We start from the raw sequence: 118022 nt of genomic DNA on the forward strand, positions 1-118022 counted from the left end.
TGACAGGGATTTTCTTTCTGGTTGTTGTACCTCACTTCTTGACAGAAAGGAGCCAATCAACAGCTGTACAGACTTCATTCACAACTAATGACAGTTCAGGTGGGCTTGGAGGGATCATTTATGATGATGGCAATGGTGTCACAGCCATGACTACATAATGCTATTGAACCCAGCAAAGTTACACATTTGTAACTCTAGGTTACGCATCTGTAACTACACTATAGAATGCCAGCTGACAATGCTTGGAAAGCAGAAGGCAAAAACAAAAGAGGAAGCTCACATTACAGACAGACTCAATGAAAAAAGTCACAGAACTGGGTCTGTAAGACCTAAGCAAGGCTGTTGATGACAGGGTGCCTTGGAAATTAATAATTAAGAAGTCACCATAAAGTGAAGCTACCTTGATAGCAATTAACAACAAAAGATTGCCGAGTGTATCCATACAAATTAATGTATGTCCATTCTACCCAAATATAGCAGTACATTTGATCTGATCTCTGGATTAAGTAAGATTCTTGTGCCTGAGTACAAATTAAGTATACATTTTACAAACATTTGAATGAATATATACACAGTGTAAACTAATGTTCAGCATAACCTGTTAGCATTTGTATAACCCTTTGCTCCTATATTGATTGAAAATTGTGTTGCCTTCTCAAGTAAAATTAATATTACATCATTCTGAATTACTGCTGTAGAGATGAGGTAACAAGACTAAAGAACAACATGGTCAATAACATACAATACATTTTCATTTTATTTAAAACATACTTTGTATGATATAAAAATATTGATCACAGTGAGATTTAAAAACTGTTACTGCTATAAACAAGAATGCAGTACAATATTTTTAAATGGAAATAAATTATATAGTCATTATCTTTAATAAAAAAAATCACAAGGAAGAAAACCTAGGGTGTTTGGCCAGTGGCAAAAATCAAGTCCCTATTGAGTTCTTTACAATGCAGAAAATCCCAGGTTTTTAAAAAGCATTTGAGTCCGATGTGTCTCAGAGCACAAATGAGTATGTCTCTGATAATCCTTTAAAGTCTCTTCTGAACAGTAAATCCAAAATATTAGCAGTCTTTAAACAAAGAGAGGAAAATGTACACCAAACTGCCAGAGGTCATTGGCATCTCTAATTGATAAGTGGTCTTTTCCAATATGTGGGTACACAGCGGCACACTTCTTCACTGTAATAAAGTCCAGGCTCACAGCGTTTCGTTCGAACTGTACATGGTGGTCTGTAGCAACTGAAAGGAGATGGGAAAAACAGGCATTTGAATAAAAACATGAAAAAGGACTTAACTTAAAGTGAAAAGTGGAACAATATGTTTGGCAGACTCTACATTACTGAGCAATTAAGATTAGCATTAATTTTTAACTGTGAGCCCCAAGCCATAAAAGTTAACCACCTGTATCCACCTTAGTTTTTGATATGGATTCGTAGAAAGAGATTTTCACCTTGCATGATAACAAGCTCATATTCACAAGTAATATGGCACTTAATTCTGGGGAGGAAGAAGGAGAAGGCAACTATAGGCTACTCTGAAGCCACTTTGATAACCAACTTGGGACACACAATTTCAGCTTAGATTGATTTCTTGTCTGATTCAGTAGAGTTCCTCACCTCATTCCCTTCCCTAAGTAGATATCTTTTTACATCACAAAAGAGATATCAATTGTATGATTTAGGAACCACAGCAATTCTAAAGTTATCCCTTGGAAGAAGAAAAAAGTGAAACTGTATAATTAAAGTTTCAGAAAAGTAATTCTATATCTGTATGCGTACACACACACACACACCGGTTGCGATTCAAACTTAGGGCTTATCTACAGAAACAAAAAAACTTGGATTGACCTCAAATCTAATGCTATCTGTTTATATGATGGCATGATGTCCTGTGAGTATCCTGGCTTTTCTGCCCTTAACCCAACTTTGCTCCACTCTAGGAAAAGTCAGGGAATACACTGGGTTTGCAGGGAATTCTAGAGCAGGGGTATCAAACTAATTTTCATCAAGGGCCACATAAGCCTTATGGTTGCCTTCAAAGGGCTGTTTGTAGTTGTAAGACTGTATAAATGTAATCATGTTGCCCTGGCGACATGGCAAAATGAATTCAGCCCCCAGGCCTTGCATTTGACACATGTGCTCTAGAGCAGTAGTTCTCAAACTTTTTGACTTTCAGAGCCCTTTTTAGAATCAATTTCTATGGCGGAGCCTTTTAGGTCTATCCTATGTCTTATTAATGGTGTTTAGAAGTACTGTTATAGGGGGAAGAAGGGATAGAAAAGGAATGTAAAGAGATACCTAAACAATTGTGCAATGTCCATGCAATGAAATTGTATTTTAAAATCTTTGAAATTTACCATAATATCTCAATTTATTCTCAACTACCACTAATACACATGATATTGTTAAAACTTGGCCATACATAAAATTCAGTTATTTTATTTTCCTGGGAAGTGCATTTGTAGCCCTCAGGGCTTCACAGACACAGGTTGGAAACCACTGCGCTAGAGTATACCAGGGCTTCATGGTCATTCAAACAGCTGGATTCAGATTGTTTTGGCCCAGCCCACTGCCACCATCATCCTTTCCCTGCGTTGATAGAACTGCCTTAGATATTTTTTTACATAATTAGCAATTCAATTGACATTTCAACAGTCTCACTGAAACAAACCCTGAATTCAGTCATAATTTTTTGTGTCTATGATTTATTTTGAGAAATTACATACTTGAGTAAAACCAATCTAATCTATCAGATTGTCATTATGTTCACATCCTGCCTTTCTTCCAAGAAGTTCAAGGCAACATATATATTTTTCTATTTCCCTTCCATTTTTATCCTTATAATAAATCTTCAGATAACAGGTCAGGCTGTAAGACAGTGGCTATACGAGTGTATCCAATAACGTAGACGCTACACTTCTCATTTAGTTGTGCGCTGGAATATAGATCCCTCCCCAATTACAAGTATGAATATGCCAATTTGGATCAAAATCTTAGTACAGACATCCCTTATCTGGAATTCCAAAACATGAAATGTCCAAATTTGTTCACATTGGGTGCCTGTGACAATTACAAAAAATTGTTTAATGCACAATTTTATTAAAAATTCACTAGTATGGTTGTGTAATGTGACGGCAACATGACTCCATCATCATAAAGTTACACATTGTAGCCTCTGATGCAGGATGCCCACCAAAGTGTATTCAACAAATTACACACAAACCAGCATCAATAAGTATAAAAATGTTTAACTATCTAGGACAATGTTATACTTTCATTTATTCTAGGATTCTGGGTGAATTCCAATTTTAATCCCAGTTAAGGTGAACCAACTGAAATCAATGAGACAGTAGTGTTTTCCAACAATTCATTTTAATGGAGTACTCTAGTCAGGACTTAAGTTGGCTTTAGAATGTTATTTGCAGGATTTATTAACCTAAATATTTCATCCACAATTAACTCTCCTACAGATTTGAGCTATTTTTCAGCTTGGAAACAGTATAATTTTTAAATATAGCTCCAAGTCTCTGATGAAAATACACACTTTGGGTCATTCTGTTGCATCACTGGAAGTGACATGTAGCTTCACAGCTCATTATGTACAACTTTTAAAGAGATTAAAAGAGAGCAGTAATTTATATCATATTTGTCAGCAAAGTAATCAAATATTTGCCCAGCATCATGCTTACAAGATAAATATTTTGCATCACTGGATAATTTGTTTCTACAAGTACTAAAGAAGCAAAGCTATAAACAAATATGTCATAGCATGATAATTTCCTATGTTTGCTGTCAAAACACATTGACCTAACATAACCTCATACTGACAAAGCCAAATAGCCTCTGGTGTATAAAGCAGACAAAGTACTATTTTCCAAACACTGGCAATGAATCAAAAGTGAAAGTATATGTTTCAGGTTTCAACAAAGATACTTTTAAAATTTCTTTTAACAATGTCTGTTTTCGTGCAACATACAATGTGCTGTACTGACATTCCTCTTGATTAATAGCTGGCTTACGTATTCAGGTTTACAAATACAACGTTAGAAGTGTAGCTCTTTCTCCTCCTCCCCAAATATGGAGAACCAATGGATAGTCAATCCAGTTCATACCCCAAAAGCTGCTCTTTCATCTAGATCCCTTAAACTTGATTGGGACATCCTATACTAACATCTATCTTGAGTCAAAGGTGTCTTGCTACAGTTGTGTCAGGTTTCATATGGCATAGTAATTTGGCATAGAGAAGACTAATATTCCCTAAGTCCACATGTTCTTTATAATCCTTCACCTGTGCAGGAAGATTTGTTGCTATTGGTTCAAAAGATCCTAATTTGGGCAAACAGAAACAAATCCACAGGTCATGTCATCAAGATATGCTAGTACGCAATCTATCATATGTACTGGTGTATGTCTACCTCTTCTATAAGTTAAGGGCAGGTTTGGGGGTAATAATTGTGGATTTTGATATGACTTGTGGATAAATTGAGGGTCATTTCACAGAAAGGGGAAACGGCCAATGCTGCCTCGGGCACAATGCTCCATGACGCTGCCACTATTTGACACTCAGACATTCAAAAAGGCCAGAAACAGCACCATAGTAGAGAGAGTTAGAGGGTATTTGAAGAATTGTATCCTGTTTTAGAGATGTATCATGTGCATATGAAGAAAAATCTATTCTAATTGTTGCAAATAGCACACTAAGATAGCCCAAGCCAAGAATTGGGAAAGGTTGCAAAGACCTAAACTTTTCCTGCTTTTAACAACAAACGACAGGTTAAGGCTGAAAGGATTCAGGATGTTTTCTTCTAGATATGGGGGGAAATGGGAAAATCTATTGTATCCTGTTGTAACCTCCAGGTCAAATCAGTAGTAGAAACAACAATACCACTTACAGCTCTCTTCTGGATAAAGATTACATATCTTGTGGAAGGATGATTAAGAAAGCTGTTAGGAAATGTTCAGGTAGACACATTTCTCTTTGAAAGGGACTGTTCTATTAGATTACAGGTTCAAAGAAGTCAATGTTGCAGCAACATTGGCATGAAGGGGCCTAGGATCACCCTCAAGAAAATGGCTGGCTGGGGTGAACAACCCTTAGCATTGTTTTGCAGCTAAGGCTTAGGGCCTTTCCAGACAGGCCAAAACTCCAAGAGGAAGTGGGATTTTACATTTCTCTTCCTCTCAGGATGGAAGCCACGCAACTGGCCTAAACCCCATGCTTTTGCAGGGGCCATGTCCAGATACTTGCCCCTGCTGATCTGAGATCAGCAGGGGTGGGCATGGGCACTACCAGCCTCCCCCTCCCTGCCCTCTGTTTTCCTCTGAATCTATCAGCAAAAACCCCATTTCAGGTGTTCAGTCTTTTTCTCTTGACCCTCCTCCCTTGGAACAGCAGAAGGACAGGTTGCTCACCTGTAACCATGTTTCTTCGAGTGTACTCTGTGAATTCACACTAATGGAGAAGCTGCGCCTGCGCAGGTTCCGACGGAAACTCTTCCAAGCTGAAGTTCAAATTTTGGCGGTAACCACGCCCCCCTTCCCAAGGGGCATATAAGGCAGCCCCAGGCGCCCGCTCTCCAGTTCCTACGCCGCCAAGGCAACGAGAAAGGGAGAGGTTTGCCAGAGGGGAAGGAAGGGCGGGTTTGTGTGAATTCACAGAGTACACTCGAAGAAACATGGTTACAGGTGAGCAACCTGTCCTTTTTCTTCGTGTACTCTGTGAATGCACACTAATGGAGACTAACACGCTAAGGTCCCGGATGGTGGGACAAGGCAAACTCGACAATCAGTGAATGTCCAAACACATGTTTATTAGGACATAGAAAAAATAACCGTCCCAAGGGACCAGTGCAATAAATTGTCCGAAAGGACCAGTGCAATGCAACATGAGCATCATAGAAGAAGAACATAACATGGAAGGAATTTTTCAATAAACATGATAGAGAAAAATACACAATTGCGTAGTGCATATAAACGCTCTCCCAGGGGGAGAGGGACAAACACATCTTGGTCTTTGGCATATCCGCCAGGGCCAACGAGGCGGTACAAAGCAACAGAGCAACTGCTCAATACAATCATGGGAAAAAAAAACATATCCCTAGAGGCAGGTATGGGGAAAAAAACCCCGTCCAACTTGAAGGAGAGGTATAGAGAGTCACCTGTGGGTGAATATGAAGAGAAAAAAAAACGTCTGAGAGTCAGGAGAGGCAAGATGAGAGTACTGATCTTGCAAAGGCCGAGTCTTTAAGGGCCTTACTGTCCAGCCTGTAGTGAGAGACAAACGTGAGAGGGTTTGACCAGATAGCCGCTTTACATATGGAGTCAAGCGGAATACCCCTAAGGAAGGCGGTCGACGCCGAGAGGCCCCTAGTCGACCTCGGGCGGATGGAAGGAGGGGGAGGTCGCTTGGCTAGTTCATAGGCCAACTCAATGGCCTGAGCGATCCAGTGGGACAGTCTTTGGGAAGAGATGGGATTACCCAACTTGTCCTGGGCATAGGCGACAAAGAGTCTTTGTGACTTACGAATGTCCTTAGTACGGTCCCTGTAGAAAAGAAGTGCTCTCCGAACGTCGAGAAGGTGCAGTTTTTGCTCGAGAGGAGAGGAGGGGTTAGAGAAGAAAGCTGGTAAGACAATGTCCTGGTTGAGGTGGAAGGCTGACACCACCTTAGGAAGAAAGGTAATGTCCGGGCGAAGAACAGCGCGGTCATGGTGGAAACGAAGATAAGGCTCGTCGACTCTGAGGGCAGCGAGCTCGGATGGCCGTCGTGCCGACGTGATCGCCACCAGAAAGGCCAACTTCCAGGAGAGCAGGCGTAGATCGGTCGAGGCAAGCGGTTCGAAGGGAGCAGAAGACAGTTGAGAAAGTACAAGTTCGAGGCTCCAGCCCGGCGTAGGTGGTAGCGACGGCGGGCAGATGTTATTGTAGCCCCGGAGAAAGGTTTTGATCAGGTGGTGAGAAAAAAGAGATGGCTGGCCGTGGCGCTGAAAAGACCAGGAAAAAGCTGCGAGATAAGCTTTTATAGAGGCAAGAGAAAGTTTCTTCTCGACGAGAGTCATGAGGAAGTCGAGGACCACCGATACCGAGGTCGGGAAGGTGTCGACGTTACGGGATCGAAGGAAGGCATGAAAGCGAGAGAGTTTGTAGGAATAAGCCTTGGTAGTAGACGGCTTATGGGCTGCCCGCAGGACGTCTTGCAGATTCTGCGGAAGAGAGGCTAGGTAAGAATCCTCCATGCAGTGAGATGAAGGGAAGAAAGGTCCGGGTGAAGAATTTTGCCGTCCTCCCGTGAGAGAAGGTGCGGCGAGAGAGGCAGAGGGTGAAACGATCCTCTGGAGAGGCGAAGAAGGGCTGGATACCACGGTTGGCGGGGCCAGGCCGGAGCTATGAGAATCGCCGTGACCGAGATCGAGAGAAGTTTTTCGAGAACTTTCGGTATGAGGGGAATCGGTGGAAAAAGATAAAGCATCTCCGCCGACCAGTCCAGAAGAAAGGCATCCCCTAGGCAGCCGGGGAAAGAGTTCGGGGGGAGCCTCGCTCCGTAGCGGGGTAGCTGAGCGTTGTGGGGAGACGCGAAGAGATCCAGAGTAGGGCGCCCCCAGAGGCGGAACAGACCGTCGAGGACCTCGGGATTGAGCTTCCATTCGTGAGAGGAAGAAGTCATCCTGCTGAGGGCATCCGCTAAGCCGTTTTGGGCGCCCGGTAGGTGGATTGCAGAGATCTGTACGCCGTGGGCTATGCACCAAATCCAGAGACGAGAGGAGAGGAGCATCAGTTTCCTCGAACCCGTACCACCCTGTTTGTTGATGTAGAATACTGCTACTAGATTGTCCGATTGAATGAGGATGGACTTGTGGCGGATGAGGGGGGAGAATGCTTTTAGGGCTTTGAGAATGGCGAGAAGTTCGAGGAAGTTTATGTGGTTGGCCCTCTCTGACGGGGACCAAAGATTTTGAACCGTTAGACCGTTCATGTGGGCTCCCCAAGCGTAGGTGGAGGAGTCTGTGGTTATGGTTAGCGATGGCGGGGCTGGATGGAAAGGAAGGCCCTTGCACACGTTTTGGTGAGACATCCACCATGAGAGAGACTGGCGGACGGACGACGGTACCGACAGGTATCTGGAGTTGTGGTGGTGGAACGGTTTGAAAGTGTCTATAAACCACCTTTGCAGGGTCCGAAGGCGCAGCCTGGCAAACGGGGTCGTGAGAACCGTGGAGGCCATGTGGCCTAGAAGGACCTGAATGACACGGGCTCTGACCCTCCGGGCAGATCGACAAAGGGCGATATGGTGGCGGAGAGCCAGGAATCTGTCGAACGGAAGTGACACAGTCTCTGCGACGGAGTCGAAGAGGGCCCCGATGAACCGGATTCGGGTTGACGGGGAGAGATTTGACTTCTCGGAATTGAGTTGGAGGCCGAGAGATTTTAGAAGACGCAGCATGAAAGAGACGTGATTTTGGAGAAGAACCGGGTCGGGCCCGACGAGAAGCCAGTCGTCCAGATAAGGAAAGACCGTGATGCCATGTAGCCTGAGGTGGGCCGCTACGGCGGCGACAACCTTGGTGAAGACCCTCGGGGCCGTGACGAGACCGAAGGGCAAAACGGTAAACTGGTAGGTTTGGTCGAGAACTTTGAAGCATAGGAACCGTCTGTGCGCCTCTCGTATTGCCACGTGGAAGTAGGCGTCTCGTAAGTCTATGGAGGCAAAGTAGTCTCCCCGCTGCAGCATCGGGAGGATAGAGGCAATAGAGACCATCCTGAATTTGGAGGGGCGGATGAATATATTGAGTGCCCTTAAGTCCAGAATCGGGCGTAGCCCGCCTCCTCTTTTCGGGACTGTAAAGTATCTGGAGAAGAAACTTAAAGGGTCCAGTTCGGGAGGGGAGGGACGGATAGCGCCTTTGGCCAGTAGCGCTTCGACTTCGGCCAGTATCTCTGGGGAAGGGTTTGAGTGGAGAACGTGACCTGTAGGAGGGAGGTCCATGAACTCTAAGGCGTAGCCGTCTTGGACAATGCGGAGAACCCATGCATCTGAAGTAATAGAGTCCCATTGATTGTAGAAAGGGGCTAGTCGGTCTGCAAAGATACCGAAGGGACGAGGCAGCGTGGGCTCTACAACGGTAGCGGGCGAGGAGCTTTGGCAGGGGTTGGCGTCAGGTACGCCGATTAGGCTGCGGAGGAGCAGGGGTGGATCGACCGCGTTGCTTTTGCGGATGAGGTCCCCGGCGAGGTTGGTGATGGGCTTGATTGTTCGAGCCCGAAGGCCGCCTGAAAGAATGGTGTCTGAAAGATTGCGGCGGGAAACGGCGGGAACGGTGCGGGAACCAGCGAGTGCGCTGAGGTTGAGGTTGGTCGCCACATTTAGACGCAAGAATTTTAAAGTCATGATTAGACTTGAGTTTGTCATCGGTACCGGCGTGAAACAGTCCGAGCGCGTCAAAGGGAAGGTCCTCAATGACCTGTCTGGAAGATGAGGAGAGACCCGAAGACCTCAGCCAGGCGTGGCGGCGAATGGAAATCGCGTGGGCAATCATTTTACCCGCAGTATCACCTGTATGCTTCGCCATTTGTATTTGGTGGTGAGCGAGCGAGTCTGCCTCCTGTTGGAGGGTAGTGAGGACGGAGCGGTCTTCGTCCGACATCTTAGCGAAGAAGGGCTGCGCCTTCTCCCAGATAATTTGTTGGTAGGCACCCATGCAGGCTCCATAATTCGCCATGCGGCAAAGCAAAAGGGCTCCGGAATAAAGTTTTCGACCCACGGCGTCGAAGCGCTTCCCCTCTCTGTCGGCCGGAGTATTCGACTGACGACCTGAGGATTGAGAGGCCTTAACGACCAGGGAGTTAGGGTCGGGATGGTGTTTGAGCCACTCCAGGGTATCATCGTCGGTACGGTACCAAGTCTCGATCCTCTTCGAGGTCGGAGGAATGGAGGAAGGGTTTTTCCAGGAGGCCTGGATAACGTCCAACAGATAAGGCAGAAAGGGGAGAAGCGTGGCCGGCGGAGCTTGGGCCTGCACCCTTTTGAAGACTGGGTCAGACACTGCTTTGGAGGTTTGCTTGATCTCCAAACCCAGGGCGTCGGCCATCCTGACCATTTGCTCAGCGAAAGCGCGAACATTGTCAGTAGGAGAAGGCGGGTCCGCCTCATACGCGTCGTGGGGAGGAGAGAGGTCGAGACCGAGAGAGACCACCGAGGCCGAGAGGACAGAGTCTGGGCGGTCGACATCAGCATCTTCCTCCTCAGCCCCTTGGGGGGACTGAGGGGGAGAAGACAGCACAGTCTCGGGAGGAGGCAAGGCCTCGCGGGAAGAGAGGGCCGGAGGCCGAAGGTCCTTAGAGGCTGAGGCCTGGGCTGCCCGAGCCAGGCGAGCCGTTTGTCTGCCACGCTCCGGTGTCGAGGTGGGAGGGAAGAGCTGTTGGCGCGACGAGCGAGGCGGCGCAAGGGGCTCCGGCACCGGCACCCTGACCACCGTTTGGGTAGAGTGGTGGGGTGAGTCCTGCAGCTCCCCATCAGACAGGGGGTGCAATGGAGACTGAGAAACATCTCTAGGCCTCTGGGCTGGTACAATAGGAGAAGACCTTCTCGAGGAAGTTGTCGAGGAAGATGGCGGGTCTTTCTTTGAGGAGGCCGAGGAGGAGGAGCGCTGAGTTAGCCGTTTCTTCGCCGGCGGTTGCTTGGATGCAACCCTCAAGGACTTGCCAGGTGTGGGAGGAACCACAGCTGAGTCGGATTGCGCTCGACGAGACTCCTCGTGAGCCCTTTTAAAGGCTATTTTGATAGCAGAGGAGGACGGAGGGGAACCGATACGAGAGCGGATCGAGGTCACCGAAGCCAGAGAGCTCGACGTCGAGGAAGGTCCCACCTTTCCGGAGCGGGTCGACACGGTCGCCGTCGTCACAGTACACGGTGGTTTGACCGGTTTAGCGGCCCTGGAGGTCTTGGACGCTCTGGACGAGACCGAGGAAGCCTTGGCTGCCGGAGGCTTAGTTGGTGGTGCCGACATAGCTCTCAAAGCTGAGGACGCCGACGTACCCGACGTCGACGGAGTCGGTTCTGGCGCGAGAGATTTTTCGTAGAGCGCCGCTCTAAGCCTAGCGGCTCTGTTCTTTCTGGCCTGAGCCGTGAGAGCTAGGCAAAAACGGCAGGTACTGACCACATGAGCCTCGCCAAGACAGAAGAGGCACTTGGCGTGGCCGTCCGAGTCAGGAATTTTAGCAGCACACTGCGTGCAACGCTTGAAACGAGTAGTAGACATGCGAAGAGTCCGAAGTGAACCTTGCGGCGGAAAAAAAGGAACTGGAGAGCGGGCGCCTGGGGCTGCCTTATATGCCCCTTGGGAAGGGGGGCGTGGTTACCGCCAAAATTTGAACTTCAGCTTGGAAGAGTTTCCGTCGGAACCTGCGCAGGCGCAGCTTCTCCATTAGTGTGCATTCACAGAGTACACGAAGAAAAAGGAAGGCTTTGGGTAGGAGAGGGGAGATTTCTCCTCCAATACCTCTTATTGGTTCTTCCAGTGAGGAAGAGAGGTAAAGATTGCAGGTCTGCATGGAAGGCTTCCTCAGGTAAGTTGGTAGGGAAAGGGGGGGACAGAAGGGAGTCCAGACAGGAGGGAGGGAAGGAAAACACGTGTTTCCCATGCCTGCAGAGATACACATGCATGGAAAGGTGTGTGTTTCTCAGGAGGAATCAAGTTTAAAGGGCAGCTTTTAAACATGCCTTTTAGAGTCTTTAACCCAATTCCTCCGATTTCTCCCACATTTTGGCTAAATCTCATTTAGCCACCCCCCCCCCCCCCTTTTAACACAGGTTATCATACATGGACCCACATCAGATCCTTCCCCCGCTTCCTCATTCCACTCAGGGTGCATCTTCAGTGACCACAAATGGTGATGTTGATCCAGAGTGGAATACTCAAATCACCAGCCACTGAGACAGTCCAATGGCTGGATGGCTGCGATACAGCCAAGAGGCCGCAGAACTGATTTGGTGTCACTAGACCACTACTCTTACCCTGCCTCAACATTCTAATGTTTGCAGTACCCACTGGGCATGAAAATAACACTGCTCACCTCTTGGAACCTTTAATGACAATGGCAAAAGAGGCAATGCAACATGAGAGAGGGAAGAAGAAAAGAAGGAATTATTCCCTGCTTTTATCCTCTCTTCTCCAATCATGTCATCACTTTGGCTACCATCATTACAGGTGCTGAAAGGTGATGTGATTTCCATGACCAATTAGTACCACAAAGTCCAAAATGACAGGGTATGGTCCCACTTTCCCAAGCCTGGGAAAGTGGGACAGTGCTATAAACAGTTGCATAGGAGGCAGCACAACTGTTTACATAGACCAACACTTTTATTAAGGTGGCTCAAACTAGCGTTAACTGGCCTTCACCCACTTTAACCTGAATCAGCTCCATATATCATGCAGCCTCCACAGATCTGATTCATCTCTCTGGAGAATAAAGGGTCTGTATAGCTGGGCCCTCAGGTATAACTGAATTAAAAAGATTTTAAATGAAACAAAATTTAAACCAAACCTCCATGTCTGGCTTATTATTTCATGGTTGGTGGTCAATGTGTCCACTATATTCCATGTCAACCAATGGACTATGGACTATATCATACATACAGGAACACCTGAACATTTCCCATCACTTCACAGTGTATGCAAGGGCAGGACAGTTTAAACCTACATGCTGCACTGTGTCTTCCCACTATCAGTCAGCTGAGAAACTTACATGTCTTACCCTGTCTTTTTTATTTAGACTGCAATCCTGACAACCTGAGGGTACATGAATGTATGTTTGTGTAAGCTGCAGAAAATGCATCTATACTGTGGAAGAGGGCCCCTGAGGAAAGTCAATTCTGGGTACCTTCAATTCTGGAATGATTGTGGCAACAGGAAGTGCCTATGAGAAATTCAGGGACACAGCAATGGACAGCTGTGCCATGCCACTCAATAGGCTTGTTTAAGTATATGACACTTCTTGGTTGCCAATCTATTCATTATATGGCATGGCATAGCACAGCTGTTCTTTGCCACTGCTGTGTCCACAAATTTCACATTACTGCCCCTCACATGTACCCATTCCTGCCACAACAATCTATGGTAGGTAGTCATATAATGCAAAAAGCTGTGATAAGACTATGCACCTGTAAAATTCAGATAAAAAGGGCTATTGCTCTTCTTTTAAGATATTGCACTTCTATTTCTTACTTAATGTGACTTCTGACAACATGTGCGGTCAGTAGTAGCAAAGGGTTTCAGGATTTTTAATTAAACAGTTTATGTGATCATATATGGTGAATCTTGCCTTTCAAAATACTACTAGAGATATCATTAAGGTTGAATATGAATTTACATGTCACATTTGCCCTTAAAGATATACTACCGCTGTTTGCAACATCACCATATTAATTGTTCATATAAACAATTATTTCTGTAAAACAGTAGCAGCCAGTCTTTAAGGACACCAGTGTAACAAGTGAAATTAAATTTGAAATATTCTAGCACACAATTTTAACAGATGTTCAAAGGTAGTCAATTATGGCAGACACAGATGTGATTGCGACTACTCCTCCACCCGGGAGTTTGCAGCGGAAGATTTGATTCTGCAAACAAGTTTGTAACATAATTATAGTTGCATTACAGCCAATTCTGTCAACAAATTAACAAAGCTATGAAGAAATCAGCAAAGAATGGGGAATACACAGGAGCTTGCCACGTCTTGTGCAAAATCGTCTATATAACCTGTCACACTAGCGTGACTCAATTGTACATTGTATACACTACTGTATCTCAAGTTACATCATGCCTGTTAAAAATTTTTAAACACAATTGTTGAGCAAAGATGTAATCCTGGAGAATGTATTAAAACCTTGACTAAGAGGACAACTAATTCTTGATGGATTACTTGCTCAGCTACAAGTTTTCATCTTGCATTTTTTTCCTGTGAAATGTATCTACTGGATTGACATTGGGTGATTTCAGGATAAGGGCAAACCGGTCAAGTATCACCTCCATCTGTCTAATATAGATATATTTTCTTTCTAAATGACAAGTTAATATTTCTTGCTAATAATAATTTTAGGGTAGTTTTCAGTATTTACTGTTCTTTTTTATCTATCAGGTTCACATATGTAAGCTTATTACCTGATGATACTTGCATGTGTGAATGGATCATGATAATGATTGTACTAGTAATGTTTATAGGATCACTGATTTTGTTCTGAGTCTTATGAAGTAACATGACACCTTATTACTTTACACTAAATTGTGAGTCTGCACATAGGCAAATTCAGCTGATTCAATGGGTCTACTCTACTTAGGACTAGTAATGGGATTTAGGGTATAGTCTGCTACCTCAATCAATGGTATCAAGACCTGTCAATATCTGCAAATCCCCGATACATGACGGACCACTTGCTCTAAATAATCTGAAAATTCAGTGTCTTGCTGCTTTCTCCAGTTTACCAGTATTAACTTGCCAGCTATTCTCTTCTCACCCCTGCCAATATGGATTTAAGTTCCACTACCATAGAGCTATTTTTATACTCAGCCTGGTTAAAAGCAACTTTTCAGTTAAAAAATGCAAAAAGCCACTATAATGTTGTTGCTTTCACTAAATATTGGCATTATGTAATAGTTTGTCCCTTCACCCCTGCCCTATTTATTTGGCCATGTTGATGGGCCTTTGAGTGTATTACTGCAAAATAGCTGGCAAATACTTATTTGCCACAGACAAACAGACTTTACATGTATCTATACAGTAACATGATCCTAAACAAGACAAAATGCAGATATATTATATATTGCAATTAAACAAAATTGCCTTCCAGTATGCATATTAAAAATCCTTTACTTTATTACAGCATGTCATTTCTATGTGTTCAAGAAAACAAAATTTCCAACACTGGTTTGGGCAGGCTCTCTGATTTTGCACAGTTCTATGCATCTAATGCCACCTTACCCAAACCCACTACTTTGGTAGACCATAGGCCCAAAGTTACATAGTACAGTAGAGTCTCACTTATCCAACATAAACGGGCCGGCAGAATGTTGGATAAGCAAAAATGTTGGATAATAAGGAGGCATTAAGGAAAAGCCTATTAAACATCAAATTAGGTTATGATTTTACAAATTAAGCACCAAAACATTATGTTATACAACAAATTTGACAGAAAAAGTAGTTCAATACACAGTAATGCTATGTAGTAATTACTGTATTTACGAATTTAGCACCAAAATATTACGATGTATTGAAAACACTGACTACAAAAATGCGTTGGATAATCCAGAATGTTGGATAAGCGAGTGTTGGATAAGTGAGACTCTACTGTACATACTGAAATCCTATGCATGAGCCCAGACTTCAGTTTGCTGATTCAAAAGCAAAACAGAAACTCAAATAAATGAATCCAAACACTAACACAATCCACTACCGTATCATAATAATGGTAGGAATAACAGTTCTGCTTATATTTCATTACTGAGTATAAGCCGACCCAAATATAAGCCAAGGAACCTAATTTTACCACAAAAAAACTGGAAAAACATATTGACTCGACCAGGGTGGGGAATGCAGCAGCTACTGGTAAATTTCAAAAGTAAAAATAAAAATAGATACCAATAAAATTACATTAATTGAGGCATCAGTGAGTTAAATGTTTTTGAATATTTACATAAAACTGTAATTTAAAATAAGACTGTCCAGCTACAATTACCTATATATATTCAAATATAAGTCAACCCGAATATAAGCCGGCTAGGGCCCTCACTTGAGTATAAGATGAGGGGGCCTTTTCAGCCGTAAAAAGGGCTGAAAAACTTGGCTTATACTCAAGTATATACGGTATACATGAATAGACAAAACAAGATGCTCAGAAAACGACAAGGTGATTTAATTATTATTCATATCATGATCAGTGCCTGCAGATTTATGGTATATCTGAATTAGCTGATTGTTCAAAGCATATAAGATATACTACAAGGTTTGGTTTAATTAGGCCACCTTCAAATATAGGTTTTATTAAATTTTTAGGAAGATAAAGTGCTATCTAATATGTGATAACAGGAAATGAGATATTTGGTGGGCAAAATGTAAAGAGTTTCAAAGGTTTTGGCATAGGTCTGCATTCAGTGACCTTTAGGAACTGGTATGATACTCCCATATAGAAATGATCTAAACAGTCTAAGCATCTATGTTGAGTGAATGGATTAAACACAATTTTCTCTTCAGGACACAAAACAAATGTAGAAAAAATAGCTTCAAACTAGCGAAGCATTTTATACACTGTTTTGCTTTGATATGTGTCAGACCCATCTGCCAGAGACTAAGTATACAGTGTGATGAATAAATTTGAGAAATCTGTGAAACTGTGCCCAATGCTTTCTAGTGAAAAGAGTATTTAATAAAACAAATGCATGACTACAATAAGCATCACAGTTATTCCGCTTACCTGCATGTTTGGTGATGAAATCTTTTTCCTTTTAAAAAACACTTGTTTGGAGATTCTACACATTCACAAATACATTTTGCAGGGTTTAATGGCTGATGTCTAGGACATGTTCTTTTACATATGCACTGGCATTTTTCTTCATCAAATTCCTTGTTGGATCCACATGAGCTTGGCAGCAGTTTGTTTTTACATGTGCACTGGCATGATGTTCTGTCTAATTCTTTGTGTGGTCCACAGGTGGAAGGCCTCACTCCGCCTTTGCAGACACACTGACAGGTTTCTTCATCAAGTTCCTTATTAGGTCCACAGATATCATGGTATCCTTCAGCAGCATCTATGAGCATACAGCATGATTGGATAAAAATAAATTATCTTCCAGGCTTTACAAAAACCGGAAAACACATTGGCTACTTCCACAGTTTGGAGCTCGTGAATTATATCTTACACATATCTAAATCAATTTGTTATCCATAAAGTGAAGTGTGCAAATAAACATTAATTTGCCCTATTCTATAAAGTGGTAATTTTAAATGATTAAAGAAGAATATTAGGAAGTTTGTCTGGGTTTCGTTTTATAAGAGCAAAATAAAAGACTAAGTAAGAGCATGCAAACTTCTAAAGCATATCTGCTTACCAGTATCACCAAGGTAGGACGAGAAACTAAATTCATGTTGTGCCAGACATCTGCAAATGTGATTATTCCAGATATGGTTTTTGGGACATGTTTTGTTTGCCACATTACACCTAGGAATAAAACATACTATTGATTTATTACAATGAAAATGCAAGACAATTGCTTCTGTACATGGATCACAAACACTGCAATACGTAAATCTAACACTATGAAGTGCTGGCATTATTTACATTCAATGCATTCTGTTGCAGTCTGCATTTTCCAGAGCTGGAAAAAAGTTTCCTAAGTTATGAATAGCCAATTTAATCTAAGCCAGAATACATAACATGACACCGGCAGTGATTTAGTACACTACATAATGAAAATGCCATGCTTTGTTTTACTAAAAAGTTTCCAATGGAAAAACAGATCTGTTCTGACAAACATTCAGTAAGTCATAAAACCATTACAAGGAAGAAGTTAGATACCGAATAGTCAACATTGGCATTATTCATTCAACATCTTTCCAAATGGAGATGGGTTATTAAGAATGTTAAATACATTTGTCTCAGTTTAGCAAAGGCAGCAGGTTTACAAAGCTGTTCCCCATGTTGCATATTTTCTAGATGTATGCAAAACAAGCACAAATTGATGCTTCAGGCACACATCTCCATGCTGTAACACTACACATCACTGTTGTGACTGTATTCATATATTCCAACATAAGCAACACAAGCATTTCTCTATTGCTTGAAATGAGCAGACAAAGCTGATTCCAGTTCTCTGTTCCTTATCTCTATCTTGAACTGATGATCAATATTCTTCAATAGAGCTCCTTTTTTTTTTGTGTCAGGAGCAACCGGAGTTGCTTCTGGAGTGAGAGAATTGGCCGTCTGCAAGGACGTTGCCCAGGGGACGCCCAGATGTTTTGATGTTTTTACCATCCTTGTGGGAGGCTTCTCTCATGTCCCCGCATGGAGCTGGAGCTGATAGAGGGAGCTCATCCACACTCTCCCCAGGTGGGATTCGAACCTGGCAGCTTTCAGGTCAGCAACCCAACCTTCAAGTCACTTAGTCCACTGCGCCATCTGGGGGCTCCAATAGAGCTCCTAAATGCAATGCTTCAAACAATATGTTTGCAGCACCACAGAACACTGCTAGATCCAAGGCCAATGTGTTAAGTGACTAATATTTTGTTCTTTTAAATGAGGATGTCAAGGAATCTGAATGCAATTTACTCACATATTTTAACTCCTTTGGCAAAGAAAAAGTGGGGTATAAATATACCACCACCAACTACTACTACTACTAGTAGTAGTACTACTAGTACTACTACTACTAATGTATTTAGAAAAAATAATGTTACACAAGCAACTGGTGAGATCAGATATGACCAGAAAAGAAAGTCTATTAAGGACAAAAAATCTTACAAACTAATAGATGTAAAGGAATGTTTTACTTTTAATAGTTTGCGTCTAGCCAGTATCTCTGTAAAGCAGATGGTGCAATTCAAAATATGAGACCCGGAATCCAGGCCACATTCTAAAGTTCCAAAAAGAATTTCTCAAGAGGACTGTACTTGTATGGGGAGTTCTGTTAACATAATTTCCCACATATCCTATTGAGTTCATGGCACTACTAGATTAGTGGGAATTTGGAAATCCACACTGCATGAGTTATTTCTAGTTTGTGTATCAAGATCCGATTAGAAAATTGGACATTTCACAAAAATTATGGTTGGCATCATGTTGATTAGTCTGAATCAGAGTAGAGCCATTGAATAAATGGTGAATCAACAAAAATATAAACCCAGTTGACTCCATGGCTCTACACTAGTTGGGATTAAGAGCAAAACAAAGACCTCTGTCTTCAAATACTGAGGGCTAGATCAATCAGAATTTTCTGCCAAAGACTTGAGCCCATTCATTTAGGGATACTAAGCTAAGTTCATATTCATATTCAGTGATGAATAATGACTGCTGAACTGAAAGTTGTTGAATTTAAAGCTATTCACAGTCATTCTTCAAATAAAGCAAAGCCAAACAATTGTTTGCCTTAATTTTCTAGTTTTACTAAATAATTTCACTATAGTTCTGCACTCCAACAATTTTCCATGACAAAATGACAATTTATTAATTTTGATTATACCTATCTGTGCATGAGTCTTTGCATAAAACAAGCCACATTATAAACCGTGCAACTAAATTTACAATTCTTTTCTACTAATTCCCCCTATAAATTAACAATATATTTAACTTTTAAAAAAACATTTCAGTCACTGGTTTGCTTTAGAGTTAAAAAATCCATACAAAATATTAACCCTGTTTTAGATATTTTTTCTAGAAAAAGTCCAATACTTACTGTGGTTGTGTCATGGGTAAGGAGCGCCTAATGATTGAGTGAACCTGTCTGTAGACATCCAGCTTGGACATGCACCGACATGATGTATGATTGGCAAAACTAATTGTTATAGGTTTTGGACCATGTGACAGTGGCACGGTTATTTCAAACAACTATAGAAAATGGAAGAGAACAACAAGAATAAAGCTTTACAATTCAAGACTGTAAAATCTCAACCTGAAGATAATGCTTCATCAAATACATTATTTGATGCTTTTAGTCTTCATTGCTTTATGCAAAATCCTGAATTTTTTCCCCTCTACTCCAATAAACTGTGGTAGGAAAGGTCAAGCAATACTTTCTGTGTGGGGTTTGATTGTAAAAATGAACAAAGGTACGCTCCTGTGATAGGACTGGTTAAAACTACAATAATATACATAAATTCCCAATGAGAATGAATGACAAATGCTTACTCAGATAGAAGAAAAACTATAGAACTTAGCCAGGCAAATTACAGTGTGCTTCAGATATGTTGTATTACACCTAAAAAGGAGTGGGGGGGGGGGATTTTTCATTTTGTCCATTGTGGCTAATACACAATCTGAACTGACAGGGTTGTATAAACACTGCCATTTATTGTGACCTCTTCTAAAACTGAATTCACTCACTGTCTACAAGAGACATTCATTTATATGGGTCACAGATAACCCTGACAGTATAAACTTTATTGGTGGCAAATGATGCAGCAGATGGCACACTGCAGAAAAGCATTCCAGATCTTTCACTGATGGGGGTCTACCATACCACTCACAAGCAAAAATAATTCTAGCCAGTTAGAAATATAATTTAGTGTGCATAGGTTTGTATATAGGATGGATGGGTTGTGGTGCACCCATGACCAAGGGTTATACAATGCAAGCAAAGAAAATATGTGAAAGCATGACTCATTTCCTGGGTAACATGATCCTCTAAGCATATTCACATTCTGGTTTGTGTATGTTGGTTATATAATATGAAGGAACTGCCATAGATATACTTTATTTATATTAATGATTATATCTACTTTTTTCAATGTAATGCTGAAACCCTTGCAGATAGTTCACACATATAGTACAGTACCTTATTTGATTCTTCTATATCAGGGTGCTCGAGCTTTTTGGATGTAAAGGCTATTTAGTGTTGGGGGAATCTGGTGACTGCACATGCATACAAACACACTGTAGGAGATTTAATATTGCATCTGAAGTGAGGGATCAGCAATCCCCTCCCCTGATGTGTCAGTAACTGGTACTATATTTATTCTCGGTCAAAATTCTTCCTTGAGAGAAACATGCCTGAGATCCACAGCCTGTGGCATGTGGGCCATCATCAATACAAGGACCTTGTGGGCCAGAACAATACAAGGACCTTCTCTCCCCCTCCACCCCCTAGCAACAGCAAGGGCGTCCCTCTGGGCAGCTAAGCCAGGACATTCCAGTAGGATGGCCTCTCACGAAGGTCTGCCTTCAGGGGCAAACCAAGAATGGGTAACTTGGAAGTCCCTGAATAGACTCAGAAGTGGAGTAGGCAGATCAAAAGACAACCTGACAAAATGGCACTACCTAAAACAATCCTCCACTTTGTGCGACTGTGGAGCAGAGCAGACAACTCCACATCTGTATGCTTGTCCACAGTGTCCCGTCTCATGTGCAGAGGAAGAATTGTTTGAGGGTACAGACAATGTGACCATGGTTACCCATTTTTGGTCAAAAGATATTTAGCCACTTGTGCTCCTTCTATTTTTTATCAGTTTTATACTAATTTATGCAATGCTTTTGATACGAAATAAATAAATAACTTTGAATAGCACTTTTAAACATAATCTTTCTCCCAGAGAGTCTATGTTAAATCCCTCTATTTATTTTATATTTTCCTGTCCAGCCTTTCTGTCACACTCTTCTTAAAATATCATATAAAGTAAACTGTCCATCTTTTTTTTTACTGCTCCAGTGTAAAATCAGTGTATTATCAGAAGTTAATACTTTACAGCTCTAAACAAACTGTTTGATGGAAATAAACATATTTAAAACATAGATAAAAAATCTGATTAGCATAATGGATCATTCTGTTTAATCTACCCATCTTGACTATATCTGTCTGCTGAAATCTATGGAATCAAAAGTGCTCAGCATAATTGGATTGTTCTTTCCCAAATAAAGTACTAACATAAAAAAACTCAAAAGTACTCTATAAATTGAAAGAATAAGTTAATCTCTGCTACTTATGTATATTCTGCATACTTTGTCAATAAAACCAAGATGTAGTGCAAAAACATGAAAAACCAAAATATTTTAAAAGAGAATTCGGAACAGTTTTTAATATATACATCAATGGTGATAACACTTACTAAATCACCAATGTTATTGTATTGAACGATAAAAATGCTTGAGAAAAACAGACCCATATTTCACAAATGACTCAAGCATTCCACTAAATCATGTATCTCCAAAGTGTGTGTGTGAACATAATGTATGGTAAGTCAACTGCTGCAAGCCTATTAAAGCCGTCTGATTATGTCTGTGAGAAAATACTCTCCAACTATTCTGAGAAATGTATTCCCCACTGAGTCCTTGATGGACGCCATGGACACAAATATTTTTATCTTTGTAGTGATCTGAATGACACAAGGATATGAAAATCTCAGTAGGAAAATTGTTCCACACTGAGTTCAGGGATCATTGTGAACTTCTATATCAATCTGAAAATTCCTAGCCAAGATTAATTTTTCCCTAGTAACTAACCACAGTTGCAGAGATAAGCCTGAAAATGTAATGCATATGGATCAAATTTTAATAAATGAAGGTCAATAAAGAAACTTTTACTTAAAATTTTTGAGATTCTTTATTCATTCAACTATATAAAGTACTAGTTTAATGGGGTGATTTGTGATAAATTTGAGGAGGCTTAAGGTGTGGCTACTTTTACTGCTGACTGTGCTGATGCTGTTAAGCTTATGAACATTCAACATACTAAAATAAATAACATGTTCTTATGTGAGCAAAATGTTCACTGACAAGAGTCTAATGAAATATCCTAAAAGACCAAGTGGAAAGACAATCCCCAGCCACATCCTGGCATCTATTGTGTTTATGGAAAATGAAGCAAAGTATATTTGAAAGTTGTTAAATATAGCTAAAATAACTTCAGTCCTTTTGGCTTTTTACAAGCTACTTATGTAATTTTTCCATAGTAAACAAAAGGACACAATAAGAGCTGTATTTGAGCAACCAATGGTCTATCTAGTCCAGCATCTTGACTATCACAGTAGCCAACTAAATTCCTATGAAAATCCAAATGTAGAATCTATGGAAAAATCACTAAGGAATTGGGTAGTTTGCTAGCTAGTATCCTCAGTGAATTCTTTTGAGAAGGTATTGTTTGGGAAACCTTTGTTCTTTTTATCATTGTCCTGCTCAATATCTCAGTATTGAAACTGTAATTATTTGTTGCTTCAGGTCAATCCTTCTCTTCTTGGGGAAGATATCTGAAGTCTTTGTTCAGCAGTATTAGACATGTTTTGATCCATCCTAGTAATGCCATAAAGGTAGTACTTGCGATCTTGCTAAATAGAGAGATTAATTTCTGTAATTTTAGAATACAACCCTAAACACAAGAGTGGAAACTGTATTTCCTTTCAGGTGTAACATAACAGCAATTTTTAGCATTCCTTAACACTCGTTAAATTGGCTAGGGTTGCATCTAGAGGGCCAATAAGTTCTCATTCTTGTGCTAGGGAGTAAGCCTCATTGCATTTGTTTCCAAGTAAATATTGTACAGCTACCCAATTTATCCTATTTCACTTGTCTATTGTTTATTTATTTATTTGTTCTATTTCTACCACGCCTTTCTCTACCTTGAAGGGGACTCAAGGAGGCTTACATGGAGGCAATAATTCAACGCCTTAAAAACATATAATACAGAAATTAAAATTACATTAGATTAAAAACAGACATAAACATTTTAAAGCATTACATTAAAATCATGCCATCATATTGAGGGAACAGAAGATGCTTAGGGTCATTTGTGTGCACTAAAATCTTCACATGTATACTACTCTTTGCATTTTCCCTTTTCTAGTAAATTATATATGCAGATTTGTGTCGCATGTAATCAATTGCGATAAACATATCACATACTAAGGCCAAATATGCTCATGCTATACTTTACAGTTACACAACCTAAAATAATACTCCCTTTAAATACATCAAAACAGCAATAAATATTAGAATGATATGCAAACATTTAAACAAAAAAGTAAATGCAAAACAGTAGCAACTTACCGTTTTGCTGACGTAGCTTGTGCTGACATTCATACACTGCAGCCCTTCACTATTACAGCAACCTCCACATCTGTAGATGGACACACATGGAGGTTTAAAGAAGGTGTTTGTTGTTGCTCCAGATTCTTTCCCCACATCTACACATACCTCACGTGGCATGCATTGAGTTTTCCTCCACTCATTATCAATACCTGCCAAGTTATAGGGAAAGCTCATAGGTTATAAAGTAGGGTTTTTTAATAGTTCAAAATCAAGGTTCCCCTAAAATTAGTTGACATTTGGTTATGAAATAAGATTGTTTTGACACTTATTTTGCTTAAGTGCACATTGCTGAAGGTACAAACCTCTACTTATACAATTTATGACTAGAATTCCTTTTAAGACTAATATACTTGATTCACCAAGATAAATTTCTTGTGAGGGAGAGCAGATATTCAGTTAGTTCAAGTGACTGCTCGAAAATAGAGTGAGGCATGCGGAGGGGATATGTGGGCTGGTAGAAGGAGTAGAAGTTTGAGAAGAAGAAAAAGGAAGGTAATAAGAAAACAATTTCAAGAAAGCTTGGAGGAAGTTAGCAGAGGACAATCCACAGAAACTAAAAAAGGTGCCAAAGGCAAAAAAGGAAAAGAAAAGAGGGAGTGTCAAAGAGAGAAAGAAATACCCTGGGTCTTCAGAGATGAGGGATTACATATTAATTTGTAATAACTAACTAAATATTTTCTCTGTTGTAGCACTTATGGTTGGTTACTGAATTGATCTACAACAAGGCTGTAGCAACTGTAGATACAGCTTTATTGAAAAAGGTCTTCAGACATGTTGCTTACCTTTGACTTGTGTTCTTTGAGTGGTCATATATGCAGTCACAAAAATGGGTCTGAACATGTATTCCATCCTGGAAATTTCTAGAGCTCAAGTCTAAGAGCTGAAACTCATGCTTCTACTCTCCAAAAGGAGAGATTTCACTATTACATAATCCTCGGGGGATTATGTAAAATTATTTCCTTCTTGACTGGCATGGGAATATCCCACCAAAGGAAGGGAGTTACCTGCAGTGGGGAAGGAGGAGGAATTGTGTGACTTCACAGATGATCACTTGAAGAACATTAGTTACAGGTAAGCAACCTGTTCTTATTCTTCATGATCTCTGTGCAGGCACACATAGGACAGACTGGCTGTTGACACAATGAGAATGAAAAAAAAATTGAGGAGAGTCTGACAAATAATATCAGTCCACATTGTCACTTCCAAGTGCACATTTAGACTGACGAGTTGGCCTGAAGGGAAAAATGAATCAGCTCAGTGGTGGTTAAATGATGTACAGAGCTGATTCGAGTGAAAGCAGCCTCGAACAGTATTAACTAAAGTCACACATTACTCCAAATTTTCTTTATGTATATGTAGCTAGCTACATAGTAACTCCACTAAGAAACTTTGTAAATTAATTATAAAGATGTGTAACAGGACACCAGCAAGAGTGCCCCAACATCATAGGCTCAATCAATGGGCACTGACACTCCCTAACTGGTGTCCCAATATGCACTGCTGGCTCCCTTAATTGTGATTAAGCAGCAATAACCACAATTCTATGAATAGATTAGACAAATTTTTGGCCATGAGTCTGAAATTTACTCCCAGTCTTAATACTTCTGAAGGCGCATCCAAACAGTACCTAAAGTGCATGCCCTCCTGCATTTTCCCATGGGATGTCTAAACAATGCCACACGTAAATGAGGCTGCATTCGGAACAAAGTATGAAAACCCTGCTTTGTGCTGAAATAATTTGTTAGAGGGAAAGACAGTCTTCTTGAAAGACCTGCGTCTTCCCTGCTGTAGACAGAGTCTGGACTGTCCCTCAAAAGTCCTGGGACTTCTGAGCCCGTGGTCTGCATATCCCTCTGCATTTTTTCGGGCTGATTCAGCCTGGAAAATGGGAAAGAGCTCTAACACTCTTCCTAAACCCACCAGGAAAGTGTTTAAAAATAAAACAACTTACCCGACCATCATTAAAGTGCAACCGGAGCTCTCCTGGCATGTAGGAATGATGTGCCAGGAGAAGGAGGGGGGGGGAGGAAAATCTCTCCTACCCCCTTCTCCTGGTGTGTCATTCCTACACACCAGGAGAGCTCCGGTTGCACTTTAATGGTAGCCAGGGAAGTTATTTTATTTTTAAACACTTTTTAAGGGTTTTGGGAGGGGGCTGGGGGATGTCTTCCTGTTTTGCCAGAAGGTTCTGGGAGGGCATCTGGACACCCCCTCCCAAAAAAGCACACACTTTTTGGGGTGATGTTGACTAGAACCTGGGAACAGGTGCGTTTATAAAATGTGACTGCTCCTGGGTTAAAGGGCTGTATGGAACTGCCCTTAGAGGAGAGACCAGCTGCATTAAGAAAACGCAGGGGCAATCATCTCTCTATCCCAAATGCAAAGTGCATAGTGACCATCCTCTTAAAATAAAATAAAAAACATACAGAAACTCTTTGTGTAAGTGAAAGCACAAAAGGTTCATAAACTCAATGAAGAACAATTTCACTACAGAACATTGTCCAAGATGTTGCTTATACAATGGTCAAAAGAGAACTAAATGGGGGAAAACATACGTATACTCTCTTCTTTTATGGCAAATAACAATTTTGAAGAACATTTCTCTTGACGTCAGGGTGAGAGTGGGCACTGAATCTCAGCACCTGGGCTTGAGCTCTAGAAAGTTTCCCAAATGGTGCTAAAGTGCAGAACCCATATATGTGCCTGCACAGAAATTACAAAACAAACAAGAGCAGAATGAAAATAATTTGGATTCTGGGCTATTGCCAGTCAGACGTTTACCATTCAACACTTCCCACAGACATAAATCTAGATATCTCCCCACCCAGACTGAAACTAGATAGCAGTCTTCTATATGAGGGTCTCATAACTGATTTCTGTAATAAAAATAATCAGGAGTAGTATGAGGAGCTGGAGCATTAACTCCTATTTTTATCAAGCTATCTGATCTAAACAATTTGTCAGGCAAAATGCCAAAATGTTCACCAGAGAGCAATCCCTTAAATTCTCTGCAGTCTCTTAGCTTAGTCTCCCTCTCTAGTGTCTGCCTAAATTGCTTGATGTGCCCTGCAAAACACTTTAACCTGGACGAATATGCATCCAGATGTTGCACATTCATCACTGTAATTTTTAAATACAGCTCAGAAAGCTATAAACTCTGATATCATCTCTTGCTATTAGGAAGATTTGAGATGCTGATTATAAAAAAAATGTATTAATCTAATAAGTTGTAGCAATTTTTCTTTAGCGTACTCAAATGATAAAACACAAATGAAAGGACTAACATATTCTTACACTGTGATTTACAATATTAGATAGATGTTACATTCCTCATACTTACTTTTCAAGATCTCTGGACTGTAATGAGCTGCAGCAAATTTTATTGGATTTGAATCCTCTGATTTTGCATCGAAGCTGGGCAATTCTCTATTGTGTTGCCAGCTCCCTCTTCTCAGCTGACATTTGAACATTTTCCAATATTCTGGATAAAGTACTGTCATGAGTTCATCCACACTGGATACTGATCGTAACTGTTCCTCCAACTCCTTGCTTGCGTAAGTCTGCTTTAAAAACATGAGCATAATTACTTTTTGCATTATACAAATATTTAGACATATTAATCAAACAATTGCCTGAATGTTTAGCAAGATAAATTATTCTTATATAAAGAAAACAATGACTTCAGGTTGAAGTGATCTCCATTTTTACTTTCTCAGATCTTTATCATTGATACAAATGATCAAGATATAAATTGATATTGCCCATTTTTCTCAAAGAAATGGCTAGACATACGCCCATTAGAACTTGTTTAAGCAAACATTAATAACAAAAATAAATTGTAATACAAAGTTTTCTTCCAGTGCCTCTTACGCTGAACTTCTATGCACAGTTACTAAAAACGGGTATTATTCAATTCAGGGAGATACTTTCCAATAACTTGTTAAAAGATTAGGGCTAATGATTTAAATGGTCTGAGATCCTTCCTTGAGAAATAAACCTATCATGAATTCATGAAATCATGGGGAATATACTGTAGAATAGAAAACAGAACAGGAAGGTCTGACTTTGAAGGAGCTTAGTTTATGCAATTTATGAGATTTTAACTATTTTGCTCCTGAGGTAGATTAGATGGCAAGATATGGTTTTTATTGATTTAATACTGTAAATGATGTAATTTTATTTTAATGATGTCATTTTATTATGTTTTTAATTGTACTGTTCTTTTAAATTGTGACCCACTTTGAGACTTAATTTCTTTGGGGGGGGGATTCAAATAAATAGAAGAAGATGATGATAGCGATGAGTCCAAAAACATCCAAGTGAAATATTGTGATGAGCATGCTGGATGTGTATGAAGGTCTTAAGAAAGCAGATGAGAGGTGTAAGCAGTAATCTCATTTTATCCTAACAGTGATAACAGATTTCAGAGCAGAGCTACGCAGCAGGATATAGGAAAGATGTTAAATTACAACTCAGACATGGAATTTAAATATCTTTAATAGCTAGATCAGCAAGTTCTGTACACTATTCAATAGGTAGGGCTTCACCATTGTGTACAAAGTCATTTAATCCAATGCAAGAACATAGATCCAAGCTCTAAAGCGAGAGATTGATCTGAGTAATCCTACTTCATATTCTAAGGTGTCTCTTTCTTTTTACTCTTAGAACCTGTTATTTAAACTGAGTCTATTGTTATTGTTGTTACTGGTGTTCATGTATATAGCACCAACAAATGTATATACAGGCATTTCAGGGAAGAGTATCAGTCTGCTGTATCAAACAAGCAGTTACACTACGAAGTCTTATTCACGTGTCATTCAATTTTGTGATAGCCTGTAGAGGAAAATGTGAAAAAAGAGTAGCCTCTTCATAACTGTCTCTTTACATCAATCACATAGTGTTTTTTGAGGCCAGCCATGACACCATATTTTGCTGCCATAAATTTTAATCTCAGTTTTCAATAAAATCAATGAGTTCAGAATTCTTATGTATGTACAGTATTATGCAGTCACAAACCATTAATTTAAAACATAACACAAAAATAAATAAAGTTGTCAGAAGTAGAATTAAACAGTTATTTAAAATTGTAAAACATAACAAGTATAGTAAAGGGGGGAGGGCTCAAATACTGCAAATCTGCCTGGATAATAATTTAATGAATCTTAGTTATCAGGGAATGTTGGCAACAACTTCTGCAATCTAGACAAAAAAGTAAGTATGCAACAGAAAATCTCAGTTCACCAAATATAATTAACTATTAAGATTTTTTGTTAGAAGACATATTTAGTCACCTAAATATCCATCTTAATGCATGAACACTTAGCACACACATCTGTTTCAGAGAAAATATGTAAACATTGTCCCAGATATTGTATCATACTGCTTCCATCAGTCAGATTGGTACACCATCTTTTTCAAAATTAGTACAAGAGAAGTAAAAGGTAAAAGTAAAGGTTTCCCCTGACGTTAAGTCCAGTCATGTCTGACTCTGGGGGTTGGTGCTCATCTCCATTTCTAAGCCGAAGAGCCGGCGTTGTCCGTAGACACCTCCAAGGTCATGTGGCCGGCATGACTGCATGGAACGCCGTTACCTTCCCTCCGGAGTGGTACCTATTGATCTACTCACATTGGCATGTTTTCGAACTGCTAGATTGGCAGAAGCTGGAGCTAAAAGCGGCCGCTCCCGCTGCTCCCGGGGTTTGAACCTGGGACCTTTTGGTCTGCAAGTTCAGCAGCTCAGTGCTTTAACACACTTCGCCACCGGGGCTCCTTACAAGAGAAGTAGCCATACCATATTTTAAATGTACAAATACTTCTTAATGTGCAAGTTATTTGTCTGAGTAACTTTTATCACAAGGCAAATGGGAAGAAAACAGTGAAATCATGTTTTATAATATACATGTGTCACAATTAAGCTCTATGTCAGTTGCTGAAAGAGATGTATTCCTGGACATTAACTTTAAAACCAAAACAGTAGTCCCAGAGGCAAAAAAAAACATGAAAAGAATTGAGACAGGTTCTTTCACCACAAAAAAGAAACACAATTCAATATATTTCATCTACATTTTTACCCCAAACAAAAAATGTGAAATGAAATAACCAGGTCGGGTTAAGCCTCACATAAGTGAAATATTGCTTTAAATGGTATTTTCTAATTTCAAAGTATATGTTTTAAGATACTTCTTAGTTCAATTCTTTGCATGTTTTAATTGTAATATTTTTAATGTGTAAGCCACCAAGTACCAATCTTGGGGGAAAGGTGGGATGATAATAAGTCCTCCTATATAAGCCTGCTTGACATTTTAGGTCTTTGGGAGAGATCCTGTTGCATGTGTCACCATTCCAAAATATCGGTTGCTGGATACACATGAGAGGGCTTATATCCAACTATGGAATAATAATAATAATAATAATAATAATAATAATAATAATAATAATAATAATAATTTATTTTTATATCTTGCTCCCATCTCCCTCAGGGGGACTCGAGGCAGCTCACATGGAGAACAAGCCCAATGTCACATATAATAAACAGCCATACAATAAAACCAATATAAACAATATAAACAATAAAACTCCTTCTCAAGATTAAGTCAAGATGGATTCATCCAGTTTCTGACACGTGTCTAAGGATTTTATTTCACATTTATTTTATTTATTTATTTACTACATTTATATCCTGCTCTTCTCACCCCGGAGGGGACTCAGAGCGGCTTACAAATCAAATGAACATTTTTTTTAGTCTTCAGTAGTGGTCCCATTTATAATTTAAGAAAATCATAGAATGGAGAGATAGTTGGACAGATCACTTTAGTGAGGAAAATCTAATCAGTGTTGAAAAATTCACCGTTTTAAAAATACTCCACTGCCAAAACTATCAAAAATGATCATGCATTTTTTCAATCTATCAGTAAAATCTAGAGTGTGATATAGTTTTTTGCACACTGATTTTCTTCCCCTTAAGCTAACTCTGATACCCTTCCTTATTAATCTAAAGGTCGAAGTTTTTAATATTAGATGAGTGTACAACTCATAACCAATTATATGACATATAATAATAAATTGCAATGCATTTATTGAAATTATAGTTGCCAGCACATTTCATTTTAAAGAGTTTGTTGACAATTTTTAAAAGAAAAGTGATGTCTACAAATCTTTATGTTAATTTATTTATATGCAGGTCAAGCTGGTTAACTGAAATATATTAAGATCAGGAGAGAGTGTGATTTATAACAAAGGATTCCTGCATATACAGAGCTTGCAGGAAGAAAGGCAGGAATGTAATACGAGACAGAACGGTCCTTTGGGATGTCTACATTCTCATTTAAAATGTTTGGCAATGAACGCCATAGCAATCCACATACTTAATCACCAAATTTGGTGTGTTATCTACTAACACCAAAATGAAAACTTTAAATAAGATTCCAGACCTAGCTGAACTATTTTAGGTTGAGCAGACTTTTGGCCAAACAAGATGTTTAAACCACACTTGCTATCCTTGGCCCTTTCCACACAGCTGTATAAAATCCACATTGAATTGGATGATATGGCAGTGTGGACTCAGATAATCCAGATCAAAGCAGATATTGTGGATTATCTGCCTTGATATTCTGGGTTATGTGACTGTGTGGAAGGGCCCCCAGACACTTTGTTGCAAATTCAGGATCGATCTGCAAAATTCAGTACTTTCCATCAGAAATATGCTAACAAAAGGGATCTAAGGACTGGGACTTAACTCTGAGGTTTTTATCTCCAGCAATGGTACAACCTTTTATTTGGGGCTGTAATTGGTTGAGAATCGAAACATTTTTTCCAGATGTACTATAGAGATTACTTGAGATATTCAATGTTATTTACCTAGGAAAGGGGCCTGTGGTGGAATCACAAAAGACAGAGACATCCTAGATCACAAAAGACATTATTTCACCAATTCTAATGCATTTTAAATTTCACTGGGTCTTCACATGGCGAATGTCCACTGTCTGCACTGAAATCCCTTCAAACTAACAACAAAATCACATGTGATACAAAACACAGACGTATGAGTCCAATACCATCACTTTTTTCTTAGCTCAGACTTGCTAAAGAGGTCAAACCCAATAAAAACTGGGTTATTTTGTTATGTCTGAAGAAAAAGAAAGAACACTAGGTGGAGAAGATGGTGAAATGATGGAAAGAGGCATAGAAAAGGAAGTACACTACGCAACAATTCTTTGCCTCAGTCTTCTTCCTGGGGAAGATGGAACAGATGATTCAGGAGGGCAAATACAGGTCATAATAGGTAGTACAGGAAAACCTGGCTACCCTAAACAAATTCACGTCTCCAGGAACAGATGAATTACATCCAAGGGTATTAAATTACCTTATGTCAGGTCCCAGAACACCAAAAGAGCTGAACAAGAAGACCTAGCAGATTCCTAGACAGGTCTGTCAATGCAGCTCTGCAGTAACTTCCAGGGGCAGCATAACATAAAACCCCTTGGAAAATCTAGCAAATTCTTAGAGAGATCATTTCCCCCTAGGAATGGGTAAACATGTTTACAGGGTCTTACTGTATCTGAAAAATCATTAAGTCTGCGGATATAAACTATAATGGTAATGAGTTCATGGGATCATGTCACACATGAGCCAGGCAGAAGCCAAGCCCCTTTGCAACTGTTTGGTTTAATATTTTTCCTATTCTTGATACCATTTGTTAAGCAATTGTTTGGTTTTAGAAGGTATTATGTATAACCTTTGGCCCTTCAGGTGTTTTGGACTTCAACTCCCAGGTGTTAGGAATTTTGGGAATTGAAGTCCAGAACACCTGGAGGACCAAAGGTTGGGAACCACTGATATATAGGAATAAATTTACACCTAAATAAAACTTGCGCTGGAGTCATGGGGTTTTTATCCATTAATTTCCTCAATAAAACATAGCATAAGACAAGTTAGTATTTTCCTAGCATTTAAACTTCTAGGATTTTTAGCTTCCAAGTATATGTGTGTGTATACACACATGCACGCACATGAACACAGCTGGACAGACAACCATAGTAACACAAGAAAATTAGAAATAATGGCAAGAATTTCAGTTAATGTTGTAAAATGATCCTAATGTGCACTTGGATGTAGAAGATTGGCAATAACAGTTCAATTTAATGGAGAACAGTAACTTCTGCCATTTCAGAAGCAGACACATACATGTTGATGGTGCCTCACATGTGTACTTTATTATCCTACCCTTTGGGAGCTATAACTTTCTTCATCTCTCATCACGGAGAACCATTTGGAAATACAGAGTAGTGAAACACAATAATCTTTGGAAGTGTACTTAACTCTGATTAACACAGAACAAATACAAAGTTACTTCCTTTACAAGTCATTGAAATTTAGTAGGCTTGGCATATCCATGGAAGTTCAATTTCAGGATCTTCTGTGGATACGAAGAACATACACAATTACTTCCCATATTATTGAATGGTGCCAATGTAAATGTTCACATTTTAGCATGTCCATATTGCTGCCATTTAATAATATGGGTTGCTGGCCAGACCTTTGTCAACTTTTCCATTCAAGAATTGGATTAATGCCTGTTAAGTACTCACTTACTGACACTAGCACTTTATTAAAGCACAGGGCCACAATCATTAGAAATTGTGGCTCTGGATCTTGTGGAACCAGAGGGCTCATTGTAATATAGGATAGGCATCTTTTATCCAGAATGTACATGTGGGTGGCTAATACAGAGACACCTTTGCTTTCTGATGATTCAATGTACACAAACTGTTCCATGCACAAAATTAATAAAATTATTGTATAAAATTGCCTTCAGGCTGTGTGTGCAAGGTGTATGTATGGAGCAAAGACTAATTTCAGGATTAGAATTTGGGAGATTACAATTTCCAATGCATCTCATTATGTGAGTATTTGCCAATGCAGATAGTCCAACCCCCCCCCCCCCCCCAAAAGTATTGTTTCTATTTTTTATACTATTAAGGAACTTTATGAAACATGCAGAATTAGAAATGGAAAAATTTCTGTGGGTAAGTATGACAGCAGAAAAGGTTTCCAAGCCTCACAGAAATTAAAGTGTTACCAATACATGCTGGTGGTCTTCTGTTCTATTGGTCAAATTCTTCTGTTGACAAATTTTCCCTTCCAATGTTTTAATTGTTGTAAACATGAGAATTAGAATATTTCTCTTTTTTTAAGTGAGGTTCATTAAAAGAGAAAGGGAACAATTGCTAAAGAGATCAACAAGAAAGTTGTTATTTGATATCAATTCCTCTCTCATCCACTTCTATGAACCTAACCATTATTTCCGCAACAGGACAAATGTTCAACTTAAACCAATATAGACAAATATCATAAGCCATTTTGACTGATAAATCATCCAACCTACACATTATAGTTACATCAAATCTTAAACAAGTAAACCCAAATGAGCAGCACCCCCCTTTAAAGGTGGGAGGGCAGCAAGCTTATAGTAACTCAGTTCTGTCTCCTAAGGACCACACAATGTCATGAAGGGTTGAGATGAAAGGCTTTCAATTATCTTACAGATGTACACTTATTATAACTTCACATAATGTATTGATGTAAAATAAAATCACACTCTTTGTTCTTCATCAGTTAAAATATTAACTAGCATATAATGTCAATCCATGCTGTTTATGATGATAGCCCTGTGCTTAGAAATCTACATTTCAGATTCATGGTGTTTATTACTAATTTAATTTCCCAGCATTTTATTATAACTGACTCTTTGTTCTTCATCAGTTAAAATATTAACTAGCATATAATGTCAATCCATGCTGTTTATGATGATAGCCCTGTGCTTAGAAATCTACATTTCAGATTCATGGTGTTTATTACTAATTTAATTTCCCAGCATTTTATTATAACTGACTTCTGACAAAGTGGTATGTTCCTATGATTAAATCAATTATGTATAAAAATCCATCTTCTTACCATGGTTCACAATATGCTGAACATTAATAAGCAACATTCTTCTTCTGACAAGTGTTTAAATGTTATTAATCAGACTAAACAGAAGTAAACTCCAACACAAATATTTAACAAGAAACAACAGAAACTATGTGAACCAGTCATATATACTGAGCAATTCTCCAGAAAACATAATTTTCATAGTCCATGAAGTAAGATCCAATAGTGATGGAAGTAAATGATGAACTTTATTCCAAAACAAATGGTATAATGTCATACAGCATGAATTCAAAATGTTAAACAATCTTTCTAAAGTTTACAAATCTGAGAAGTAATATTGATTACAAGACCACCTACTTTGTCATATTGTCTATCCCAACAAATATTTTGTTTTTAAACATACAAGGTCATGATGAAAGAGTCCACATAAAAGATTATCTGGCTGACCAATGAGCCAGTTCAAATAAGGAGAAATGATGCGTCAATAATAATTTAATTAATGTTATGTTACTCTAATTAATCATTAACATCATCCCAGGAGGTCTATTTATTTGTTGCATTTGAATGCCACCTTTCACTGGGCACTGTTGCCCCACGGATATTTTGACAATAATGCAAGAAAGCTAACTTTCTATACAATTGTATGTACAAAAGACTAAGATTCTAGGATTTCACTCCAAAAGAAAGAGGCATCTCACTTTTGAATGCAGGTGGTATGTTGCTGTCAGAATGGAGGTTTGTGACCATTTCCAACATGTTGTCCTTAGTCCATCATCTAATTATATTGTTTTGCTGTCCTTCACTTATTCATGCCTTTCTTCTTTTCATCATATGTCTGTGCTGTTCTTGTTTGTCACACCACTAAATCATGCCTTGATGAACTGGTGGAAATAGGCAAGAGTCAGCCAAATTAGCTGTAGATGGGCCTTATTAGTCTCCATACAGTTGAATGGACCGCATGGACAATATTCAAGTCCATCTCATTCGTGCTCATTCTTGTGGACCTGGAGATAGAAGCTAGATGGATCAAAAACCTCTCCTAATATATCCAACCATGTATTTACTGACATTGAAACTACAAAATTGAAGCACTAAGGGCCTCATTAAAGGCCTAGGAGGTGCCACCTAGGATTTTTCTTATGATACTTGGAATAACTTCCTAAGGATGATAGGCTTCCACTTAGGAAATTAACAGGTCATTTTTATTGTTGCTAATTTCATTTGAAATTCCCTATTTATTTGCTAAGCTTACCATCTTAACAATGTCAAAAAGGTAAGCAAATAATGGATTAATTTAGTATTAAATATTTGATGGTTACCAAATTTTTCACCATGACAAAACCTGAAAAGAGAAAAAGAAAATATTATAATACTTTGGATATTTCTGTATGTCAAAATAGCATCTTGTATTTTGACTCTTCAAATAAACCCTATCGGCAATTCAGAGATGTAACGTTTGTTTCAACCCAGAACTAATTCTATTTTAAGTGTTACACTTAAATTTGCTGTAGGCTGTATCATTTATTAAATCCAATATGTAAACAGGCTAGCCTTTTCTTTAGTTTGGAATAATGACAATTATCCTTGTCCAATATGTATAGAAAAATACATTTCAGAAGTAAACTAAGATGGAAATATTCCTATGACAATGTCTAGTGTTGTACCAAAGACAAAGAGAGAACCCACATGAGTCTAGAAATGTTATGAAAGATAACTGTGCATCAACTGAGTTTCAGATACTAAACAATCTACATAGGTTCCAAGTTCTGACTTTTAATGGTCTAAATCCAACTTCATACTGGCAGTCCATGAAACTGACCTTTATTTGCCCTGAGTTGATCAAGCTAGCTGAAAATTGGCTCTAGGTAATTTTTCAAAACTGTGAAGCAGGGTATTGCTGTGTAGGAGTGGTGGGGACATCACCCCTTTCTTCTATTTTCACTGGAGCCTGCTGTTCTAACAGCAGGAATCTGGTGTTGGGTCTTGACCTGCATCCTACTTGTAATGACCATGAAGTCTGAACAAGAGGTTTGGTACATTTAAAATTATCAGTTTCTATAACTCAAAGATTTACACAGTGCACCATAAAAATGCAGAAAGAGATTTAATTAGGGATGTATAGAATTTTACAAAATTGTAGTAAAAGGAAACAGTTATAAAATTATTCTGTTCAAAAATGTAGCATCATATTTTTCTCCCCACAAAACTGTCATATCATAGGTTTGCCTCTTTGTAAGTAGACTGAACACTCACCTTTCCTACTTGAATGCTGAATTTTAAAGTAAACCTTACAAACTATAGAAGAGTAGGACATATGACAAATATCATGAATTCATCTATGTAAAAAAGCACCATGAGTATTTGTGAATTTATCTGAAGTTTACCTAACTATCCCAAATGGAATTAACTAAGAAATCAAAATCACATACTTTACCTTACTGGATAGGTAAATATGGCTTTTGGTTTCATTAACTTCAATTTTTCTTATTATTTACATTTTAATAGCCAAATGGACTTTTGAACACATTGGAGGTAGCTGATGAAAGGGATTATTTGCTTTAGTAGTTTCCTCTGTTGTTCTGTCCATGTGTACTCTGTAAGAGGTTCTATAGACAGGTTTTCTCCAGCCTTCATTCATCATGCTTTACCAGGAACATAGTTTGAATCTGAAATATATACGTGTGTCCTTCACTTATATGTTTATTTTCCTTTTAATATTTACATTTTCAACATTGACTCCACTGCCTTGTCGTTTACATCTCTTTTGGTACCCTTTGAAGCAAGTACAAAGTTCAAATATATGTTGTCTGCATAATATATAGATTATTTTTTATTCTGATACTTTCACCTTCAAGGAGAATATTACAATATTGCAATGCAATATACATTTTATCTCTCATCTCCATTTCTGTAAGAGTTGAGTTGTCACTTGAACTCAAAACACAGAATTGCACTTTGACGTACTGTATATGTCCATTATCCTTCCTCCATTTTAGTATTTAGTGGAATTACCACATTATGAAACAGACTTACAAATGGAATGCTGAGAGGTCAAGTAGGGCCACAAGGTCTTACTTTGCTTCACCAACTACTGGTACTATTTTTCAAGATGCGAGAAAGAGGAATTAATTATTTGTGTATTAAGAAATGAAATGGAATATATCCAGTCATCTTACAGATCAACTGATAATTAATTGACAATTCATGCAAAGTTCTTTAATAAGTATCTTTTTATACACCTGCTGCTTTAATGGTCACAAAAATGATAGAACAGGTGAAGAAAAAAAAGAAACATATTTATATTTACTTACTTAATAATGAACTGTCTGACTCTATAAACATTTGGGATCCGAAGGGCAGGTGTGAACTTTGGCACTCCTTTTCTGTTGCACAGCAACATTTTGAACTGATGTTTGAACTATTCAAATTCAGGGAAATGTTTAATACCCACTTATATAAATCATGTGAATGTGTGAATTATTGCATCTGGATTATTTTACCTAGTGTAGACACAGTCTCTAGGCAAAACAGTTTGCCCTTGTTTTATTCAAACAATAGTTTTCTAATCTGAATTATATGGCCCTATTTACAATGCTATATAATGCTGTTTAAAACTGCATTATATGTTCAGTGCAGCCTCATATAATGCATTTCAATGCAGTTAAACTGCATTATATGACTACACTGACCACATAATGCAGTTTCAAACTGCATTATATGGCAGTGCAGATGTGGTCTATGTTTCAGTTAGATCCAGAAATAATACATTGAGCTATATGCATAAAGGGAAGGAATCACTAGTGGTTGTGCCTCTCCCCCAATAAGACAAGTCATGCTTAGTCAATGGTTAAGGGATAGGGATGATGTGAGCTGTAGTCCAGCAACATCAAAAGAGTCAGAGACTATTGGGAACTCATCACATTAGCCGGAGGAAGGGGAAGCCCATTGCCCCACATTCCGCATCACCCAGCTTCACCCCTTATCCCATCCCACGGGGGAAAGCGTTCACTGCCCTTCTTCCCCCCATTGATCCTAATGCAACATGGGAAGCCTCCAGTGTTGCAGCATCATTGTTATACACCAGTTCCTCTTCAGTTTTACCATGGAGCCCCTCCAGAAGTAGATGTACATTGTGAGATGGCAGCCGGTGGGCTCCACGGCAAAAGTGAAAAGAAACCAGTGTATATACTCCAGAATTTGGCTGGCCCAATGAAGTTGCAAATGCATAGTTTATAACATCAAAAGGGCAACATTTTACTTTCTTTCCATGGCACTCAAACATAGTCATAACTCAAAATACTTTGATAGTGAAGAAAATAAACATTTATTACTGTATTACTTCAATTCTAAGACACACTTCCCCCTATATAAGCATCTCTAAAAATGGGGGGCATCTTAGAATTGCAGGTGTATCTTTTGAAATTATTGTGTGTCTTACAATCAAAGAAATACAGTACCTATAATACTGTTTGATTCACCTGTTATATTAATGTCACTTGTCCTTGCTCGGTCGTGGTATAATACTATGCTAGGATAAATTATAATGACTGACTTAAAGTATTATCCATTTAGAAAATGTTACACAGCACACACTAATTGTGTTGCTTAAATAGCTTATTTTGGAATTGTAGCTACAACATCCTGTGCATTGTGTTGCATAACAACTGATATAATCTGGTAATTAGTCCAGTGAAATGGCAGTCCACATTTCACATCTCAAATTAGCCACATACATGATGTCCTTCATTATGTCTGTCTTAAATAATAATTTATATTATGGAAGGGTGCAACTAACCTTCCTTAAATGGCAGGATTAGTGAAAAAACGCACTTTAAGTTCTGCTTTCAAAGACGCTGTATAAATACTAGAAGGTGGCTCAGTGCACATTGGCAGAACATTCCAGACTTAACACAGCCTTGTTTCTTGGTTGGTCATCCACAAACATGTGCAAAAATACACAACAAGGAATTCAAGATTAATTAGTGGTCATCTGATATCTCCCCACAAACTCTCCCCATCTGAGGCATACTTTCATTCCACGAATACATTAAATAGTGCAGAGTAAGGGAACAATGGATACAGATATATACAATATTATTTGCAATTGTGTGGGTTAACTATGAACAGAAAGGTAAAAACAGAGCCTTGCACAAATCCTCTCACATTGGTATTGTGTTCAAGCTTAGATCTTGTTGGAATTCAGGCATTATTTGTGATTCGAGAAAATGCTAATGAATATTATTTAGCCATTTCTGTGAACAAGGATCAGAAAAAACAAACAAACAAGAAAAGCATTACATTTTTAAAAAGAAAAATGCATCACAAATAAAGGGGCCTGGTGCTTGTTTGTATGGTTGTGTTTGTACTGACAATGATGCTTCCTGCTGTGCTTGTGAATATTTTTCCAAACTTGGTAAAGTTATAAACTAATATAAATTTTACAATGGAGAATATAAAACATCAAATACAGCACCAGACTATTATTATTTTCACTATAACTAGATGAGAATGGAATGTTTCATATACAGAGAGCTAACATTCCTTTCATTAAACAATATTAAACATCCTGAAAGACAAAGAAAAGATTTCTAAACAATATTGTACAAGAAGGGAGAGAGAAGTGGAGAAATCACTACATAATGTCTGAAGATTTTTAGGTAGGAGAAGGCAGTGAACCGTTAAAGAAAAAATATGGGCTCATATAATAAACAAACAAGCAAACAAACAAACAAAAGGATGGTCTGGATTTTATGAGACTTTCTGAAGTATGTTACATACATTGCTACATAACATTATCCTTCTGGCTTATTTATTCTAACTAAAATTGCCATCAGTATCAGCTAAAATGGTCAACATTCAGCAATGATGGGTACGGTAATGGAAAACATATAGCATAGGGTTGCTCAAAACCTGACACCATATTTGTTACAGTCTAGGGAGGTGTCCAGTACACCATCTGGTAATTTTTATAGGATCAATTTTAGTTATTGAGGCTTGATTATGCAGACAAAAATGCCTAACACATGTAGAGACTAGAATAAATGAACAGTTCCCACGTTGGAGGATGTAAACAATAGGAGTCCAAGTATTTTTAATGAGACCAATCCTTTTTAAGTGGGTCATAAAGAATATGACATTGAAAATGAATAGTGAAGTGGTCACGTCTGCAGATAACATCAGATTATTAGTATGGTAAAACAAAATAACATAGCTATGATCTTCTAAGGGATTGTTTCAAGATGACAAAATGGGCACAGAAATGGCAAATGTGATTAATAGTATCTGAGCTGGTGCTGAGTGACCAAGAAGGATATCTTGGATTGCAGCAGATACTTTGATGAAAACCTTATGTGCAGTTATTGGGAAAGAGCAAATCACATGGGGATAGAAGAATTTAGATAGGGAGAAATGTTTCTGTCTTCATAATACTGGAGCCTGGCATTGTCCAATGAATCTGAATGGTGGATTGCAGCAGACTGAAAAAAGTAATTGTTTTCACACATAGTCAATACTATGAAATTTGCTACCAGATGCTGTAGCAATAGCCACCAACTTGGATGGCACTAAAAGAGTTTTACAAAAACTTATGGAAGATAACACTATCAGTGGATAGTAATCATAATGGAGTTACACAATCCTCAGTATGCCTCTAAATATCAGTTGCCAGGGACATACTATTTTGTGTTTAACTGTTTATGGCTTTCATTGTTGTTAGCTTATATCAAACCCACAATTCCTAATGACTGTTTAATTGGTAACTGAGGAAACAAGCTGCAGCACTAGATAGGCCTTTGGTCTGACTCAGCTCAACTTCCTTTAGCCCAACTTTTTGGCATTTGTGGAATTGGATAAAAAATATATCCTGAAGACAAACTGAAGAGGTGGGGTCTTATCACAGGCTTGTGCGTCCTACTTTTGTGAGTACAAATTATTAAGAACTCTTCTCCTTTACAGCTATTTGGATGATGCTATTGTTCATACTGTGAATTTTTATTCAGGAATATCACTTAGCAGCTACAGGATAGCTATTTCAAGTAATGTGACATTATTAATTGAAGAAAAATGCTGAAGTAAAAATTACTTAAACATTTCAGTTTATTACAGGTAAGATTTTCCACACAATATTTTAGAATTGATAAATACACACAGACGTTATTTCTCTTTTGAGGGCTGAGACTGGCTCTACATTGCCAAATAATAGTTTGAACTGCATTATTTGGCAGGGTAGATGCAGTCTGAGTTATCCTGGAGCCCTTCTACACAGACATTAAAATCCAACTTGAATTCGGCATGAGGTTGGGGTGTTTACAAATGTACATCCCTAAAGCACACTGCAGTGATAAAATCTGCTGGTACTCATCAGTGTATATTCCATGCAAAGCAGAAATCCAGAAGCATTTGCTGGGTCAGAAGGTAAACAAGCATCTCCCCGAGAGAGGAAACGGTAGTGTTCACATGGGAATGCTTGCTTTCTCTTTCTGTCTTTGCCCTGAATTGCTCTAATTCTCATCAGATAGGCTACTTCTTATCAGTCCATCTTACCAGAGGAAGCTGGGAAAAATTATTCTTTGGATTAAATTGATTTGGATTCAGTCGATCTTAGAGGCCACTTTCTCAGCTTCCAGTAGGTTTGTAGACTGTCTGTGGAGGCACTCTTTGGTGAATCAGGGCTCTTCCAGACAGGCCCAAATCCCTAGAGAAACTGGGAATTTAAATCCCATTACTTCTCAGGATTCAGCCTGAAATCCCAGGATTTTGCTAGAAGGGCTAGTAGTCAACCTGGGAGGGCATCTAGCCAACCACCAACCCCCTGTTTCCCTAAAAATTTACAGGAAGGGCCTGGCTGCATTCTCAGGCCCCACAGAGAAAGCTCCTAACACATAGTGTCAGGAGCTTTCTCCAAGGCACCTGAAGATGTAGCCAGGCCCCTCCAATAAATTTAGAAGGAAAATGGAGGCTGGGTGGGAATAATGGGGTGCCATCTCGCTCCTTCAGGCCCTGAGAGCCTGAAGAACTGGAATGGCAATTGGGATTTATAGCAGAAAGGTGGTCCCAAGAGTGAAACCCCACAGGCCAAACTGAGGGCCTATCTAGATAGGCCCAAAAATGGGACCTATCTCGGGTTTACCGAATGGCAGGAAGGAGTGAGGAAGAACATTTTACTTCTTGACCAGCCTTTGTAAATATATAGCACATTATGAATGACAATTTGCTCCACAGATTGGGGTAGGAGTGTCAGGTTTAATACTGACAAAGAATAAAGTTGTTTTTAAAACAGTACTAAACATAACTGGATAAATGAAGTGATTTATTTTCCATTTTAGTTACATCTTTCTATGCAATCACAGCCAAATAAACTATGAAGTAACATTTCATACACAAATACAACTTGGTCAGCTGCCTTTGATTTAAATCTACAGCCTCCACATTTACCCAGTAATTTAAAAATACATAAAACATTCATTATCAGAATGAATGAGTACCAATAACTAATAGTGTCTGTGTCAGTTTCTCAATTTATCTTCCCTGTGACAAAGCTGAATCCCTCAGTATGACAGAAACTGACATTTAAATTCCAGACATTTCATCGAGTATCTGGAAACAATTAGTTCCCTCTATTTTCATGGCGTTATGCTGGATTGCTGTATAGCCAGTTATTTATAGGAGCCAAAAGGAAACGAGAAAGTTATATAGATAGTATCAGGTTTCATGTTCACGTGCACTTAAAAAATGTGAGTGCTTCTCTGAGTTCAAAATACTTATGTGCACAATCTGTAAAGATACGCTCACCCTATTGCTTTAATGGGATATGCCATCCCATTCAAAGTTTAAAAAGAAGACAGATTGAATGGTGAAAGAAGCTAAATGGATAGGGTTTAAATGGCAGCATAAGAAAGACTGCAACTTGTTCTATGTAGCAAGATTGTCTGGACACTATAAAGCCATTCCTTTCTATTCCTTGGAGATCCACGTCTAGTCATGAAGGGAAGTAGAAAATTGTATGAACTGTATGAGAAAACAGATTTGCTCTTAAATAAAGTACACTGCTTGACTCAAAACTAAAGATTCAACCGTTTTTCTTTCTTTGCATAAATCAGAAATTATGATGCATGAACTCAAAATATTTATTTATTTACTCTATTTCTACTCCACCTTTCTCTACCCCAAAGGAGACTCAAAGTGGCTTACATTATTCAATGCCTCAAACACATAAAATTCCAAAAATTACAGTTAAAATTAGATTAAATTAAAACATATTAAATATTTAAAAACATTACACTCCATAATTAAAATCATGCCATCCATAATCGTAGTCCAAGCCATTCCATAGTCATTTCATATATTCCCAAATCTGTTATTGCACTTCACTATTCTCTGGAGGCCTGATCCCACAGCCACATTTTTATCTTGGCTAGGAGGGAGGAGGCTGATCTAATGTTACTAGGTACACCAGGATTCGATCTCTCTATTTAGACCCTCTGCTGGAGAATCATAATCACTTAGAGAATAAGGAGAAATTGCATATCCTTCTACAGGGTTCAGATAAAAACTCTATTTTAAAACTGGCCCTTTTTACGCAAAAAGCGTTGGCCATTCGTGAGAAGATGGAAGCTGTGAGCTGATACATTATTGCCATTAACAAAATCCAAACTTAAAATTTACTATGGACAAGACACTTGTTTTACTTACCCCTGTCCTCGTTCAAACCTTACCTTAGGAAATTGCTAATTTTAACCTTTTTACTCTGTATTTGTCTAGGAGCGGGTTATTAGGCCGCAGGTTGGGATGTTTTGTATCCTTACATGGTTTTATTGTATGTATGCATAAATGTGTACGTATTGTATGTTTTACATGTTTTGATATGGTCAAAGGTGACTAATCAATAAAGACTTGTTAATGTTACTAGGGAGGGGGTTCCATAGCTGAGGGGAAACCACTGAGAACGCTCTGTCTCTCGTCCCCATCAATTGTGCCTGTGAAGGAGATGGGACCGAGAGCAGGGCCTCCCTGCATGATCTTAATCTCCGAGATGGTTCATAGGGGGAGATACGTTCAGACAGGTAAGCTGGGCCAGAACCGTTTACAGCAGCAATTTCAAGAAGTCCAACTAATGTTTTTATATTAAGTGGAAAAGTTGGAAATAAATGCAAGTTGAGTCTTTCTTATCTGAAATTCATGAGACCAGAAGTTCTTCAGAATTCTGTTTTTTTAAATAATAATAATAATAATAATAATAATAATAATAATAATAATGAAATATCTGTATTTGCAGATATATAGTGTATGGGTAATAGGAGAGAAATGTCCAGTGCCCACTGACTTTTCCTCAAGGAGCCCTGATGATGATTGCCCATGGGATATTTCTCAAGCAGCCTTAATAGAGGAAAGAGAAGAGGGGAACTGGGAAAGCATTTAGTTTCCAAATGCATACACAAGACCCTTCTACTTTCCTAGCTGTCAGCACACTTTTTTTAGTAAAGGCCCCTTGAGCATACATTCTGCCCTTTTGCCAAAGTTGATGGGAAGTAAAGGGGAAATCCTCCTTCTTTGACTCATTTTTATTCTCTTTGGACTATATGCCCTTGCTTTTAAAGCTGCTTCCAAAATAGTGACCTCACCACATACTATTCTTGACTGGGTGGAAGGTGAGCATCAAAGTGTCTGGGACATTAGCTCTTTTTTAAAAAGGCTGTCCTAGCCTTTTTTCCTTCTCCCATCAGTGCTTACTGAGGAAAAAATAAGGGGGTGCTGAGCACATAATTAGCTCTTTCCCCCAAAGATTGAAATGTGTGGTTGGCAGCAAAAACCTTCAGGTTTTCAAGTATTTTGGATGTCCAGATAAGGTTAACTCAACCTGTAGCAAAAAGTGAAACATGTTTTATTTTAAAAACCCATGTCAATTCAAGAATAGTTATTACAGATAATGAACCAGTTAAAAATGAATTCTGCAAATTGATAGTTATTACAGTAAGTTAAAGGAATGGGCATGGTGTAATGGTTTGCGTGTTGGATTTGGACTCTGAAACAGTTTGGTTTAAGTTTTTATTCAGCCATGGAGAACCACTGGATGACTTCAGTCAAATCCTATTCTGGCAGCCCAAGAAGAGGCAACAGCACTTCTTTGAATAAATTTTGCCAAGAAAATTCAGTGACAGAATTGCTATAAGTTGGCATCAACTTGAAGACAAAGAGCAACAGAACAACGTAAATTTCTTTTAAATTTCATATACAAAATAAGTAGTTAATTTATATTAGAATAAACATCTATAGACAAAAGGTTGAGGGCTAGTCACGCTAGGCTGTTGTAGCACAAACAATAAAAGTTCTTGTGGCACCTTAAAGACTAACAAATAATTCTTTTTATACAGTTTGATCCAATTACAGGACACTCTGTTTACAAATGTATGTCTTGAAAAAGTACTTTTGAGAAACTGAATAGGCACTTTACTTGCTTTTGAAAATATTCCCTCTTAAGAAAGAGGCAAGGCATTCAATCAAAGATGCAAGGAAATACTTGTCAAGGCTTTATTTCACTTGTTTTAGACAGCACACAGTACTACCAAGTATAAACAGTCAGCTGATAAAACATATACAACATGATACTAAAGAACTGAGTATCATAACATTCCCTGGAAACTTACATTTATATTAAACATCTGGGAGAGAATGGCAACCTGTTCAACTCAGTAAAGCAATGTAAAAAACCCTAAGCTGATTAGATGGAATTAATGTACATACTGTATCTTCAAAGTTTCGAATTGAAATTTTCATCAATGTAGTGGACAAGTAACAAGAGAATTGAAATGTTTCCCTTTCTTGTTAGCCATTTGTTAACTTTACTTTCTTGTTAGCCATACAAAACCATAACTATGCATTATATAAACTTTTCTGCTCCCTCTTTCTCTTTCAAAATACACAACCCACCTTAACGGTTAAAAAATAACAAATTCTTTAAAAGCCAGTTCTAAAGAAGCATCAAAACAAACAATATATCATTTAAAAATACCTAGGAGATTATATAAACTGCTTCTGATTAGACTACAAAACACACAGTTGAGAGTAAAACGTGAAAAAAGTGAGATGTTCAATCAACTCCCTCATCTGAAGTTTTCCTGAAAAGAATGAGGTGTCGAGATGGCCCTCTCTGGACAAGAAGTCCCAGGGCCTAAATTTTGAACCAGAACAATCTTTCTCTTTAATTTTTACCATGCAAAGTTTTGGGAAAAATAAGAAGGCCTCTGTCAATCATGTCCACCAATTAATTAAGAGTACAGTGAAGCAATGAAAACTACCTGATATGAATATATGCAAATGGACCAGTTTACACATAATGAGAATGTGGAACTGCTGGGAATTCCAGTGTACCAATAATGAGCACTATCCTGGTGCACACCACCCAAGCACTAAATTTGGCTCTGACTGCCAGCTGGGTTGGCTCCACAAAGTGCTTCATATCAACTGCAATTTGTGGCTTATTGGTTTTCCGACAAAGTGCAATCCGGAGTCAGGATTTGTTTGAGATTCCTAGCTGTTCTGAGAATAAGAATTCCTCCTGAGAGTAACACATGCTAAAAACATACTTTTTTCATGTCAGGAGCTCAACAGAGGTAGAAGATATCACACATGTACTGTATAGCTGTAACTTGTATAAGAGAGAAACCAATACCTCAGGCCATACATTATACACAAAACACAATGGGATCTTTATATTAAAACTACATTTTTATTGGCTGGCCAGAATGCTAAAATAACATACAAAACAGCCCTTTTCATATTTAAAGCAATACAGCCGAGTACTGCATATTTGGAATTGATTGGGGTAAACTGTAAAAGTGATGCAGATATTTTATCTAGATCAGGACCTTGTTAACAGCTTGTTTATTTTAACTTCTGTTGTACCGTGGGTTGTAAGTGTTAAATGTTTTGATATAGCTGATTGGCTAATCAATAAAACGTGTTGTTGTCATGTCAGGAGTGTCTTGAGAACCTTGGCTGTCTGCAAAGATGTTGCCCAGGGCATGCCCAGATGTTTTGATATTTTTACCATCCTTGTGGCAGGCTTCTCTCATGTCCCCACATGGGGAGATGGAGCTAACAGAGGGAGCCCATCCGCGTTCTCCCCAGATTTGAACCGTACTGGAAATTAGATTGGCTAATTATCTAATTATTTATGTGCAGCTTCCTATATCAATGTTTTCATACATATTTTTTAAATTACGAGAAATATTTCTTTAAAGGGCCCATAGAAAGATTCTCACAAATCAAAATTGCTGTTGTTTTGTCCCTTCAAGTCAATTCTAACTTATGGGAACTCTATTACAAAATGTTCGTAAGATTTATTCAGAAATTGGTCAATGCCTTCTCCTAAGGTTGAAAGAGTATAAACCACCCAGTGAGTTTTCATGACTAAACTAGAATTCTCTTGGGGTCATTCAAATGCACAGACAAGTGTTCTCTCAGATTAAAAGCAGGTTTTTTATTTGTAGTTTCCCCGTTTTCAAGGGTCCCTAAGCCCTGTGAAAGTTGAAGGACTACTGTAATCTCATATTGGGAACAGTCTGTATTTTCTGGTTCACTCTATATTCACCCTGCCCTGGTTCATCTAGTTTTTCAATGGTCTGGTAGCTACATAGTGGCTACAAGGATACTTGTTGCAAAAAAGAGAAGATGATAAAGACCAAACCCTTACATAGTATCTTCCAACATTTATTTTAGACTTACAAAATTAACTCATGTTCTTTGTCCATTGCAACAAAATTGAGAGACCAAAATGTTTTTTAATGTTTATTTCTACCCCTGAGGTATATCAAACATATTACTCCACTGCAAGTACAGTATTTCCAAACCAGATCAGCAATCTCTTTAGTACTCTATTGTGCCTTCATGCCAGGCTAAACAACATAGCATTGTCTGTCTTTGCTCTTGTCTCTTCTTCACACAGAGCAGTTAAAGAGATTAGCAGCAAGAACTACATTCTGCTACGTTGTGCTACATTACCCTGGACAGAGAATTGTAACGCAATGCATAGGAGTTCCCAGCCTTAATCCAGGAACACAGTTGGCCTAACAAAAGTAATATGTAAACTGTTTTGGATCATTTCTTTCTGGAACCAGAACAGCATCTTTTCCTGCCATTGTTACATTCCATAATAATAAAATGAGTTAAAAAAAACCCCCACCAAACCACAGTATGACATAAAACAAGGATATAGCCAAAGTCTCATTAGAAAACTTCAGCCAAAGGCAAACAGTGAATTGTATTCTAAAATGGGTCCAGAGGTGCTTGGAGTTATGAAGCGGGGTCCTACTTTTTTAAACAGCTATTTTTTTCATGCAGTCACTTATATAGTTCATAATAAACAACACTGTAAGATAAAATAGCTAAATTTAATAATTTAATAAGAACCTTGCTAAGTCAAATTAAGGGTCCATCTAATACAGTGGTACTCAAAGTGGTAGCCTGCAGACTCCTGCAAGTTTGTAAGCCAGTGGGTACCAATCCACAACAGGTTTCAAGGAAAATATGAGAATATGAAAATAATATAGTCCAAATACAGTACCTATCCTTTTCATATTGGGAAGAACAAAAAACTACCACATCAGATAGTTTGAGAAGTAAATATTTATTTCACCACACTGTCCTCAGTTTTACCCAAGAATAAAATAATGCAAATACAAAGACATTTACTCTTTGCATAGTTTACTGGAGAAATCATAGATGTAACAAGAACAATCAGCTGCTCTAATATGAATATCCAATGTATCTATTATAGCTTGACTAGCCACAAGAGGGTGCCTTTGTGGCAAAAGAGTACAGAAGTACTCATATTATTAGTAAATAGTAAGTATTAGTAAATATGGACAGGAAAGACTCTGACAAACTATGAAAGCTTCTAGACACATGGAAACAAGGAAAAGGAAGTTTTAGGAAAGACACCCTCTGTGTGTGTGTGTGTGTGGTGTGTGTTAGAGAGAGAACAGAAAACTACTAATACAAATAATACCCTGTGATTTATTTTTCGATGCTATTTATTATACTTTTTAAAAATCACGGAGACAGAGACTTTTCTGTTTTAATTTGTGTTATGCATACTCGTGGTGCAAATAAATAATAATGAGGCAAGGTGAGAGAAATAAATATAGGAACCAAACACTCACAGTAGGTATGTCAAGAAGGATTAAAGAACAGTAGAAATGTATGTCGCTAACACAAACATTTCATTAAATTAATAAGGAAATATTATGAACAGATGGAGAAGAGAAAAAAATTAACAAGGAAAATTTGGGATCACATGAAGGAGAGAAAAATTTTAAAAGGAATTTTGAAAGATGACAGTTTGGAATGGACAGCATATATCAATAGGTATGTGATATCTTTGTTAAAATATATAGAAATAACATATGTGTGCATGTAGTCTTATAATAAGATGCTTTCATCCTCTTCTTTATTTCATGGGGAAAGGCTGGCAAGGTGCTCATTATTTAAATGACATTCTCTCTAAATTGCAATCCAGAACAACTTAATCTTTAGTTAAGGAGCCTGTGAAGTATGAAATTGGCCTTTAGAAGTTGCTAAGCTGCAAAAGATGGTATCGTTGCACATTTTAGGGCACAGTGGTAGTTTTAAATTTACTTAATCCTGCTCAGTGTAGATGACCTCTACATTCCATTAATAGCTGCCGAGATTAACATTGCAATGCTGTACTTACCAATTCAAGAAAGGAACCCCACTAAGTTCAGTAAGACTAACAATTGCAACCCAAGTAAACAAAAATAGGGATGCAGAAGACTCACCTAAAAGTGCATGTGAACATTCCCACATACACATATAAACAGACATGTTGCATATTCACTGAAAACTGATAAAAAGATAATCCTTTTCCAGTCAAGGATTCTAGAATTCAAATTCTAGAAATCTTCCCTGTCTCTTGCCCAAAGTAAGGCGTGCTCTAGGATACATGAGAGACAAACAAGACATACAGCTGGAGCATTGGAACACTGACTTTTCAAATGCTGGTAAAACCCTTGAGTAAATCCCAAGGCAAATTAAACAAAATATAACCATCTGCCCTTCTGAAACATGTATGAGTTTAACAGGATTACATTTTTCAATCAGGATCAAATTCAGTGGGTGCCTATCACTAATGCTGTTACGTCTTCCCCTGAAAAATATGTCTCTGATATCTGCCATAAGAACGACACATTCTTGCAAAAAATTTTGCTGAGATGAATACATATTAAAACCAAAATCAACTAGCTTAGCCTTTTCTCATAATTTTTTAACATAAGATTACAAAGTTACAATCTTTCGACGTTTAAATTTTTTGTTTGCAAAGCACTACAACCAAGTCTGATACTGCAAATGTAAACAAAACCATAAAATAATAAACATTATGACAGTAGGTCAGGCAATGTTGTCCACTAATTCTGGATCATAAAAAAAGAAACCAAAAAACCCCAAACAAAAAATAATGTACTTTTTAATCTACATAACAATGAATTGAAGGGAGAATGTGTAGAAAGTTCTTGGCCTGTTACCAAAAGCTGGCAGAGTGTATGAAACAAAAACAGCTGATCAGATAAAAAGTTATTTTTCAAAATTGTTTGGAGTTACGGTATCTGAATGACACTGATAAAGATAGGCAGGACTAATCATGTCCTTGCAGCAAGGTTTATCAAGGCCACCAGAATAGCCATACTTTGCTGCAAGGACATAACTAGTCCTGCCTCTCTCAGTGGCATATATATATAGTTCTGCTGACAGATGTTAGGAAGGAACCAAGGGATGTGTTCCAATGCTGGTTCCATTTCAAATATGTTGGCATCAGTACAAATGCTAGTGTAGTGAGGGTCCTTCTATACACCACCAAAGTTATCGGGTCAAAGGGGGGGGGGCACTAGCAGTAAATCCATGCTAATTCACTGAAATGGATGAAGAAAACATGTGTTAAAATTATCTGTTTATATCACGATTCTGGCCAGAAAATGTGCATATTCACATCAGTGTTTATCCCTGCACTTGTGAAAAACATATGATTTCCTCCCCCCCCCTCCCCATCAGTGGAGACTGTTCCATCCTGAAACAGCTGATCAGCTAACTGGAAACACAGCTGGTTTAAAGGAAGCACAAATGGACAGCAATTAGAATTCTGTGAAATTCTATATTTTAAACTTTATAAAATTAAACAGAGCTTGAATAAACAATTGGGGAAGACAGAAATCCGGCGGAAGTTTTTTTAAAAATTCACTCTGTTATGCACAGGACTGTATATGCGCACATGCAAATCTGCTTATATTTATATTAAGATGTTTGCATGTGCGCATATACAGTTCAGCGCATAACTGAGTGATTTCTTTTTTGAAGAAACCCTTCTTCCAGATGTCCCCTGCTGCCCTCTATCTTGTTACGATACAGAGGAAGCCTGTGAGGGATCCAATCTTGGTACTAACAGGTCTGTGTGGTGCTATCTGGAATCGCCCTGAGACTAACCACTTCATCACACTAGGACTTTAAAGTGGGCAGCCCTGCATTTTGGACCTCTGCCGCCTGCCGAAGTCTGGAAAATGCAGGCAGCAGAACATGACATAAATGTGGGGCTGCCCGCTTTAAAGCCCTAGTGTGATAAAGCAGTAAGCTCCTGGATTCACTCATCAGCATGATATGTAGCCATGAACTAGTTTATTTATCAACTCATAATCTATGAATCATTAAAACCATTTATAGCAGAGATTCATATTATGTGGCCTTCTAGATACTGTTGAACTGTACTTCTCATCAGAACTAGATAGCACAATTGGCACTGAGAAATGCTAGGAACTGAAATGCAACAACAACCAGGGGGCTGTGTGATTCTTTCCCTGGTATACAAGGTTCAAATATTATTTACATTTTTAAAACAAAAAATGAGACAGGTGTCTTTTACCATTAAGAAGGTAGGAGTTTTCGTATTTTTTTGAAAAAGAGGCACTTGACAATCTCTGTTAACCCCAGTGACTGTACACTCAGGCAATGGCAACAAATAGCAGATGCACAGCATGTTCACTCCAAAGTAAACCCTACTGGTATTCAAAGAAACCTCTTTCCCCAGAAAATGTCTAGTATCTGAGAGACAATCTATTAACATTAAGAACGAGAAGAAGCTAGACATGTGGAATACATACAGAAATGATGAAGCAAACCTATTTTTATAATCATTGGTCAGCCTCTACACAGAGCTTTCCAAACATTTCATGTTGGTGACACATTTTTTTAGACATGCATCATTTAGCAACACATTCATTCAGTGTTACTAGCAAACCAGAGTTTAAACCGATCCCTTATAAGAGACAAGGACGCCTACTTAAATTGTAATGGTGAAATGTATGGGGATATAACATATTTCATGAAAACCTTTCATTTATATTTCAAAAATATATGATGTATTGCTTATTTCACATAGACTCTGAGAGTTCTTGTTACGTTTGTGTGACAGACCTACACACTGCAGCTGACAAACTAACACACCACAACACATAGTTTGGAAAGCTCTATCACCCTTGAAGCAAAGAGCAAAGGTGCATGATGTAACAATAAAAGGAATATGTGGCTGAAGGCTTCTGAATCTACCTCATGCAGTTACCTCTCAACTGCACAAGTACTTTCCTCCAAACTCATCAAATTTTTGGTATCTAGTGAAAAGTGCCTTTAATAATAGACCATGAGGAAGTAAAGCATAGTCGGCGGAAAGTCTCTGTTTGTTGTGTATCATCAAGTTGTTTCATCAAGGTGATCCTTAGGCAAGCCTATAACAAGGTTTTTTTGTGGTTTGGAGTGTATGACATGCCAAGAGCCAGCCAATGGGTTTTCATAGTTGAGTGGGGATTCAAACCTAGGTCTGCAGAGTGATAGTCCACTACATCATGCTGGCTCTGTGCTCCATGCTTATGCATTCTTTATGGTCTCTGATTCAATCCCTCCCACCTGTTGCTTTATAGGTGACTAGGGAAACAAGCATATTTATAAAAGTTTAGTACAATAACAATCATGTTTAGTTTGGGCACAATTGATTTTAAATTAACACATTGGTGTGTGAGTTATAAATGTTATCTCATGAAGGTAGTCATTACTTAAATCCCTAATTTTATAAGAAAAATATATTATGAAACGGTATGTGCAAGTAGCACTGTGAAATGCAATATTTTTCTTCCATGATATCCCCCTTCCCATGTGAACACATCATTCAAGCGATGGATACAGTTCTCTACACAGAGCAAAAGGAATAGTAGAGGAAAACCAACTACAAGTCCTTGAATTTTGCTGGAACAGTGACAACACTGGATGAAAACTATAGAAGCCACTCAAAGAAGTGAACATCCAGTCTGAAAGGAATGGTGCAGCAGGCAAAAGTCAAAAAGAAATAAAGTGATTGGCCTGGGAGCTTTTGAGAGTGTAGGCAAGGCATGGTTGAAACCAAAGAAGCACTGAATGGATTAATATTTGAGTGGGAGATTACTGAGAGACTTGTTCTGAACGTTCTTGAGGAAAAGTGGGTTGGAAGTATAAAAAATAAGCAGGAACTGGATGCTTTCACTTGTCACCTATTGAAATGCCAAACTTCAAGAACTAACCATGAAGCAAAACCCAAAATCTACAGATACATTTACTGGGCCAACTAAAATGTATAAAATACAAAATGTAAGTTCATAAAATAGATGTCAAGGACAGAACGCCACAAGATTCAAAGTAACAGAGTTTATTAGATTACAGAACTCAAAAATGCCCGTAAAACACAAGGGCCAGGCAGTTTTTGCCTTTAGGAGCAAAAAGGGGCAAAAGTAAATGTTCAAAAGATAAACCGGATTAAACCGGAGTTTAATCCGGGTAAAAACAAACTGCTTGCTTCAGCCTGGGTATAAACGAAACGAAAGCCAAGGAACAAAAGATACAAAGAATGCAACTAATTGGCAGCAGATTCCTCTCTGCTGCCAACACTGTGCTAAGAGAAACTTGCGTCGCTCCCCCACACACACAGCAGACAGGATCTCCGACACGAGTAAATCAGCCAAGGATTGTAGCAGTTGAGTAGACCAGTTCCGTTCCGTAGATCAAAGCCAGAAGCAGACGTTTGTAGTTTTTCCAAGTCCAAGAAGGGGGGGAAGACAAGCCGTGGTCAGTTCAGTCCGAGTTCTCAAAGCAGGAGATGGCGTCCGTCAAGAAGACGACGGAGGGTCAAGCTAATAAGAGTAAGCACAGGTTTGCACAAACAAATGCCCACACAATCCCTCCCGCCGTCTGACCCTGGATTCCAATCAACTTACGTCACAGCACAGGAAAGCACACAAGTCTTCAGGGAAACGTCCCACACACACACGGATCCCAAGCGTTTGCCCAGATTACCTTGCCCAACGCAATTTGCAATTGCTCTCAAGCCCCATTTTATGCCAGTTACAAATCTTCATCACTGTCAGCTGTCCTCCTTAACCCGGGCGTTTCCTCATCACTTTCCTCGTCAGAGCTGGAACACCTCTGACTACGCCCAACAGCATCTCCAGCTGTGGATCCCGTCCCATCCCTCCAGCTAAACCATGGGTCTAATCCTGAAGGTCCCCATTCATCTTCTGTCCCATCATGGCCAGTGGCACCCACTTCCTCCCTTACCCGAGTCCAATCCATCTCATCCTCCTCTGAGCTAACCAGCCCCTCCTCCATTCTCTCCGTAAACCCTTCGAAAGACTCCTCGTCAGATGGTGCTGCAAATATGTCTCGCAGTCTTTTTCTCTCTCGCTCCTCGAGAGTATCTGACTCTCGAGGAGTCTTACGCCCACGTCTGTCAGTAACAGAGCCATGAGGCTCAATCATAACACTATCCCCTCTCACAAAGGCCTCCTCCCCCGATGGCGGAGAAGTGGCAGTGATACCCTCCGCTATAGCACCACGACGACTAGAGGTATCAAGTTTCAACAGCGAACGATGAAAGACTGGATGGACCTTTAAACTAGACGGTAAACGCAAACGAAACGCAACAGAAGAAATCTTTTTAACGATAGGAAAGGGACCCAAATACCGAGGCGCAAACTTTCCCCCAGCCTGTTTAATATGTTTGGAAGATAACCACACCAAATCCCCTTCTTCCAACTCCTCCCCTGCCTGCCTGTGGCGGTCAGCCTGAGTCTTCTGCGTTGCCTTAGCTTCCAACAGTAAGCGACGGGCAACATCATGCAATGCAGCCATTTCCGAAGAGCGGTACACAGGGTCCGAAGAGACCACATTGGTCGACGGCGCCACACCTCCCCGTGGGTGAAAACCATAAGTTAGCTCAAATGGCGTATGCTGACTAGACGTGTGCACCGCATTGTTGTAAGCAAATTCCGCCACCGGTAACCACTTTACCCAAGCCGTGGGTTGATCTAAACAAAAACAACGCAGATACTGCTCTAAGAGCCCATTAACCCGTTCCGACTGTCCATCCGTTTGCGGATGGAAAGCTGAAGACACGTTTAACTTAGTCCCCAAACACTCATGGAAGTGTTTCCAAAAGCGTGACACAAATTGCGGAGCCCTATCTGAAATAATCACCTCGGGTGCTCCGTGCAAACGATAGATGTGCTTTGTAAATAGTAAGGCCAACGTAGGGGCCGCCGGAATGGTTGAACAAGGAATAAAATGAGCCAGTTTACTAAATAAATCCACCACCACCCAAATACAAGTATAACCCCCAGACTTAGGCAAATCTGAAATAAAATCCATGGAAATGATTTGCCATGGCCTCTCCGGAACAGGTAAAGACGATAACAACCCTCTAGGGCGCCCAACAGGCGTCTTACTCTGCTGACAAACGGCGCAGCTGTCACAAAAGCGCAGAATGTCTTGCCGCATCTTTGGCCACCAGTAGCTCCTGGTGATAAGCTGTACGGTCTTGAACCTGCCAAAGTGCCCAGCCATGGGTTCGTCATGGTGGGCTCTAATCACCTCCAACCTGAGGGTCCCTACTGGTACGTAAACCTGCCCCCTACGCACCAATACCCCGTCTTGATCCTGGAGATGCGGCAGTATGGTACGGTTACCTGCAGAGAGCAGCATCAGTTGCTCCTGAGTCCATACATCATCCTTCTGAGCCTCAAGGATCTGGTCATGTAACCCAAGCTCATTATCTACAACACACAGAGAGGCAGTAGGCAAGATGGTCTGACATACTACCTGCTCATTGGTCTTAAATTCCGGCTTGCGGGATAAAGCATCGGCCCGCAAGTTTGCCTTCCCCTCCACGAACTGCACCTTGAAGTTAAACCTGGAGAAAAACAAAGCCCAGCGGATTTGACGCTGGTTTAACTTCTTTGCTGTTTGCAAGTGCTCTAAGTTCTTGTGATCAGATCTGACCACGATCTGGTGCCGTGCCCCTTCAAGCCAGTGCCGCCACACCTCAAACGCCACCTTAATCGCCAACAACTCCTTCTCCCATATGGTATAGTTCTGCTCGAAGGGTGTTAGTTGCCGCGAGTAAAATCCACAGGGACGCAAGGTCCCTGAGGAATCCTTCTGAGACAATACAGCCCCCAACGCGTAGCTAGAAGCGTCCGCTTCTACCACGAACGGTCTGTCAACATCAGGATGGGTTAGTATGTTGTCCGATTGAAAACTAGACTTTAGTTGTAGAAACGCCTCGTGAGCTTCCCGCCCCCACACAAATGGCTGTTTCTTGCGCAGAAGCTGCGTCAAAGGTACCGTGAGCTTTGCAAAATTCGGAATAAACTCCCGGTAGTAATTAGCGAAACCCAAGAACCTTTGTACATCCTTCTTAGTCTTCAGCTCCTGCCATGAGTTGACGGCGTCAACCTTATGTGGGTCCATTTTAAGTTCCCTACCTGACACTACATGACCTAGGAACTCCACTTCAGGCACATGAAAGACGCACTTGGAAGCCTTGGCGAAAAGCCCATTAGCCCGCAGTCGGTGCAGAACCTGCTTGACATGTTGACGATGTTCTTTCTCGTCCTTAGAAAAAATCAAGATATCATCCAAATAAATCACTAAAAATTGGTCAATTAGGTCCCTGAACACATCGTTCATGAACCTCTGGAATACCGCAGGAGCATTACAAAGCCCAAAAGGCATGACTCGGAACTCGTGGCATCCGAAACACGTGTTAAATGCCGTCTTCCATTCATCCCCTTCCCGTATACGGATTAAGTTATAGGCCCCCCGCAGGTCAAGCTTGGTAAAGACCTTAGCCCCTTGCACCCTTGATAACAGTTCCGAGATTAAAGGCAGCGGGTACCTATCCCGAATGGTGTATTTGTTTAGGATCCGATAATCGCAGACCAACCTAAGTTCCCCAGTCTTTTTGGCTACAAAGAATACCGGTGCCGCAGTTGGAGAACTAGATGGGCGAATAAACCCCTTGGCTAAATTTTCATCTAGAAACTCCCGCAAAGCTTGCCTTTCCGGTACAGTCAAGGCATACAGCCTCCCTGCTGGCAGTTTCGCACCTTCTGCCAACTTGATGGCGCAATCATATGGCCTGTGCGGTGGTAATTTGTCCGCTTCTCTTTTACAAAATACATCAGAGAACTCCCCATACTCAGCAGGCACTCCCTCCATATCAGAATGAGTAACATTTAGAGTGCAACAATCCTGCCTCTTTAAGATCACTTTACGTGTTGCCCAATCTACATGTGGGTTTACTACAGCTAGCCAATCCATCCCCAGGATCACATCATATCTAGGCAAGCTCGTAATATCCCACACAAACGTTCCCGTTACTCCCTGCACCTCCCACGTTACTGCTGAGGTTTCATGGTTAACCACCCCAGTCTCCAGCAGTCTCCCATCTGCTCCTTCCACCCACACGTCGCATGCCTTGCGCACTCTAGGAATGCCATGCTTCTTAGCAAACTCAATATCTACATAGGAGACCGTAGCCCCTGAGTCCAGCAGTGCCAAAGTAGAAACAAGTTCCCTTCCCCCAACAGATAATGTAATGGGTACGAAAACATGCTTCCTCCCCTCAGTTGACTGCTTGAGGAGCCCTAGTGCGTTGGACTCACGTCGCACTAGGGCTGGCCTTTTCCCGAAAACTGGGAAGGTTTCACATTACAATTTTTGGCAAAATGCCCAGCATTCCCACAGTACAAACACAAGCCCAGCTGCCTCCTACGGCTCTTTTCCTCTGTAGACAGCTTTTTAAAGACCCCAAGCTCCATGGGCTCTTCCCCCATCACCACAGGTGCCCTGGTTACATGCATGGGTGACGCACACATTGCTTTTGAGTGTTTACGAGCCTCGAACCTTGCGTCTAAACGCAGCACCTTAGCTACTAAGGCGTCCCAGCTTTCAGCCGGCTCCAAGCGTGCTAATTCATCCTGGAGCATATCACTTAACCCGGCAGTAAATAAAAGCATGAATGCATTTTCCCCCCAATCCAGCTGGTGGCGATACAGGTTAAACTTATTTAAGTAATCCAAAACAGTCCCCTTTCCCTGTTTCAACCGATACAGAGCCCACCCAGCGTTCTCCGTGCGGAGAGGATCCCCAAAAGTATCAGTTAACAACTTTTTGAAATTATTCAAATTGTCCTTGACTGGGTCATTTCCCAAAATTAAATTAGTGGCCCATTGTCCTGCGGGACCGGTCAACAAACTCAAAATAAAGGCCACCTTGCTAGTGTCTGTAGGAAAAGCATGAGCACTGAGCTGAGAAAAATAAAGCTCCACTTGTGCCAAAAAGGTTGGCAACTTGCACCTGGTTCCGTCAAAGCGTTCAGGAGTCAAAACATGTCCTTTCACAGCCTGAGCTGTTTGGATAACGGTAAAAGCCGTTTGCAATTGGTCTACTTTGGCCCTTAACTCATCCATCGTCTTCCTGACGGGTTTATTGCTGCAATAAACTTTTTATGGGCGTTGGGCAATCTGTCAAGGACAGAACGCCACAAGATTCAAAGTAACAGAGTTTATTAGATTACAGAACTCAAAAATGCCCGTAAAACACAAGGGCCAGGCAGTTTTTGCCTTTAGGAGCAAAAAGGGGCAAAAGTAAATGTTCAAAAGATAAACCGGATTAAACCGGAGTTTAATCCGGGTAAAAACAAACTGCTTGCTTCAGCCTGGGTATAAACGAAACGAAAGCCAAGGAACAAAAGATACAAAGAATGCAACTAATTGGCAGCAGATTCCTCTCTGCTGCCAACACTGTGCTAAGAGAAACTTGCGTCGCTCCCCCACACACACAGCAGACAGGATCTCCGACACGAGTAAATCAGCCAAGGATTGTAGCAGTTGAGTAGACCAGTTCCGTTCCGTAGATCAAAGCCAGAAGCAGACGTTTGTAGTTTTTCCAAGTCCAAGAAGGGGGGGAAGACAAGCCGTGGTCAGTTCAGTCCGAGTTCTCAAAGCAGGAGATGGCGTCCGTCAAGAAGACGACGGAGGGTCAAGCTAATAAGAGTAAGCACAGGTTTGCACAAACAAATGCCCACACAATCCCTCCCGCCGTCTGACCCTGGATTCCAATCAACTTACGTCACAGCACAGGAAAGCACACAAGTCTTCAGGGAAACGTCCCACACACACACGGATCCCAAGCGTTTGCCCAGATTACCTTGCCCAACGCAATTTGCAATTGCTCTCAAGCCCCATTTTATGCCAGTTACAAATCTTCATCACTGTCAGCTGTCCTCCTTAACCCGGGCGTTTCCTCATCACTTTCCTCGTCAGAGCTGGAACACCTCTGACTACGCCCAACAGCATCTCCAGCTGTGGATCCCGTCCCATCCCTCCAGCTAAACCATGGGTCTAATCCTGAAGGTCCCCATTCATCTTCTGTCCCATCATGGCCAGTGGCACCCACTTCCTCCCTTACCCGAGTCCAATCCATCTCATCCTCCTCTGAGCTAACCAGCCCCTCCTCCATTCTCTCCGTAAACCCTTCGAAAGACTCCTCGTCAGATGGTGCTGCAAATATGTCTCGCAGTCTTTTTCTCTCTCGCTCCTCGAGAGTATCTGACTCTCGAGGAGTCTTACGCCCACGTCTGTCAGTAACAGAGCCATGAGGCTCAATCATAACAATAGATGTGTGTTTCATTTCCACCAACACTACATTAGATAGAGAAAACATTTCATACAATCTACGTGATGTCCACTATCCAAGGACTTTCCAGTTTCACATACGCTTCCCTTTCTTTGCTTTATTATCCAAGGTTTCTCATATGGCCATTACATTTCAGCAACAAACAAGGCAGATTGCAGCATGGAAAGGCCTCTATGATGTAGATGAAAGTTCAACACATGCCTCATCTCATACTATTCAGCTTTTACCAATGCATTTGGTGAGAGTTTCCTAGCCATTCTTTCTCCAAAGGAAATGTTATTATTACATTTCTGTCAAACTATTTCTCTCTTTCTGAATTAAAGCAATGAAGTTGAGCCTCTGCCAGCTTATAAACATTAGTTACCATCAAGTAAAAAGGGCTTTTTTGTTAATCATATTTCTTTAAAAAAATCTTTCTTAAGAAAATGTAGCTAACCGCCAACAGACTGGACTAACTCTGGGTTCATACATGGCAGATGGGATAGGGGAAACAAAACACTTCTATCTTACAGCTGTTAACACTTTAAAACTGACAGCAGCAGTTTGAAATATCCAAACTGCTGTAGAAGTAGCCCTTTAAAGAGGAAGGTGTAGTGTACAGATGTCCCTTTTATAAACAATCTTAGCACACATTTTAAAAACAGCACACCTTCAAATATACATGTTTGCGCACATGGTTGTTGATATATATATATATATATACATACACCGATATCCTTGGATTACATGCTTCTGACCTTCCTGTTTTTATAACATAATAGCTTTTATAAAAATATGAAAATGTCTGGGATGCCATATATTTAAAGTTAAAGCTTTCAAACTCAAAACACAATCACATTTTAAACCAACAAAACAGTCCCCCATCTATAATTTGTTCTTATCTTAGCACACATGCATTCCAAATTAAGTAGAGATCTTTATCTAACTTCAGGAATTGAAGCTGACAACTGAGAATTATCCTGGGCTGGTACTGTCAAAGATAAAGGTCAAGTTAATTTCCTGAAAACCATTTTGCTGTTTAGAAGCAATGACTGTTTTCTAGAAACACTACAGCAGACCTTCACAAAATGGAAACACAATCTAATGTTGTTCTTATTCCTCTGTGTGGCTCTTCACAGAAAAGCATCCCACAGATCTCTTTTTTACCAGGAGCTGTTCAGACCCAACTAGAAAGTTTCAGTAACATAAACTTTCCATTCCAAGGACACAGACTTGCCTGCAATCTCACAGCTTTGCCCTTGATAAAGAAGCTGGGAAAGCGCAACATCAATGAACCACTTCTTGCAGGGAGGCACTAACACTGCATTCCCCAGACCAAGACTGTTTTTTTACGAGTGTAAACTAACTTATGTGTTCTCTAGGAAGCAATCAAAATCTAAACCCTTATCAGTCTCTACGGTACTTTAGAGTCCTATGCAAACAACAGATAACACAAGAAATAGCTAGGGTTACTGATCTCCACATCCTCAGGGAATGAATTGCTGGCTTTAATGGTGTAACTCAGGAATCACCTTTATAATCTCACTGCAAAGCCTGGGATGTGGTGATCAGAAGGTCATCAAAAAGTAAGTACGTCAAAGATGGGACACATAACGTCAGCCAAAAATGAGCAGCACCAGGCAGCCTCAGTTTACAGTGCCAGGACTGAAATAAAGTGTTGGCCCTACAATGCTGCCCCCCTCCATGCAGCCACTTTTTGCCTAGATTTTAGAGCTTCACTCTCACCATCCCCATGGAGCACAGGCAATCTGCTGTTTTGGGTCAATTGCCCTGGACACTATTATGTCTGTGAGAGAGATTCAGACATTACCACTCCATACAGAAAAAGGGACCTGCATGGAGGAATCAACATCACTTCCACTTTTTGCTCATCCAGCTTCTGAAAATATAGCAAGGGATGTGTGTACACTGTAGGATGAATGCAGTTTGACCCTACCTGAACTGACAAGCCTCAATGCAATGGTGGTGAGGTACCACTGCACTTTGGCAGAGAATGCTAAAGACCTGGTAAAACTACAACTCCCGGATGTCATGATGCTGAACCGTGGCAGTTCAAGTGGGGTCAAACTGCATTCATTCTACACTGTACACAGATGAACCCAAGACAAGTTAAAAAGTGTATGTGTGTTGGGAGGGGGGTTGGACCCACATCCAAGTGAACTAAGGGTACTAACCACTTAAGTTACTTTCCAACTAGTACTGAAGAAACTTGTTTTGCTGTGCAGATGATTGCACAGAAAATCCTGAAACCAGTTTGAGGTCTGGTAGTGATTATACAAACTGAAGAGCACCGATGTGCAAGGGGGGGGTCACTCTTTGCACACTTTCGTAGGACTTTGTGGCAGTTTGAAGCCAGCTTTGAACAGCATTAAATGGTGAGTGTAGATGGGGCCTCTGAAGCTGGATCTATGCTGGCCTATATCACAGGATCTGATCCCAGATTATCTGCTTTGAACTGGATGATATAAATCTACATTGCCCAATAATCCAGGATAAGAAGAAAATCTGGGATCAGATCCTGGGATAGAGAGCAGTGTAGATCCTGCCTGAGTGTACAGCAAAGGGGGTCCTGGGACACACCTACACTATAGAACGAACAGTTTTGACAGCATTTTGGGCCCTTCCACACAGTCATATAATCCAGAATATCAAGGCAGTTTTTTTTATTGTGTCAGAAGCAAGTCGCTTCTGGTGTAAGGGAATTGGCTGTCAACAGAGATGTTGCCCAGGGGACGCCCGGATGTGTTATCATCCTGCTGGGTGGCTTCTCCCATGTCCCTGCAAGCTAGAGCCAACAGATGGGAGCTCACCCCATCTTGTGGATTCAAACCAGCAACTTTCAGGTCAGCAGTCCAGGCGGCACATGGGTTTAACCCACTGCGCCACCGCGGATCTCGCGGCAGATAATCCACAATACCCACCCAGCTGAATAAAATCCCATGTTGCCTGCTTTGAACTGGGATATATGGCAGTGTGGACTCAGATAACCCAGGGCCCTTCCACACAGCCCAGATTCCAGATTATCAAGGCTGGAAATCCCACAATATCTGCTTTGAACTGACTAATCTGAGGGCCCTTTCACACAGTCCTATATCCCAGATATAAAGGCAGAAAATCCCACAGTATCTGCTTTGAACTGGGTTGTCTGAGTCCACACTGCCACATAATCCAGTTCAAAGCAGATAAAGTGGGATTTTCTGCCTTGATATTCTGGGATATAGGACTGTGTGGAAGGGTCCTGAGTCCACACTGCCATATAATCAAGTTCAAAGCAGATGTGAGATTTTCTGTTCTGATATTCTGGGATATAGGGCTGTGTGGAAGGGTCCTGAGTCCAGTTCAAGCAGATAATGTGGGGTTTTATTCAGCTGTGTAGAAGGGGCTTCATATAACCTTGCTCAAAACAGATATTGTGGGTTATTCTGCCTTGATATTCTGGGTTGTATGGCTGTCTGGAAGTGCCCCGAGTCCACACTACCATATAACCCAGTTAGGAGTCCCCGTGGCCTAGTGGATTAAAGCCTTGTGACTTGAAGGTTGGGTTGCTGACCTGAAGGCTGCCAGGTTCGAATCCCACCCGGGGAGAGCGCGGATGAGCTCCCTCTATCAGCTCCAGCTCCATGCGGGGACATGAGAGAAGCCTCCCACAAGGATGGTAAAACATCAAAACATCCGGGCGTCCCCTGGGCAACGTCCTTGCAGAGGGCCAATTCTCTCACACCAGAAGCAACACGAAAAAACAAATCCAGTTCAATGTGGTTTTTATACAGCTGTGTGGAAGGGACCCTAGTGAGAGCGCACACTCAAAGGGGAAGTGAAGAGCGCAAATGTGTCTAATCATAATAATAGTGATCACGATGAGAATAACTTAATGATAGTAGTAGGGAGGGAGGGAGGGAGGGAGGGAGGGAGGGAGGAAGGGCGCGTACCTTGGCCTCTGCCAGCTCGGGCTCTTCCTCGTCGTAGCCCTGTCCGGATTCATAGGCAGCGGCCGTGGCCGGCTCGCGAGCTCCCAGCAGCAGGAGCAGCAGCAGCGCCGCCGCCAGCGAGTAACCCAGAGAGAGCAATCCCAGCAAGTGCATCTTGGGCCGAGCGCGGAGTCAGGGCGCCGGGTGGGGAGGCCTCCCCTCGGGCTCCTTCTTCGCTTCCCCGCGTCTCCAGGAGTTGACTGGCCGGCGAGGAGTCGCGGCTCAGGGCTTTTCCCCGCTCCTGAGGCGACCGGACATCCGAGTGGGGGCGAAGGAGTTCCCGGAGGAGGAGGAAGAAAGGGAAGGGGGTTCCTCTCCAGCCGCCCCCTCCCCTCCCTTCCCCTCCCCTCCCCTCGGGGCTTAGAAGCCGAGGAGGTGCGAAGCCGGCACGCGGCGCTCCCCGGAGGGGCTCTTTCCTCGGGGCTGGGTCCGCCGGGGCGCGGAGCGGGAGGGCCCGCGAGGGGCGGCGGGCATGGCGGGAAGCGCCCTCTGCCTGCCTGCCTGCGCTCCTCAGAGGCCGAGGAAGGGAAAAAAGGGGACGCCAAGGGAAGACGCGAGTGTGGCTGTGTCCCCACCCACACGGAGACCCACCCGCGTCTCCCGCGGCGCCTTTGGACACCAGGAAAAAGGCGGGGAAAGGTGAGGGAGGGAGGGAGGGAGGCGCGCGCGAAGGGACGGAGGAGGGAGGGAAAGAAAGAAGGAGGGAGAGAGCGCGCGCCTGCCTGCCTCCCCTTCCAAATTCCCGAAAACTTCAGAGCCACGCGCTGTTTGGAGTGCGCCCGCCCTCCCTCCCGCCTTTTTTTGCGCCTCGCTTTTCAGCCCCAGTCTCCCTCCAGGCAGCTATGTGCCAGGATGAACTTTTCCATATCCTCTTGTCATCCACACAGCCATGGAACCCAGAATATCAAGACAGAAACCCCCACAGTATCTGCTCTGAACTGGGTTATCTGAGTCCACATGCCCTCAAAGCTGATAAGGTGGGATTTTATTCAGCTGTGTGGAAGGGTCCTTAGGTATCTTTGGTGTGATGACAGGAAAATCTACCAGTGTTGCTCTCTCACCAGCAGTCCTTTCAAATATGTAAACATGGCTATTCTGTCACCCTCTCAGCCTTCTTTTCTCCACCTTCCTTATTATTATTATATTTTATTATGACACAGCAAACAAGATAGATATGCTGGATTTCATATCACAAAATCACAAGTCGAACACTTCCCAAGTGTCTAGGACTGTGTGATGTATTTTTGTATGATGCGCACAGATCCCAGCAGGGTGGCCTTTTGCAGTTGGCAGATCGTAATTTTGTCAATGTCTATTGTTTCCAAATGCCGGCTGAGATCTTTTGGCACGGCACCCAATGTGCCCATCACCACCAGGACCACCTGCACTGGTTTCTGCCAGAGTCTTTGAAGTTCAATCTTGAGGTCCTGATAGCGGCTGAGTTTTTCCTGTTGTTTTTCATCAATGCGACTGTCACCTGGGATGGCGACATCAGTGATCCAAACCTTTTTCTTTTCCACAACTGTGATGTCTGGTGTGTTGTGTTCCAGAACTTTGTCAGTCTGGATTCTGGATTTGGAAGTCCCACAATTATTATTATCATCATCATTATTATTATTATTATTATTATTATTATTATTATTATTATTATTATATTTATACCTTGCTTTTTCTCCCAAAAGGAGACGCAAGCGGCTTGACATAAAAAAATTAGTATACAATTTAAAATATATATATACAGTAAAGTCTCACTTATCCAAGCTAAACAGGCCAGCAGAACCTTGGATAAGCGAATATCTTGGATAATAAGGAGAGATTAAGGAAAAGCCTATTAAACATCAAATTAGGTTATGATTTTACAAATTAAGCACCAAAACATGTTATACAACAAATTTGACAGAAAAAGTAGTTCAATTCGCAGTAATGTTATGTTGTAATTACTGTATTTACGAATTTAGCACCAAAATATCACAATACATTGAAATCATTGACTACAAAAATGGCTTGGATAATCCAGAGGTTTGGATAAGCGAGGCTTGGATAAGTGAGACTCTACTGTATTATTACTATTATATTTATTTATACTTTGCTTTATCTCCCAAAAGGAGACTCAAACGGCTTGACATAAAATAATTAGTATACAATGTGTGTATATATATATATATATATATATATATATATATATATATATATACACACACACACACACAGTAGAGTCTCACTTATCCAAGCTAAACAGGCCAGCAGAACCTTGGATAAGTGAATATCTTGGATAATAAGAAGGGATAAGGAAAAGCCTATTAAACATCAAATTCGGTTATGATTTTACAAATTAAGCACCAAAACATGTTATACAACAAATTTGACAGAAAAAGTAGTTCAATTCGCAGTAATGTTATGTTGTAATTACTGTATTTATGAATTTAGCACCAAAATATCATGATATATTGAAAACATTGACTACAAAAATGCATTGGATAATCGAGAACCTTGGATAAGCAAGTCTTGGATAAGTGAGACTCTACTGTAAATATACAAGCATTAAAACAGAATTAATCACAAACATTACTAAAAAAATCACAGTTGAAATCCAGCAAACATTTTCAAATTAAAAACCACAGCACCCCCGACTAGATCTTAAACACCATCATGTTTAAAAGCCTGCCTGAATAAAAAGGTTTTAGCCTGCTGCCGGAAGAACAACAGGGAGGGGCCCATTCTGGCTTCCCTGGGCAGGGAGTTCCAGAGTCGAGGGGCAGCCACAGAGAAGGAAGGCCCTCTCTCTCCTTCCCATCAACCAAGCTTGAGATAGAGGTGGGACCGAGATATGGGCCTCTCCTGAAGATCAGGTTCATACAAGGGGATGTGGTCAGCCCAATAGCCTGGATCTGAATCGTCTAGGGCTTCAGAAGTCGTAACCAGCACTTTGAATTGTACCTGGAAACAGACTGGCAGCCAGTGGAGCTGCTGCAACAGAAGGTTGTCCGCTCCTTGTAGTCAGCCCCAGTGAGCTACCTGGCAGCAGCTCTTTGGACCAGCTGAAGTTTCCAAGCATGCTTCAGAGGCAGCCTCACATAGAGCACATTAGAATAACCCAGACAGGATGTGACTAAGGCATGTACCACCGTGGTCAGATCTGGCTTCTCAAGGAACAGGGACAGTTGGGACACAAGTTGTAATTGTGCAGAGGCCCTCCCGGCCACCAGCGACACCTGAACCTCCAGGTTCAGTGCCTAGTCCAGGAGGCCCCCCAAATTGTGAACCTGTGTCTTCGGGGGAATGTGAACTCATCCAGCACAGGCCAGACCCGTATTCCCTGATCTACCTTCTGACTGACCAGGACTATTTATGTCTTGTCTGGATTAAGTTTCAATTTGTTTACCCTCATCCAGTCCATTACTGATGACAGGCACTGGTTTAGGGTCAGGACAGTTTCCTTGTCTTTTGGTAGAAAATAGTAGTAGAGTTGGATGTCATCTGCATATAGGTGGCACCGAACTCTGGATGACTTCTATCAGCGGTTTCATGTATATGTTGAACAGCATTGGGGGGGGGGGGGGGGATGGAACCCTACAGGCCAACAGCCAGGGATTTTGAACAGGAGTCCCCCAGCACCACCTTCTGTGTATGACCCTCCAGGAAGGACTGGAGCCACTGTAAAACAATGTCTCCCAGTCCCATCCCAGCAAGATGACCAGAAGGATACCATGGTCAATGGTACTGAAAATCACTGATAGGTCCAGAAGAACCAATAGGGACACACTCTGCCTGTCTAGTTCTCTTCGTAGGTCATCCACCAAGGTGACCAAAACCATCTTTGTTCCATAGCCAGGCCTGAAACCATATTGAAATGGATCTAGATAATCTGTTTCATCCAAAAAAACAAAAAAACAAAAACAAACTGGAGTTGGGAGGCCACCACATGCTCCAAAACCTTGCTTAGAAAGAGATGGTTGGACACTGGCCTATAGTTGTCCATTATAGAGGGGTTCAGGGATGGCTTTTTAAATATAGGTCACACAACTGCGTTCTTTAGGCACACTGGCACTTTGACTTGTTCCAAAGAGGCATTGACTGCCACCTTCACCCACTTCTCATAGGACTTGGCTTCAGCATCAGGCCCCTCAGTGTCAAGTTCCACAGATACAAGATGAAAGAAGGAAGAAAATAAAAAGAATGGCTGTATCACAAAACGGACACCTAGTCCTGGCTTTTGAACATCCCGTGTAACCATTGCACATCCATTGTAACTGATGAAGCAAGACCACACCTTCAGATTAGGGAAATGGCTTAATTTTTTTTCTTGGTTTATAGTTGCAGCTGGGTAAATTGCAGCCTCTGCAGCAGCATTTTCAAAATCAGGTGAAGCATGGAGCGGATGTAGACCCCTACTAGAGCATGGATCCACTTTAAATCCAGTTTCTGCCTCCTGCAGAATTCTGGGGCTTGTCGTTTAGGAAGGTGTCTTTAAACTACTCAGCCAGAGAGGTCCTAGCCCTCACTAAACTACAAATTCTGCAGGAGGCAGAAACTGGTGACTTCCAAGGATAAGTCACATTTAATGTTCCAGGTGTCATTCTAAAACCTGCATCTCCAGGTTAATGGCTTAAAGTAGGATTGGTCACAGGCTGCAAACCTGGGAGAGCAACTTCAAAATATCAGTTTCCAAATGCCTGCTGGAATACGAAGGTTCTCACCTGATGCTGAAACACAGCCAAGAGGGAACCAGCCCACCTTCTCTTGGAAGAGAGTCAGAGATACTAGGAGAAGCCATGAAGAATTTATGTTCCCACCGAATGTGCCTGTGAAGGTGGTAAGATTTAGAAAAGCACCCCTCCTAAAGATTTTAGGCATGTTCCGTATTGGAAGATAAGGTCCTTCAAATAGGCTGGAACTCACACTATCTTTAAATTGAAGTTAAAATACATTATGTAACAAAAATTTGAAAAATTTCCTGTTCCTGATTTGAAAGTACTATTTCCTGTTTAATTACAGTGTACTTACTTTGAAAGTAGTTGTTATATTCTAGAAACTTGGTTTTTGTGGCTTCCACAAACTATGTTGAATTGGTTGAGATACTATGAGATACTAATTGAAAAACTAGCAAAATGTGCTGTAGGATGTAAGTAAGTAAGTAACTTTATTTTTCTATCCCTCCTCCATCTCCTGGCTGGGACTCGGGGCGGTTAACATGGGACTAAAGCCCAAAAATACAAACAGGTAGAACAGTTAAAACACGTTACAATAAAAATTCAGTAAAATCAACAATTATACAAACAGTTACCTTAAGCAAAACAATGCAATAGACCATCAAAACTTAGTTAACAATTTTTTACAGTTTAATAACCTTTTCCTAGGTTTTTATGATAGAACCAATTAGGAAATGACATCTATAACCCAGGGACAAAAATCATGTTACATAGTGATATTAATGCCCATGTCTTGAGGTCTCCTGGGGAGGACTTTCTCTCTGTCCCACCACTTGCACAGGCATGTGAACAGGGCCATCTCTGGTTCTGGAGATTTAAAGCTAGCGTACTTTATGCTATCCTTTCACATACTTTCGGTTTCTGCAGGCCTTTGAGGGCTCATTATTCTCAAAGGGCCTGCCATGGGTTGCATTGTTTTTATTTGTTGTTGTTCTTTAATGTTTTTTTTCCCACTGCTTTTGACTTTTTAACAGTTTAGGTACGTTTTAAGCTTTTGTGTGATGTAAGCTGCCAGACTGGGGAGGAAAAGCAGGATTGTTGTTGTCTGCAACAAACAGCTTGTAGTACATTAAAATTTCGTTTTATTGTAACCCTTTAAAAAGTGGTTTCTGTTCCATTCTTGAACATGTTGTCAGGGAAATCTGTCCCAAAAATAACTGCTGTAATACAAGGTTTCTGACTCACCTCATGGATGAATCAAAGGGCTAAGGAAGCAGACCATCTAATAATATGCAAACTGAATTTGATGACAAGGATTTGACCACCCACTGTTGTTTATTTTTTACATGTGTACTGCAGTGTAGTTAGCACAAAGCTTTAAGCAGTTGGAGTAGGCCACATAGGGAAGCTTTACTTCCAAGCACAGTTCAGGGGATTGGTTTTGCCTAGGAAGCCCTAAATCAAACGTTTATGGCCCCATCTACACTACCATATAATGCTGTTTGAAAGTGATGCTTATTTGCAGCCTCAAACTCCTGTAGGCATGTCTTCAAATGCCCTAGAACTGTGACCTTTTGCCTTCATTGTTTGGTTATTCCTTAATGACTCTTAAAAAGGAAAACAAAATATGAATGGGGGAACCAAAAGTGGAAGTGGCATTATTTAATTTCTGGCTTAATGGAAATAAGTTAGTGCAAACAGCTGCATTCTTGAGGGGTGAAAATTGGTGCCCCACTCCGAACTCAGTTGTCCACCCCTTCTCTAAATGATGTACTTTCCCAAGCCCAGAGCTTGACTTGAAATTTTTACCTGAACAGATAATCTTTTTGTATGCTAATAGAAGAATCCCAGCAAAGGCACCATCACTTCTAGTCACCATATTTGCCCAATTATAGCTGAGGTGAAGCATTGCAAAAGATTCTTGGGAGTAGGGAAAGGCAAACTATCACATTTACATGCAGTTTTAGGTGGTTTGGCATGGAGAATAAAGGGTTTTTTCCCCTGAATATTTTTGGGGAACTGCCAGAGGGTTTCAGAAGTGAAGTTCAGGGGCTGCAACCTTTCACACTTCTGGCGTAAAACATGACTGTGAGGGGAGGTCTCTTATGTTTTTCATGTTAAACCAAGGTTCTGTGCTACTGCTTCTGCTCAAATAAAGGTCATTTTGCTCAGGAAACAATGTCCTAGTAGCTACAGGAAATTTGGCTGGGAGCTGCCCATAAATCCTGGAAGGGCTTTAGTAAAACTGAGCAACTTTTCTTGAACTAAGGACCACTTTTCTGATTGGCAACATGCTCTCTTTTGTTTTTATTTTTAAGTTAAATTTAAAAATTGGCTGTTTATGCATAAATTAATTTAAGTTAGCTTAAATGATTACTTTTTATATCATTTTATTGCAAATATTTGAGGAATGGGAAGGGATACAAAAGTGAATATAAAACAGGGGCATTTTTAACATCATACATTTTCATCTTCTTAGTATTGCTGCCTAATACTAAAAAGGTTTCTATGGTGTTAAAAAAGAAAAGAGAAATACTAATAATAACAAGAAGATTTCTTTGCTAATCTAAAATAGATAGATAGAAAAGTGGGCATACAGTGTTTTGAAACAAAGAAATGTTGAGAAATGGAAAACAGAAAGCCCTAACACTTCCTACTCTGTCTCTGCTGTCCTCTTCATAATAAAAAGATCTATTATTTTTGTCATAAAACTTCTTATCTCTGGTAGATTAACTTTCCAGGATCCCTTAGATACCATTGAGGATCCTGTTATTTTTGTTACTGAGTTCTCTATTTTTTCTTGTTATTCCTACATCCATGCACTACTAATTTTTCCTTATTGCTATAGAAAAACCAATATTTTTATTTTCCTTTCCTCTTTTAAATAGTCAAGGAAAAGCTATAATTCTTCTTCAAACTTGGAAGTATCTGGCACTTGTATAAGCCAAGTCAATTTCTTCAAATTTGAGAGAGTCTAGCAATTGTATATATCTGATCAATTTGTCTATTTCTGCCATGTCTATCATTTCTGAAATTCATAAATATTGAATGAGAATTTCTTCTTGTTTCTGGTAATTACAAATAATGAAAGGTTCTTCTCCTCTTGTTTTGCTAATTTAGTCCATTTGAATTAAAAAAACATATTTAGGGTCCTCATTCTTGAAATAGTAGATGATCATCTAAATCAGGGGTCCCCAAACTAAGGCCCGGGGGCCGGATGCGGCCCTCCGAGGTCATTTACCTGGCCCCCGCCCTCAGTTTTATAATATAATATATTGTATATATATATATAATATTGATAATACTATTATAATGTAGTGCAATATAACACTAATAATAATACCATATAATAATATTAATTATATATTCTATATTACATATAATATTACTAATAATATTATAGTATAGTGGTATAGATCAATATAGTAATATATCATGCTAATATTGTGCTATGCTAGTAATATAATATATTGTATGTACATATAATATTGATAATAATATTATAATGTAATACAATACAATAATAATACCATATAATAATATTAATTATATATTCTATATTACATATAATATTACTAATAATATTACAGTATAGTGGTATAGTTCAATAAAGTAATATATAATGCTAATATTGTGCTATGCTAATAATATAATATATTGTATGTACATATAATTTGTAAGCCACTCTGAGTCCCCTTTGGGGTGAGAAGGGTGTGATACAAATGTAGTAAATAAATGCAGTAAATAAATAATAAATAAATAAATACATTTTAGACTTAGGCTCGCCCAAAGTCTGAAATGACTTGAAGGCACACAACAACAACAACAACAACCCTAATTAACTTGACTATCTCATTGGCCAGAAGCAGGAGCACACTTCCCATTGAAATCCTGATAAATGTATGTTGGGTTAAAATTGTTTTTATTTTTAAATATTGTATTGTTCTTTCATTGTTCTTGTTTTTGCACTACAAATAAGACATGTGCAGTGTGCATCGGAAATTGTATTTTTTTTTTCAAATGATAATCCGGCCCCTCAACAGTCTGAAGGATTGTGGACCGGCCCTTGGATTAAAAAGTTTGAGGACCCCTGATCTAAATCTTCTTCATCATGTGAAGTGGCCTTCTGCTGCAGTTGAACATCTTCTTTATCCACGATCTATTGAAGTTGGATGTTTCTTGGATGTTCTCTTTCTCCTTGGTCTTCTAATCTTTCTTCTCTCTCTGAATCTAGATCTTTTAAAAATTTCTCATAGAAATCCTGAGTCTTTTATAAGTCCTTTATAAGATACCATCAGTCCTTCTGGATTTTCCCATCTGAATCTGTAGCCTTTCTTCTTAATTTTATCTGTCAAGAAAAAGTCATCACTTCTTTTCTTTATTGTCTGAAGTGAAAGTTCTCTTAATACTGCAATTCTGGTATTTCTGATTTCAAATGAATCTTTGGCATGAGCTTGCAAAACTTGATCTCGTACTTTCTTTCTTGTAAACAACACAATCACATCTCCCAGAAGTTTATTCCTTATTGCATGATGGGATTGGACCATAAAAGTCCTGTCAATTTGAGTCTCAACCATTTGCTCTGGTCTACCAAGGATTCTAGCCACAACTGTTATTGTCATATTAAGTTCCTATATAGATTCTAGGATTCCTATCAACCTCAAAGAGTATTCCCTTTGTGCGTACTCTAATCTTTGGAGCTAGACTGAATCTCTTTGGAAATCCATTTGCTTCTTCTTTTGTGCCTCTTCGATTATCTTTATTTTGTGTTTTTAATGTTCCTACAACTTCAAAATACCACTCATTGTGTCTGCCATCTGTTGCATATTTTTCCTCATCTCTTGTTGCCTTTTATTTAAATAATCTTCAACCTGTGTAATTCTCTTGTCAATCCTGGCCTTTCCATTTCATCTGTAATGGTTCTTAATTGGGTCAATATTGCCCACATTGGATCTTCTTCATGTGGAAGAGATCTTTTCCTGGAAACTTCTTTCTAGTATTTCTGACCATTGAATCTTGGTCTTGTTGACATTATGGTCATTTCTGTAGTCAAGCTGTTGTTTTTTGTTTGTTTGGTTTTTTTTAACAGACTTCTGTTGTTTGAAAATTTGTTGTAGTGCCTCCTTTGGCCACTTTCACTTTTAATAAGCTGTTGCTTACATCTCTTTTAGTTGTTTCCCTGTTTTCTTTATTCCAAGCTGTATTTCAAGCTCTATGATTTTTTTCTATACTTTTCCCTATAGTTGTAGAGAAATTAATTCGGTTTTACCAGAGGCATTGTTTGGGCTCTTCCTGTAAAACCAAGAGAAGTCTCAGTTTAAAAGCCTGTCTGGATGAGCCCTAGAACATTTGCCTCAGTGAAGCAAGCAGACCACTTATTCTTACATGATTCTTACAAAGAAGAAAATAAATATTTACAGAAGAAAAATATTAAATTCCTGTTATGTAGAATGTGGAGGTTTATGCATTTGAAAAACATAGTATGAATGCATTTGTACAAAGATATATTACGCAGAACCTTGCAGTAAATTCTTTACTGTTTTCTTCAAATAATTCATAAGTATGATTTGAAAGGAACTATAGATGAACTAAAGGCAAATTTATCCTAAATTAGTTCACAAATTCCTCTAAATATAGTTCTCTGCAATGCTGTTGCCAGATCTACACAAATTTATTTTAAGATCCTAAGTGGTTGCTAAAATCAGATAAGTACATTTTTATAAAGCATTGGATAGTTTGTGATAACTACACTTAACATAAGTGAGCCTGAACCAGAACAATTTCAAGCATTCTCTCAAAGGAGTCTTTCAAGTACTACTACTACAGTCCAAGCCTTTTCATTATGTTACTGTGTATTGTACAATTTTCATCTGTCAAGCACATTCCTCTGTACTGTCTAGACATATCTGATATGGCTACATTTTGTACAAATGCATAACAACAGGAAGAGTTGTTGAAACACCAGACTGTTTCTTAAGGAGAATATCTATGAATGATAGGAAATGTCAGGTGAGCAAACAAAATAAGGAAATAAGGACTGAAATGTCAAGGTGGAATGTAAAGAAATATATCAACCCCTATTCATAGCACAATTATTAGTTGTGCTTTTTGACTTCCCACTTTGAAACATATGTAACCTAATAATGAACGATATATTAAATTTAAAGAGTATTAGTTTACTTTTGTTATATGTTAGAGGATACTCATTCTGAAAGCTCCTAGTATTGCCAATTGTGCAGCTTTTCTATTTTTTCCTGCTGAACTGATCTTGTAATGGAACAAAAATATTTAGGAAGTGGTGAGAAACATGGGAATATTACAATGGCAAGGTGATGCTCTCTGTACACATTTAGCATCCTATGAATGAAGCACAGCAACTTCAAGATGAAGCTATTGTCTGGAAGCATCCCATATTGTAAGGATTACTTATCCTAAATCAAAGATAACAATTAATTAACCTTCACAATAGTATCTAGGATTTTGTGTTATTTGTTTGAATAGTTTATCAAACCATTAGTAATATCCAGAAAGTGTGAAATGTTTTGAGTACTTCCAGATGAAAGTGTTTATGACCTGATTAATAGCTCCAACCAGAGTAGACTGAAATACTTATGAATCCAAACCTGAGTAAAACTCACTGATCCACTCTGGTTGAAACAAAAATATGACACAGGTCATTCATGTAAGGTGTCTGATGTATTCATATGTGGAGGTTCCTTTCCGTGAAGTCCCTCTTTGTATGCTCCAGTAGCTGTTTTTTTGAGGTCTGCTGCATAGTACTGCAGGTCATTTTTTCCACTAGTTATTTTGGTAAACACATTTCTTAAGAGGTTCTGTCTGAAAAATATAAAGCTGCAATGATGAAGATGCAATTTCTGAAATAGTTTTAGATAAACAACAAGTTGAAACATGAGCATTATATGAAGCACACAGACCTGAACCACTTTATTGTATACGAGGCTTCCATTCAGACTACATCTAGTTCAGATTGTATGGGATGCCTGGCAATACATGTATTGCATTAGTGCTGGCTGGTTATTCCTTCTTGTGCCTTTCTAAAACAATTTGTGACCAAGCTATCTGAAAGAACCAGCCCCCGCCCCCCCACTGGCCACTCCTGTGATGCAATAAATCCCTAAAACCTTCAGGGAATTCCCAGTAGTGGCCTATACAGACTGTCGTCTCTAAGATAGTGTTTAAGCTGTCAACACTCCCCCCAAAATTATGTACTAATATCAGCATATATTAAATTTTTATCTTTTTTCTTTGATTTTCCCTGGTCATTAAATGTCAAATTAAATTTTAACCAGATCCTTGGTATAGGAAGCTAGCATTTTTTGCATTCAACAGGAACTTTGGTGTGAAAACCAACAATAGTGTGCAAATATTTGGAGGTTGCTAAGGATTAGAAAAACAATATGTAGTCATTCTTAAAACTCATGTCCAAGCTGTAATTGACCAATATGAGTTTGATTTTGTGACATATGAAAATATATTTGACAAAGGAAACTGCTCTTCCTTAGGGTGACACCAAACCCTGTGCAATTCTCCGTATACATTTTGGAAAGCTGGTTTAATTTCCTGCAAGCCAGTTAAACTTTTTACATAGTGATGTAGTTTAGAAGAATCAGAATTCTTGAATGGCTGCAATAAAACTAAAGCTTAAGGTGTATGTTTTTAAAACCAAAGAGACATGTACAATCTCTGTTGTGTATAATCAGAACCATGCAGTGATATAAATAGCTCCAGATTCCTGAGAGGAAATATTTGAAGTCAATATAACAACACACATTCTCCCATAACATTGTGTAATTCTTACCGTGTTATTCTGATTCAAAATATTTTCTCTGTCTCCCAGTTTTTATTTGTATTACAGGATAAAGGGGCACTGAAAACAAATATCCATCTAATTATAAAACTAACCACTAAATCCAAATCTTGAGTCATTTTCCTTTATACAAACATACTCTGTTATATAGTGTAGTGGCCATAGCATTATTTCAATCTAGTTTCATTTCGATCTATATTTGTACCTAAGCTTAACTTTAAATTAGTATACCTATTAGATAAAGATAATCAAGATAAATTCTTTGACCTGGGATTTGTGCATGGAAAAGAACCACAAGTGCAACCCGAGCTCTGGCTGTTCTTTATGGCAGTACTACTCAAAATAGTGGTCCCTGAACTGTGTATTTTCCTTCACCATTGACTGCTAGTTCCCAGCAAGTATCTAGGAAACAAACCATTGTAACCAATGGGTACAACCAATGTACTGGTCTCTGGCACACTGGGAAAATGTTTACTGGTGCCCCTCTCATCTGGGTCCTACCACCTTAGAGCAGTTTCTAAATAAGCTAATCATTTAGAAACATTGAGAATTGTCTTGCTTATTCGAAATGGGGAATAATTGTATGAGGCGTGCAGAGGATTCTTTTCTGTTTCTGCTTCTTTATTGCTTTTCCCAGAAAGGAAAAGCTATTCAGGCAGTCCCTAAGTTACAAACATCCAACTTACAAATGACTCAGTTAAAATGGGAGTGAGACAACAGGAAATGAGAGAAATCTACCCCTAGGAAGGGGAATTCATTCCTGAAAGAGTTATCATGGGGGGGGGGGGGGGGAGAGATGTCTCAACTTAAGCTTTATCATCTATCCTTGCTTCCACAGCAAGCCAATTTTTTCAAAATCCTAACTATCACAGGGATAGAAAGTGAGGTGAAATCTTCTGAACTGGAGCACAGGCAGCAAAACAAACACCACAAAACCTATCTTGTTCATAACTTGGGAACTGCTTGTATTAAAACTGAACAGTGTTTTGTCTCTGTCATGGTTCGCAAAGACACTGTACTCTGTGTGTGTTAACTGGAAGTAGAAGTGCATGATGCCGATTGGCTGAGCCTGCAAAGATCTGGGGATTGACTTGATACTGTTTCTATTCTGCTGCTGCAGAACCAGTTTGGACAAGTTTTTCAGTTGCTGACTGAGTACTGCTGGAAGAGACCTGTCTACTCAGAGAGAGGCCTTGCTATTTTTGAGGCCTGTTTGCTGCTGAAGATAAAGGGAGAAGAACCAGAACTGTATTCTTCTCTGAAGCAGATTTGTGGACTTGTAATCAGAGGGATAATTGTAAATATTACTGTTTTTGATCTCTTGAAATCAGTAAAGTTCCTGTATTTTTGTTCGGCAAATCTGAGTGGCATGTTATTGTTCTGCAGGTGATTCTGGATCGCAGGCACACGTAAGAACTTCCATTTACCATCAGCTTGGAGGAAAACAGCAAGGAAAACTTCCCCTGCATACACATTTTGTCTCTAAGCTATTCATATCCCTTCCCCGGTCTTTTCACTTTTGTCCTGTCCTGAGCTCAGGCAACACATTGCTATGTAACACATATTGATTTTTATTTTTACTGTTGATGTATACAGTATTGTTTATTCATAGACAGGCCACTGCTGGAAGCAGACAAGAACGCACTATTTTTTTTTTAAGCGATGTAGTAGTTCGAGTATCTGATTAAGACATTGGGAGACAAGGGTTAAAATTACCATTTAGCCATGGAAATCTACTGGGTGACCTTGGTGATGTCAGATTGTCTTGGCCTTAGATGAAAGCCAGGGCAAACCCCTTCTGAGAAAATCCTGCCAAGAAAACTCTGCTGCCATTTCTGATGTGAAGGTGTGTGCCAAGAATTATATGAAGAATTCATATTAAGGTTTTAGATGTATTGTTTCAAGTCTGTACACATCTCTAATGATGCCACGCCTTGTGTTTCAATAAAGATGTAATGAAGTAATGCTTTGACTTCTGTATTGCAGATCAGGAAAGAAATACCAAAGGAATGTCAGGAAATAGGCTAAACCTTCTGTAAATCAAAACATGAAATACTATACAGTCCTCTCCAAAGCCACTGAACACTGAGCAGATTATGTCATAGCCTGTGTGATTGTTCTCTGTTTAGTATATTGTATGCATGTTTCAGATTTATTTGTTCTCAGAACAAAACATTAACCCCATCTAAGGTTCCCTTAATCCTTTTTTCATGCTTTAAGCTCATTGTTCACTTAGTGTGGAGAATAATAAATTGCATTCTGCCCTCCTATTACACCTATATAAACAACACTGTACAGGTAGTCAATTACTTTCTGGGCAACGTACAGTGTTGATTATTAGTTCTACATAGTTTGGGTCTGGGCTACCAATGGGATTGCCTTTTCCCTTATAATCCTCCCTGCATGCTCAGGTCCTTTGTGAGACATTTACTCCAGTTAGCTGAGACTAGGTTGGCAACAGTTACCTGGATAACTTTTTCCTCTGTCACCCTTAGTTTGTGGAATGACCTGGCAGAAGAGATTCCATGGTTGAATACCCAATAAAATCTCTCTCTCTCAGCAGGCCTATCCTAATGATTTTAAAATTGTGAATGTTAATTTTTGAGTTTTAAATTGTGCGCTAATTCTTTTATGTTCCTTAAGCTGATGTTTCAACTGATTTAGGTACTGTATATTTTTAATATGTTGTATCCCACATCTATCCATGGGGAGAGGCGGTTAAGAAGTTACCATCATCATTATCATCATTGCCATCGCCACCACTAAAGGCTCAGTAGCCTGTTCTTAAATTTGGCTGTGTAGGACAGTGGTTCTCAACCTGTGGGTCCCCAGATGTTTTGACCTTCAACTCTCAGAAATCTTAACAGCTGTTAAACTGGCTGAGATTTCTGGGAGTTGTCGGTCAAAACATCTGGGGACCCACAGGTTGAGACCCATTTGTGTAGGAGAAGGGGGACAATACTTATTTAGTCTTAATTTTGATGAGTAACTTGCAATAGTTTCACGATTTACATTTTCTCCACATAGATTTTGAAAAATCTGGTAAACAACCCCTTCTATGATGTATACTTGGGTTAGATTTTATCTTAGGTAAAGGTAAACGTTTTCCCCTGACATTAAGTCCAGTCATGTCTGACTCGTGGGGGGGGGGGGGGGGGTTGGTGCTCATCTTCATTTCTAAGCTGAAAAGCCAGCATTGTCTGTAGACGCCTCCAAGGTCATGTGGCTGGCATGACTGCATGGAGCACCGTTACCCTCCTGCCGGAGCTGTACCTGTTAATCTACTCACATGTGCATGTTTTCGAAATGCTAGGTTGGCAGAAGCTGGGGCTAATAGCAGGAGCTCACCCCACTCCCCAGATTCGAACCAGCAACGTTTCGGTCAGGAAGTTCAGCAGCTCAGCAGTTTATCCTGTTGTGCCACCAGGGGCTCCAGATTTTATTTTATATTTACCTTATTTGTACCGTCTTTGGAAGATGTTTTCTTGTGTTAGGTCAGTAGGAAAGCCTAGTATGTGTACTGTACCTAAAGGGCAACCATAATAATGCCAAACACATGGGTTCATTCGACATATTAACCTTTGCATTTTGCCTCCAAATTTACTCCAATGTTAATGAAAAGAAACATAGATAGAATATTGAAACATAATTTTTAGAAGATTGTTTTGAAAACAACTGGTACAAAACACGATATCTAGTGGATCGTGAATGCCTGTGGGATTTGTCATTCTGTTACTACTGAAACATCCCAGTGAGATCCTACCCCAGATGGAGTTACATTTTTAAAGACACGTGAAAGATCCTTCTGCAATCAACTTTCTTATAATAGTAGTGTGAACAAATGTATTAAAACATACTTTGTGTGGTGAAATACTATTTTTGGCAAGTTAATAAAGGTGCCTTACAGCTTTATCATCCTATATAATTTTTTTCATTCCAATACACAAAGAAATCTGGTCCCTTCTAAACTGGCCCAAATGCAAAGTTTGAAACTGCATTATATGGCAGTCTAAGTAGAGAGTGAGTTCTAAAAGTATATATTAAAGCACCTTTTAAAAATGTTAGTGCTATTCCTGATGATTTCACATAATTTTAGTGGATGTCAAGTTCTTCTTCACCTCAATTTCATGTTAAAGTGCTCTTATTGCTGAATGTTTAATTTCATCAGGTTAACACTAAGAGCAGGGCCGGCCCAAGGTAATTTTCAAGTGGAAGCGAACAGAATTTTGGCGCCCCCCCCAAAACAATCGGATATCGAATTGTTGGCAGTTGTGAGGCTACCCTGAGTCCTCTTCAGGGTGAGAAGGGCGGGACACAAGTATGGGAAATAAATAAATAAATAAAACCAGGACAGTAAAAAAAGAACACTCAAAAACAGGGGAATTCCAGACATGAAACAATCAGGGCCAGCTAACACCACCCAACAAAGATTCCCTCAGGCAGGAAGCAGCCAGCTATGAATATGTGAGGGACATTCAATGCTAATCAAGGTGGCCAACTGCAACATTCACACTTGCCTCAACCTCACAACCTCTGAGGATGCCTGCCATAGATGTGGGTGAAATGTCAGGAGAGAATGCTTCTGGAGCATGGCCAGACAGCCCAGAAAATGCACAGCAACTCAATAATGATAATGATAATTTTATTTCTTACCCGCTCAAGACAGTTGACAACATTGCTAGAACACATAATAATTTAAAAACACTCCGTAAAATATACATATGGAAACATATTTCCATAAAATACACAAAACAAAAAGGAGCCCCGGTAGCGAAGTGTGTTAAAGCACTGAGCTGCTGAACTTGCAGACCGAAAGGTCCCAGGTTCAAATCCCGGGAGCGAAATGAGTGCCCGCTGTTAGCTCCAGCTTTTGCCAACCTAGTAGTTCGAAAACATGCCAATGTGAGTAGATCAATAGGTACCACTTCCGGCGGGAAGGTAACGGTGCTCCATGCAGTCATGCTGGCCACATGACCTTGGAGGTGTCTACGGACAACACTGGCTCTTTGGCTTAGAAATGGAGATGAGCACCAACCCCCAGAGTCAGACATGACTGGACTTAACGTCAGGGGAAACCTTTACCTTTACCTTACACAAAACAAAAATTAGACATAGAGTGGAAGTTTAAACAATATCATGAAAAGGGCGAGAAATCTGCCCCTCTCCATATGGTATGAATCAGGGGTCCCCAAACTAAGGCCCGGGGGCCGGATGCGGCCCATCGAAGCCATTTATCCAGCCCCACGGCACAAGGGCAGAAGGGGGTTGGGCTAAGTAACCCAAGGGGTCTCTTCTTCTCTTACAACCATTATTATTATTATTATTATTATTATTATTAATATTGAGGCTGGGTGGCCATCTATCAGGGATGCTTTGCTTGTGCTTTTGGTGCACAGAGACAGAAGGTAGTTGGACTAAATGGCCCAAGGGGTCTCTTCCAATCCTATTATTATTATTATTATTATTATTATTATTATTATTATTATTATTATTAAGGCTGGGTGGCCATCTATCAGGGATGCTTTGCTTGTGCTTTTGGTGCACACAGGCAGAAGGGGGTTGAACTAAATGGCCCAAGGGGTCTCTTCCAATCCTATTATTATTATTATTATTATTATTATTATTATTATTATTATTATTATTATTATTATTGAGGCTGGGTGGCCATCTATCAGGGATGCTTTGCTTGTGCTTTTGGTGCACACAGGCAGAAGGGGGTTGGACTAAATGGCCCAAGGGGTCTCTTCCAAACCTCTTTCTTCTTCTTCTTCTTCTTCTTCTTCTTCTTCACATTGACGCTGGGTGGTCATCTGTCAGGGGTGCTTTGTTTGTGCTTTCGATGCACAAAGCAGAAGGGGATTGGACTCAATGGCCCAAAGGGTGTCTTCCAACCCTCTTTTTATTGTTATTGTTATTATTTATTTATTTATTTATTTAGATATTTATTTATTATTGCTCGGTGGCCAACTATAGTCTGGCCCTCCAACGGTCCGAAGGATCGTGAACTGGCCCCCTGTTTAAAAAGTTTGGGGACCCCTGGTATGAATAAAGAAATCCACTGGACTTAACTGGCACTTGTATCTTTATTTCTCCATTGGAAGAAGTGAGGCACCGTGGAATTAACATAGTTTGACTCCACTTTCACTGCCACGGCTCAATGCTATGGAATCCTGGGAGTTATAGTTCGGTGAGGCATCTAAACTATTTGGCAGAGAAGGTTTAAAGACCTTATAAAACTACAATTCCCAGGGTTTCATAGCATTGAGCCATGGCAATGAAATTGGAGTCAAACTGCATTAATTCCAAAGTGCAGCTGCCCTTTGGTGAGATATATGCATCCCTCTGAAGTACACCACTACAATATACACTACAATATACCCTTAGGCCCTTTCTGTATTGCCATATAAAATGCAGGTTATCTGCTTTGAACTGGATTATATGGGAGTGTAGACTCAGATAACCCAGTTCAAGGCAGATAATGTGGATTATCTGCGTTGATAATCTGAATTATATGGTTATGTAGAAGAACCCATACCCTGCCATATAAGATCCAGACTATCTGCTCTGAACTGGATTATATGGCTGTGTAGATGCATATAATCCGGTTCAGTACATATGACCTGGATTATCTGCCTTCATAATCTCAATTATATGGTTATGTAGAAGAACCCATACCCTGCCATATAAAATCCAGACTATCTGCTCTGAACTGGATTATATGGCTGTATGGATGCATGTAATCCGGTTCAGTGCATATGACCTGGATTATCTGCCTTCATAATCTCAATTATATGGTTATGTAGAAGAACCCATACCCTGCCATATAAAATCCAGACTATCTGCTCTGAACTGGATTATATGGCTGTGTGGATGCATATAATCTGGTTCAAAGCAGAAAATGTGGATTATCTGCCTTGATAATCTGTCTTCTATGGCTGTGAAGAAGGGGCCTTAGGAAACTATAAATCCTAGGAGTAGGCCCACATGTTCCAGCTTCTGGAACATGGCCAGGCAGCTGAAAAACCTGCAGCAACCCAGCCTCAGGCCCCTCCATTTCCCCCCTCAGTTGCCAAGTTGGCCCAGGCCTGCCCTGGAGACATGCCTGGCGAAATGCTGGGAACAGGGACGGGTTCCTACCTGCCCCGTCTTCATGGCTGAGAGGGTCCCCAAGGAGGTGCATGGCAGGGGCACAGCCCTGCTCGACCTGCCAGAGCTCCTTCCAGCCTCGGAGGGCTGCCGGGCGTTGCGGGAGGAATCCAGGAAGGGTGCAGGTGGAGCAGCAGGCCCAGAGGCCTGGCCTCAGGTCTTGTTCAGGGGCAAGAGGGCTGCAAGGGCGAGAGGGCCGAGTGCGAGAGAGGCGTGAGTGGGCCGAGTGCGAGAGGGGCGTGAGTGGGCCGAGTGCGAGAGAGGCGTGAGTGGGCCGAGTGCGAGAGGGGCGTGAGTGGGCCGAGTGAGAGAGATGCGTGAGTGAGCCGAGTGCGAGAGGGGCGTGAGTGGGCCGAGTGACAGAGATGTGTGAGTGGGCCGAGTGCGAGAGGGGCGTGAGTGGGCCGAGTGAGAGAGATGCGTGAGTGGGCCGAGTGCAAGAGGGGTGGGAGTGGGCCGAGTGAGAGAGAGGCGCGAGTGGGCCGAGTGAGAGAGAGGTGCGAGTGGGCCGAGTGCGAGAGAGGCGTGAGTGGGCCGAGTGCAAGAGGGGTGTGAGTGGACCGAGTGAGAGAGAGGCGCGAGTGGGCCGAGTGAGAGAGAGGTGCGAGTGGGCCGAGTGCGAGAGAGGCGTGAGTGGGCCGAGTGCGAGAGGGGCGTGAGTGGGCCGAGTGAGAGAGAGGCGCGAGTGGGCCGAGTGCGAGAGGGGCGTGAGTGGGCCGAGTGAGAGAGAGACGTGAGTGGGCCGAGTGCGAGAGGGGCGTGAGTGGGCCGAGTGCGAGAGGGGCGTGAGTGGGCCGAGTGCGAGAGAGGCGTGAGTGGGCCGAGTGCGAGAGGGGCGTGAGTGGGCCGAGTGAGAGAGATGCGTGAGTGGGCCGAGTGCGAGAGGGGCGTGAGTGGGCCGAGTGAGAGAGATGCGTGAGTGGGCCGAGTGCAAGAGGGGTGTGAGTGGGCCGAGTGAGAGAGATGCGTGAGTGGGCCAAGTGCGAGAGGGGAGTGAGTGGGCCGAGTGAGAGAGAGGCGCGAGTGGGCCGAGTGCGAGAGAGGCGTGAGTGGGCCGAGTGCGAGAGGGGCATGAGTGGGACGAGTGAGAGAGGGGCGTGAGTGGGCCGAGTGCAAGAGGGGTGTGAGTGGGCCGAGTGAGAGAGAGGCGCGAGTGGGCCGAGTGCGAGAGGGGCGTGAGTGGGCCGAGTGCGAGAGATGCGTGAGTGGGCCGAGTGCGAGAGGGGCGTGAGTGGGCCGAGTGAGAGAGATGCGTGAGTGGGCCGAGTGCGAGAGGGGCGTGAGTGGGACGAGTGAGAGAGAGGCGTGAGTGGGCCGTGTGCGAGAGGGGCGTGAGTGGGACGAGTGAGAGAGAGGCGTGAGTGGGCCGAGTGCGAGAGGGGCGTGAGTGGGCCGAGTGCGAGAGGGGCGTGAGTGGGCCGAGTGCAAGAGGGGCGCGAGTGGGCCGAGTGCGAGAGATGCATGAGTGGGCCGAGTGCGAGAGGGGCGTGAGTGGGCCGAGTGAGAGAGATGCGTGAGTGGGCCGAGTGCGAGAGGGGCGTGAGTGGGCCGAGTGAGAGAGATGCGTGAGTGGGCCGAGTGCAAGAGGGGTGTGAGTGGGCCGAGTGAGAGAGAGGCGCGAGTGGGCCGAGTGAGAGAGAGGTGCGAGTGGGCCGAGTGCGAGAGAGGCGTGAGTGGGCCGAGTGCGAGAGGGGCGTGAGTGGGCCGAGTGAGAGAGAGGCGTGAGTGGGCCGAGTGCGAGAGGGGCGTGAGTGGGCCGAGTGAGAGAGATGCGTGAGTGGGCCGAGTGCGAGAGGGGCGTGAGTGGGCCGAGTGAGAGAGATGCATGAGTGGGCCGAGTGCAAGAGGGGTGTGAGTGGGCTGAGTGAGAGAGAGGCGCGAGTGGGCCGAGTGAGAGAGAGGTGCAAGTGGGCCGAGTGCGAGAGAGGCGTGAGTGGGCCGAGTGCGAGAGGGGCGTGAGTGGGCCGAGTGAGAGAGAGGCGCGAGTGGGCCGAGTGAGAGAGAGGCGCGAGTGGGCCGAGTGCGAGAAGGGCGTGAGTGGGCCGAGTGAGAGAGATGCGTGAGTGGGCCGAGTGAGAGAGAGGCGCGAGTGGGCCGAGTGCGAGAGGGGCGTGAGTGGGCCGAGTGAGAGAGATGCGTGAGTGGGCCGAGTGCGAGAGGGGCGTGAGTGGGCCGAGTGCGAGAGAGGCGTGAGTGGGCCGAGTGCGAGAGGGGCGTGAGTGGGCCGAGTGAGAGAGATGCGTGAGTGGGCCGAGTGCGAGAGGGGAGTGAGTGGGCCGAGTGAGAGAGAGGCGCGAGTGGGCCGAGTGCGAGAGAGGCGTGAGTGGGCCGAGTGCGAGAGGGGCATGAGTGGGACGAGTGAGAGAGAGGCGTGAGTGGGCCGAGTGCAAGAGGGGTGTGAGTGGGCCGAGTGAGAGAGTGGCGCGAGTGGGCCGAGTGAGAGAGAGGTGCGAGTGGGCCGAGTGCGAGAGAGGCGTGAGTGGGCCAAGTGCGAGAGGGGCGTGAGTGGGCCGAGTGAGGGAGATGCGTGAGTGGGCCGAGTGCGAGAGGGGCGCGAGTGGGCCGAGTGAGAGAGATGCGTGAGTGGGCCGAGTGTGAGAGAGGCGTGAGTGGGCCGAGTGCGAGAGGGGCGCGATTGAGCAGAGTGCGAGAGGGCCGCGAGTGGGACGAGTGCGAGAGATGCGCGAGTGGGCCGAGGAGTGCGAGAGGGAGCCTCAACAGCGCCCCCCTTGACGTGCGCCCGAAGCGGCCGCTTAAACGGCCTCCATTGTTGGACCGGCCCTGACTAAGAGCTTCATTGCACTGCAATATAGGAATAGGTTTAAACCTGTATGCTGAAAAACATTACTGTAAATAAACCTTAAAGGCATATAAATGGGTTTGTCTTGCTAAATGAAGCTACATTCCAAGAGAAAATGGCATAAAGTGATAAATAGTGTGGCCTAAATGGAAATGTGTACATTCCCCATTACACCATGTATGTAGCAATAGTCTGCATTTTGTAGTCCTGCTGGATAGTAGAAAGAAGGAAAGCTTTAATTATTTTGCTTTACAGTTAGTCAAGGTCAGACTGAACTTAGAATCAGACAGAGCAACTGATAAAAATACTCCTTTTCCTCAGAAAGGCAAAGTGAATACCAGTGGAGAAGGTTCAGCATTTAATCAGTTACTTGGTTTGATGTATGCACAGTGCTGCGATTATTACAACAGTGCTATTCATTCTTTTTTGGTTGGCTTGAGTACTTGACCTTATATAAGGTTCCTCTCCACCACATACTAAACTAACCATTGTAATTTTAGTGATATCGGCTTAATAGCTTAAAAGCACAGTAACAAAATAAAGAACCTGCAATTAAAAAACCACAGAGGATATTTAACCTTTGGCCTTCTAAGCGGGAAGAGAGCAGGGTTGTTAACAGGCACACAAGGGGAAGTGAACTATGAACATTGAAACACAGGCTGGGTTTGTCTATTCCTGCTGTCTCCCAATACAGCAGTATGATTTCTTCAGCCATAAAAAGATGTAATTGAACTGAATCCAATTCTGTAAGGTCATATAGTTCTAGCTAGGAGCAGCAATCACCAGTATAGTTTGTTCTAAACATTTTATATCTCCTCCTGTAGCTTGCCTCCTACATACCCTGAAAAGAGAATGTTAAAACTAGGACTATTCACCTTTGCACTGGCTATAGTTTCTGACCTATAGACTCACTGAAGTGGTAAATTTGTTTGGACGCTATTGCTTCAGAGACTGCAGGTGGTAATTTCATGAGAAACCTTGCCCGTGACATCTAATTTTCTGTGAGAAACTCTTTTGTATATATGGAGAAACATCTGTGAGAGTATCTTTGTTTGAAGTAGGACATCATCGGCATAAAACTATCATCTTAGTTAAGTCTTGTTCATAGATCATTGACTAAATAGAATACCCAATGTCCATAGACAGAGTCACCCCATTTTGCCCTAAACCGCTTTTTTGAAGAAATCCTATGTCTTAGTTAATGTGCTAATGATGAAGCATTTCTACTTTCCCAGACATTATATAAGTCCATGGCTAGGTAATGTTTGGCTCTCCAGATATTCTATGACTCCTATTCAGATTGTAGTAAGGGTCTCACCAGTTGTACTCCAGAAGCAAATGGGAAGTATGGTCAATTCACACTCCTTCATTCCATGCTACACTTATTGAAGACAAGGGTAGGCAGGTAATGATAGTGTAACTAATCAAAATTTGGTTGAGATAGTGGCTGTAATTATGGAGGTACTCTAATTTTTGCTTCTCGTATATTTGGCATGGAGATTTGGTTAACCAGTTAAAATTCAAGAGTAAATCAGGTTTTTTTTTACCTGAAACATCTTGGGTGGGGGTTGAACCTCTAAACTGCTTTCTTGGCTATGGACTTGGTAGGCATATATAATTTGCAATAGCATCAAAAGTTGGAACTTCTAGCAATAGAGCCCATAGTCTCCAAAGACCTCATTACTGTACCTATAAAGTGCTCTGTACTGACCTCAAAGGTGGCCACATACTTCCTAGTCAGACTGCGACTGCATTCATCCTGCTGGACTCTCACCTTGCTTTCCTTGTCATTGGCACTACTCCCAGGTGGCCACGGAACTCTGTGCAAACTCTTGGCTGTCACAGAATATGGCAGCAATGGCCACGAACTTACATGGAGCTTTGCAGCTAGCTGGCAATGGCAATGGCAGAGACATAGTCACAACAATCCATCTGGAAGATAGTGAGCACAGGGAAAGATGGTGATGGCAGTGTCCTGTGTGGAAAATTGACCAGTCCAAATTGGACCTGATCCAGCTGCCCACACTGCCTTGAAGCCATGGGATACCCTGGTATTTCTAGCCAACTCCAGACTTTGTGTGAAAGGCAATTTAACCTGATATAAGTCAATATAGTCTCCAGAAGTACAGGAATATTGTGAAGTTAGCCAGCAGCCAATTCCGGGTGAATCCATGTTTTCATTCCCATATAGGCTCACCCTAGAAGAAATGTATTGGAAGTAAAACAAAGAAACAAACAAACAAACAAACAACAAAGCTGAAACTGCAATTCTAAATACACTTTGCTCACAGTGAATTTTCTTTCTTCAAGAGATTTACTTGTACACAAACTTGTTTGTTTGTTTGTTTATTAGGCTTGGACTTCATATCCGGAAACCTTGCTACTTCAAAATAAAGTCGGAAGTTTTTAAGATCCGAGCTGGTTTCCAACGTGCGCACACGCATCAGAAGCACACTTCTGATTTTTAACCATTTGTCCCTCTTGATCAGAAATAGCTCGGAACCCCTTGGAAGTCTGACTCAGCAAACTGTGCACTCTCAGTCAAGCCTGATGGCTAGGAGGTGAAGCCTAACTGGGGCTTGCCTCCCAGCCAGTCAGGGCTTACGTTTGTAGGGGGGGGGGATTTCTCACCATAACGCTAAACCCTACTACATGGCCAGAAAGGTTCATTGCAGCTTGTTGCTGGCTGCATGTGTGGGTTGCTTGCTTGGTTTTTTGTTTGTTTTTTGAAGAAGGAAGGGGGAAGAAGAAGATGGAGAGAGAAGGGAAGAACGTGAGAGATATAACAAAGGGAGAAAGAAAGCTGGGTTGTTTTCCAGGCTGTAAGAGAAAGAAAGAGAGAGTTGGTTTTTGGGGGCAGGAGGGGAAGGGGGCTCTTTTTTAGGAAAAATAATGTAATTCATTTTTATAAAAAAAAATCCCTAAAAATTAGTGGATTATCCAAACGTTCTGAAATTCTGTGAGCTAACAGTGGATGATGTGTTCTATTCCATAGCCAGGACACCAATTCCAGGTGAATCATGTTTTCATTCCCATGTATAGCATATTTGATCAGGATAGCTGAAAAAATGAGGGCAGGAGAACCCCCTGAGGTTTCCCTCCCGGCAATGCTGTTTTTCCCTATTGCGCATGCACATCTGCCATTAACGAAGCACTTACAAAGATGCAGAAGTTTCATAAAATTTTGAACTTTTTACCTTCAAAAATCAGAAATGACTTTAGAAACAAAGCGCCAGCACTCCCTACTTTTGAACAGTTTAAAACCATTTTTTTTTTGTAGATCGCACAAGCTTATTGTTTATGATACATTATGCACACTTGGACCAAGCTTTCAGAAATTTGGTGCAATAATAGATATGAAAGATGTGTAACCGACTAATGGAACGGCCTGGACTAAGCTTATGGATCACGTGATTTATCCTAATGTATGAAGTTAAATGTTTTAATTGTTTTAATTGTATTTTAATGTTTTATTTTATTTAAATGGTTGATTTTGCACTCTGTTTTGAAAGGCATTGAATTGTTGCCATGTTGTGAAGCCACCTTGAGTCCCCTCTAGGTTGAGAAAGATGGGGTAAAAGTACCGTAAATAAATAAGAAATAATAAATAAAAAAGTAAATCCCATAGAACCATTTCTAAGCATAGCATCCAGTTGCATCATTAGCAACTGAGCTATCCTTTTGTGTTTCCTCTGTGCCTGATAATGTGGATTTTTCTTCTCTTTTCATTCAACATTTCCATTTAGAATGGGAATGTCATTTGGTAAGAATAATACTGGCAATACGTTATGAGCAGTGGGAGTTGTGGATCTGAAACAGAACCTAGTGAAGTCCCTCATTATTTCACTTTGCTTTATGCAGTAGGGATAAATAAGGAAAAAAGAATTAAAAGATCAAAAGAAAATTAAGTACTTCCTATGAATTAGCTGGAAAGCTGAGTGCTAAACAGTGTTCATTGTTATGGATACAGAGCTCTGTTCATGATATAAGAAATATCTATAGCTATTAAAACAACCAGCGGGAACATTATTTTATTTGTGTGTTTTGTGTTGTGTGTAATTAAAAACCTGATGAGGAGCAGTGCTTTATAGCCTGTCAAGAAATTCAGGGTTGGCTGATTTCAGATGTCAAGTGGTGATGAAGAACAGTGAAGAAACAAGAGGACAAGAGTCTGAGAAGCTGCATGGGTAGGCATATAGTAAAATCGAATATAAATTATGAACTTCTTCCTAGAACCTAATAAACCACCAGGACTTAATCTTCACAGTTAGGCAAACATATATAGAACCCATTTATTTTTGTATCTGATGTAAGGTCTCATCCATATACCATATTCCATTTTAAGTCACTTGGATTGAGGCCAGTAGCAATCTCATTACTGGGACCAAATAGAAATTCAGTGGGAGTATGCTGCACAGTTAATGATCAAAATTGTGCAATGCATGACAGAACAGTATCAAACCATAATAGTAAGTAATTGAACAGTTATTTGCAAGTTTGTGCTCAGTTTACATTCTCAGCTCTACCTTCATTAGGTAAGACCAGCAGAGATTTTCTGATACATTCTTATTGTGATAAAGATTTCAGATGGTAAGCAACACCCAAATCTGATAAAAAGAAGACTTGAAATGAGTTGTAATGTTTGGATCAGTGGTTCCCAATCTTTTTTTTTTGACAAGGGTCCACTTGACCAGGGCCCACTCTCCAAGATTAGTATCAAAAGGGTTACAAATCAGTTTTTGGTCAACTTTAGATTTGGCTTGGTTATTTGGAGTGCTGATTCAAAAAATTGCACCTGAAAGACCACATCAGTTCTAATTTCTGATACAGAGCATATGCCATCCAGAAGTCACCATCTGCTCTCCCACAGAAAACCATATTTAATAATCTAGAGCTGATGTCGTCTATCCAATGAAATGGTCAGCTCTGCGGAAAGGAGCGGAAATAAAATTAATGAAATAAAATAAATAAATAAAGAGGAAGGAGGTTCGTGGACCGGATTTTTGCTCTGGCGGCCCAGAGGTTGAGAACCACTGGTTTCGATCAAATTTATATGAATGAGTGGTCACCATTTCATCAGTGTTTTATGTTCAAGCAATGTAAGCCCCCATTACTGATGGGACTTTCTCAAGAGGAGACATGTTTTAGATAACAGGCTAGAGGATTCAATAACTGAACTGAAATACATTCTCCATTGTGATCTAGTGGTATGTGTTCTTTTTTTTTTCAGTGAAGACTTAAACATTTCAAATGTCACATGCTATTAATCATAGGGACTTGAGTCTCTCCAATAATCAGAAGGAGTCGATAGGATTGGCAGAAAGCCATTATAAACTGAAAAGCGATTAGTGAGGCCTTTGCTTCTTGGTAGACATAGGCAATAGAAATTCTCACATAAGGCTCCACTCAGCGGAACTACAGAACAATAAAAAGGCTGCATAGCCCATGGCCTCTGCACTCTGATTCAGTAATGTAAAGATAAAGTGGAACTCACTGGGACCTGTCAGCTTTGAAACATCTCAGTTCAACTTTATTTCACCAAAGATCAAGTGGAGGAAGCTAATCTAGTTTTTGAGATACTTAAATTTAATTTTCCTAGGCAGCTTAAACCCTGTATTTGTTTCAATGCACGTTAGATAAAATATATCATCACAACATATCTGTCTATGTATTTTAGTGTCAAGTAAATGCAGTAGAAAGGAATACATTAGTGTCATAGTTACTGGGCTACCAGATAGATAAAAGATAAGAATACTGCATAGCAATTGCTGATGATCCAGATATTGCATTTTCTTTTTTTAATTGTCACCTGTGCACTTTTTCATAATTTCTGACAATTTTGAAATTATTTATTTAATGAATGTTGCATTTATCTATACATTTAAATACTTAAAAATCAATAGTCTTTTCTTGTGCAGGTGGGGCAGTGAGCATGTAATTAGAAGCTTATGCAGTGGACCCTTGGTACTGGCTAGAGTGAACATTAAACTATTTGCTAGTTTGGTTCCAGGACCTCCTGTGGATATCAACATCCGTGGATGCTCAAGTTCCATTATATATTGTACAATGGATTAGTAAAATGTTGTCCTTTATATAAAATGGTAAAATAGGTTTGCTTATTGTATTTTTGGGAGAAGAAGTGGAGCATATGTTCAAGCTATGGGTGACTGAATTGGTAGCAATTTAGCAATTTAGCAATTTATTACGGTCTATGACCAGAATATATAGAAATGGGCACAGGTGCCCGAAAAGGGGAATCGCAGTTCCTATAAATTGAATTGGTAGATAGAGAGTCCATTGCAATGGAGGACCAACTTATACAATTGTCAGTTCTACAACTTCATTTTTGTTTTGCTTTCATTTGAATTGGAATCATTAAGTCACTCATTACCTATTTAGTTACTCATCCACATGAGAGCACAACAAGTAGAGATAAAAACATGAAACAGATTTATCATATCTAAATGTGATAGGCAAATCTCTGCCAAATATTCTACTTTTCTATGCTAATAGAATGCCTGTATATTTTTCTAATTCCCTATCTCTATTTAGCTTGATCCAAAAAAAAAAAAAAAGACTGTGTTGATATGTGAATGCTAAGATTGACCTCTTTTTATTTTTCCAATGAGCAATGCCCTAAACCAGGGGTCCCCAAACTAAGGCCCGGGGGCCGGATGCGGCCCTCCGAGGTCATTTACCTGGCCCCTGCCCTCAGTTTTATAATATAATATATTGTATATACATATAATATTGATAATAATATTATAATGTAATACAATATAACACTAATAATAATACCATATAATAATATTCATTATATATTCTTTATTACATATAATATTACTAATAATATTGCAGTATAGTGGTATAGTTCAATATAGTAATATATAATGCTAATATTGTGCTATGCTAATAATATAATATATTGTATGTACATATAATTTATAAACCACTCTGAGTTCCCTTTGGGGTGAGAAGGGTGTAGTAAATAAATGCAGTAAATAAATAATAAATACATTTTAGACTTAGGCTCACCCAAAGTCTGAAATGACTTGAAGGCACACAACAACAACAACAACAACAACAACCCTAATTAACTTGACTATCTCATTGGCCAGAAGCAGGACCACACTTCCCATTGAAATCCTGATAAATGTATGTTGGTTAAAATTGTTTTTATTTTTAAATATTGTATTGTTCTTTCGTTGTTGTTGTTGTTGTTGTTGTTTTTGCACTACAAATAAGACATATGCAGTGTGCATTGGAATTTGTTTGTATTTTTTTTTCAAATGATAATCCGGCCCCTCAACAGTCTGAAGGATTGTGGACCGGCCCTCGGCTTAAAAAGTTTGGGGAGCCCTGCCCTAAACACTAGGTATACTGCCATTAAAAATATCTTAATGCTAGTTTTGCATGCAACCACAGTAAAAAAATCCTCAGAATTAAATTACATAAAGTGGCCACATGAAAACCCTTGGAAATAAAGATTTTAAGTTCCTTTCAAAAGCAATCTTTTCTTATGAAAAATTCAAACGGAAATCCTAAGTGGATACAATCAATGATAATTTTTGTATCACTCCACCACACATGCCCTTCCTGCAATGGTTACTTCAGAATGTGGTGAAATACTTCTGTTATAAAGTTACTTGGAGCTTAGCCCAGAAACAACTTCTTGATTTTGGTCTCTAATACAATAGCGTATAATGAAAAACTCTGAAATAGCCCAAGTGAGTCTCAAAATGGTAGCAAGACTCCTAGCATGGGGTCAGGTTTTTGGTAGGCTTGGCAAAGATTAGATATTGTGTAGATCTGGCAAGAGTCCGTGGCAAAATCTTTCAAATATTTTGCTGTCTGAAATAAAGTAATTATGCCCCCCCCCCCCCCATTTTCTCTGAATCCAGATAGACTGGTGGAATAGATCCTCCATCTTTATTTTAAATGTATTTTAAATATGCTGAAGGCACTAGTTCTGGTCTAATTCTGGAAGCTAAGCAGGCTCATATCTGATTAGTTTGCAAAGTACGGGGCAGGTCTTGTGTATCACAGAGTCTTGCTATGTCCCCATCCCTATTTGAAGCAGCTGCATCTGCTTCTCAATATGGCTGGCCCTGTTATTTTCACAACAGGCACCAAATATCTGTTTTGCATTTATTAGATTTCTTCCCCTCCCCGCTCTCCTTTCCATTGATGACCTAGCTGACATTAGGGAAAGTGGCGGGGTACAGGCAGGTCCCATGTCCCATGTCTCTGTCTGAAACAGCCACAAAATGGGGAGCAAGATGCTTTTGTCCAACAATTACTTACAGGAGTTATATGCAGCGCATTCAGCTACCCAGACCTTGAATACAGTTAAGGTGTGTGCAGAATGTACCAGCAATTAGGCAGAATGAGGCAGTCATCTCAGGCAGAAGATGTAGAAGCAAACAACAAAATAGCAGAGGAGAGAGTTATGTTATTTTGTACATGTAATGGAAAAGGGCACCATCTTGCTTTTGTCCTGGTATCAAAATAGCTTGGGCTGGTCCTTGCAAAATACTAATAAAAGTGACCTGTCTATTTATCTATCTATGGAGTCCATGGAAAAGAAGGTTTCATCTGAAACAAAACCTATCTATATCCTATAAATAATTAATTCTGGGCTGAAATTTTAAATTAATAGTGTGCTGCATTACTCTGCTTATAGACATAAGACCTATGATGCTTGCCAGTCAGTTGAGCGAAGAATGGGCACACAGCCCATCGCACGACGTCCGTCCACTTCCGGGGAGGCTTCGCCCCCAAACAGCATGGACGCTTCCTCATCAACATGGGAAGGCTCCCAAGTTGTGCTGGCTCAAATTGAGCTAGCACACTTCTGCCCCAGTTGGACAATGCTTCCCGTATGTGATGCCAGAAGCAGAATTACCCCACCTACCTGCCATTTCACCATGCTTGCTGCTGAAACAGCTTGGGTGTGTGTGTGTGAGATAAGGTCCTTGAACTGCATAGATCTTAATAGAGGATGCCTTCTATAACGCAGACCACATATCCATTTTAGGTCTGACATCTCTTCAGTTTAGTCCTCCCTAGAATGATGTATGTCCTTGCAAACTTTTTTTTTAAGTTGGAAGAAACATGTTATAATATTGGCAGGGCATCGTTAGTTTCTGGCCTTTATTCATCCCACCAAAATAAAGAACACAAATTCCTCATGATATAGAACATTCTGATAATAACAGGTTGGATCTCCAATGTACCTCATCATGTGTTAGTTTTACTTAGTAAACCTGTCAAGTGGGAAGAAACTGAAACTATAATATTATACTATGCCAAGTTAGAAATAGAGCACTACGTAAAATTTCCAAGTATACAGGACTGAACTTGATTACGAATCAAGAATAAATCTGCGCCAGCACAAAGGATTGCCTTTTCACTGTTACAGGTCCCTTTACATAATGAACAAGAACAAAATACATTTGTGTAAACCAACAAGAAAATGCTTCAGTATGAAATCACATATTGCTGAATGCCCCAAAAAGACTATGCTGAGTTGTATTTCACTTTGTCAGGTGCTTCAAGCTCCATTGCCTTTTCCTTGAATGTTTTCCCTAACTTAGATTTTATGTAGGGTTTTTTCTATGACTCTCTAAACTGAACTTATTTGAAATGTCTCTAATATTTACTACAGTCAAACATAGTCTAGAACAGAACATTTTAGATACTTAAATTGGTAAGTGGGATGAGATCTTAAATCTAGTTCAAAGATTTTTAAAAATGTAAGTTTAGAGATGAAGGGGGCTGAAGTTACACATTATTACCATACTTAAAGAGAATGATCAGGTATGCACATCACTTGCATTTCTCTTTAAAATTGAAACCAGTATTCTGTTAGTAAATTGCAATGGAAGTAGGTCTTACACCACTACAACTTGCATACTCTTTACCCTTATATTCGGGATGATGCCTCTGAAATACTGAGCTGAAGTTATATGTGGGCTTCTTGACAATTTGAAAAGTACATTATGACCCTTGTACCTGAAGGATCTGACAAAATATGTCTTCTCTAGGAATTTCCTAAGTCCTCTAGGCAATTCTGTGGTGTGATTCCCCTGAATTAATCATAGTGTCACCCTGGAGGATCTAGATTAAGTCTGTAATAATTTTCTAGGTCCTTCAAGGCTACTCTATGGGAATGTCCGGTGAAAATTATTACTTTCAATAGGGTTTACTTTCATCTGCTATTACCTACAGTTAGTCAAAGGTCAATAGAAAGCTGTCAAATGTAGGAATTTCCTCAGCTGGATCTATGGGTATATCTACACTGAAGACTTAGGTCAGCGTGTGGGTGAATTGATCCTATGGCAGGTAAATACAACACAGTGCTGATCTGGCTTAGCCCAGGGCAAGGCCTTCTTAACACAGCCTAGCTCTGGGTCAAGCTAACTCGGGGTCGAGGGGAAATCCTGCACCAGTGATGGCCCACTACAATGTGTACTTCCAATTTCTGTGTCTAGAGTTTGCAGGTTTGAGTGTTTAAGAGCCATTTCATACAATATGTCTATCTATATCTCCTAGGCTAAACAAACTCTTGGGGCAGAAAGTCTTTGCGAATTTAGCCCTCATCTTGCATACTGAGTTGTATAGAAATTTCAGCAAATCATGTATTTTCAGATTCTAGTATCTTTTATGAATGGCTCATGGCTGAAATCAGGTCCAAGTGAAAACAACTTTCACAATAGTCGTGTGGATGTGGAGCTATCAACATTCATATGGTTTTGGGGAAAGCTGCTCACCTTTTTGTGAATCTACCTGCCTTTTGAAAAAAGATTTAAATAAATTTCAGTTATGGAATAACTATACAGTGAAACCAAAGATCCTTGGAAGCTAGACATCTTCTTTTCCAGGCATTTAATTCCTAGGAACATTTTGTGCTGTTCTAGAAAAAACCTCCCTTGCCAAACATTGAATAATTCAAAATATTTACTGCTATGTCTTTAGGGCATCAAACATGTGAAGCTAGCCAACGTTGTAGGATCATGTTGATTGACAGTTTCACTCAGCATAACTGGCTATATCAGCTAGTGCTCATATTTATAATACATCCATATATGGTTTCAAGACTTAGCAACAATTTTCCTTGTTTTCTGTAAAAAAGAGAGAGAGAAACACGGCATAGATGTGATATGTTTTTCAATACTGTTTTTTAAGTCTATGAAAGCAACACCATCCATTCACTCTTGGAAAGCCATTACACCCTCTGTTAAAATGTGCCAAGAGGTTCATATGAATATATTTAATGTTGTGCCTTCCAAGAAACTTAGTTCCTAACAACAACAGTTTAAATGGACACATTTGAAAGTAATCAAACTTTAATCATTCCCATTCAAAGTATACTCATTGTATTAGTTCTCTTTCAGTGAGCTTTATTCTTAAGTTGTTAAAAATGGAGAGATACGATCTTGTAATGAAATGTAATCATGAAGCAATAAAAAGGTATTGACTGACATTGGACCCTGGAATGCCAAACAATCCACATCATTCTACAGTTCATTTTGAGCCATTTACTTTGCCTCAATTACATTTAAGTCAACAGAATTTCTCTGGAGGAAGTGGTTTAAGACATGATACCAGATGTATATTTCAGCTTGGATCTGGTGTATAATGGAAGTCTTATTTTAAATATTAAATTTATTTTAGAAATGGGACCAGGGACAGTGTATAATATTTGCTTTATACCATTTCTTTCAAAAATGGAAAGAAAAATATATATGCCATAATAGCTGTTTAAGAAATCAGGTTTATACTGTAATATTCTTTAGATGGAAAGAGAAATCAATTTTGCTATTTTTAAACAGCAATGTCTGTTGAAGAAGGTCTTCAAAATATTGTTGTAAACCATTGGGGAGCTAGCCTTTGGTTTAATCCAAGCCATATGTCCGCAATAAACAAACAGCTGACTTTTATAGACATTTTACAATATGTGTATCGACATGAGGGCATTCTATATTTCAGTAGAAGAATTTATGCTCCATTTTCACTGTTAAGACAACACAGTTCCAACACTTCCTCTCTAAGGACAAGATTTAATTCCCTGTGAGATCAACACAAATGGAAACATATTGCATAAGGCTCCTGTAGCTGCCAGGTTTTATAAATTTAAGCATAATCCTGCTACTGTTGGGAGGAATTAAAATCACATCCCCCCCTCTCTTTCTGTTATGTGACATTTTCATGTTACTTGATTATTGGGATCTTAACTGGCTTTTCTCCACTTTTCTCAAGGTGGAATCAGGTGTCAAACAGGGATGTGCTTTTGCCGAAACCTTATTTTCAATCTTCATTGCTATGATACTCCATCTTGTTGACAGAAAACTTCCCACCAGAATGGAAATCATCTATCAGACAGATGGCAAGGTATTTAACCTCAGCAGACTGAAAGCCAAAACCAAGGTCACAACAACATCTGTTATAGACAGGGCCGGCCCCACTATTGAGGCACCTGACGCCGCCGCCTCGGGCGCAGGCCCGGGGGGGCGCCGTCAGGCTGGGTGGGAGGCGGGGCACCGCCCTGACGGTGCCCCGCCTCCCGCCCAGTGCGCCATGGCCCGTCTGGTCTTTTCTAGCAGGCCAGACTTCAGCGGAGGTCCCTGCAGGCCGCAATCGCGGCCTGCAGGGACCTCCGCTGCAGTCTGGCCTGCTAGAAAAGGCCAGACGGGCGAGCGGGAGTAGAGTGGGAGGCGGAGCCAGCTCTGACGCCGCCCCCCCCCCCGCCCAGCGTGCCTTGGCCCTGCCTCCCACGCAGCGTGGGAGGCGGGGCCAGGGCACGCTGGGCGGGGGGGGAGCGGCGTCAGAGCTGGCTTCGCCTCCCACGCTACTCCCGCTCGCCCGTCTGGCCTTTTCTAGCAGGCCAGACTTCAGCGGAGGTCCCTCCAGGCCGCAATCGCGGCCTGGAGGGACCTCCGCTGAAGTCTGGCCTGCTAGAAAAGGCCAGACGGGCGAGCGGGAGTAGCGTGGGAGGCGGGGCCAGCTCTGGCCCCGCCCCCCCCACCCAGCGTGCCCTGGCCCCGCCTCCCACACTGCGTGGGAGGCGGGGCCAGGGCACGCTGGGCGGGGGGCGGGGCCAACTCTGGCCCCGCCCCCTCACTATTCGCCCTGGCCCCGCCTCCCACGCAGCGTGGGAGGCGGGGCCAGGGCACGCTGGGCGGGGCCAGGGCGCGGGAGGCGGGGCCGGTGGCGGGGGCGCTTTTCAGCACCCCCGCTTCACATCAAAAAATATCTCCGGCCAGCCCTGGTTATAGAACTCCAATATGTTAATGATAACGTAGTCTGTGCACATTCAGGAAAAGACCTACAAACCTCTTTAAACACCTTTGCAGAAGCATAAGGGAAGCTCAGCCTCTCACTGAACATCGAGAAAACTAAAATGCTCTTCCAGCAGGCACCAGCCAATCTCTCTGCAATGCCAGAAATACAGCTTAATGGTTAGAAAATGTTGACCACTTCTTCTACCTTGGCAGCCACCTCTCCACAAAAGTCAACATCAACACTCAAATGCAACATCGCCTGAGACCTGTGAGTACAGCATTTTTCCGAATGAAGCAGAGAGTGTTTGAGGATTGGGGCATCTGTAGGGATACTGAGGTGCTTATTTATATAGTTATTGTCCTCCCAACCCTGCTACATGTCTGTGAAATGTGGACTGTTTGCAGATATGACACTCAACTCCTGGAACGAATCCATCAGTGTTGCCTTTGAAAAATCCTGCAAATCTCTTGGGAAGACAGGCAGACAAGTGTCAGCATGCTGAAAGAAGCAAAGACCATCAGCATTGAAGCAATGCTCCTACGCCATCAACTCCACTGGACTGGCCATGTTGTCGGAATGTCCGATCATCATCGTTGAAAGCAGTTACTATACTCCCAACTCGAGAACAGAAAACGAAATGTTGGTGGACAGAAAACGAGATTTAAATATGGGATTAAAGCTAACTTTAAAAACTGTGGCATAGGCACCAATAACTGGAAAGCCCTGGCCCCCAAGCACTCTAACTGGAGGTCAGCTGTAACCAGCAGTGCTGTGGAATTTGAAGAGGTACAAATGGAGGGAGAAAGGGAGAAATATGCCAAGAGGAAGGCACATCAAGCCATCCCTGACTGGGACTGCCTTCCACTTGGAAACCAATGTCCTCACTGTGGAAGAACATGTGAGTCAAGGATAGGGCTCTACAGTTGCCTATGTACCCACCGCTAAGACACTGCTCTTGAAAGGCCATGAAGGAAGGACTCACAAATGTTTTTTTGTGATAGAACAATTTTGGCTACTGGCTAGCAACCACAAGACATCTTCAGCCACTTGCTTTATGTGGAAATCTTCCCACCTACTCCCATCACTTCTAAGCTTATTTGTGAGAGATGAACAGTGTGCATCAAATGGGAAGAGAATCTTTTTGTCTGTGTTTCCCCACTTCTTAACAGCTGCAAGGAACAAGGATCTTCATCTTAATCAAGGACTGTTAGTGAGACCCCCCCCCCCCCCCCGAATATCACTTCTTTTCAGCATGGGAGAGGAACAGAGATTGTAAATATGCATGTTTCTGGCTGGATATTAATATGATTTTCTTGAAATGCATAATATTTCTGAATGAGAAAAGCTCCATATAATAGCCACAGTAACTTTTCTACTCTTCATGGTGCGATTACTCTTCCACTGTACAAGAAATATTCTGTTCACACAAACGTTAGAAAAGTTAAATTACTAAAAGTGCTGGTAAAGCAGAAGGAGGTACACATCTGAGTTTTCAAGCCCATTTTTGACTCTTTGGTGACCATACTGAGGTTTATTGGAAATGATGTTTTGGATGACTGGAGGTCATTTGTAGCCATTTTCTAGCCATGTTTTACAATTATGGGATTGGAACAAGGCAGGTTGAGTTTACATTCAGTTAGAAAAAATAAAGTTATAGTTTTTGGTAGTTGGGAAGCTAAACAAGGAGTACCCAAGAAATGCGTATGAACCATAGGCCATTGACCTTCTACCCATATTGGAAGGCTTTGAAGATGCAGATGATGAGATTTGGATTTTTTCCCCACAAACTTGAAGCTGCGCACCTCTCCACTACCTGACTCATATTTACAGACAAGAAAATTAATTAAGTGAAGAGCATATGACAAACTATGATTTGTCTTGATCTGTTTAGCTTAAGTGTTCCATCAAGCTCTCACAAGTGAGTGAAAGCTTGCTTTAATTTCCAGTTCAGGTGAAGAAACTTAAGTGAAGATGAAACTGACTCCATTAGAGATAACATAAATGCTTAGACTTATTAAAATAATTGTATGATACTGGAACTGTGCATTTCAAGACAGTTTTTTCCCCATGTGTACTTTTGCTCTATCTTGGAAACCTTATATGTGTTATTTATATCTAAGTTTATTAATTATTATTTTAGATGTACAAATTAGTGTGGGAAATCAGCCCATTCAAATGGGAACACTGGAAAGATGAATGGGACCCAAATTGGAGCTCGTCGTTTTCTCCATATTTACTACATAATCTCTGCATTTGAATCAAAGGAATACCTAAGACAATGAATAAAATACCAGTCTTGTTCAAATGGGTGTGAGTGTAAATCCCACTGAAAACACTGGAATTTACTTTTGAGTAAACATGTATATAATTGCGCTGAACACCAAGTGTAGGAATTTTCAGGAGATTTGGATGTGCACATCAGTCTCAAACGCTACTAAATTAAAAATTGTGGTCAAGACTAAGAGGTATTATCTCACTAAAGATATTTCCTTGCATCCAGATGTCAAAGGTAGTTTGCAAAAGACAGAGTTTTCCTTATATCCTAGTTTCCAGCAGATGCTTGGAGAATGATATGTGGTACTTTAGCTGTCAGTGTTCATAGCTTTTCTTGTAAATAGATGACTGCAATTACTCAAATCAGTTTTCTATTTTATTGTTGCTTTTACAGCTATCTTCCTGGGATGATACAGATCCAGAGCTTCCAAAATGAGGCAATCCACAGAGATTTTATAGGGAAATAATTCTTCCACTTGAAAGAGAACTGGACCGGGCTACCGCTTGATTACCTAAACCAGTGGGGCCCCTGCCAACATGAATCAACATATCATTTACCTTGGAGATCCAAAATGCTAAGCTAAACATGACATTTATTTCCACATTACTGCATCTTGAAAGACACCCCAGCCTCTTCCAGGGGCACTTAAAAAGGAACACTAGGGAACAATTATGACTGAGATGCCACAAAGCCGTTGAGGTGCAGGCACGTGAGTGATTACTCAAAAGGATTTGAAGTGGCCAAACTTTATGTACACACAAAAGACGGGCATTTCTTGTTTCTGGGTCACAGGCCAGCAGGACCTTTAACCTACACACCATAGATCTCTTACCCAAGCAAATTACTTACACTGGACTACTTCATCAACAATAGAGGCTTTAAGTGCCTCACCAGGCATTACAAATAAGGCACAGTTCTGCTTGTGCAGAGCTCCATTGGGATTGAAATGAGCCTCTTACAGCAGTCGAATGAAACCTTTAAAATAATGCCTGAGCTGTGACCTTGGAGCTAATGCATTTAATTGGAGACGGGCACAGAGATTTTAAGGGATATCTGTCTCAAATGCCTTGAATTATAATGACTGTCCTAAAATTGGATAGAATGCAATTGCAGTTCATGAAATAGTGTGATAGGCACGGCAATTCTTGCTGCATTTCAGGATTGCTGCAACAGTAGAACTGATTGCTTCAAATCAAACACAAGAAAATGCTCCTTCATAAAGTATATCAGTAACTTCTGGAGTTCAGTGCTGCAAGATGTGATGGTGGCCTGTCTCCTGGATGGCTTTCGGAAATTCTTGAAGAACTTAGAAAAATTCCTTTTTGAGAGTAAAGTTCTCAGAGTCACCCAGGTGACATCAAGTGAACTGGGAAATTCTTGGAGATGCAATCTAAAAAGCAACTTTATCAAGTTCTGATCAATAGGTAATAACTTTGATATTTATGTGGAACTGGTTATTTTAATGTATTTGCTGTATTTTAATTCTGTTTTTACCACACTTATTATTTAATTGCTTTTTAAACTTTTGTATTGCTATTTTTAAATGGTTTAGTGTGGATATTAGCTGCCTTGAGTCCCCATGGGGAGAAAGGCAGGATATTAATATTAATATTATTATTAATAATAATAATAACTGCCTTATCTTCATATAATAATATCATTCAAAATAAAAGACACGAGAGAATGAAGGAAATAATTACCATTTCCACCATCATGCCTCGTTCACCTACAATTGGAAAAGAATATTGGGCTAAATAGCTATTTGCCTTTAATTTTAATTTTAATAGGTACTTGATCAGTATTTTCATGACAGCTGTTATGTCTGTAGCTCTGTAGAGTTCTGTTGTAAGTGAGGAGAGCCAGGTTATGTAGCCCCGATGATACAATATTGAGTATGGATGAAGGAATCTAATGACCAGCATATCAAGAATGGACAGAGCAGCTGGACAACATAGAATATTATAACCCTGTATGTCAGTGGTTCTCAACCTGTGTGTCCCCAAGTGTTTTGGCCTACAACTCCCAGAAATCCCAGCCAGTTTACCAGCTGTTAGAATTTCTGGGAGTTGAAGACCAAAACATCTGAGGACCCACAGATTGAGAACCACTGCTGTATGTCAATACTCCACTGATTCTCTCACAAACCTCCAGTCTTCATTTACTTCATCCATTTGGTGATATAAGGTTTTTTTCAAATTTGGATAGTCAATACTGAAATCCATACCACATTGTATAGTAATTGTCAATCTTAGGCACCTATGATTTAAAAAGAAAATTCAGTAAAGGCCTGCCTACTAGTTTAACAAACTGTAACAAACTGTCCACACAGTAGCCAAGTAGCTGCCTTTAGAAAACCCACAATAAGGACCTTCCTGCCCATGCTCCCAAGCAACTAGTATTCAAAGACAAGATGTATCTGGTACTGGGGAGAACTGATATATCAATCACAACTCATAGCCTAATCAGAAACCTCCTATTTCATATCATTTTTGTCTGTGTTCATATTTTGTAAATTTATTCAATGGTGGGGATAATTAAAAGAAAATTAATGAGGAGAATAATACTGTGTGACTATTTTACAACTCATCATATTCTTTGTTACTGAAATATGCAAATATTATATTTAAAAGTTGGCACACTCAAACCATGTTAAATAACTAACACTAAACTGTTTTCTGTCATGGAACCCAGTTACAGGGCTTTGGTAATTCAGCCCTGTAACTGGGAGTCATAACATAAACAATCCCAGGAGCACCTGGCAGAAGAAGATAGAATATGCCTGGGAACTTGGGGCCGAAAGTATAAACAATTATAATTGGTCTAGTGTGTGAAAATGGTAGTAATGTGATATTGGGGGTGGGACTTAATGATGATATTTACGTGTGGTGTTACGTAGCATCAAAAGTTATAAAAATGGTTGTATGTAAACATTGAGTCATTCCTGACTTTTCCAAAGTCATGTATTCTTCAATAAAGATTGGATTTGAGAGCAGTTATCTCTGATCTGCGTTCAGACTGATCCTTTGAAGTGAGCAGGACAATTAAGTCAGGAATCCCGTTCTCACCCTCCTGCAAATTTGCAGTGAAGTGAAAATGAGCAGGGAAGGAGATCAAAGCCATGACGGAGCAAAGGGGCCTTCGCTGGGAGCTCGGCCGTTGGCAGAAGAGACATTACAAGCCATAGCTTCCTCTACGGGGTACCCCAAGCCGGACGGCGTGACCCAGAGGATTCCCAGAGGGGGAAGAGGCGTTCCGGCGGCGGCAGAAACCAGTTGGGGATCTGGAGGAAGCATGCCGGAGACCGTGGCCCTGCGGTTATCCATCCTGGAAACAAATTTATCCAGGCTGTCGGAAACCGTGGGGAGGTTGGTGCCACTATTGGAAGAGAACCTCCAAAAGGAGCCCATCCGATATGGCGCCGAGAGAGAGCCAAGTAAAGAAGGAGATTGGAGCCAGAGGGGCCAGCGAGCATCAACGCAGAGTCCCGTGGCAGCGAGGGACGAGGGAGACGAGGAATATTGGCAGGAGCTGGAGTTCAGAGACAGAATGGCACGCGAAGTGGAGCGCCAGCGAGCTCTGGGAACTCTGAGGCCGCCATCTCCAACAGAGCTCCCAACCCCCCGGATGGGCGTCGGGGTGGAAAGACCACTGGGGCCAGGGATCGGGTCCAGTGGATTAGCAGACGAAGGCGGAGAGGAGCAGGAGATCCAGGAAGAGGAGGAGGATGTGCCATACGACGAGGAAAGGCGAGATGCGGGGGCTACAGCGAGGCCAGTATGCGGATGGGTGGAAGGGCCGACAGCGGCGGCAGAATTTCGGGAGCCGCGCAGAATGACCACCGGAGTGGGGCGCGGCGTGTTCCAAGGGGCCGTCCGAAGAAACCCGATGCAACCCTTCCCCATGCCTCCCAGACAGCATCAACGGGCCGCAGAATGGATGCCAAGGAGGGAAGATCTCAAACTAGAATACGGAGGGGAATCAGCTGAGCTGAACTTTTTTCTAATTAGCATCAGAGGATACATGGAAGACAATGCACACACATTCCCCTCCGAAGCAAGCAAGGTTCGAGCCATCGGCAACACACTAAAGCGAGGAGCAGCCAGCTGGTATGTGCAACTACATGCCAGACGCGACCCATGCCTGAGGTCAGTGCCCCGCTTCCTCGCCGCACTGGAAAACCGGTTCAGAGACCGGCTAGAGCAATTGAGGGCTCGAGACCAGCTGAAAGGAATAAAGCAGAGGGACAAAACGGTGCCCGAGTACGCAGAGGAATTCCTCCACCTCGCGGAAAGGGTACCAGAGTGGTCTGAAGTGACCAAAGTGGAATTATTTAAAGAGGGACTACGCCCCGAGATTTTCAGCTGGGCAGCGCACAGAGATGACCCCGAAACGCTCCAGGGATGGATTCAACTAGCGGGGCGCGTTGAATCCACCCTGGCCCAAGTAAAGCGCTTCAGGAGCAGCGGCGGCCAGCAAAGACCGGTGGCGAGAGGTCGAGGAGAAACGAGGAAGCAGGAAAGACCCGGAGGGAGGCCGGGGATTCCCTCCAGAGGAGACGACAACAAACCTAAACCGGGATGCTTTGTATGTGGGAAGACGGGCCATCGAGCAGCAGAATGCTGGGCACGGAAGGGGGAGCCGCCAAAACCCCCAAAGCCCAAGCCAGCAACCGGGAGGCGTGCGGAGGAGGAGGTGCAAGCCCCAGAATCTTCAGAAAAATTGGTGAGTCGGGACAAACGCATGATAGTAGTGCCAATCTGCCTCTCGGGGCTAGAGAATCGGGCCACCTGCAAGGCATTTGTGGATTGTGGTTGTTCCAGGAATATTATAACTCCAGAGTTAGCAGGAGCGGTGAAATGCCAGCAGATGGCGCTTGACTCCCCAATTGCGTTTTCGCAGCTAGACGGATCAGTTGCTACTGGGGAAGTATCTACAAAGGAAATACGGGAGGTCCCATGTAAAATAGGCAAATGGGAAGGAAGAATATCCTTTGTGATAGCCCCTATTGCCACATACCACGTAATATTAGGGATACCATGGCTTGAACAGGCAAATCCCGAAGTAGATTGGAGAGGAAAGAGCCTAGCATTTAAAGAACAGCAGACGCAATGGGAGATAAGCAAGATTGCAGAAGAGGAGGACGAGGGAGATGAAGAAGGTGAAATAGACCCACAGCTATTGCCACCTGAATACAGAGACTTTGTGGATGTGTTCAATCAGAAAGAGGCAAGTAAATTACCTCCCAAAAGGAATATAGAAGTAGAAATTGAAATAACCCCCGGAGCAAACTTACCAAAACCAAAAGTGTATCCCATGTCTGTGCAGGAGAAGGAGGAATTGAGGAAATACATTGATAAAAACCTGGCGCGGGGCTTCATTAAGCCATCCAATTCTCCTCTCGGGGCCCCAGTGTTATTCAGGAGAAAGAAAGACAACTCCCTAAGATTGTGCATTGATTATCGAAATTTAAATGCAATTACTAAGGACAATAAATACCCTATGCCCTTAGTAAAGGATTTAATTACCGTATTGAAAAAAGGGAGCATATTTACTAAACTTGATTTAATTGAAGCATATCATAAATTAAGGATCAAACCGGAGGATACTTGGAAAACTGCATTTTCCTGCGCATTCGGCCATTTTGAATATAAAATTTTGCCTTTCGGATTAAAAAATGGAGGCGGGTGCTTTATGCAGCTTATAAATGAAATACTGCACCCATTGTTGTACAGAGGGGTATTCATATTTCTTGATGATATCTTGATTGTGACTGAAGATAAGGAAAAGCACGTGAAATTGGTCCGGGAAGTTTTGCAGAGACTAAGGGAAGCAAAGCTGTACGCAAAACTGTCCAAATGTGAATTTAATAAAACTCAAATTGACTTTCTGGGGTATCGGATATCTCCAGAAGGGTTAGCTATGGATCCAGCTAAAGTATCAGATGTAAAAGAATGGGGAGTGCCTCAAACAAGGAGGCAATTGCAATCGTTTCTGGGGTTTGCAAATTTTTATAGATCCTTCATAAAAGGCTTCGCGCAAATAACCGCACCCCTTACTGAACTTTTAAAAACAAAAGGGAAAGGAGAGACAACAAAAGTAAAAGCTCCTGGCGCCAAACTAAGTTGGACGCCAGAATGCCAAAAGGCATTTGAAACCCTAAAAGAATGCTTCACAGAAGGACCCATTCTAAAACACCCCGATATCAGGAGCCCTTTCATAATCCATTGCGATGCCTCAGACTGTGCGTATGGGGCAGTACTATTGCAAAAGGATCAAAATGGGAACTTAAAACCCTGTGGATATTTGTCCCGGAAGTTCAGCGAAACTGAAAAATGTTGGCCGATATGGGAAAAAGAGGCACTAGCCATATTAAAAGCCTTAGAATGCTGGCGACACTTTCTCGAAGGAAGCGGAATACCATTTGAAATTTGGTCTGACCATAAGAACCTCCAGTATTTTAAGTCCCCTCGAAAATTGTCCCCCAAACAGATTAGATGGGCACAATACTTCAGCAGGTTCGATTTCCAATTAAAGTTTTTTGAAGGGAAGCAGAATGTCTTGGCAGATGCTCTTTCACGCATGCCTCAACACGAAGGAATACCCACAGCAAAAGAGGGAACAATATTCTCTGATAAACAATGGGGCTTAGCTGTCAGAACAAGAGCACAAACCCAAAAGGAGAACACTGCTATGGTTGAACTCGACGGAAAAGATAATTGGGGAAACGAGCTGAAACAGTCTTATGAAGGAGACCAGTGGATCGCATCCAATGCAGAACAGGGGGAGCAGAAGGGGGGATTTTGGTTTGTGAACAAGAAACTGTATATCCCAGCAACATTAAGGATCAAGATTTTGCATCGTTTTCACAATAACCAGAGCGCTGGTCATACAGGAATTACAAAAACAACAAAAGCAATAGCAAAACATTGCTGGTGGCCAGGGATGAGGAAGGACATAAAAAATCATGTTGTTCAATGTGATGATTGTGCCAGAAATAAATCGAGAGGAGGGAAGCCAATGGGATTATTACAAACAGTAGCAGAACCTACCAGACCTTGGGAATGTGTAGCTATGGACTTTGTGGGGGAACTACCGGTTAGCAAAGGACATCGTTATATTTGGACAGTATTGGACCTGTTTTCTAAACAGGCCCACTTTATAGCACTGACGAAACTACCATCAGCCGAGAAACTAGCTGAATTGTACATAAACCACATTTACAAACTGCATGGATGTCCCAGTAGAGTGGTCAGTGACAGAGGAGTACAATTCACAGCAAAATTTTGGGAAAAATTCCTGGAAATGCTAGGAGCAGAAAGGAGTTTAAGTTCTGCTTTTCACCCCATGACAAATGGGGCGGTAGAACGTACTCAGCAGACACTTGGGCAGTTCCTTCGAATGTACTCTAACATGAGACAAAATGACTGGTCTCGGTGGTTGGCTTTTGCAGAACTAGCTTTTAATTCGACTATACATTCAGCAACAAATAAAACCCCCTTTGAAGTAGTTTACGGGTATGAAATACAGCCTCTGCCCCAGCTGCCAAGATGGACAGAGAATGAGGGAACAGAGGCAGGGAAATGGAAAGCGCAAATGATGGAATGCTGGAGTCAAGTGACTGCATCCTTAAAAGAAGCACATAAAAAGTATAAAGTATTCGCAGACAGAAAGAGGGTGGAAGGTGATAAATTGGAGAAAGGAGATTTAGTGTGGCTAAGTACCCAAAACATCAAACTGGGGCTACCTTCGAAAAAATTGGGCCCTAAATATATTGGACCATTTAGAATACAGGGTGTTATCAACGAGGTGACTTTCCAGTTGGCATTGCCAAAAAGTTTAGGGAAAATACACCCTGTATTCCATCGTAGCTTACTGAAAAAATATATGGGTACTTTGGACAAAATGGACACATAGAATTATTGTTTTGTTTCAGACTTGTGATGAAAGAAGAACCGAAGAGGAGGACGAAGAAAAGGAGGGCACCATGTCATGGAACCCAGTTACAGGGCTTTGGTAATTCAGCCCTGTAACTGGGAGTCATAACATAAACAATCCCAGGAGCACCTGGCAGAAGAAGATAGAATATGCCTGGGAACTTGGGGCCGAAAGTATAAACAATTATAATTGGTCTAGTGTGTGAAAATGGTAGTAATGTGATATTGGGGGTGGGACTTAATGATGATATTTACGTGTGGTGTTACGTAGCATCAAAAGTTATAAAAATGGTTGTATGTAAACATTGAGTCATTCCTGACTTTTCCAAAGTCATGTATTCTTCAATAAAGATTGGATTTGAGAGCAGTTATCTCTGATCTGCGTTCAGACTGATCCTTTGAAGTGAGCAGGACAGTTTTCCATATAAGAGTCAATGGTTTCCTTTAGCAATGGGTTTATTATCATTCCTTTCAACCTTTTTTTTGTTGTTTTCACCTTTTTATCACCATGTGTTACCGTTTGTTTTTTTCCGTCTTCCGCATCTGATGTTTGCCATCTCTTATTGCCATAAAGTATATCACCAAGCAGTATTATCAATGGGGGAAGTGATTTATTATATGGAAGAAGCAGGCTATTGATGATCATTAAGAAGAGGTAAAGCAGACCAACGAGCGCTTTTAGAAACTATAAATACTTTGTAAATGGATGTAAGGGATTAAGGGTATATGCTCCTGGAAGGTTGAATGTTTTTAAAAAATCTGTGATCAAATGATTCCTCAAATCCCCCATCTACCCCATCTTAGCACTCTTATATTTTACGGGTTTTGTTCCTTTTTAAAAAGAAAGAAGAAGAATATTTTGTAGTACAGTACAATCTCATTTTGGAACAGTGGTAAATAGGAAGATGGGACATTACAGATTAATAAATTAAATTAAGCCTGCAATCTTATCCCCACTTATCTGATAGAAAACATCTTTGAATTATGTGAATTGCTCCTGAGTAGTGTACATCTTTAGAGGAAGACAAAAATACTCTCTGAACAAATCTTGCTAAGAAAATCCTGTGATATGTTTGCCTTAGGATTGCCATTAGTTTGAAATGACCTGAAGGCATGCAGCAGCAGCCATAATAATAATAAAGGTTTCATAAATTGTATTGATGATGGTGGGGGTGATGATGATATCTGTATAAAATGTTCAGCAAGTCAAGATTTTCTTTTTAACTGCTCCATAAATCCATGTATTGTGTCATGTAATACTTGTAATGTTAAAAACATCAGTAAAATATGCTGATTTTTATGGCACAGTCGACTGATTTTGTAGTCATTTCCTCTGAACCAACTTCATCCATCAGTAATGAACTATAGGTCAACAGAACTTCTCCTGCAATGATTAATCCGTGTTATAGAGCAAAAATAAATCTATAAATTAAGATATAAACATGTCCCAGTTCTTCCAAGTGAAAACAGTAAAATCTAAGAATGACTGTTTAGTACAATTAAGTTTTGAGTATCTGCTTTTATACAAGGAGTACAACCATACATCTCAGGAAGCTCATATTTTTAGCTAAGCTTGAGGTTGCTTGAGGAATTTGATCTCTGAATTCTTATATAAATTGACCCAATCTCTACCTCTCATATCTCTTTAAATGTTGTGCAAGTAATTTTAAACATGACAAAATACATATTTTAATATATCGTATTCTGAAAATAGCATGCCAGTATTCCACATTAGCTAGTAACTTTTTTTTGACCTGACTCCACAAAATCAGATGAAAATGACAATTACTTATGCCTTAATCACCGGCAGAATGGAATTCTTTCTCTCCTTGATATTTGGTAAAATTGTATGGGAAGAGTTACAATTGTGACATTAGTATCACATGGTGACAGAGGGTGCAGTTCAGCACCACTTTAGCAATCATAGCTCAATGCAATCTGTTATGTAGGAACAAAAATGTTCTTCTTTAATAAAGTAAATGAGTTATAGGATGTATGACTATTTTAGAAGATTTTGTTGTCATTATGTATCTTCAGGTTGTTTCTGACGTAGCATAGCCTCATGATTCACTAGGAAAGCAGTAAAAAAGGCATATAACAAGCAACTCTGGGTGCTTCCAGACAGAGCTGAAACCCACAACAAAGCCGGTTTGAGAAACCCTCTTTGTCATGGCTTTATGTCCCTATGCACACCCCAAAGAACCAGGCTTTACTGGTTGGGTGTCTCCATGCTATCCCGGTAACTTCTGGGATGACATGGGGGTACCCAACCCCCCACTCCTCCACCAGGCCTCCTGGTGTATAGAAATGATGTTCCAGGAGGTGGGAGAGGGGCAGGGGCTATTTTCCTCCTCCCTCTCGCCTCCTGGTGCATTGTTTCTATGCACCAGGAGGCCTGGTTGAGGCGTGGCATGGTGGCCTGGTAAATTTTTTATTTGAAGCCTTTGGGGTGGGGGTGGGGAGGGGGTGCCTTCAGTTCTCTGGGCTTCTGGAGCCTGAAGAACAGAGATGGGCTGTGGAGACTGACCCCCAGGACTACCTGGTAGTCAGTCCCCAAAGGGCTCATACCCCATTAGACCCGGGCCTTTCAGGAAGGCCCGGGTCTAATGAGGTATTTAATTAATTCAGAATAGTCATGGTTCTTCTGAATTAATTCACTTTTACCAGAGGCGTCATTTCCTCTGAACCAACTTCATCCATCAGTAATGAACCATAGGTCATTTTGGGCCCTCTCTGGAAGGGCTCTCCATAAATAGAATTGCACTGTCTCAGGGCCCAATACCTGCTTTGAACTGGATTATCTGATTCTACACTGCCATATAATCCAGTTCATTGTGGATTTTATACAGCTTTGTGGAAGGGGCCTCAATTTCAACTGGTGAGTATCACAGATATAGACAAACTGCCAGGATTAGTAAGAAGTACAATGTTTGTTATAAATCTCTCTCCTTCTTGGCTGGTCGTTGAGGAACAGAAGTAGTTATATTTCAGCTACACTATATTATTAATGGATCTCTCAAGAAGAAAAGTTTTCTATTTGTTTTAAAATCATAGTGGTAAGGACTCTACTTTAAAATACCTTCCCTGGACCATTTGGACTTTAACAACTATAGACCAGTTGCCGTTCAACTCCAGGCTTGAATGATACAAGTTTTATTGAATAATTTCAATCCAGTTTCAAAGTAGGATATGGAGGTTAGTCGTCAATGATTATCTTAATGGATGAGTTTAGCCTGGGCATTGACAGGGAGACTGTATCCCTACTGGGGCTACTGGACCTGTCACTGGCATTCAATGCCATTGATGATAGTATCTTTCTGAAATCCCTAAGAGTTTTGGGAACGAGAGGAACAGTGCTTCAGTGGCCCGATGTCTCAAATAGGTTCCAGATGGTGGTACATGGGGATAGCTGATCCTCAAAAAGATGCTGCTATGCGGATTATCACAAGATACCATCCTATCTGTCAGGGTGGGAGGAGATTTTTGGGTGCCCCTGCAAACATTCCTTTTTGCAAGTCTGAGAAAGCATGGGAAAAATATGCCCAGTTGATCTGTGACAACATTTGAAAAAAATTGTTCCTGGTTTGAAAATGTTCATGCCTGTTTATGTACACCCCAGCTGATACATGGAGCCCCACGCTGCCCATCACATGATGCAAACTGACTTCCAGTGGGCTCTATCGATTAACTGAGGTGCAAGCGTCCTATGATGCTGTGCCCAGAACATGGGAGGTTTCCTGTGTTCCATAAGGAACAACAGGGCCAGTGATGGGAGATGCAGCGTGGCTACCTTTGCCTACATGTGGGGCGCTGGGATTGCCCTGCTGCCCTGCCGATTCATCATGACGGCTGGCGAATATCCCTGCATGACCTCATCAATGTGATGACATCATCTGTTGAATTGGTTGAGACTCAATGAGATATTCATTGAAAAATTATAGCAAAAGGTGCAACAACTTATTTGCAGTTTAATAAACATTTTCCATGTTTTTATGATAAAACTAATTGGGAAATGACATTTATAACCCAGGAACAAAAATCTTGTTACATAGTGTTATTTGTTTCCCCTGAGAGGTTAGGGAAAGGCAGGTTATTAATAATTTTTTAAAAAAAACAAACAAATGATATTACAGTCAACCAACAGTGTTGTGTCTCATTTGAAGCATAATTATTTTACTACCAACTGACAGAGATTGCTGTGATATCAGCACTATTGATTTCCCACTTCCAACAATTATTATCCTCTCTAGCAGAATAAATTAACTTTTCTTTCATCCCTTCTTTTTCTTTCTATGCCACTTCAGAGATTATGCCAAATATTTTTCCACAACATCCAACAGGATTTTCCTTTCCAGTTTGGTGAAGATATTGGCATTTCAGCACTCCTTTTAATCTTATAAATCTGTTAGTGATCATGAGGGAATTTGTACAGCAATTTTAAATAGACCCTTTGACATTTAATGTCGGGAGTGCCTGGTACTTTTTGGTTCATATTATGCACATAGGCTCGCTTCTTAAATACTGAGCTACAATTTGTTTCTTATCCCTGATTTTAAGCAGTTCCAATCGCCTATTGGCTTGCGGCTTTGTATCCATCACCTTTTTCTTCATAAAACAGGAAGCATTTGTTCAGTGGCATTCATAATACTGAAGAGATTTACTTTGAAGAATGACCTCTCCTTTCATATAAAACCAACTTAAGGAATGTGCAGCTGAAGTCAACACAAATATATCCCTTTGTCTACAGCCGTGGAAATAAGTCTTTCATCTGAATGGTATTCTGAAGTCATGTTAGTAGAACTAACATGAAAGAATATGAGTAATTATTAGCTACTGAGATGCCTGCTTACCTCATAGGAGTTTATTAAAGTTTTAGCTCTTGAACGTTTACAGTTGAGCTAAAAAGGTCATGACTTTCTTATAGCCTTTAAACCAAAATACTTATACTCAAACTGCTTTAAAGCTCCTGAAATTAATGGTTGGGATCAGTATGCCTTCTTGTGCCCAGATGTGTAGTTTACAAAGCTAGCCAATGACTTTTTGCTGCTCGAAGCAAGGACAATATGGCATTGCCTGCTTTCTCTGAGATGAGCAACTAGAGGACAGTCCTTACTTTAGCATCTGTTCAATATAATAAGTAAAGCTACAGGGGGTTGCAACCTTTGGTCAAAATTCAAAGATCCCTCCCACCACAGATAATATGTTATAATAATAATAATAATAATAATAATAATAATAATCATCATCATCATCATCATCATCATCATCATCATCATCATCATCATCGTGATGGCACACTGGGGTTAAAAGGAAAACTATGTCTGGCTCTACCCGGTGGCTATCGGTATACACTCTGATGTACTTCAGCTCTTTAAAATAAAGATTCTTGAGGTAGGATAAAGTTAACCAAAACAAGTTTACTTGAAACAAAAGGCAAAGTTAACTTCAGTCAGGGTTCTTGAAAGGCGAATCAAAATAATATATTACAAAGACAAATTACTTAGTTACACTGGTAATAAATACTTGACTATATTCGTATAATATGAGGTAAAATCTATATATATAAAAGAGTGATGGAATTCGGGCACCGAGCAAAGCAACTAAACTACGAGCCCCCCAACCTCAACATTGGACAATACAACCCATCATCCATGCCTTAAGGTTGAAACAACACAAAATCACTTCACGCAACTCCACATGGAGAGAACCCGTAATGCCCCATCGGGAGCCATGCCAGGGAGGGAAAAGAGAAGCCCTCATGGCCGCCGGCAACAGGGAAGGCAGGCAATGGGAAAAAGCTGACCCCTGGGTCCTAGCGCCCGCCCATCATCCAAACCATTTATCTCCACTCCAACCTTCTACAATATCAACCCATTTTAATACTCTATATTTTAAATATATGCTATGAACCATGACAATCAACACAATCTCTCTCCTAATATTTTAACAAGCTTAAAATCACAACACCAAATAAAAAACAACACTCTTAAAACACGGGAATGCCAGACACTAAACAATCAGGGCCAGCGAACACCTCCCACAATCTGCCATGCAGGACACAATCCAACCACTCCCAACAGATGGCCACCCAGCCTCTTAATAATAATAATAATAATAATAATAATAATAATAATAATAGTAGTAGTAATAATAACATCATCATACAATCCTAAGGTTTGCAGAGGCTGACTATTTCTGTGGCCCTGACATGTCACATCTCTTTTTATGTTTGGAACCTTTAGAGTGTTTGCTTATCTTTTTCACATAGAAAGAAGATAGCTGTATACTCAAAGAGGCCTGACTATTTCTGTGGCCCTGACATGTTACATCTCTTTTTATGTTTGGAACCTTTACAGTGTTTGCTTATCTTTTTCACATAGAAAGAAGATAGCTGTATACTCAAAGAGGCCTCACTATTTCTGTGGCCCTGACATGTCACATCTCTTTTTATGTTTGGAACCTTTAGAGTGTTTGCTTATCTTTTTCACATAGAAAGAAGATAGCTGTATACTCACAGAGGCCTGACTCTACTGTACATACTAAACATAAAGACAACCATACAACAGACATTCAATACCACCACTAACTCAAATTTCTCACCAACACCACCACCAGACAACGCCACAGCAACGCGTGGCCGGGCACAGCAAGTACTTGACTATAATGGTGGTAAGTCACTTGGTAAAATACTCGACTATTGAAGCTAGAATACTGGACTATATTGTTAGTAAATACTTGCCTATAGATATAATACAGAACTAAGATGGTAAAGTACAGAACTATGGTGAAGTACACTAAGCTATATTGATAAAATACTGGACTATGATGACTATATGGTAAGGTACTCTAAGCTATATTGGTAAAATACATGCTAAGCATGCCTGTCTGGATTGCCAAGGAACCCAGACAATTTCTGGCCTTCTCCTCTGAAACTCTGACACAGAATAAAAAGGAGGGGAAAGCTTTTCAGCCAAACTCTGAGGCAAAAAGGCTAAACCAACTGAGCCAGGCCTCTAGGGGGGTTTTAAGCTCCACCCCTAAAAACTAAGTACAAATGGAAAAGTCCACACCAAAGGGAGAACTAAACAAGGAAATGAAGCAGAGGAGGGAAAAAGCTAGGCCAAGACGTCACAATCCTACCTGTATTTTATAATGTGTTTTATGAATACTGATGTAAGTTAATAATAATTTTTAACTGATTTATATTGCACTGTATAATTTTTATATATGCGTTTTATTGTAAGCCACCCTGAGTCCCCTGTTGGGTGAGCAGGGCGGGATATAAATATTGTAATAAATAATAATACATAAATCATCATTTCTATCCCACCACCATCTCTCCGAAGGGACTTGGGGCAGCTA

General features: G+C 40.7%; 1 protein-coding gene across 3 annotated transcripts; it reads right to left on the reverse strand.

Annotated features, from left to right (window-relative positions):
• Positions 1-739: 739 nt before the first annotated feature.
• On the reverse strand, positions 740-65461 carry vegfc (vascular endothelial growth factor C). 3 transcript variants are annotated; one of them, XM_008111839.3, is made up of 7 exons: positions 64706-65461; positions 27130-27352; positions 23748-23938; positions 19450-19601; positions 17110-17219; positions 16476-16809; positions 740-1253 (listed from the first exon to the last, which is right to left on the reverse strand). In XM_008111839.3, the coding sequence occupies exons 1-7, from the start codon at positions 64856-64858 to the stop codon at positions 1139-1141; spliced, it is 1278 nt and encodes a 425-aa protein (XP_008110046.1). In that variant the 5' UTR covers positions 64859-65461; the 3' UTR covers positions 740-1138. The 3 variants fall into 3 exon arrangements, with proteins under 3 accessions (XP_008110046.1, XP_003221689.1, XP_016849551.1); XM_003221641.4 differs by having other exon boundaries at positions 27130-27349; positions 64706-65458; XM_016994062.2 differs by lacking the exon at positions 64706-65461 and adding an exon at positions 35417-36031 and having other exon boundaries at positions 27130-27349.
• Positions 65462-118022: the final 52561 nt, after the last annotated feature.

Source organism: Anolis carolinensis, chromosome 5 (genome assembly GCF_035594765.1).
Source record: "Anolis carolinensis isolate JA03-04 chromosome 5, rAnoCar3.1.pri, whole genome shotgun sequence".
NCBI lineage: Eukaryota > Metazoa > Chordata > Lepidosauria > Squamata > Dactyloidae > Anolis > Anolis carolinensis.

Bases quoted from the DNA above. Each gene is read 5' to 3' on its own strand.
- vegfc (XM_008111839.3), bottom strand. From the start codon at position 64,858: ATGCACTTGCTGGGATTGCTCTCTCTGGGTTACTCGCTGGCGGCGGCG. The intron at 27,353-64,705 runs GTACGCGCCCTT...ATGTTTTTAAAG, and splicing joins CCGAGCTGGCAGAGGCCAAG to CAGACTTACGCAAGCAAGGA. The intron at 19,602-23,747 runs GTAAGTTGCTAC...CATTTTCTATAG, and splicing joins CAAGCTACGTCAGCAAAACG to TTGTTTGAAATAACCGTGCC.